Raw genomic sequence first — 137294 nt, 5'->3', positions numbered from 1 at the left:
CCCCTCTCCTAACTTCTGTCCCAGAGGAGCAGGAAGAATGCTCAAGATTGGATATCATGTTTTAATCCACCGCAAATCGCAGTCCTGCAAAGGTGGACATGGCTTGTAAATCGCAAGCATTGTGCCATTGACTGCTCCAGAAAATTTGATCATGCAGCGCGTTCATGTATGTAACAGTAACAGTCCCAGCCCACACTTGACACCCACTATTCATTCACTCATTCACCTTAGGAAAACAACTCGCAGCCTTCAAGTGAGTGCTTTTAGCAATATTGTTGCATGGAAACATCTTTATTATGACACATATATCATGTTAAAAAAATACACCAGGGGAATGTGAATTTGGTCATCGTTGTCCGAAAAGGAGAACTTGAATATGCATGCATATTTCAAGGTTGCTGTTTGACTGCTGAATTATTTCACAAACTAAAAATAAACAGTTTATCAGTTTGTCTGCAATCTCAAATGCTTTGGGAACAGCAGAAAATCTCATCTGGCATAGATTCCAGTTCACCCGCGTGAAAACGGATGGATGTTATAAGTTTGTGTTGTATTAGTATAACAATGAAGGTTCCTCTCATCATGTGGTGTTCTTTCACACTCTTAGCCAGAGAAGCTGCCCTGAAAGCAAATGCAGTCATCCGGTAAAATATATGTTTGCCTTTGGCTTGAGAGTTCTTTCCTGAAAGCGGGTCAATCAGTGAGTCCAACAGCTGCTGACAACCGTGCCCACTGAGACCCACTGTGGAAGCAACATATTCACACCATGCTTTTGAACTGGTGCGAAGATCAGCCAGAGATGGGCTAAGCTTCCTGAGGAGCATTGCATGAACAGTTTTGAGTGAAGCAGGCTAAATTAATGGATAGTATTTCAAATACGTGACATTACTTGAGCAGCACAAAACCATCTGGTGCTAGAAGTAAAAAAAATTTAAAAAAAGTGATATTGGGGAAATGTTAGGTTAGAACTTGATCCTTTGTTGCTCTGTCTAGACTCTAGACAGACTGTGATTACGTATTGTATTCATAAAGTGTCAATGCTTTTGTGGTCCATTTTGACGCAGGCTGAGAGTGACTATCATTGCTTCAATCTGCTTTTGGCAGCTGTGTCTGTTCAGCTGCGTGGTACTGGACCGCTCTCAAGTCCAAAACCCCTGTCCAAACCAACCACGCCGACCCCGAGTGACCCGCAATAACAAGCCACCAACGGCAGAACTGTCATAGCTGGCTGCAGCATTCAGTCTGAGAACAAGTCACATCCAACGATTAGGCCATATGTTGCTTATAAAGAGCCTCACCTTTACCTTTTGACTACTGGGCCTTGTTGCTTTTGGCACGATGGGATTTTGGAATTGATGTGCTGCGTTTGGCTGCACTGTGTGGATCATTTCCCCTCATCCAGTTAGTTACACAGACGGCTTTTATCCACCACTAAGCCAAAATACCACAAAGAAAATGATCCACGCAAGGTTCAAACACTGTTTGAGTCTTATTACTAATATGCTTCCCTTGCACCATAGGGGAATGAATGAAAGTAGGTTTTGGTGTGAAAGATGACCTTTGTCTATGACCGATAAAAAGGGAAAGTAACACAAGCTCTATTGATATTTCCTCTCCTTGTGGTTACAATAGCAAATCTGTCTGTCTGATAGTGAAATATTGCATGTGGGGTGCAACCAAAAAGTAGCTCCGGGCAGCTAATTGACAGATGGGGAGGTTTGCATTGCTTCATGGGATTTGAGATGAGATGTTTATGAGAACAGCACATTCCCTCTGCCATCTATTAGGCTGACAACACAGCGTTTTTGTTGTTTACACGCACACGCACACACACGCACTTTAGTCCCCATTCAGTTACAGTGCAAATGCAAGTGCACATGGTTGCATACTTTGTCCATATGTTGATCTGTTCAGGGTTTTGGATAAGATACATTGCATCTTCCTGAAACTTTGAACAGGGCAAGTCGTCGAATGAATATCGAATATAGAATGGATGGATGCAAAGTTTGTAATGCATATACGAGAAGGATAGTGTGAAAATGAATGATCATGGCAACCTGTGTGACACATTTCTTCAGTGTTTTACTAAGAGTTACTTCGGTGGAGGTATTTGCGATACCCATCTGTAAGAACTGTGCTCAGTTCTATTCTTGTTGTGGTTGTACTTGGCACTGGAATGGGTAGCCAAAAATGTACTGTAAATTCTGTCCCTCTCGTTTTGCTAGATATGGTAACTAAACACCTCTAGGCATTATGCAGCGCGACTTTCTCACCAACATATACACCGGTCGAGGAGTGCCACTCAAAATAGCATTGCATTACAATGAGCGATGCTGCTCATTTTTGGCATTTGTAACCCACCTAAATTCAAAACCGATGTGATGCAATACAGTTGTACACATTGCAGTTGACTGAGCGTCTCCAGCCGTCTTCATACATTCTGTGTGCAGGAGGCGTGGCACTCCAGGCCACACCACCAAGGAAGCGCTTTGTGTTTTGCATTTTCTCATTGATCACAGTGTGGGAAAGAATAAACCAAGGTTTTCCTTTTGATTCAACCTATATCGTATATTCTTAGACCAGATTTCAAAGGCCATATTTCTCAGAAATGAATTTTGAATCAAGTGCTATCTGAGCCAGCTCTGTGCAGTGGATATTTTTCATTTTTTACATGTAGTAGCTCAAGGGGGGCGTGAGAGTTTTCCCTGCGCCACACAGACCTTTGAATTTGTGTATTCTCATCGTGTTTGCATATTCCCTCCGCCTTAGTATATATAGTTTGAGGAGAGTGGCGACTGCATGGTGGCATACCCCCACGTCACCTCATCACACGAATCACGTAACAGAGTGCATTGTGGAGTCTCTGTTTCACAGTCAGGTGCCATTTTCATAGTGAGACATTAACTTGCAATTACCCCCCACAAACCACAGCGGGGGATGTGTAATTTAGCACTGCAATGATTGATTGGTCTGTTTATGTTTTACTTTGGCCTGACAGGAATCTCCCAAGTTCAAGTCTCAAACTTCTAGCAGATGGCCCAGGCAGTTCTTTGAAGGAAAACTGTAATTAACCTTTGCAGGAGAATAACAAACTGGAACAGAGAGACGCTGCGGCCTGACTGGGCCGCTTTGATGTGGTTTCTGTTTGCTCCATCATCGTCTGGATGGGGGCAAACTCTGGTGACCTGGATTGCCTAGGGTAGTGGTTCTTAACCTGGGTTCGATCGAACCCTAGGGGTTCGGTGAGTCGGTCTCAGGGGTTCGGCAGAGCCTTCCCCACGGAGGTCCGGACACACATGACTTATCTTGTAAATTTGTGATGACGCATGTCAGAAGTCATCTCTCAAAAGCAACAGCAGAAGTCACACTGATTTGCAAGTATGTATGTAATTTGTTGTGAGTCCATGCATTGTGTTGGTTTTGTTCTTTGAACAAGGTGACGTTCATGCTCGCCTCATTTTGTGCACCAGTAAAAACAACATATCTATGGCTTGAAAAAACTTACCGTATATTACGCACTATAAGGCCCACGGGATTATAAGGCCCATTTTAAAACTTTGTCCATATATAAGGTGCACCGGATTATGAGGCGCACCTGCACTAAATGGCCCATTTTAAAACTTTGTACATATATAAATATATACATTTGGCCCGCAGGCCGGACTTTGGACACGCCTGCTGTAGTGGCTCAATATTGGTCCATATATAAGGCACACCTGATTATAAGGCGTACTGTCGGCTTTTGGGAAAATTTGAGGTTTTTAGGTGCGCCTTGTAGTGCGGTATTTAATTTTTCACTAAAGAGGGGTTCGGTGAATGGGCATATGAAACTGGTGGGGTTTGGTCTGGCTAGCTTCATTTGTACATATGAGATAGCCGTAAGATAACAGTGTGTATAATAAGTGAACACAATTTGTTTTCTCAAAACTGAATGCAACATTCAAAATTCAAATATGTCTCCATATCTTAACAAGCCATCTCCGTTTTTCCTTTATAAATCACTAAACTAATATTTAGTGGTAAAACAACTATCGTTTCTAATCACCTCTATATATGGTTCCAGGAAGGTTTCTGTTGAGGTGACCCAGGACAATATGTCTTTGGTCTTCTGCCTCTCTTGTGAATTCCATGTGTGGGCCAGCAGATGTCTGTTTGTTTTTGGTTTCCTGTGTGTGTCTCCTCTCACTTCCTCTTCAACAAAAGGCAACATGACCTTAGATATCTCAAGTATTCTAATGGATCCAAACTGTTCCATTGTGTCTGGCTACGCTATGAAAAACATTCTCATATCATAATACTTGCAATACAAAGCTTTACTGTCTTCACAGGGTACAGTGACTTGAGTTCACTGTGTTACAAACTCTTGGAAGGTTGAGAAATGCTAGAAAATTCCACAGGTGAACAGGTTAATTGGAAACATGTGAGCATCCCCATTCAGGCTCAGCTCTTCACAAAGGAGCATGGGACAACCTCATGAAAAACTGTGTGAGTGAAAAAGCACCACAGTTAGAGAACAATGTTTCTCAACATATAATTGCAAGGAATTTAGGGATTTCATATTCTATGCTCCTTAAAATGATCAAAGGTTCCCTAAGAATCTGGAGAAATCTTTGCATAACAGCACTAAGGTCGAAAACCAACAACGAATGCCCGTGACCTTCGATCCATGAGGCGGCAGGGCATTGAAAATGAACATTGTGTGAAACCGATATCACTTTATTCTGTCAAGCAACTGAAGTTTTATATCAAGCAAAGATGGAAAAGAATTACTCCTACAAGGCTTCAAAAACTGGTGTCCCTAGTTTGAGTCTTGGTGAGTGTTGTTAAAAGGAAACGTGATGCACACATGGCCCTGTTCTGGGTGTTTGGAATGTGTTGTGGGCCTCGATTCCCAAATTAGTGAATATATATAAAAAAGAAAAAAAGAAATTTTCAGTCTCAGTTTGAACAGTTGAATATAGGGTGAAATGATTTGCAAATCATTATATTGTGTTTTAATTTACGGTTTACACACTTTTATTGAAATTGGGGTTTTAAAATGAACATGCATGTTCTTGGAATGTGGTAAGAAACCAAAGTCCCCTATAAAAAGCCTATGGGGAACATATGCAGCAATCAAACCTTTTCACTGTGAGGCAGACATTCTGACCACCTGTCTGACAGCAGCAACAACAACAACAACCGTGAATGGCCAAACCAACTCGTGCTGTCTTCTTCACAGCCACCTCATCTCTCTATTTGTGTCTTTTTGCATCTCCTTTTCCAGAATCACTCATTGCACTCATGCCTTTTCTCTTCATCACGCACTTCTCATGTGCCACTGTGGGTGTGTATTGGGAATCCGTAGCATAACTTTACTGAAACAGAATCCTCCGAAGAAGACTGGGGAGAGGTTTATGGTAGGTCACGGTGGGCCCACCTTAAGAGTCTGGCTCCAGCACAAACAGACACATGTGTGTTTTGATCATGTGCTGCCACTGCTGCGCCGTTCGTTGCCCTCCAAGAACTCGCTACATTATGTAAGGACTACACGTTGGGCCTGACCCAGTGCAGTAGTTCTGCCTGCAGGTGTGACAATCTTGTGATGGCAGGCCATTGAGATGGTGGTGGGCATTTGGAGCCATGCTTGGAAGGGTGACTCCTGGTGACAGTGTTGGATTTCAAACTCAACCTACAAAGAGAGAAGCCATGCGCTGAAGCTGTCAGACCAGTGAGAGAGATAAGAGGGTGATGGAAAGGGCTTGAAAAGAAAACAGAGAAAGAAAGAAGCTCACACTTTATAACCCCCCCTGCTGTTACTATTCATGCTGAAAACTAATGTCTTTCATCAGATAACCTAGTCGTCGTCACCAGTAACAGCCCATAAAAAAAACAGACATTCCCTCTTTTTTGACTAGCAGGTCGTAGTTTGCAACATACTTACAGTAAATACTCGCATGTACCCGCCAGTGTACTGTAGTGCTGCAAGATCTTAATTGATTTTATTACACACTTGACTTTATCCAATTTTGTTTTGCATGCAACAAAGGATTCTACAAAAAAATATACATGGAAAGGGGCATTTATGTAAATTGCACAGTAGTTGTGTTTTCGTAATGTCTATAATGTGACTCTGTTAGCTTTTGTTAGCATGTAGCAGAATAAAGTCATAGAGTATTTGGCTGCAATGGTTCAAGTGGGTCTCAAATGCATGAACTGAATGCCTCAGTGGGAAGAGATCAAGAATCAGGCACACAGATTAAACGCTAGAAACATCACAATTGTAATTTTTCTCTCTTTTAAACCCTTTATTGGGAATTAATTGCTGAACTTTCCCTTTCAGTTCCCACTCAGTGATGGCGTAATGCCGTATGTGCAATATTATACTTTCCCTGCAGCCTATGATTTAAATAATGCAACATTAGAAGCAGTTGTCCCAAGTTACAACCATAAAAAAGTTGTTCCCATGATACTCAATTATCCATCCCAAACAGGAGGTAAACCTTCCCCTTAGATATACTGCATGTTTCAGGATACAAGAATAGATGGCCTCAATGTGTTTTGGCATTAAATGAATAATACGTGAATGCATTCTTAGTTCTAATCTATGTATTTCACGTTTGTCTTTCAAATACCGGTTGTTTCGTGGATGGGATGATCTGTGGCATCTGTAGTCACACAGCAGAAAGAGTTCACTCTTTTCCAGTGTGTCTAGACAGGCTAGTGGAGTGCATATTTGTCACATTGTCCATTTATAAACAGCAAAGAAAAATGAGACAGCGATATGGTAGTGTGATATATCGTTGCTGGTGACAGATTGGTTGACAACACTCTGCCACCTTTGTTGCATGGCCTCCACTTTTCCCCAGGAGTTGCCAGCTCAGCTGGGCTAAACTTAACTCTGGGCCCAGCCTGAATTTTGGACGTTCATTACCACACCCTTCCTTGTCATTGCCGCCGCCTTCTTTCCAAACACATGCGCTTCTGTGCTCGCAGCCAAAGTAAAGAAGCAGCTGCCAACTTGCTGTTGCTGGCTAATGGGGAGTCTTGACACGTACAGAGCCAAAGAGAAGAACATGCCATGTCAAATGTAAGAGTGAATTCTAAATAGAGGCCGTCTATAAATATATTGGATCTGCACCAACTAGGAGACCAGTGGCACCATCCAAAAATATACTGTATTGTTATTGAATGGGATTGCAAACTCTGACTGGGTGATGGTGTGGGTGTGAATATGGAGAGAGGGCATGTGGTTTCTTGTGAGCCATGCAAACAAGGTGAGCAGTTTTCTCAGAAGTATGAGTGAATAAAAAACATTGCAACCTACCACTTACGGAAAAAAAAAGAGCCATGATTCTTTCACTTTTCAACAGGTATACTGGCAACATTTATACTTCAATAATTTTTTTGCCGGAAAAAAAAAGCTCTAGAAGACAGTGTGTTTACACATCCCAGAGTTGTTATCAGGAGATAGAGAGAAATTCATCCAACATATATCTTGGCTCCTACACTAACATTCAACTGTTCAGTAGTTGAGTAACTGTAGAATGATGGATGTTTGGAGGTTTTTAAAATGGATGATGCAAAATAAAATTTGTTAGCCCAATCGTCCCCTATCGCCTTCTGGGAGTTTCTAGTATGCTCGGTATTTCATCTGTATTTTCAATTCCAAACCTTACACTTCCATCACTCCTACATTGTACTTTGACAGTCTCAAATATACTGCTCGTGTAGCCTTCATACTTAACCTTTACGGTAACCGTGACAACTGGAAAAGTTCAACATATGTACAGATGACGAGCTTTCATCTTTCACACTGACCTGAAAACACTTTAGCGTGCATATGACAGTACGGTACTTGTAAAGAAATACTACACACATGCGTGCCAGCTGCATGTCCTCCCGCTGTGATATGTGTGACATTTCAATGAAGACTTTGGTAAGTAATGTGCCTTCACTGGCTGCAGAAGCGCTGCAGTAAATCTTTTCTAGAGATGCACAAATGCTATTACAGCACTGTCTTCCGCCATTATTGCTTTGTTGGTGACACTTATTATGCACAAACTGCATCAGTGAGATGAATGATGATGCCGTTCACTTGGTAAAAGACCAAATGATTGAAAAAAATCTCCTCTGACTATTTTCTTTAAATCCCTTGTTAAAATACTTTGCTCAATAGCTAAATGTCAAAACCCCTCAACTATTTCAAATGATTCTCAAATGTCTTAATAACAAGATGACTGTAGCACACTTGGATGGGTGGATTTATTAAGAGCCTAAACATTTGGCACAACCGCGTGTTCACTCACTCTAACAGATTGCGGCAACAGCAGGTGTAAAAATGGTGGAGACAAGAGGGTATTGTGCTTCACGTTTTTGTGTTGTTTTTTTTCCACAATTGAACATTTACCAGCAAGCTCACAATGTAGCTCAGCAATGGAATTTGGAAGGTTTAGTGCAAGTACCTCTGTAACATATCACTGAATTATTGAAAAAAAAAAAGATGGCATTTATTTAGTATAATGACTAATGAGTAATGTAAAAAGTCCCACGGTATAGTACATTATTATGCACTCTGGGGGTGGCGAGTAACATTACACTGAAATTTTGACTCAGCCCTTGTTTTAGATTTTATTAGATTATGCAGGCAAAAGGAATATTTCCACTCACGTCACGTAATCCCATTTCCACGCGTTTTAGTGTTAACATCGGCGCCCAATATTCCCTCCTGCAGATTTAAGTAGTCATGTCATTTCTTTTCTATATGAATATGAGACGCTTATATATTTAAAAAAAACATTGTCTGAGCTCCCAGTGAGAACACCCTCGGCTTCCTCTGTCAACAAGGTTCAACCATGAGAACGGACGTCCGCTGGACGAGTCAGGCGGTGGTCATGGAGGGGCTCGATTACTCGACTTGCACTAAGAAGAAGAAGCTGGGCTACCTGGAAGCTTCTGCGATGTTATTCCCCTCTAGTGGGTGTCTGAGAACTGGAGAGCGATTGAGAAAACAGGCAGCTGTGCAAACATCGATTCCAGCAGGTTTGAAACAGATGTTGAAGGCTCGATTGTGCATGAGCGATGAGAGCCACAGAAGGAGACTTTATCTTTGCTACTTGATGCTCACTAGCCTGATTCAATAGTCTCTCAGAGTACCAAAGCTAATTTAATACAGGAATTGGGAGAATCTCAGATTGTTCCTTGTTGGGTATTTGAATGCCTCAAGAAGATGATCGACTTTACAAGCAAAGGTTACATCCTACAGCATATTTTTAAAGTGAACAGGATGAGCCCAGGTGCAATCAAATATCCATGCAGTCAGAAAAAAATGGGGCATTTTCCTTGTACTGATTGCCAGATTAACTGTGACCACCACGGTGAACGTTTTTCCTTTAATCATTCCCACGCATGTTCCGAGGATTGAGAAAATTACTGTCATAAATGGTACACTGAAATATTCTGTCCTCATGTTTTAACTTTAGTAAACACAGGGGAAACTCACCCTCGTTTGCTTTTCCAGTCAAAAAACAAATACAGCAACCTGTCCGTGATGAAATCATGGTGAAATTGCAAATGATATTTTTATACGGAACAAAGGATTTTTGTTATTGTTGTAAATCGACATGAAAACCAGAATAATAGTCAGAGCAGCGTCACATCCTCTCTTTCTGCATTTTCCTTTTTTGGTTTCAAGCCTCTCATTTCCTCATGGCCATTAATTAGCGCACGCTTATAGGAACCATATGACCTAACAGATTTGAGGCATGCTTTAGTGTCTCCATCGGGGTTCTCGGGCAGAAACAAGAAAGCATTCCTCTACCCCTGGGCCAAAACTGACAGGGCTTGAAGAGTGGCAGGACAGCTGGGCTCTGCCTTGTGGACACAAACAGCAGCTCGCCATCCTTGGTCTTCTTTTTTTTCCCAGGCACAGAATGCGGTGTCCCACTCACACGGGCTAATCGTTTAACAATATTCAGTGTCTTTATCTAAAATAGTTTCTCCAAACTTTTTCAGATGTGATACTGTACTTTGTCTCACCTTACTCGTTCCCCTGCTGTCAACTCCTTCCAGACATTCTGGGGTTCCATCTCAAGTTCTGCACTTCAAGGAGATTTGCCTGATTAGTGTCACAGAACCTGCTGGATGACATGCCTGACATTTTCTTCCCCTTCATCCCCTGTGCAGCTAAACCCTTGTGGTCTTCCATCATATACTGTACATATACAGGATTTGTCACGCATGGCTTGCCCTATTTTGGCACCGGCAATGAGCAATACAAATGCAGCTCCTCAAAGACTAGCGATATTATGTTCACGACTCGACTCGTAAACAACCCCACTGCCTTTTATTCTGCGACTGCACTTGCGCTTTGATTTTACCAATGTTATGCTTACCTGTCTAGCACATCGCAGACGTAATATTGCAAATGATAGTCTTGATTATGTCAAATTTTTACTGTATTAGGTCATTCGCCATTAACAAATCTAGATGATTATTAAACACAAGAAAAAGAAAACCATCGAGGAACCTATTATTAAGAATGGTAGACTCTCATCATCATGAACAAGGAAGCAGCATTCTAACAAACTGGAGCTAAAAAAAAAAAAATGGGACTCCCAAAAATTTCTCTTTATATTAGGGGAATTCATTTGTCTTTATAGTGAATATATGAGTCAATAATGTAAACCGTTAATGGCAAGCCCTGCGGAAAGCTGTTGAAATGTCTGCTGCTTTTGTTTGACAGTTCAAACTTGGCGGTGGTCTGCACGCTCCACTCTTTACTGCACTTGGTTACCCATACCACGAATGAAGCGCTTTTCTTTTCCTAATAAGATAATTTCTTGGCACAGGCTGAATGTGGTTACACTTTCGTATAGGCCACCTTTGGGGCCCAGCTTTTGGTATTTGAAAATACCACAAACCATGGGAATTAACTTTAAATGATTGAGCCAGTACCATTTGATTTGGTTTATAAACTATTACAGACAGTTCTCCTTTTTTGTACTTTTTGGTGCAGTGTGAATCGATTTACAACCTTCCATATGTTCTTGATTGAGGTTAATTGAAGTTCAAACTGTGTGTTTGACACAAATTTAAGATTTATATTAATTCTCTCACCTTCTCTGCTTGTAGCTTTGCTGGTGTTTTGTTGGTAGTGGTTGTTATCATAATGATGACTTCATTCACCTTGTGAAGCAATGAATATCGTCCACTATCGTGCGATTGAAATAAAGGTGAGGATTAACAACCAGGGCAGCTAGGTCCCTAAAGTAAACTTCAGTATTTGAGTTCACCGCCACCAGGCATGCTAAAAAAGTCTTTGTGGTGGATTTAGAATTTTGCTTCCAAAAAGATTATACATGATTGAAGATCACTGCATAGAACTGGTATAAAGAACAAAAATAGAGAACTATGTAGAGCTCAGTTGCACTGTTTTGGGGAATGGCTAAAACGGTGCCTCCGCTTCGGTTTGGCCTGAGTCCCCCCGCATCATCGTCTGTATCAGTGGAGAAGTTGCAGGTTACTTAGTTTTAATTACTTGGCCCAATTCCAACACAGCATGCAGTTTTCTAGCTAGGATGCCACAAATTACAAATTCCTTCTCCGGTTTCTCGTGCCTGCGGTTTATCTCCACTGTCGAGGAGGGCGCCAATTTTCTCCACTGCAGTTTGGATACAAATGATAGCTTTCTGAAAGTCTCTTACAATATTGTTAGGTAGTTTGTTTGGCACGGGGGCAATCCAAATTACAACTGAATGTGCTTATAGGATCACAATCAGTGTTTATCTGAACATTTCTGAAATAGAGAGCAATGGGCAAGCGGAGATAACATGGAATTTCACACTATATCAAGACAGATTTATTAAACGCTGTTATGTCAGCATAATTTAGGCAGCTACCACGGTACATCCAATCTGCACTAGCCGCACAGAGCACAATCAGAGGAATAAATCAAAGGGAAGCCCAATCCCCCAACTCTTCCTTTCTGTGCAATGCTCACATTGAATGTCGGCAGCCTCACACTGAAAAAATATCTAGACTGGTCTGTTCCTGCTTTGTTTCCTATCCCTCCCCGTGTGAACCTTCACTGACTCTGATGTCCTTGTCATTGTCTTTGGTGCTTAAACCCTGTAGCGAGCACAATAAACACCTCATGGATGGGCCCAAACATTGAGGAGGTTGTGCTTCCTGTCGGAATGAGGCATTGTAAAGAAAGACCAGACAGGAAAGGTGACTGAAAACTTAAGTGGGTGAGACAGAAGGAATGTAAATTATGAAAACTGAGATAAAATGCATCAAAAGCCAAAGGCCTGATTATCAGATGTCTCTTGGTGATTATCCTGGGGTCGGGGTGTGATGAGAGGGTTTTTTTTTTCTTCCCTGATCTGCTTAAAAAAGTCTTGGGGTCACAAAATATAGTTACCACATTAGCTAACAATTAGCCCGTCTTCTACTATGCATATTTCCTCTCCTACCCTTCTTTGTAGCCGCCTGGAAGGCCTGAGGCACCATGCTGTGTCCTCACATGGCTGTTTTGGTATTATGGCAGACATTTGTCATAGTAGACTCAAAATTGTCATTGGAGACATCTTGAATGATGATACTACTGTACACTCCAGACAATACAAGATTCACACTAGTTACAATGCAGTGCTATTTGGCATATTTTGTGTTGATGCCTGGTCATGTTTTACAACAGTGTGGTATATGATGTGATGCAATGTAAAAGATAAGCTGTTGCGCTATTATATAAACACTTATTCAGTGTTTAGAGTGTACTTTTATATGGCCTAACATATTTAACCATGGGGAGGTGTCTATAGCAGTCTGTAGTCTACTTGCAAAAAACTTAAATACTGTTTTCTGTCATTCAAGCATGACGAATGTTGAAGATGTCCTCACAAATTCACCTACCTGACATCTCTGCATTCTTTTTACGATACGTTTATTTATAGACGGATAAGGATCACTGTGATCACAGCACATGCTTTTCAGGATTTACGATGCTATGTCTATGCAGGACTGTATGTTGCCTCCCTTTCGTCGCAGAAACCTGGCTGTACGCATCCATAAGATTCCTTGGCTAAGCCAGCAAAGCAGGGAAACCCCAGCACCGAAATAAAGCAGTCGGCAGTCTGAGGTCAGGCAAGCTCATATCAGCTCTTCGGTTCCTGCCAAGAGATGAGGTCCAGGGGAATGACAGGCCTGGTGTGGAGGGAGCTCATTTCAGTATCGTAGAAACCATTGCGTATGTGTGTGCATGTGTGCACGTGAGCGTGTGTGCGTTTGAATGGCAGCAAGTCAGTTCCAGCTGTTGGGCTCTTCATAGGCTATTAGCTCTAATCAGCTCTCAGAGCAATCTGGGTGTTCCAAGATACTTCCACACACTAGCACTCCACAGGATATCACACGACAAAAGGTTTTACCTTGAACAGCAAGCCATATTGATATGTATTAACTTCTTGTGGTAGAGGAAATGGAGTTTTGTGTGTGTGTGTGTGTGTGTGTGTGTGTGTTTGCAGTTGTTTGCAGCCTGGTCTGAACAGGCTATCCAGTCTTAGGCTCTTGCTGTGTTCAAGCTTCAGCATGTGTTGCACACATGTTTCCAGGCCTGTGAATCAGTCTTTGTGTGGAGTTGCATCTTTTACAGCAGTTAGTGTATTTCTTCCTATTACAAACTTGCCTGAATGAAAGCATTTTGAGCCCTTTACGAGCCCATATGTACGCTAACAAAGCTTTTATAAGAAAACAGGTTGGGACTCCTCATATATGCACACGTGTGCGCGCACACATACACACACAACACACAAAGGGCACGCATGCATGGATGCACACACGTGCAAAGGCACACACAGGGCTCTGATCCCCTACCAACTTGGACAGTGAATGATCCCTGTGGGCTGTTGGGTGATTGTATTGTAAGCTGGCCATGACACTTCTCATTCCCTCTGTGTGTGGGCCCATCCAGCCTGTTGAGGCTTCCCCAACAGACATGAACCACTGCTGCTCCGTAACAGCTGCCCAGAAAAGCTGGAGATGAGGAATTCCAATTCCACTCCAGAAAATCATGAGTGAGATGTGTACATTGTAAAATGAGAAAAAATATTTTATGATCATGTTGATTCTGTGTTTAATACCGCCACCGTTTTTTGTTGTCTTTTTCTTAAAGCATCCAAAATCAAAAATCTTTCTTCGGCACCATGATAACATAACGGGTCGCTGATCCCCAAGAATTATGATAGCCTTGCGAGTGGATTTGTCCTGAAAGGGTCAAAGCAAATAACAAATAAACATCCTTAACCGACATGCTGGCAATCTTTGGGGAGGTCGACGCTCCCATCACAGACAATGTATAAACATTGAAATGACTGGTAAGGATCAAGTCCTCTTCTCAAGTTTGAGAGAAGTTGCGAATAGAAAGTAGGTGTAGTTTTAGATAATAAGTTATAGTAATGATTAAGAATGGGCAAGTACTGATGCTCGGTATATCAGGAAATGTTGGCCTTTTTTTTTAAAGGTATCTAATACTCATGGATGCGGCCAATACCAGTCGCCGATACGTAACGTGATTTAAAAATAAAATTACATTAAGTACTCCTCGGCAGTAGTTGGTGCTATACTGCGGCAGATTGACACGTCGGTGGGTGAGTCATCAATTGATTTCATTTTTAAAAAAATCTGTCATCCATTTAGGCTTGGCATTAACTTTTTTTTTTGCTCACCAGCCACTGTGGCTAATTTCACCCCAGACACCCTGTATTTTCACGAGCCAGAATTTTCGGGATAATTAATAGTGGTAGTACTTCTTAATTTCACCAACCAATCAATGAACCACATTTATAGAGAGTAATCCATACAGATGGTGGATAAAGGTTGATCTGTTGCACCCGCCAAAGTGGCTGAAGTTGAGGTGTGACCTTTCGCAGCTAAAATGTATCTGCACTGCGTGGGTGTTGGTGGCTGTTAATGTCATGCCTTGCTGTCGCCCTGAAGTCATATGCACAATTGATCGAGAAATTGGACGAGCACACAATAAAGAAGAGGAAGTGCACTGCAGTGCGGTCAGTCTTGACCAAGGCATGTTAAGGGGTTGAGGTCTTGCACAAAAACAAACTTGAATTTCTCCAACCACCGCTCCCAATTTCCATGCTTGGTCAACTACCTCTAGGTAGTCCTTTTTCAAGTAAGTGCACTAGTTAGACTGTTCATCGGCAGCTGACTGCCTTCAGTAACAAACAACGTCCACAACATGAGAGCCTCGTCTCACATCGCCTACTTTTCTTCACATAAACATGCTGTTCCCGCTGACTCACCCTAAGCTCCCCTCACACACATCTACACACTCTCACAAATAAACATAGGCACAAGTCATGCGCACACAGACACTTGGCCAGGGTGCAGTTCAGCACATTCTTGCGGGGCATGTTGACACCCCGACAGGCAGGATCTATGGGGACTTTCTGGCGAGGGGAGCATTTGGTTATTTCCAACAAATAGTCCATTGCTCACAGCCACAGAGCAAACAAAGAATCAGACAAGTTTGTCTGTGGCACCACAGGCAACATTGGTGGCTCTCAACACGTGTGATTATTTCTCTGAACCAAAACTCTTCATTTAATATTAAGTCATAAAATTCCCCTCAGACAGACAAAATCAGCCCAAAGCTGTCATACAAATGAGAACATCAATTCTACCTAATCAGATGCAACTGTTAAATGCAAGACATTTTAGGATTATCATTGGGGTGTGCCGCATTGGAATGCACTCATTATGCAGATATGTTGATAACGGGGTGTAAATAAAAATGCTTCCAGAAAAGAGACTCAAAGTACATGACTACCCAAATACAGAACCAACTTAGTGTCACTGATATCGATACTGGCACGGATACTTTAGAATTATAAAGGTAGCTGCATAGATTTGCCAATTACCCTTTTTGTGACATTTTCCTTTTAATTATTGAACTGCTATGACATAACCAGATTGTTGGATCATATAAAATTCTACCATTTCCTCACGCCATGTCAATGTCTGGATCTATTTTCTTAACTAAAGTGCACAAAATGATAAGCAGAAAACAAAGAGTTTTTTCCAGGTATCGCTGAATAACTACAAGACAAAAATGTATTCCTTCAACTTTTCTGCCTTTTATTTTTGCTTAAAAAGATCAAGTCGTTCAATATGATCAGTCCACAACAAATCCAAAAGGATAGAGTTTTTTTTTTCCAAATTGCCGATCTGTAACAGAGGGATTTGTGTCCTTTGTGACAGTCGCTGGTTTAGGCAGGAAAAAAGTTCCAAACTGCTTTCACTGCAAACACCTTTTGTCCTAACATGCAATGTGCCAATTATCTTGTGCTCTTTTCTGCTATCATAAATAGACTTTCGTATGCCCGAGGCTCCCTTTCAGGATTTTTTTTAATGACCTTAGGATAGGATGTCTATTCGAATGTGGGGCACAGGACTGCTAATGCTAAACACATGCGCCGTGAGCTTTACAGTGAAGACAGCTAGTCTTTTAAGTGATAATCATTTGAATGTGCCTCTGCTTCTCGCAACATGTGCCTTACATGTGAGTGAGCCTGCACGACAAGTGTAAAACGTTGGAACACTGTCAAAGCCACAAGTACGTGTGTGTTTTATTTCTTGGGAATTAAGAGAATCGCACCGAACTTCATTTATCTCATCCTTATTATTGACAGTTTTCCTCCACATCGTGTGTGTCTGTGTGTGTGCATGTGTGTGTGTGCGCAGCCCACTTGTTCTTGGCACACTGAGCACTGGCTGGAACATGACTCAGACGCCACTGGAGCAGGGTGCGTCATCCCTTGCCAACTGCACATATTTTCAAAGTCAAGATTTGCAAAGGCTCATCAGTTATCCTTGTTTGTAAGATGATGGTGAAGAAAAAAAAGTGCTGCTGGAGCACTACTGGCAATGTTTAAATCATTGTATTATTTTGCTTCAAGTAAGTGAAAAGGAGAGAGCTCAAAAGGCCATTGGGCTGATTCTCGGCCCAAGTTGTGCCTAATTCTCCACTTCCTACGCAGTTTTCCTGCCTTTGAAGCCGGCGGCCTTTCTTTGCAGAAGCTAGACAGGATGTCCCACATCCTGTAAGAGACAAGAAGGCGTGCATTCTGCGCAGTTCCATTGGTGACTTACAGTACAGGTAACAAATGCAAGTCCTGGAGGGCAGATCTGGCATGTCACATTCATTTTAAAGGGGGAGTTTACTCTTAATCATTTTTTGCAAGAAAACATTGTACGTACTACATGTAAGCCACAATAATAAAAGTGGTTTGGGTAAAGTACTGAACCCAAATGTCCTAGAAGCATTGTACATTAACTTCTTGATGTAGGAAAGATCTCCAGCAGGGCTGTCAAACTCATTTTTATCGCCGGCCGCATTGTAGTCATTGTTTTTTTCCGGAGGGCCATTATGACTGTCAGCGTCTTCCTTATACAGTATGGGCTACACAACAAACTGATGAGTAACTAGTTTTGGAATCAGAGAAGAGTAAACACTGTTCAAATATTTTAAAAAGATGAATGGTAATAGAAAATGGAGAAAAGACCATTTGTAATTTTAGTATTGACACATGAGGTTTATGCACAATTTGTCTTTGCGTGCCACATAAAATGATGTGGCGGGCTGTAGCTGACCCCCGGGCCTTGTGTTTGACACCTATGATCTATAGAAAGAGCCACAGATGCGATTAGTTTGACACTTTGATGTACAATAAGGAAATTTACTAAGTAAAAATAGACATTCTTGAAGCTTGTTAATGATCAATACCAAGAAGACTTAAGGATCTTAACTGCTGTCACTATTGAATACAGGTCACCCCTTCTTCGTCATTTGGAAAGTTGCTTTTGATGGCCATGATCATAAGCAGTTAGGAATTTGGAGATCATTTTTCCCCAAGGCACAACATATGAGAATAGCATTATAGATTCACTTGTTATTTCTAGACACGAGGCGACACTAATATACAGTAATATTTGTTTGACTCAGCTTTCATGATTGCAATGATGAGCTGGATAGTTTCAAAGGTGTTACAAGAGACTATTTTTAATGGGGTTTTGCATTTAGATTTTACTAGCAAATTTGATATGCACCCGCCATGCTCATTCTTCACTACCATCAACCCAAGCTACTATATCCTCTAACTACGCCCTACACTGGGCTCTGTGTTCCCATCCGTCTGCAGCATGACATTAAAAGGAGCAAACTTGAGAGCTCAACTCATGCCAAACCCTGTTTTTTGCCCAACTGTCGCTTGGTTTTGGACTTTGCCAGACTATTGCTTTTCAGTGTAATGAAAACAGGCACACATCCAAAATGCTTGGCTCCCATTCAGAGAGTAAGAGTGACAGTGACTGTTGTGCTCTCTATTAGTTCCACAGCTGTGGCCAAAACTTGCTCTGTATTCCGCAGCAGGAGTCCCACCTCTGGCAGCACACATCAGATTTGCTGCCCAGTAAGCACTCAACTTTGGGACCTTGTCTCTGCCAAATATACAGCTATAATTTAGACTATCAAGGTAGCAAGCAGTAATATCATAAGCAGTTTTGGTTCTGCAGCATCGTAACCAGATGCCCAAGGTTCATAAAGGAAGAAATTAAAACTGGAGCAATTACGGAGCTAAAGTCCTGAGCAGTAATATCTGCTGCCTTATGTTGACGGTGAAGAACCACAGCTCAGGGCTCACTCAGTGCGTATACAGTAGAGAAGTGACAAGAGCCCCCTTGTGGCGGTGGTCTGCTTGTCATTAAGTAGAGCTACCTGGTACTCATGAAATGGAGTCAAATATGACTGTGGGATTAAAAAATTCTGCCACTCGAGAACCAACAGTTTCAACAGGCCTAGAGCTAAGCGCTGCAAGGCTCCCGAGATTTAATGAGTACATGTTGGAAAAGCCTTCAATCAGTAAATCTCTTCTACCTGTGCAGTTGGAGCAACACAAAGAATGCGTCCTTATTACCTGCTCTCTTATGAGAAAGAACAATTGGAAGTTATTCAATACTCTAACTGTCTGATCAAACTGAAATGATGCCAAGAAAGAGTTTTTCCAGAAAGTTGATGGGAATTGGCAAAGAACGTTAAACACCTGAGGGGATTACAGGAAAGAGAGCAAAGTGTTGCAAATAGTTTGCTTGCCAAGCTGAGGTTGCGGTGCCGACATGCTGAGCAAGCAGGGATGGATGCGTGGATCCAGTGATCCTCTTCTTGGCACTTGTCACTGCATGCCCCAGGGAAAAATATGACTGGAACAGCTGGGTGACTAATAAAGTAGGATTTGGACATGTGTGTTGTTTTTGGAGGCCAGTGGTATATGTAAAGTCTTTTAGGTATGCAGATCATATGGTTTGTTTTATGAAGGGCTGAAATTATGTTCATCATAACTGAACTTCAGAAGACAAATTCCCTCTTCACTTGCCATAAATGTTATGTCCTGCCAATAAAAACAGAACATCTTTTAAAAAAAAAAACTTATTTCACAACAAAGGTGGTTAACTTCATCTGTGGTGCAGAGTCGTCTATCGCTGTGATTCTCAATAATTTCACACAGTAAAGTATTTCCTTTCAAAACAATTCAGTAAACTGCCCCTCCCATCAGGCTACCTCTCCCCAATATTTGAATTTGCATCCTTTTATTGGTTTTTTTTATTTAGCCAGACAATCTAAAGTACAACTCATAGAAAGCTTAAAGATATGAGGTTTAAAGATATGTTAAAGATAATTTTCAAGCCATTGGTTCTGTTTAAGGTCCGTGGCGATTGCAGGGACATGAGGGAATCTTGTCACCAAATACAACTTCAAAAATATTTTCCACCAAAAATCATCGACTTCAACTTTCAAATGATCGAGGCATATTTTCCCAACATGTTAAACTTGGCATATATTGTTATTATTATTATTATTATATCAACATTTCTATGTACTATGCCCTCACTATAAGGTTGTGGGTGAACTGGAGCCTATTCCAGCTAACTTTCGGTAATAGGCAGCCTTGACTGTTTCCCGGCCAATTGCAGGGAACATTAACCTGGATTTCTTTTTTTTAAGAAAACAAACCCCCCTTTTTTTCTTTTTACTTTGTAAGACAGTAACATAATGCATCATTGACTCCTGGCAGGACCCCATTTGGAATACATGTGTATCCATCATAAAGGTAGACAAAAAAAAAAGGGTACGTTTCAACTGCAAACCGTAGCATATTAATATCTGGAATGTGCAATGAATCAAAGAGCACAGACAAGGGGCCATTTGCTGTTCTGGCTTATAGTCTCAAGAAAGTGGCCGCAGTGCCCGAATGCCAAACGGTGCTCAAAGTGGATCGGTGCTCAATCACACAGTACGACATCGTAAGTGGCCCTGTGCAAACATTCAGAAGGAGGGGCATCAGAGGCATCGCCCCCTTTGAGTAAGCTGTGTTTTGCCCAAAATAATTCTCTGTATCTTATTTTCCCATCTGATTGGTCCATTAGTTGTGGTGATGAGTCAGAATAAAATCTATAGTGGCTGCTCTATGTGTGCAAAAAAAAGAGCACATTGTCAAATCTGTCGATTGATAGTCCAGTCTCAGGAAACTACTGTCTGACTCAGATGAACTTCTTCCTATTACAACTGCCAAGACCACAGCAATTTATTTTATAGCCTTATTTGCATGCTCAGGTTTTCATTTTATTTTATGCTTGACAGCCTATATGGTTCCTGTGACTCACCGCACCAAAAAAAAACCTGTGTGACTGACCCCAAAGCGCTATGGTACGAGTGTTTGTATGTTTAGGCGTGTCGAGAAGGACCAGAGTGTTATTTTATGTCAAAGGTCTCCTCATTGACGGCTGCAGAACACTTTTCAGAGCCAAACATTTATTTTACAGCTTACTGTATTGGAGAGGGAAGGCATATAGTACAATACATTACTATTTTATTCTAGATAAAAAATAAGAGAAACCTGGAGCATCATTTGCACCTTTTAAGCCGGGACGAGACCAAATAAGCAAAATTGCTTCAACCCGTTTCCCTATTCGACAAATCATGTAAATTATAAGGTGAAATGAAGCTGTAAAATTGTACTTGCTAAAATAAACAAATCAAATGAAAAAAAACTGAATGAGTGAACTAATAATGATCATGGAAAAGTAAAAAGAACACTTAAGTCATGCATCCCAGATGTCAACTCTAACCTTAACCCTAATTCATTGCGAAAAAATAAATAAATAAATGCAAGACTAAGCATAAAACCATGCAAGTGCCACCTTTGAGTCTGGAGATTCTGGTTAGGGTCAAATTGGGGGACGGTCACATTCATGTCGCTGGAGTCTTTCAACAATGTCGTTCTAAATTGAACCCGATATAGCTGGGAGGGAACTGCTTGTGTTTCACACCGATTGCTTAACCTTGTTTAACCTTTATTTTCCTAGGCTGACTTTATTCTCTACCTTTCTATTTATATTGATCAATCGATCTAAGAAAATGGACATGCAAAAATGTGCAAGGCATCATGAGTCCAAAGGGTAAAAGGGGAGGAAATATTAAGTTACTCTTTCTAGTTTATAGAGAAGGCAATAAGTTTTTCTCTGTATGTCAACATCTATACAAGATTATTCAAATTGTCAATTTCAAGGTGAAAGTAGAAACCCCACAATATTTGTTGCTCTCTTTTAATGTAGAGAAATTACTTAGAATTGTAAAATTTAACAGTTTTTATTTCGCATTTGCACTTTCCTCTTTGGCTCACAAATGGAAAATGTGCCATAATTGTAGCTTGTTATGAACGTACGTGCGCTCATAAACATCTTTTTTTTTTCTGTTGAATTTTTCCAAAGGCTAGACCCTTGGGCCAAACTTGCCAACCCGTCATTGCGGGTAGAAAACGTCTTATAAAGTGGTTAATTAAAAGTGTTTATAACCCGAAGTACATTAGGCAGCCTTTTATTTAAAAACACATCTCGTTATTTTGTATGAACTGCATGAGATGGAGAATGAGACCAGAGTAAAACAACATGGTGATGGTGATTTTATTTCAGATTTGACAGTTTCTCCTTATGCCGGTAATTTTTTAGCACTGACATTCAAAATCCTGAATAAGCAGTGAAAAAAAAAAACACCTATGAAGAAGGCTTGTTCACCTGACCAAACAGCTGCTGAACAAACACCCATTTGTGTTGTAATTTTAGTTTTGGCATCCCCACTTTTGAGGAAGAAAGGTAAATATACCTCTTCAGGCTATAGGCTGCACCTGAAACAGCCCAGCCCAAAACACGCGTCAGTTTTGCACTTCATTGCAGCAGGAACTCAAACAGGTCAGATCACAATAAGGTGAAAGGACACATATTGCATATTCCTACAGATCTTCAAGATGCATGTTGATCAGAAGTATAACATAGACATGTTGATACATTGTCATCTGTGTTGGTATACACAGCCCTTCATTCCCATTGCAGTAATAACCGAGTTCACGTGCGGTAATTATCAGCTATGTGTCGGCATGGCGGCTGCAGATGTATACTCTCCGCCCCTGGTTGCTTTTTACTGTGGGAACATGGAAAACTTTCCTGGTGATGTGCTTTCAACAACATCCCTACATAGCCAAAAGGCCATTGGAAAGCATCCAAAGGGAAATACGTTTCATTGTTTTCATTTCTCAAACCTACAGTATAATGGTTCACTGTATCAAAAGTTAAAAAAAGGAAAATATGCATTTGGTTTGTACACAGACTTCACATCATATGTGAGATAATTTAGGACCTACATTAGTGAATATTTCTGCATTCAGTAGTGTGCTGTGTGAAAAGGACTAACAATGAAAGAAATTCACCTGATTTTGACTCTGAATTATTTTGAAAATGTTTTAGTCTTGCAGATTTTGCATAATCCCAGTTTATCCCATTTCTTGTGTACAGTATGTGCAGGGTTTTATTTTCTCTTCTCTTTTGCTTTAGGCATTTGGCATCATCACAATGGGGTGAAAGCAAAAACATCAAGATGTTGACGGATGGATGGCCATAAAATATTAATGACCTTTTTACTTCATTGTAAGGTTTATATGATATATTTTGAGATACTAAATATTATCTGATTTTGTGAACAACTTTACAAATTTTCTGTTGTTCATAATAACCCTAATCAACTTGTGACCTAACATTTTAATGGCACAACATTTGAATGGTCTTACTTTGCACGCACAAACTATGTTATCTTGAATTGTCTTCATAACACCAAATGTACTGTCTTTGTCATTTTAGTGCAGTGCTTCTCAATTATTTTCTGTTACGCCCCCCCCTAGCAAGAAGAAAACTATTCGCGCCCCCCCTCCCCACCGTGACTATCCTAACTTGTCTTGTAAGTCGTAAAATGTTGCACTGTCGCAAACGTGACAGAAGTAACAATGAGAGCGCCACTGCCTCCTGCTGTAGTAAACGCGCAATTACGCTTTATTCTAGTACTGCCAAAAAAAAAGCCTGTTCCCCAGGGTCACACGCGCCCCCCCAGGAATAGCACCGCGCCCCCCAAGGGGGGCGCGCCCCACTATTTGAGAAGCACTGTTTTAGTGTAATGTTCTAGTGTAGTAAGAAACAAGAACCAGAGCAACGTACCACATAGTGTACTGTACTGCCGATAATGTGGGGCACGGGTGAGGCCAGACTAAATGACTTACTATGTTTATTTATGTATGAAAAATACTGGAATATATCCTGGCTGGACTACAGACAGCAGACAGAGGCCCTGCAGACCTACTCTGTCCAATGGCAAGAAAACCAAGTGGGCCAAAGAAACTCTCCCTGACACCTCAGCTTTATTTTTAGCCAAATGTACTCATTCAAGCTCATACAGTAGCATATAATTCTGTCAGTGAGCGAAATAAATCATGACATTTATAACTTTAATGCTTGCTATACAATCCTGCACGTATTGTGTTTAACCCGCGCATGTATGTACCGGTATGTATGTGTGTGAGGGGGGCGTGTGTGTGTTGAGTGAATGGTGAATCCTCAGAGGGAAATACTGCATACCGGTTTAAGAGAAGAACGTTGAGGCCAGTCCTGAAGCCTCTTCATAAAGTATCCTGTGAAAGGAAAAACAAGAGCTCTGCTACTCCAACAACATTAGAACATTCTTCAGTGGCATTAGAAAATATTTAGAGAAACCCAAGACATGAGCCCGTGGTGCCGGGAGAACTATCGGGCACGAGCTGCCAGGAGAAGATGTGGCTTGGAGGAATGTGCACAAACACACAGTTGCTCTTGCTGCATTGCAACTGCGCCTCTTGATGTGTATGGATTTGCACTTTTCAAATAAAATTCGCCAGCAGAATCAACCTTCCACTGCAAACGATATACAAGTTGGGTATTTGGTTTAGCTAAACAGATCCCTAATCTAATGCCAAAACATATTTCCATATGGCAACAGAAACGATTATTCCAAGACAAGTCGTCTTTTACCACTCTGGCAGTTTAGAAATTCTATTTTTAATCCAAATCTATTGTATTAGGCCAACAACAATCCCTCAATGAGAAAGTCCATTTACACTCTATTTTGCTTTGCACACCACGTATAGAACTAAACCGCAGAAGTGGGTTGCTGCTAAGCTCAAGAGCACGTCTACAGTGGTTGGAAAACAGCTCTACCTTTTGCACACACACACACACACACACATACACACAAATCCCACCGTTTGTTTGCTTGTTTGTTTGGTAAAACAAATGTGCTTAAGATACAGTTCATCTTCATTTAATCAATAAATTCATCTTGTGCAGATAATGTTTGGGCAGATCCTTTTCTCATCCTGTTCCAGTGTACAAAGTAAGATCTGATGCTTGGATCATTTTTGGTTGTGGAGGAACCTGAAAGCCAGTTTTGTTGTAGAGGAACTTGAAAGCCATGACCTCAATCCCATCAAAAACTTAAAAATTGTGATCCAAAACATCCCATCCAACATTGGTGACTGACCATCCCTGTTTGGACACATTCTCTTATGAACAGGTGTCCCAGTACTTTTGTCCATGCAATCTTGCAGGACCACACAATTATTGCTGGTCAACTCCCAGTTATTTGGTGGGCAGGTGATGGTTTGTGGCTGTTGTTTTTGGCCCTTTTCACTTCACCCTGTCAGGTCACCAGCAGCCCTCTCAGCAATTGAGGCGGGCTCAACAAGCAGACAGCAACTGTGTTTACACAACCTTCAATTCCTCTGTCAAGTTTGTGTAAATGAGTCACACTGCACACCACAGGCTGGATGGTGCACACAGAATCATACCTTTGTGGAGTCCAACTTTATGGACTGCAGTTTGCCACGTGCTATGGGGTAGGTCTTGTTTTTGTGACAGCTGCAGCGTTTTTATGCACCATTATTACCCAGGTTCAAATCTCACGTTGCATTAGTCAGAGCACTGCATGAGGCACACATGCACAGCATAGATTATTTAAAGCATACAGGAAATGTGTGAAAATGCTGCTTGTTTTTGATTAATTGAAGCTTTAAGTAGTTCTGGCAAGGTGTCAGTCATGGTAATTTGTTGGAGTGAGTGGCAGATAAAGGATCTTTTCATTGCACACCCAGGGGGACTTGTAATAGAATTTCAAGGCAAAGCAGTGCCCTTGCCTCAATGAAAATACAGCATGGAAGGAATTTCCTGAAAAGAAACTCAATCCCATTGGCCACAAACAGCACAATATGCACTGCATGAATCATCAGCATACAGCATTGGGCTTGAAAGTATTATTATTAAAATGGTTTGCATTTGAAGTGTATTTGTGTCTTACAAGTGTGGTGTCAAGGATGTCAGCGGCTTCACTGAAGATGGCTGAGGAAGAAGAGGTAGTAATCCATGGCTTTCCTGTGAGGTGTGAGGATCTCATGGAGCACAGCTGGTGTTGCGTTTCCATTCAAGCAGCTGGGCCAGGGTGTTGTTTTGTGGTCATCGTCAGAAGTTCTTTTGAAAGCGGATAGTCAAGCATGGATCCCTACAGACTCAACCACCTCAGTGTCCACATCCCTGTTGTGGACACAGCACCTGTGATCTTGAGCAAATGTGGAAACAAAAAAAAAGAAACACAAGATGTCAAGGCCAATGAAGTGTTGAAGAAAGACAAGGTGGTGAAAATAAAATGTTCTCAGCTCAGACAGGGTGTGCTGTACGAAGCTGCGAGGGAGCTGTCCTGCTGGGAGAAGAGCTTCACACTGACCCCTACAAAATTATGATGAATCTTGACAATGTGTTGATGGGAATTTCCACAACCAAGGAAAACTTCAGGGTTAAAATTTTGTCCTTGTATTTAGTCTGGACACATGCGGTAGAAAATAATTCTGCTTTTGGTTTTGTTTGGCAGGCATCTTCTGTTTTATTTGGAGCCATGAACTAAAGGATGAGTAGCGCAGTCAGACCAGACGGAGCCCCGAGACCAATGGAGATCTCAGAGGCACTACAAATCTGATGTGCGGACGTAAAAAACAACAGACTTTGTTTATTTGCAGCATTTAATCTTCAAGTGGCCCCTGGGATGGATTCCTACCACTGCCGGTTCTAGTGGTGGACAAGGGGGGGGGGGCACCAATCCATCTTTGAAGCCCCCTCAACAGTCATTTTTTTTATTGTGAAACCACAACAATCCCACATCCTGTTGACAAATAGCTTGTGACCTCTTGAAAAGCAAATTAATTATTTTAAATTAATAAGCTCTTAATTAAAGCAACCATTTCCTTCCTTGTTACATTGGTGCAAGATATAAAAATGTGAGATTTACTTCAGACAAGGACAAATGTAAGTGAACAAATTGGCTGCTAATTGTACACTTGACCTATACAAAAATGGTCTAAATATAGACACACACATAAAGTATGACACAATGTAATAAATAAAGTATGTATATAAATGTATTAATCAAAGACTAGGACCAATACTGTGCCTTTGGAAGTAAAATTATTATTATTATTATTGTGTCGGATCTGAAGAATTTAATAAAGTAACTGAGAAAAACTGAAATAAAGATGGGAATAAATTGGGTTGGTTGTACATTTTTGCCAATTGAACCGCTGTTTTGTGGAATACGGCCTCCAATTACTTTGAGTTTGACCCTAACCCTGATTCAGTCGTAATGAATGGGGATCTCGAGTTACCTCCTTGCAAACGCCACAGGACGGATGAAGTTCAAATTGCTACTGTGTAATATGATTTCAAAAAGTATTTTGAAATATGTTGATTTATATATAATGTGCTATGTATGGACGATCGCATATTTGGCAAATAAAGAAACGTAATCTTGACATTAAAACACGCCTTACGTAATGAAGTAAACGTCAGAAGAACCCGTCCCACTTGCTTTAGCTCCAAAATCCGATTCTGCCACTAGATGGAACCATATCATCACTTGTGAACACGTGCCAGTCTGTTGTTATGGCAATGACGCTGGCAAGCGCAAACCGTAAACGCCTAACAACATCAGGTTAAATGCAATTGTCATTTCCCCAAGAAACATTTCTATGGGTTATTTGCTGAAAGTGCTGGTGTTACTGTCGTTGTTGGCAGTGGTGGCGATAGATAAGATAACAAACTTTGTCGGAATACCTGCAACTGAGATGTTGACTCGTGGTTTCCCATGATGCATCGCTTTATTTGGTGCGGTCGCATAGGGAGATGATAGGAACCTGATCCAGACGGACACAGCCGCCCCCCCCTCCCTCCCCACTCTCGCCCTTCGGCAGCATCAGCGACATGCTCGTCCTTAAGCCGCTGTGGCTTGTCTAGTTTGTATCTTTGGTCCAATTGTCCACGACCGGGGTTCGTTTTCGCCGCAAGGTAAGAAAGCACACGACGTCATATGAAACGGAGGCGAGGGGTGTGTTTTATTATATCATTAGCTAGTCGGCTAAGCTTGCCTTCTTTCATTCAAAGACTCTCGTGATCGCCTTCGTCTTGTGTTTAAATGAAGCATACGCATGCGAACGTACATTAGTCAGTTCCGCATGCTTTCAAGCAGGTTGCCAGCTCTGATTATGTTCACTGTGAAAGGCTTTTATGTCTTAGAAATGCCCTTCATCAGTGAATAAACGATAGCGATATATTGTGTCCAAAATGCTCGTGGGTGCCTTCCTGTTTGCCTCATCGCCACATACCATTCACAATGCACAAAGCATCTAGCACCTGTTTATTTTGCAGTAAAAGCCAAGTCGTCGTAGACATGACAAGGACGTATCTTCTGAAAGGAGACAATGTTGAAAAGCTGCGGCGCTGGTGCATGTCCTGATAAATACAGCAGGAAGCGATCTGATGCAAATGTAGGTTAAGCCGTGCCACTCGGCACGGCCTTTTGTTTACCACTATTGCGACAAGAGCATTTTTAGCTTGGTACCGATCAAGATGCTTGTGTGCTCGCTTATTATGGCAAGACTTTACGGCGTGGCCCGGTTGATGTGATGCCGCCAGGCTGCAACGTCACTTTGTTCGTGCCTATGGGTGCTGTCCGCAATGCAGGTGCTGAAAGTGGAAGTGCGCTGCGAAGTATGCACCATCCCCACACACGCACACGCACACGTACAGACACATTCATCAGGTAAGCTTGCACGGTCACGAAATGATCCAAATGAATGAATGTCCCACCTGTCATTGGAGGAAAGTAACAAGTTGATTTTTCAGATACATACTTTTACGTTATCTGATTTTTTGACGACCTTTTGACATTTAAAAATGTGTATTTCAAAAGTTTAAAAATGCACCAAATAGATTTAATATAATTGTGTGATTGCGAGTTGTGAACTAGGTTTTAGCTTATGCTTCCGCCCAGCCCCCCCGACCCTCTCTTGTCATTTCGAGAACAAACAAGTAAATATATATATATTTTTACCTCACCCAAGTAGTTAAATGGCTGTTTTATACAAGTCAAAGTATCTACTAGGGCTGCTCAATTAATTGAATTTTAATCATGATTACAAATATGGCTCCAGACGATCTAAAAGTTCATATACTAATTCAGGAAAAATGATTATTGTTTTTTTCCGTTCTGAGACGCGCATGCGCAAGTCAACCACTACGCCCACGTTACTTGTTTATCGAAGTATTTATTTTGCACTAAAGTATCTATTTCTTATTGTTTTTTATTTATTTATTGTTTTCAAAAGATTGAGTCCAGTACAGCTGTTTACTTTTTACTACTACGTACATTAAAAGATACTTTTATATATTTAACAGGAGAGTGTGTTTAAAAACATGTTCAATAAATACCGTTCCAAACATGTTCAATTAATGCTGTTCCAATTTCAAAAACATAATTGCGTAAATAATTGGGATTTCAATATTGAACAAAATAATCGTGATTATGAGTTTGTCCATCATCAAGCAATCAATCTACTGTTATTTGTAGATTTATTCCAGAGTCTGTACTTGTTTACTTTTACTGAAATACCTCTGCTGCCTGTACAAATATACTGGTGGTTGTCGTTTGCAATGGCATGGAGTGCACTGCATCACATGGAGCTTTTCCAAATGCCTCAGATGGTGCAAACCAAATCAAATCAAATCAAAGCACGTGTCTCATGAGTTTGGGGTACCAAACGTTGTGTCCTGCCTGAGCATCAGCTACGACTGTGAGGGAGTGCCGTGCTGAGGATGTTAGCTTGTGGCTAATGTTTCCTGCTGCTGCAGTTCATTGATTATTAATGCTGTATCTGGAACATTCAACAGAAGTGGGTGTTGCAACAGAGCAACTCTCATAGCTTTTACTTGGATGCGTGCTATTTCTGTTTTATTATACTGATTAGAATCACCGAAGGTCCTGGCAAACCCGTACTCCGCTGTATATGTTGCAATTAGTAGCACTGAACGAGCCACATTATGCACATGCAGCCGTGCATGGAGCTTCACTGTCCTGCCCTACACGATTCTCTCTTTCGAGTCACCTTGATGTGAAGGCATGTCTCGTGTTAGTGCCAAGTGAGGTCATGCCTTACAAAAAACACGGAAAGCAATCCGAGCTATTCTAGGAAAGGGCTGGGATGAGAGCAATGCTTTACTGGAAGGACTCAACATTACTCATCAATAATGGATCATCTCTTTAGCCTTTCTGCCTCACCAATGCAAATGCATTTATTTTTTAATATATTTTTTCAATGTTTTCCTCTTAAAGCAATGCAGTCCGAGGCATGTGTCCAGGCATTGATGATCTGTTTATTGTATAGTGACGTCAGAGGGTGCAAGGCTGTGGGAAGCACGTATCACATATACGCTTATGTCACTCTCAGGACGCCCATTACAATTTAAACCATTGTGCTCCAGGTTCAGCGCTCATTTAAAGTTGGCTTAATTTTGTTTTCTTGAAAAGAGGCTCAATGTACATTTGTTTGGCTGCAGTACCTGGACAGGCAAAGAATTAGAAAAGTAGTCACAACAGCCGATTATGAAATATACACAATGGCCATGTTCCGAAAATCCTGTATGACCTTGTAATGTATACCAACCTTTGGGGTTATAAAATTGTCAGAACTTTATGTCACAGTCGTGATCCAGCGGCGTCTGACTTTCGGGAATGTTAATGGGATTTGACGGGACCTGAGATGTGGTCAAGCAATCGTGCATTTGGTGACCATGCATTGATGTCATAATGTCATCATTCAGCACAAGAGTGCACTGAACTAAACAACCTAAGAAGAGTAGCATTTTGTCAAGTTGAATTTCATTCACATTTTGGCAACTCTTCCAGGCAGCAAGATTTACTCAGAACATTCAAACCCCTTTTAAATTAATTGTTTATCCCTGGTGATGGGCATTGAAGATGAGTCCATACTTCCCTGGATAATTTCAGTTGCTAGGTTGTCTCATTTCTATTTTTGCCTCTATTCTCGATGGATTTTAAGATATCAGTGAAGGCAGATGGCTGTGAAATATCATGTTCGTGCACTTCAAATGACCCTTGTTTACATTATAACTTAGTTTTCTTCTTCTTTTGTGATGTTATCAGCCATGGCATCGGCCAATGTAACGCTGGAGAATCAGCTGCATAGCGCCCAGAAGAACCTGTTGTTCCTCCAGCAGGACCACGCCAACACTCTGAAGGGACTGCACGCAGAGATCCGACGATTACAGCAGCAATGCACAGGTGGCTGGCTCTCTTGCTCTCTCACAGAGGGGACACTCAAGAGGGTGTGTGGTGCACCTGGTAGTAAAATTGCATAAAAAGCAAGCAAGTCACCTTTTGCTACTTGTTTAAACTCTTTGTGAAGAATTACGTTTTCTAAATTTATGGGACCTGGGAGGCAGTATTCATTGAGGAACGTGGAAACAGTGCCTGTGCTGCTGATTGAATTGTGACTGTGGGCTTGCTGATGATCGATCACCTTCTTGTATTTTCAGACCTGACATATGAGCTCACTGTGCGAAGCTCCGATCCTTCAGGTAAGCTCCTGTTACCAACAGTGTTCTTCCATTGCTACATCCATTGCTCGTATTGGACCCCCATTATTTCAAAGGTTCTTTGATTCGGATCTTTTTTTTTTTATATATATATAAAAATTGTAAAATTGTGAAAGTGTAGCTTAAAAGAATTTAGGTGGCGAGCTCTGAATCATTGCTTTGTGGGTCATTGCTTTCCTCATTGTTGATTAGATCTGTCTGCTCATTGCCAAGTGCCCAACCCCCACGTTGCCATGGCCGTGACACCATGTGACTTGAGCATTGATACTGGCTAACAGGACAGTTGTTTAATAGCCAGGGAAGCTCCAGGCAGGGCTAATGCAGCTCGGGGGTTGTTTTTTTTTTTAAACTACCTGTACAGCCTATACACGCGGTGTCGTTGGCTTTACAAGATGGGCCAGTCCAATTTTTTAGAGTATCATAAGAGGCTCGCTCATGAGAGGCACTATCATGTCAATGTGGGCCAGATTGAAGTGCAGGAAATGGGATTAAGAGTCACAGCCCTAACGCACGGTTGCTCAGCATTACGGCGCCTGATAACATACTGCAACTAACAACACATGCGGCACATGTCATCATTTCACCTCAATATACAGTTCTCATCTTAAAAATCCAGAACAAACACAATACTCATGATCTTTTCTCACTTTATTATTTTAATACGACACATAAAAGCAGTACTTGATACATTCTACTGCGTCTTCAGTGTAACCATGTCTAAAAGCAACAAAGGTCATCAGAGAACAAGGTCCTTGGTGTAATGTGAGACAGGAGTGCACACAGCACTAGTCTCCATGCAACTGTCCACTTGCATAATGATGTGCTTGTCGCCTTAGAAATGCCCCTGGTTTGTTTTCTTTATGTGGTTAAACATTTCTAACAAACCAAATGAGGAGGCCTTCTTTTATTGGTCTCAAACAAAAGTTGGTGAAGTTTGTTTGTTTGTTTATTTATTTATTTATTTGATTGATATAAATAATGAAGTGAGATTAATCCATGGGAAAATAGTTTATAAATACATTTACATTTTAACTAACAATTAAAATCATATTTGGCTGTTGTCAGTGTAAATGCTCATTGGGCTAAATGAGATCACAGTGGTGTTATACAGCCCACAAACACCTAATTCAGCGTACATCAGCTCAAACCTGTCACAATTTGGCACCTTTACTAGTTTTCACAACTCTTCATCTATCTATCTCTACACATTGGTGTTATTATTGAGCAATCTTAAGCGTTGAAAATGGCTTGCGCTCTTTGACAATACAATGTTGATGTTTGAACACATGCCGTTTTAGAGAGTCTCCTGATACATGAGGAACGTGGATTCCACTCAGCGCTAGCCATATGTAATTTAGGGTTTGATTAAAACAGACCAGAGTGTCACAGTTGCTTACCAACTTGTCCTAACCAATTGCTACGGCTCGTGCAGACAGCAGCGGTGAGGTGCGATGCCGAGAGCTGCAAAAGAGGTGCGAGGAGCTGGAGGCAGAGCTGAAGAAGAAGGAGGAGGAGAACACAGAGCTGCTGAGGGACTTGGAGCAGAAGAACGCCATGATCTTCGTGCTGGAAAACACCATCAAGGAGCGGGAGAAGAAGTACCTGGAGGAGCTGAAGATGAAGAGCCACAAGCTGGCCGTTCTGTCCGGAGAGTTGGAGCAGCGAGCCAGCACCATCGCTTACCTCACGTCACAGCTTCATGCCACCAAGAAGAAACTTCTGGCGGGCAGCTCTTCGGAGGCTAGCCCCAACGTCAGCCCCGTCACCTTCAAGCCCACTCCTCCGCCGCCCAAAGACAGACAACCTGAAACCCCGCGCCGCCGTATGAGGAAGAGCCTCTCCCAGCCGCTTCACCCCGAGCTGACCGAGGTGTACCGGCTCGGCGCGGACGGCAAGCGGTTGCTCCTGCGTGATACGGTGGACGCAATGCCCGACCCGACGCCCTTCCTGCAGGCGGGGAGAGAGTCTACGGATCTGCAGGTGGTTCGAGAACGACCCGCCGTCATACCGCCTATTGCCTCGGAACGCCCGCCCGTCACTGCCTCGGGGGCCACGGCCAGTCCCCGTCACAGCCCAGCTCGAGACCGCCAGTACAGGGCTCACGTGGGGGTGGCTCACCGCATCCCCCATGAGACCCCTCCCTTGGCCCCGCCCCAGGCAGAGTTGGAAACTCTGGCAGTGGATCAGGTGAAAGAAGAAAGGGTTGTCCGGAAGCGTACTGGGGCTGACAGGACAGTTTAAAGCCGTCGTCACACACGCACACCAATGCACATGCTCACACACTTACACGACTCACAAAATGTTGCAGGCAATCGGCTTTATCGTTCCTGAAATGGACTACAGTGAACCAGCTCAAATTTAAGGGACGGCGTTCATCAACAACACCTCCTCTAATTCACTGTTTTGATGATCAGTCCAAAGTCACATCTTTTATGAAAATACTGCTTTGATGCCATCCCGTGGCACCCCAATCAACTATTTTGAATTGAGTGGAAGAAGTTTAATTTAGTAAGGGCACGATAATTTGCAGCCTTCTTTTTGGCAATTTTAGGAAATTGCAAACCCTTAGGATGGTGTCACTGTATACTGAATTTGACCTTTAAAATTTTGGATGTCCCACTTATGGAATGTTTCTTTGTTCATAACTTGCTGCTCTCTGACACAAGCAAAAATCACAAGAGCTATTTTTTTTTTCTTCGACAACGTCCACTTTTATGCCTCTCAGTGACTCTTCCAGTCTCTCTTTATCTCAGCTGCAACCTGTTGATGGCACTGACACTCTAAGCTCAGTGGCCACTTCCCTCTGAGGACATCAGTTTGAAGTCTGACAATAGCAAGCAATGGTCGATGTCATCTGGATCTTGAGCCTGTTTAAATGCAGATTCTCTCAAAAAAGGAAGCTGCTCGATGGTATCAATTTTGCTATTTACGTCCTTGTCAGAGAACAGCAAGTTGTGCTGAAAAGTACTGACACATTGTTGATTGTGTATTCAAAACTTCACTAAATGTGACAGTCCATTTTAGGTTCATCCTGAAGTTTCACCCAAAAGCCAGATATGCCAAAATTTTGTGAGCAGTGTATCGCCGTGTAAAGATACACAAGAGGCAGCGAGGAGCCCAAGCACTGTGTAGCCTGCTTTGTACGCAAAACACTGTAACGTAAAATGAAAATGACGCCATGGATCAACGGGCGTTTCTTCATGCACAATTGAAAAGGACAACTGTACCGCAAAGCATGCCAAATGTTTCTTCTTTACAACCCTACCGAGTGTTGAATGACTACGCATCATTCTGTTCTATGGTGCAATCAACACATCCTCAGCCAAATATCTGCATCAGTGCCTGCTTGGTGCAAACAACTCGCACACACTGCATAGTGAGGTTATGGCGACCAATTGTGTCCGGATGTCACGACAAACTGTATAACCAGATGTCTACAGCCGCTAAGGACAACAGCAATGATTTAGCTGATGCTCTCCGAATGTCTTTCACACGCTTGCAATGTCAGTATAATTCCATTACTGTAGGTTGCATACTCAAGGTGAAGCGGTAATGGCACATGCATATATGCTTCAATTCCATGCGAGCTAAAAGTCGTGTCTTTTGGAAAAAGATGGAAACATCTGCATTATCTGTGTTATTTGTGATACAAGGGCATTTGGAAAAGTACTGCTGTAATAGGATTTTCTGATATAATTATACTTTATAAAGGTTGTACATTTGGAAGCAATTCCTGTTTTTTTTTTTTTATTCTGTTTATTAGAGAATACAACAACACCTCAAATGGTAATGTCACTTTATATCCTGCTTTTCACATAACACTTATCCTTGAATAATAATATAAATCCACACAATAAAGCTTTTTTTGCCGATTGCCTACTTGCTTCTTGCATGCATGTTTCATGTCCTTAGGTTTCATCGGGCAATATCAGATGCTACTTATCATTCACGGGAGATACAGCAAGCCCATGCACATATTATACATAAAAAGGATGATTCCCTGCCCTTTTGTCTATCAGAAGAAAAACGCGAGTGAACGATTCGTGCAAAAGAACGAATCTTTTCAGTAAACGAGAGTGAAAGAATACTTTCCTAAAGTGATTCTTTTTTCAGTTCATATGACTTCAACCAGTAGGTGTCAGTAATGCACATTGAAGCTGGTGCCAGCTCACAGTGAAACAAAACGAAGAAGAAAATGACGTAACTTCCCGTTCACGAACGAGTCGTGAATTGCATTTCCCGTTCACCAGCTGAATGGATCTGTGAGTGAACGAGTCACTGAGGGAGTGATTTGCAATTCCAGCCCCTCAAGGACTGGAGGTCGACACCCCTGGTTTAAGCCCTCACCGCCACTTACTGATTGGCTGTTTGATCTATGACGTCACTTGGACACTCCATTAGGTACACCAACATTTTCAGGTTCATTCGTGAAGACCATGCCAGCCGACACACGTTATGCCGACATTGATGTTTTAATTGTGTATTTGTTGATGGTGTTATTACATTGAATGTGTTTGTGTTTGAATAAAAGGTTGAAAAAAAAACGACAGACGACAATGAAGACTGCATTTTTAATTCTAATTTTTAATCTATCAGTATTTAATTCCACGAATGAGTGAAAAATCTAATTTCAAAGTAGTCAAAGTTAAAAAAACAACAAGTGATTGACTTGGTGCAGCGCACACCGGTGACCTCTGGTGGTTAATACTATAAAGCTATGTAGAGCCTGAAAATGAGTATTTTAAAGCTGGCAAAGAGTGAAGCATCCACCACTTACGTCAGTGCTTCTCAAATAGTGGGGCGCGCCCCCCTTGGGGGGCGCGGTGCTATTCCTGGGGGGGCGCGTGTGACCCTGGGGAACAGGCTTTTTTTTTGGCAGTACTAGAATAAAGTGTAATTGCGCGTTTACTACAGCAGGGGGCAGTGGCGCTCTCATTTTTACTTCTGTCACGTTTGCGACAGTGCAACATTTTACGACTTACAAGACAAGTTAGGATAGTCACGGTGGGGAGGGGGGGCGCGAATAGTTTTCTTCTTGCTAGGGAGGGGCGTAACAGAAAATAATTGAGAAGCACTGGGTTAAATAAAGGTTAACCTAAAAAAAAAAAAAAAAAAAAAAAAAAAGTGAACCCTGAACTTTGAACCCGCGGTGACCCCGCGGTGACCCCGCGGTGACCCCGCGGTGACCCCGTGGTGACCCCTGGGTGACCTTTGAACCCTGAACTTTCAACTCTAGTTGAAAATCGAAAATGTGCACATGACCCCGTGAACTTTGAACCGACCTTTGACCCCTGGGTGAACTTTGAACCGTAAACTTTGACCTTTGACCCCTAGCTAATTACGTTTTTTTTTTTTTTTAAACCGGCATAGCAGAACGATCCATGGTCTTCAGATGCCGCGCTGTCGCCATCTCCTGGTCAGTTAGTGAAATGCTTTTGCTGATGTTTTTTTTTCTCTCAATTAAAACAAATCAATTAGCCAGTTGGTTTTCTTTATTTAATATCTGATATCAGACAAAACCAAATTGTGAATCAGTCACCTAGGCTATAGCAGAACAAACAATCCATGGTCTTCAGATGCCACGCTGTCGCCATCTCTTGGTCAGCTAGTGAAATGCTTTTGCTGTTTTTTTTCCCTCTCAATTAAAACAAATCAATCAGCCAGTTGGTTTTCTATATTTAATATCTGATATCAGACAAAACCAAATTGTGAATCAGTCACCTAGGCTATAGCAGAACAAACAATCCATGGTCTTCAGATGCCACGCTGTCGCCATCTCCTGGTCAGCTAGTGAAATGCTTTTGCTGTTTTTTTTCCCTCTCAATTAAAACAAATCAATCAGCCAGTTGGTTTTCTTTATTTAATCTCTGATATCAGACAAAACCAAATTGTGAATCAGTCACCTAGGCCAGTGCTTCTCAAATAGTTAGGATAGTCACGGTGGGGAGGGGGGGCGCGAATAGTTTTCTTCTTGCTAGGGGGGGGCGTAACAGAAAATAATTGAGAAGCACTGACTTACGTTGACATAAAGCTGACCAAAACCATCAGTGTGATTAAAATACATTTTATTGGCAAAAAAACTATTTTGCGTAAAACTATCTTCTCGGTCGAGTACACGAGCAATGCGTGTGGTTTGATATGAAACATTTGGCAAACAAAATTAAGACAGGAAGAACATGACAATCTTCACAAAAACTATACATACACTCAAGGACAAACTGCTTCTCTTTGTCAAAAACACTCTAAATGAATTAAAAGCATATCAAAGAGCATACAGTATTTCAGAGACAAATTGAAATTTTGAATTAACACAGGCTTCACATCCAGATAAGAGCATCGTTTTTTTTCTTCTTTGGCATGCACCCACTGCAAAGGAATTTAGACTGAAAGAAGGAAAATGCTTTTCTACCGGTCTTGATTTTGTAACAACTTTGGCATTACTCTCGCTTCTAGGTAACTGCTTTACATAGTAACAATTCCAGGTCACTTTGTTTGCCTTAACTATGCAAAAATCTTCATTTCTTGTGCTGCAGAAATCCTACATGGGTAGGAAAAAAAAATCATTTTAACATTTATGCTTATAATTCCTTTGCAAAGTGATGGAAAATGACAGCCCATCTCTATCTTTAGAGAGTCAGTTGCTTGAGTTCTTCTTCCAGGTGCTTGGTGCCGACATTCATGTCCGTGTCAGGGACGGCAGGTAGCAAATCCAACAGGTCGTCACCCGGGATGCTCGGCAGGGGCTCGCTTGGAACCTCAGAAATCGTGTTGGATTCATCCAATAGCAATTTTAGTTCTTCTTCCAACTCGTCATCATCTACAAAAACAAATAGTGATCAAATACAACACTTCCTCAAATAGTGGCACCCTTCCATTGTGATGGTTATGAACTGGTCATTCTGCACTTCACTGATTAACAGACATGACTGGTCACACGTGATTAAAAAATCCATGGATATTAAATCTCATTTTCTTTCTAAAAATGTTTGACTTGACAGTATAATATAGCCAACACTGCAATGACAACCAAATGCGGGTTGTGATGCTTATTTATAAATGTTGACATTTTTAGGACATTTAAACAACAGAGTTTAGGAATCTGATTAGTAAGCAAAATAAAAGCCTTTTGGAAAGATACGAATTAAAGATTCTAAGACATCCTGCAAATAAGACCGCTCCTTATTGAAAGCACAACTGACCATTATTTGAAAATCTCAGTACAGTAGATCCGATTATGAGGAAAGGACAATTTGACGTACCTCCACTGGTGAATACTCCAGATATGGCTTGGTTCACATCATCTTGTTTGTCACATAACTGTGTCAATGATAAAGGCTTTGTTTAGATGTGTCCAACTGAATCCAAAGTAAGCAATCAAAGTTTTCAAATGAACTTGCCTCTTGGATTTGATCAAGAAGGCTCTCTGCACCTTCCACCGTCACGTCCTTGAGAGACAGTCTGAGGCTGGCCATTCCCGCTTGATAAGCTTGTAGAACCTGCAAGAACAAGACAGACTTCTAGCCCTTGGTGTGACTGTTGATTTTCAGCCTGTTTGTTTTCTAACGGTCTACCATTTTATCGGTGTGCGACTGGGCTATGCGATCCAGTATGCCTCGAATAGACTCTAGCTGCCCAAACAAGTTGTCGGCTCTCTTTTCTGCCCTTTTACAGCCTCTCAAACACCTCAGTGCCTGTTGGAGACAATAAAAAGGAGCACGAAATGGACTGAATTTCATTTGTTCGCTCTTGGCTTGAATCATGTTTTGGAGCATCTTAAGCATTCACCTGTGTTTTCTTCCCTTCTCGAAGTAAAGCTCTTGCTTCTTTTCTGCACCTGAACACAAGAAATAGAAAAGAGCTTGATAAGAAATTTGCCTTAAAGAGTGTGTGTTAATGCTCAGTGAGTGGTGACCAAGCAGTAAGTCCAACAAAGACATGAGGACTACATCACGAGAGGGCCGACTGTTTAATCAATGGCGTATCCACAGAATTAAACTAAATAGAATTTCACACTGATAAAATACATCGGTGAGTGGATTGTGATGAAATCATCATTCCTTCAATATCTTTACTTTTTCAAATATCTCCCTTCGTTCAATAGTGGTAGGGAAACTGCACTGAAATACCGTCACATTACAGATTTTAAAGGGGTCAATGGGACACAGCATAGACATTTGATTTTGTTTATTATTTGTAAACAAACTGCTAGCCAAGTGAAATTTAAATTTAACAACCATAAAAACTAGATTGTTGAATCGCGTTACTTGAACCCTGAGCAACTGTTATTAGTAGTGGATGTACTTATCAGCCTCCAGGCCCAGTTTGTCCAGATGCTCCATCAGCGGTTTCTCACTACGCTGCAACTGATAAACTCCGATATCAACATCACTGACACTGGAGACGCGACTCTGCCCGGCTTGGCAAAATTTAACAATCTGTAAATAAATACAAAATAAACAAAACATAAGATGTCAGCTAGGAGGAAAGGGAAGAATGAGCGGTTGTTTGTTGAGTGATGAGTTCTGAAGTTTACCTTCTCCCCCTCATGCAAGGAGACCGCGACGTGTTTCTCCCTCTGCAGCTGCAGAAGAGCCATGCATAGGGTGCTTTCATCGGCACACACGCTGGAGGAGAGTGTCCACAGGTCTTGAAATGACATGACGGAGCGATTTGAAAATTCACTGCTTTGGTAAATCCGGAGAACTTCGGCTGCTTTCTCCTGGAAAGAACAATAAAGACTGGAGTGAGCAGGGGGAAAAAAAAGCATTGACGTAGAAAATAGCAGCCTTATCTGTTTGTGATTGATCAACTGGCACAGACATTTGTGCAGGCCAGGAGCTCTCCTACAGTAAAAAAAAGTTGAACACCGTGCTTTCACTGACACTGGATGATTAATTACGTAAGCACGTGCAGGGTTTTGATTTTATGGTGGGGGAATTTATATTTCAGATGTGCATTTATTTGTAATGTCTTAAGCATGTAAATGGAGCGTGTTATGCCAATAGCCACTTAGGGGACCTTATTGAGAACGCTACAAAAAGAAATAAAATAATAGGAAATAATGATATCAAAACACACTCATGGACTTAATCTTACAAAAATGTGCAACCTTCTGTCAATCTGCAATCTGTATTATTTTATGGCCAGTGTCTTCCTAATCTGATTCTCCTGCATATAAACAGAAGATGAGCAACACACCTTAACCAGGTCGATGACAACAAAAGACTCCTCCGAAAGTAGTCTGCTTCCTCCCAGCAAAGAGGAGAAGGTCCATTTCAGAGGCTTCACCAACAGGAGACCAACACCCCAGGAAAGCCAGCCGCAATCAACATTGGCAGCAAACTCAGACTCCCTCTGAAGCTTCCCACATCTGGATGAGGTGTAATGGAAATATAGTGAACCACAATTTAATTGTCATTCCACCCCTTGATGCAGTAGTTGTCAAAGTCTGTTAGCTCAGGAATTGGTTGCTGTTTACTGGCACTGTGACGCAATAAACAGACACATACTAGTACACATATTTCAGGGTTACGCTGCTGTTGTCACGGATGTACAGTAAGACAAGAGCAGGCTAAGTCATGTGCCGACGTGGCGGCCATGTTAGATGGGGCAACTATCCAAAGTGACAGTCTCAGACAAGGGAATGGAAAAGCACTGACGTTAGCTAAGCATCATCATAGGCATGCACCATAAAAGGAACATAATAGATATATGAGTGTATTACTACTTTCTTGTGGTATTAACATAACAAAATGTAGAAAAGGTGAAGTGCTGTGAATACTTTGCAGATGTATTGTTTGGATACACAGATCTGTATGCAACAGATATTGACTTAACTGTAAAAGACTGACATGGGCCAAGGAACATATAGTTACATATAGCCCAACAACAATTCACATGTAGGGGTACTTTATGTAGTTTAAAGAATATAACATGCAAGTTTATTGTTTGGCACGAACCTGAAAAAAGTATGCGTAGAAAAACAACATGAGCATAGGGAGAAGATATTATAGACTAGCCGCCGCCCCCCACCCCCAAAAAAATTCGGAAATTGGAGCATACAGTACAGTATTTACCTAGACATGGAGTGGATGACAGTCGTCAAGCCCAGAGGTGATTTTTCTTTCCTACTGAAAGTCTTGTTGAGGTCCTGCAGATTGACACACACGCCACGGCGGTCCCTGCAGCTTTGCACGATCAGAGCCGTCCAGAAGTCTATTTTACTGTCCCAGTCCATCGTGTTGACGTCGCGGTTTTCCTTGAAGTCGGAGAATAGAAAATCCATCCGTTCGTCGTCGTCCCATTCGGGAGGCAGTGTCGTTTTGACGGCGCCCGTCATGTTTGTTGGCATTCTAATAGTAAATGCTAGTGCATTTTATAACAGCGGATGTTTGTTGCAGCACTTCCGGTGTCAGTTTGAGATTCCGGGAATGGGTGATCTCTTCGTACATTTTAATTATTTATTTGCAAACTCCTCGTTCCCTCATTTTGTAGCATCTTCATGCTTCCCATCGGAAAGCTCATGCAGGAGACGGGGGAAAACAACAGGGGAGCGAGGGCGGACTACGCGGTTTCATGGAGACGGCAACTACAAATGACGTCACATCTTTGGAACGCGTCACTAAAAGAAAGCAAATAAATCTCTGTTACTGAATTATCGCAACACTTCTACTTTATGATTCATGTTTCAGGTGGAATTAACTGAAACTCTACCTCAATACTGAAATTCTGCAAATTAATCAAGTCTCTATGTTAATAGGAATGTACAGACTAACTGCTTGCAATGTTTTATTCAATGTGTGTAATGTAAGATGTTCATTGTGTAACTGTGCTCCCTCTTGAATAGGACTCTCCTGCAAAATATATATATATTTTTATCTCAATGGGATTTTTGCTGGTTAAATAAAGGTTGAAAAATATAATGAAAACAAAATCTATTATTTGTTTGCCCCCTCCAAACATCTTGTATTTAAAGACACTTAAATCAAATGTGTATTACTGTAAAATAAGTTTTTTTGGGGGGGTTTTAGGCAAGCATAAGGATATAGCATCCAAACTCAGACCTGCTGGACTGATAACAATGGTTGACATGTTTTTCATTTTTTAATCAGATTTGTAAGAAAACCTTTTCCTTGGTTTTCATATCTGCCCGAGTTTTCTCTGGCACACCAAATGCTTGTCATAGCTGTAAATGGCAATGCACAAGCTATTTAAAAGTCAAATTTAAAAGCAAAAATAAATAAATACGATTTTTCAAAACTGATGTGCTGGAAAAAAAAATCAAAATGCCAAAATGTGCTTAGGGACACACAAAGCCACCTTTTATCAAATCTGTTGTTGACCAGTCTAATTGTAGCTTTTTAAAAGTTTACATGCATAACATTCAGTATATCACTTTTACCAGTTATCAGACGAAACATAATTTTCTAGTGGCTGATTCAATAAATGCACATACATTTCAACAATAATATACATGTAGAAACAGTGATTTGGCATTTCAGTCAGCATAGCACTGAGGCGGTATTATGAGTAATATATTTTAAACTTTTTTTAAGTTAGTCATTTACAACATCCTGTGAAATAGCAAAACCTCACTGCAAGTGCATCTCAATAAATTACAATTGTAGAAAAATTTAATTTACTTTTTAAATCAAAAAGCAAAACTCATCCAGACTAGTTATACAGTATATGATTTATCTGTAAATTATAATCATTAAAATTATTCAAATTAATAATTGAATGTGTGTGTGTGTGTGTGTGTGTGTGTGCGTGTGTGTGCGTGTGTGTGTGCGTGCGTGCGTGTGGGTGGATCTATTATCTATAAGCAGCAGCAGTAATACATTATTCGATTTTTTCCTCTCTTCCTAAATAAATTATTATTTAACCTGAATAAATAAAGTTCTCCACACCTAATTTATTGAGATGCGCCTGAATACTCCTGCATGTTTTTGTTTTTTGTTGGCACAACACATTGTCTCTCACATTTCTATTTTGCACTGAGATCAACCAGAAGGTGCTGGTAGGCAAAAGAATTGCCCTTGAAGCTGGCAGCCAACATTATGTCCTTATTGTCGACGGACATGAAGCTGAAGGCCCTTGGGGCTCTCATATTGAGTTCTTGGAACGGCTGAAAGCGCTGAGTGAGATCATCCCACAAGTACACTCTGGAAAATGAGAAATCACTCCCAAGGATAAGGTACTGCCGAAGGCCCACGGTGAAGGGATGCACCACCATGGAGCCGCGAGAGGGAAGAGTCTGGATCTCGATGAAACGCTGGCCTTCCCAGCGGAGAATTTTTGAGTCACCAATGAAGCGTGTGAGGCAAAGATAAAGCGCCTTCCGAACCCAGAAGTGTTTGACCATCTGCACGTCAGCTTGCTCTGTGATTTGGGAGAAGAAATCAAACTGCTTTTGACTTCGGTTCCACTGGTAAACCACTGGTGGTTGAGTCGCGCTGGAGAGGATGAGGTGAGGCTTTCCTCCGACGTTGAGGAACTCCACATGGGTGTCGCGGTGCCAAGGATGGAGGGATTGGTGGGAGTAAAAGCCATTGCTGTTCCATCGATAAATGCTGGTTGAACCGCCCTTCGAACTGTCTGCTACTACAAAATAGCATTCACCATCGAGCTGGAATGTCTCCACAAAGTTGGGCTTCTTCACTCGTGTTGTGTCAATGTCTTGTATCTGCACAAAGCGAAGAGGGTCCTCTTCCCACCTGTAATTTGAACAAAAAGCCTCACAAACACATCTGTGCAAAGCTACAGCATCTAAAGTATTTTCGTGTCCATACAGCGACGAAAATGGACAGACGGACGGACGGACGGACGGACGGATGGACGGATGGAGGGATGGATGGATGGATGGACGGACGGACGGATAGACGGATGGATGGATGGATGGATGGATGGATGGATGGATGGATGGATGGATGGAGTATTTGTTTGTAGAGTTATGTCATGCCACACTAATTATTTGAAGGTTGGAATCATAAAACCAGTAGAGAATTTCTACATAGCAACAGAGGTTTGCAAAGCTTACTTGTAGATGTGAGATCCACCAAAAAGTTGAGCCACAACCATGTAAAGCGTGTCGTTTATTACTACTGGTTTGCAGTACAAAGCTGAACGAGCTGCAAAAACACATATAAGAAAGGCACAACAGATAAAAGAGAAAATAGACAAACTAAAATACTGTAATTTTTGGCGTGTTTGTCTCCATAACTTACAGGTAATGTTCTGAAATGTCCTGAATTTCATTTCCACATGATCCCACACATAAAGAGTGCAGAAACCTGATTCAGGCTGAGAGAAGACAGCAAACATATCTCCCCCAAACTCATAAGACTCCACGGACATAGAATGGAAAGGAAACGTTTCATAAATGGCAAAATCTAGAAAAAGAAAATACAGAGAATGAGAGCAAATTATAAACTGCAAACTTTCTCTTCAAACAGAAAATGACAACGTTCAAACCTGCACTGATGCAATTAAAGTCCCTTGGGGTAAGGTCGTGGATCCTGCGACCCTGAAATTCAAAAGGGCTTGCACAGTATATGGGAGGAACAGAAGTGTTGGTCTTTTCTATCCAGTCAACCAGCCACTTGATCTTGCAATCACAGCGGAAAGAGTTTCCTCGCAGGTCCCTGAAACCAATGATGCAACACGGATACAAAGTGTCATCTCAACAATTGACCGAGTCAGTTTAGTAGTTGAGTGCAGAGTAGCATGACAGGATCACTCCAACAGGTCAACACTTACAAATCTGTGAGGATGTCCAGATGTTTAAACAGATCTCTGGGCAGCTGTTGGAGGTTGTTGTTTGAGAGGGATCTGAAAAAGTTCACTTGATGATTTACACAATTATTTTGTTGTTAAATTTACTGTACGCCAAAGTTCTGGTCATACAGGCAGCGTCGTGAGCCACACACACTGTTTTCCATCACTCCACGCCGATGAACTCTTCACCATAAATGTAAAACAAATGGACAAAGGAGCAACTGAGTGTGCCTTCTCGTGTCTCACGCCAACATATTCTTATGTCACGCCTCCATTCACAATGCTCAGAACAAGGACCCCCCCTATACTAAAAATGAGCTAGTTTATATTGCAAAACGGCATGCCGGGAGTGATGACATACTCACAGATGAGTCAAAGATTTTAGTCCCCGGAAGGTATATTTTGAGAGAGTTTGGACTTCGTTATTCTCAATGAACCTGAAATAGAAAAACTAGTTACTTGTTTGGCACAATTGATTATGTGTTATCAATGCAAGGCAAACGAACAAAAAGCTCATTTTAGAAGCTAGTACAAAAAAAATAAAGATTTACAGATGTATGCATTAATATTTAGCAATGACTTTTAATTAGCCACAAATACGAATGTGAAAAATGCAGAGGAAGCATCAGTAAGCCATGAAAAGTCAGTCTCTGATAAACCTAACTTTTTACTTACCATCTAAACACATCCAATTGTCAAAAGAAACTTCAAGTAAAGAAATTGAAATTTTACTAACAGGTACTGAAGGTGAGACAGCCCAGCAAAAGCATCATCCGAAATGGTGGCGAATGTGTTGGAGTTCAAGAGTCTATGAACACAACAAAAATAGGTGGAAAAATAGTAGTCAACTACTGTGATTATGCACCAAAGTTTTTGGACATGAGGATATTTTCACCAACATTTTATTAAATATGAACAAACATTATAAATAATGTGAAGACGTGCCTATCCACGAAAATAGAGCCGGTCAAGTAAAATGCACAGTCGACTGTCATCACAATACATTTAATGTCATCACTGAAACTGAAAAATGGAGCAAACAACTGCAAGCTTGCACACATAAATAATACACACACAAATGATTGAATGTGACAGACAAATAGGCCTTTGTCAGGGCACAACTGAGGCACTCAGTTATCTGGGATGACAGAAGCACTACTCGTATTCTTGCTATGCCACCACTGTTTTCAAACGCCATTCATTTCAAGTGGCTGGAGTTCTTTCATTGCTAAAGTGCTTTCAACGATTTTATCACAAACCGCAGCATGAACTGTGTGCAAATCTGACATTATTGCTTGGGGCATTGAGAGAAAGTGATTCTGTTGCACACACTTTCAGATGGAAAACACTGCTGTTGTTGTCATACACTTACAAAAACTGGAGTAGGTGAAGCTGCGAGAAAGCTCCCTCAGGAATCGTCGTGAATCCTGCGTTCACCATTGTCCTGTGCAGACATTTAATATAACAGCTGATTTTACTGGCAGGGCCAGAATTCACAAGTGTAATGTCATGTGGCTTTATGAGGTTTCATTCCCAACTCTTGACCTGACTTTTTTCAGGTCACATCTGTCATTATTTGAATCTTTTCCAAACCGGAACACACAACATCATTTCTTACTCCTGTTTTGCAAAATGAGGTCACTTTTCCTTCTTGTCTTGAACTCCGTATGCACTACTGGAGTCCACATCACGTGAACAGAAGCTCTCAACAAACAGCCCCTTACCCTTGCAGCAAGGGTTCAGTAGGATTTCATTTAATAGAGTGATCTTTGGAGGACAGACAGCTAATCTATTGCAACAAGATGTTGCTGAGTTCCATGCTTACCATATGTCAGCAATTTGCAAATGTATACAAACACAGACAGCATGGCATAATAAAACAACATGCTCTCTGTTTTCCTCATCTGATCAAACACACACATTTTACTCCATCATTGATGACTTCAAGCAAGTAAGAGCAGGGAGACAATAGTTTCAACTCACAGAGAAATGATGCCAGGTGGGAAGCTCTTTGGAATAGCCTTCGTATCCACACAAAAAGCACTATCTTTGGTGCAAGAACAGGTCACAGGACAGCGGGCTATCTTGATGGCCTTTTTTGTGTTTGTGTCTCCTGGCAGGCAGAAAGACAAACACAAAACCAGCAAGTGAATCAAATGGAGACATCTTGGTCCAATCTCCATCATGTTTGAGCAGAAGGAGAAGGTGAAGCAACGTGAGCAGAAAAGCAGGTGCTGTGATGGCAGGCAATGAGCACAGTGCCTAACAGCCCAGCACTAACGCTGAGTGCCCAGTTGAGAGAGAGGGATGGGTTGGGGAGGGGAACCGAGAGGGTTCTTGAGTCTCCTGGCTGCTCTGCACTTTCCCTTGATTTATGTTCTATGCTGCGACACAAACTGTGCAGCAAGAAATGATGCTTTATTGCAATGGGACCAGAAGAACCACTGAATTATTCATTAGCACTCAAAGAGTGCACAAAAGGCTGAAGGTAGACAAAAACTCAATCTTTTATATTTTACAATAGGCAGTGTATGTGCCCTGGACCGCAGTGGCCACATACGATAGACAAACAAGCATCCACACGCACATTAACAACTAAGGCCGATTTAGAGTCTTAACCCTGCCTTAACTCTCTTAACCAAAGGAACATTTTGGTCACGAACTAAAGGGAGAAAAAAAGCTGAACCCTAGAAGATCTCAACTTACAACCTCCAATTGTAAGGCAATTATGTCTTTACTGTAGTGCTGCCTGGCTAAACTGAATTTCATCCAAATTTGCCATTTTTATTAAAAAATTATTACGTATCAGGTTTTTGGGACCCATAAGCTGTACATCAAAATGGAAAAACATACTTTTGATAAAAAGTGTAAAATACCTTAGAAAGGAAAGTAACTCTATTATTTGTGGGGTTTGCCCCTGCGGTGCCGTCACTGAATGTAACTTTAGTCCAGACAAAAAGCTAGGGTGAATTTTAAAATAATTGCCCTCACGTTTCCAGTCCAGAAATGTGGTGGATTCACTCCCTCTAAATATTAATATTATTATATTATTGGGTAAAAAATGTTTTGTATCATTTCTGTGATTGACATGAGCTACACTGCCTCTCACTCTCAATCTAGACTCCATCTTCATGTGATGCTAGAAAACACAAGAGGGCGCTGACGGCCATAAAATCGTCCATTGAAGCAGCAGGAGACTTGCACGGTGCTAATGGCCCGTGCCAGGCATTACCAACCTCCCCTCACAAGGACTCTGTTGACACAATCACAAGCAAGGAGTCCTCACGAGCTCAGTCAGGCAGTCAACAGTTAAAAACTAAACACAATGTCCTTTGTCTCCAGAGCACAAAGAATGAGATAGTCCAGCGTATTACCCTACATTGTTATAGCAAATTTGGATGATCCATGCAGTTACTATATGCACCATTTTTTGGTACTTTTTCTTGTCATGGCAATTTCTTGTCTACATGATGTGACACTTCTTTTTTTGTGATCAATATATTATCCTTCTAGGGTGCAAAAAATTGAGCGCAGAAAGTGTTTGATGGCTTAATTAGTAAACTGCTTAAGGAGTGTTTTGCTTTGTTATGGCCGAATGATAATTGGAAGGCTTATTGCAAAGTAGTTCAGAAATGATCCCCACGCCTGACATTATACCTCAGTAATGCAGTTCTTTGACACTGAGAAAGAATTCAAATGTCAGGCAGTTACAAAATTATGGGTGGTGCGACATGCAGTTAGGGAAAACTATTTCCTGGAAAACAACCATTGCTATGGTTTATTTTCCTTTGTCGGTTGGTTCAAGGACCTTGATTTTGTCTTTTAACAAATATAGTGTAAAGTGGGTGTAAGTCTTGTGTAGCGAGGAATGTCAATGTCTGAATTTCCTCTTTGCCGAGCACCACCCAATTCCACCGCTGCCGGGAGCCAGCATAAATGCACGGAAGAGAAAAACCGCACATGAAAAAGCAGATAGCAGGCCCAAAATTACTTCTATGAGAAGGCAGAGGTATCTAAACTGTTGCAAAATATCCATCCCCAAACTTCACTCTAATCAATAACACTTGGGTCCAGAAAGTAAAATCCCTTCCACGGAGACTTCCGGCACCTGTGGCTAAACCTAAACTGTGGTAGGGTTTAACTTTCTGGACCTGGATTTGGCACTTGCTATGGCTGCAGAACTTGATAGTGTGCGTCTGTTCTTCCAAAAGATTTTACAAGTCAATGCCGGTCGGATCCTGGACTCAAAATATGAATCGCATATTACAGCATATCAAAATGCACAAACACTTTCACACAAATCCATTTCTGAAGATCGAGACAGGCCTTGAATGTTATTCAGTACCACTCCCAATTACCACACATTCCAAGAGCTCAACTTTTCTAGTTGCACTTCAACTAGTAGGATTAAATGACGTTGTGGTCAACATCCTCCACTACAGCTAGTTTTAGTCTTGTTCTACTTTTAAGAATCTAAAGTCAGCTCAGGAAGAATTGTTCTTAATTATAAGGGATCATGTTAAAATGGAATTTCCCACTTCAATGCCAGTCCTGTTGTCCTCAAAGTTGAGCCCACATCCCATTCTGACTATGGGCCAAGGAGCCTGAAGAGAACTCTTTGTTTGTTTCCAATCATGGTTATGCCTACTGGCTGCACAGGAAACAGGATAATCAAAACAAGAAAAAACACTAAATATGTTTCACCAATTTTTTTTCCTAGCTGCTCCAGGCAATGCATTTCAGACACGAGTCACAGAGGTGTTAAGACCTCAGACATGTATACGCACGCACACATAGTGTACAGTAGATTCTTTTGGATACTTGACTGCAGCATGGTAACAAGAGTGCAGAAGAGAAAAGCACAAGGACACAAATGAATGTGATTCCGAAGCATTACATCATTATCTTCATGAGGCCACCAGCTGAAGATGAGCCCATAGAAAACGTCCTTTTTAGCGCAAATGATGCATTCACTCCACCATGAAATTCAATTAGCTAATTGTTTGTCTGGACTCTTGAAAAGCATAGCTTGGTAAAAGCTGTGTGTTTAATTTATCTACATCTAATGCCCCATTAGAGCATTGCAAATATGCAAATACAATTCATAATGGAAGGTTTAAGCATTGGTCAACCTGTTTGTAATGGGGATCAGGTGGCGTGCAAACTTGATCTGTAGGCCTTTTCTTTTTTGCTAAGTGGCTATTTCAAATTGGGCTCCTTGCTAGTTTATGATAGCTCAGTCACTGAATGGTATGTCTGCCAATCTCAGCTCATACGCAGTTCAATTCATGAGAGTACAGACATTACTTTCGAAGGAGTGGTATGATTAGAGTCATGTGCACAGTGAAACTGCAGCTTTGATTCAGTCCCTCTCACTAGGTCATCAGCTGCAAAAAGCCTTCAAGGTTTGAGCTAAAAGAAGTGTGCAAAGCAGGGATATTGAAGTTGAATAGCACTATCATTGGTGACTAATCTCAGTAGATGAAATACAAAGCTGTTTTACGATTCCAGGTAAGGATAACTTTCATAAATAAAAGGGCATGTAAAGGAGGAACCCTCCCCCTAACCTTCACCCTCAAGCAAAGCTGCCATAAAAGACAGACGATATGCCTCTTGCACAGGGATGTGTCGGAGGAATGTTTTGCAGGTATCGTGCTGCCTGTAGGGACTGTAGAGAAAGGCCCAACACACCCATTGATGCTGTTTGATAAAGGCCCTGACAGGCTCAGATTATATGTCAGAGCCTGGAGGAGGTGTCTGGGTCTCAGGTAGGCTTGTGCTGAAGAAAGTCGATCTAGTGAGAATGAGACGGAGTGTGTGAGGGCGTCAACACATTTTGCAAGGGGAGAATTCACTACCACTGACTAACCCATCCTCACTGACAAAGAAACAAACCCATCACATTTCACTGCCCACACCTGTGTCACCAAACACCATAAAATAATTATTTAAAAATAACACCAGATTTGCATGGTATGAGACAAAGTCTGAATAGTGAAAAGCTTCTCCAAAAGAGCCACCCTTATTTACAGAGGCATGTGCTAGCAAGAAGACTGCTTACTTTGTAATTACACTAAAAATACTATGATCCACCTACAACCTCATGTTAGAACTTGCACACTTCACACACTTGTTAATTAATGTCTTTCAGAGGACGAATGTGGATGCTGATTTTTTTTTTTATTCGGTCGGTAGAGCATGAGACTTTTAATCTCAGGGTCGTGGGTTCGAGCCCCACATTGGGCGTCTGCCACTTGTTAGACAAGTTTTAATGTTGAATCTGCCATACCCTGTAAAAAAAAAAAAAAAAAAAATAGGAAACAAAGCCTCAGCACCAGGAGCCCGGTTAGCTCAGTCGGTAGAGCATGAGACTCTTAATCTCAGGGTCGTGGGTTCGAGCCCCACATTGGGCGTCTGCCACTTTTTGGACAAGTTTTAATGTTGAATCTGCCATACCCTATTAAAAAAAAAAAAAAAAAAAAAAAGAAACAAAGCCTCAGCACCAGGAGCCCGGTTAGCTCAGTCGGTAGAGCATGAGACTCTTAATCTCAGGGTCGTGGGTTCGAGCCCCACATTGGGCGTCTGCCTCTTGTTGGACAAGTTTCAATGTTGAATCTGCCATACCCTATTAAAAAAAAAAAAGGAACCAAAGCCTCAGCACCAGGAGCCCGGTTAGCTCAGTCGGTAGAGCATGAGACTCTTAATCTCAGGGTCGTGGGTTCGAGCCCCACATTGGGCGTCTGCCTCTTGTTGGACAAGTTTACATGTTGAATCTGCCATACCCTATTAAAAAAAAAAAAATAGGAAACAAAGCCTCAGCACCAGGAGCCCGGTTAGCTCAGTCGGTAGAGCATGAGACTCTTAATCTCAGGGTCGTGGGTTCGAGCCCCACATTGGGCGTCTGCCGCTTTTTGGACAAGTTTTAATGTTGAATCTGCCATAACCTATTTAAAAAAAAAAAAAAAAAATAGGAAACAAAGCCTCGGCACCAGAGCCCGGTTAGCTCAGTCGGTAGAGCATGAGACTCTTAATCTCAGGGTCGTGGGTTCGAGCCCCACATTGGGCGTCTGCCACTTCTTGGACAAGTTTTAATGTTGAATCTGCCATACCCTATTAAAAAAAAAAAAGGAAACAAAGCCTCAGCACCAGGAGCCCGGTTAGCTCAGTCGGTAGAGCATGAGACTTTTAATCTCAGGGTCGTGGGTTCGAGTCCCACATTGGGCGTCTGCCGCTTGTTAAACAAGTCTTAATGTTGAATCTGCCATACCCTATTAAAAAAAAAAAAAAAAGGAAACAAAGCCTCAGCACCAGGAGCCCGGTTAGCTCAGTCGGTAGAGCATGAGACTCTTAATCTCAGGGTCGTGGGTTCGAGCCCCACATTGGGCGTCTGACTCTTGTTGGACAAGTTTCAATGATGAATCTGCCATACCCTATTAAAAAAAAAAAAGGAACCAAAGCCTCAGCACTAGGAGCCCGGTTAGCTCAGTCGGTAGAGCATGAGACTCTTAATCTCAGGGTCGTGGGTTCGAGCCCCACATTGGGCGTCTGACTCTTGTTGGACAAGTTTCAATGTTGAATCTGCCATACCCTATTAAAAAAAAAAAAGGAACCAAAGCCTCAGCACCAGGAGCCCGGTTAGCTCAGTCGGTAGAGCATGAGACTCTTAATCTCAGGGTCGTGGGTTCGAGCCCCACATTGGGCGTCTGCCACTTGTTAGACAGGTTTTAATGTTGAATCTACCATACCCTATGAAAAAAAAAAAAAAAAGGAAACAAAGCCTCACCACCAGGAGCCCGGTTAGCTCAGTCTGCAGATTATGAGACTCTTAATCTCAGGGTTGTGGGTTCGAGCCCCACATTAAGCGTCTGCCGATTTTTGGACAAGTTTTAATGTTGAATCTGCCATACCCTATTTAAAAAAAAAAAAAAAAAAATAGGAAACAAAACCTCAGCACCAGGAGCCCGGTTAGCTCAGTCGGTAGAGCATGAGACTCTTAATCTCAGGGTCGTGGGTTCGAGCCCCACATTGGGCGTCTGACTCTTGTTGGACAAGTTTTAATGTTGAATCTGCCATACCCTATTAAAAAAAAAAAAAATAGGAAACAAAGCCTCAGCACCAGGAGCCCGGTTAGCTCAGTCGGTAGAGCATGAGACTCTTAATCTCAGGGTCGTTGGTTCGAGCCCCACATTGGGCGTCTGCCACTTTTTGGACAAGTTTTAATGTTGAATCTGCCATACCCTATTAAAAAAAAAAAAAAAAAAAAGAAACAAAGCCTCAGCACCAGGAGCCCGGTTAGCTCAGTCGGTAGAGCATGAGACTCTTAATCTCAGGGTCGTGGGTTCGAGCCCCACATTGGGCGTCTGCCACTTTTTGGACAAGTTGTAATGTTGAATCTGCCATACCCTATTAAAAAAAAAAAAGGAACCAAAGCCTCAGCACCAGGAGCCCGGTTAGCTCAGTCGGTAGAGCATGAGACTCTTAATCTCAGGGTCGTGGGTTCGAGCCCCACATTGGGCGTCTGACTCTTGTTGGACAAGTTTCAATGTTGAATCTGCCATACCCTATTAAAAAAAAAAAAGGAACCAAAGCCTCAGCACCAGGAGCCCGGTTAGCTCAGTCGGTAGAGCATGAGACTCTTAATCTCAGGGTCGTGGGTTCGAGCCCCACATTGGGCGTCTGACTCTTGTTGGACAAGTTTCAATGTTGAATCTGCCATACCCTATTAAAAAAAAAAAAGGAACCAAAGCCTCAGCACCAGGAGCCCGGTTAGCTCAGTCGGTAGAGCATGAGACTCTTAATCTCAGGGTCGTGGGTTCGAGCCCCACATTGGGCGTCTGACTCTTGTTGGACAAGTTTTAATGTTGAATCTGCCATACCCTATTAAAAAAAAAAAAATAGGAAACAAAGCCTCAGCACCAGGAGCCCGGTTAGCTCAGTCGGTAGAGCATGAGACTCTTAATCTCAGGGTCGTGGGTTCGAGCCCCACATTGGGCGTCTGCCGCTTTTTGGACAAGTTTTAATGTTGAATCTGCCATACCCTATTTAAAAAAAAAAAAAAAAAAATAGGAAACAAAGCCTCGGCACCAGAGCCCGGTTAGCTCAGTCGGTAGAGCATGAGACTCTTAATCTCAGGGTCGTGGGTTCGAGCCCCACATTGGGCGTCTGCCACTTTTTGGACAAGTTTTAATGTTGAATCTGCCATACCCTATTAAAAAAAAAACAAAAAAAAAAAAAAACAAAGCCTCAGCACCAGGAGCCCGGTTAGCTCAGTCGGTAGAGCATGAGACTCTTAATCTCAGGGTCGTGGGTTCGAGCCCCACATTGGGCGTCTGCCACTTTTTGGACAAGTTTTAATGTTGAATCTGCCATACCCTATTAAAAAAAAAAAAAAGGAAACAAAGCCTCAGCACCAGGAGCCCGGTTAGCTCAGTCGATAGAGCATGAGACTTTTAATCTCAGGGTCGTGGGTTCGAGTCCCACATTGGGCGTCTGCCGCTTGTTAAACAAGTCTTAATGTTGAATCTGCCATACCCTATTAAAAAAAAAAAAAAAAAGGAAACAAAGCCTCAGCACCAGGAGCCCGGTTAGCTCAGTCGGTAGAGCATGAGACTCTTAATCTCAGGGTCGTGGGTTCGAGCCCCACATTGGGCGTCTGACTCTTGTTGGACAAGTTTCAATGATGAATCTGCCATACCCTATTAAAAAAAAAAAAGGAACCAAAGCCTCAGCACCAGGAGCCCGGTTAGCTCAGTCGGTAGAGCATGAGACTCTTAATCTCAGGGTCGTGGGTTCGAGCCCCACATTGGGCGTCTGACTCTTGTTGGACAAGTTTCAATGTTGAATCTGCCATACCCTATTAAAAAAAAAAAAATAGGAAACAAAGCCTCAGTACCAGGAGCCCGGTTAGCTCAGTCGGTAGAGCATGAGACTCTGAATCTCAGGGTCGTGGGTTCGAGCCCCACATTGGGCGTCTGCCGCTTTTTGGACAAGTTTTAATGTTGAATCTGCCATACCCTATTTAAAAAAAAAAAAAAAAAATAGGAAACAAAGCCTCGGCACCAGGAGCCCGGTTAGCTCAGTCGGTAGAGCATGAGACTCTTAATCTCAGGGTCGTGGGTTCGAGCCCCACATTGGGCGTCTGACTCTTGTTGGACAAGTTTTAATGTTGAATCTGCCAGACCCTATAAAAAAAAAAAAAAAAAAGGAAACAAGGCCTCAGCACCAGGAGCCCGGTAAACTCAGTCGGTAGAGCATGAGACTCTTAATCTCAGGGTTGTAGGCTCAAGCCCCACATTGGGCGTCTGCCACTTGTTGGACAAGTTTTAATGTTGAATCTGCCATACCCTATTAAAAAAAAAAAAGGAAACAAAGCCTCAGCACCAGGAGCCCGGTTAGCTCAGTCGGTAGAGCATGAGACTTTTAATCTCAGGGTCGTGGGTTCGAGTCCCACATAGGGCGTCTGCCGCTTGTTAAACAAGTCTTAATGTTGAATCTGCCATACCCTATTAAAAAAAAAAAAAGAAAGGAAACAAAGCCTCAGCACCAGGAGCCCGGTTAGCTCAGTCGGTAGAGCATGAGACTCTTAATCTCAGGGTCGTGGGTTCGAGCCCCACATTGGGCGTCTGACTCTTGTTGGACAAGTTTTAATGTTGAATCTGCCATACCCTATTAAAAAAAAAAAAAAAAATGGGAATCAAAGCCTCAGCACCAGGAGCCCGGTTAGCTCAGTCGGTAGAGCATGAGACTCTGAATCTCAGGGTCGTGGGTTCGAGCCCCACATTGGGCGTCTGCCGCTTTTTGGACAAGTTTTAATGTTGAATCTGCCATACCCTATTTAAAAAAAAAAATAAAAAATAGGAAACAAAGCCTCGGCACCAGGAGCCCGGTTAGCTCAGTCGGTAGAGCATGAGACTCTTAATCTCAGGGTCGTGGGTTCGAGCCCCACATTGGGCGTCTGACTCTTGTTGGACAAGTTTTAATGTTGAATCTGCCATACCCTATTAAAAAAAAAAAAAAAGGAACCAAAGCCTCAGCACCAGGAGCCCGGTTAGCTCAGTCGGTAGAGCATGAGACTCTTAATCTCAGGGTCGTGGGTTCGAGCCCCACATTGGGCGTCTGCCACTTGTTAGACAGGTTTTAATGTTGAATCTGCCATACCCTATAAAAAAAAAAAAAAAAAATAGCAAACAAAGCCTCAGCACCAGGAGCCCGGTTAGCTCAGTCGATAGAGCATGAGACTCTTAATCTCAGGGTCGTGGGTTCGAGCCCCACATTGGGCATCTGCCACTTCTTGGACAAGTTTTAATGTTGAATCTGCCATATCCTATTAAAAAAAAAAAAAAAAAAAGGAAACAAAGCCTCTGCGCCAGGAGCCCGGTTAGCTCAGTCGGTAGAGCATGAGACTTTTAATCTCAGGGTCGTGGGTTTGAGCCCCACATTGGGCGTCTGCCGCTTGGTAGACAAGTTTTAATGTTGAATCTGCCATACCCTATTAAAAAAAAAAAAGGACACAAAGCCTCAGCACCAGGAGCCCGGTTAGCTCAGTCGGTAGAGCATGAGACTCTTAATCTCAGGGTCGTGGGTTCGAGCCCCACATTGGGCGTCTGGCACTTGTTAGACAAACTTTAATGTTGAAACTGCCAGACCCTATAAAAACAAAAAAAAAGGAAACAAAGCCCCAGCACCAGGAGCCCGGTTAGCTCAGTCGGTAGAGCATGAGACTCTTAATCTCAGTGTTGTGGGTTTGAGCCCCTCATTGGTCTTCTACCACTTGTTGGGCTGTAAACCCTCCGAACAAATAGTAGAAGCCTTTCTCCTCGATCCCCAATCGATATAAAAACACATTGGGCGTCCGCCACTTGTTGGGCAGGTTAAAATATTTACTCATCAACGAATGCGTTGCAGAGGCAACACTCAAAACGTGGTTACTAATTTGACTGCCAATTAGAAGAGGAAAAAAAATACAACTATATATGTCAGGGTAAACAAATAGAAGAATTAGAAAAAAAATATTTTTATGAATTAAACAATTAATGCAGATCATGTGACACTGCAGGATTTACGTACACCCAAAGTTTAACATAGCCAAGGAAGGAGACAGGTATATACACTTCACTTTGCACATGGATGTTTGCCAAGTATTACCTGATATTCATGGGTTCAATTTGTATGCTGCTGCCACTCTACTAGCTATCCCTTTTGCTTAACGATTTGTCCTCTGTCGCAAGAATAATTGTTTCATTTGGAGAAGAAGGTGCGCAATGGGTTGACGTCACCATTGCACCGTACTCAGGGCTCCCTCTCTCTCTAAAAGAGATTAATTAGAATTGCCTTTTACCATATCATGACTTCAAGCGTTCATCTAATGCATGTTTGTTTACTCCAGCGGTGGCAAACTCATTCTGTCACGGGCCGTATCGTAGTCATAGTTTCCTTTGAATGGCCATTATAATTGTCAACCCAAATAAATGAGTGCCTCATATTATATATACACATACATATATATATATATATATATATACTAATAAAAACTGTTCAAATGTTTTAAAAATATAAATGGTAATAAAAAGTGCTATATCTCTATTTTTTTAAAGGTGAAACCAATTGGTAATTTTAGCGTTGACATAATTTTGATGCATAATTTGTCTTTGCGGAACACATAAAAAGATGTGGCTAAGTGTATCTGGGCCCCCAGGCCTTGAGTTTGACATCCTTGGTTTAATCACCCCCTCTATAAATGGATATATTCACACAGTGGAGAAGTCTTAAGTACTGAAGTGTGTCAACAAAGCATCAAAATTCCTGCTCCATTCAGCATGCCAGCAACTGAGCATAGGCTTGAGCTCTCGAACAAGAGTTGTCTTTGGTTGGCATTTAAAAAATTAAAACTGCATTTGAGACATTAATTTAGCTTGATTTGAAGTATGACAAAGTGGGGACTTGTATTTTTACCTGTTTGTGTATAAGTTTTGTTCCACTGCTTCACCCGCACGCACGCACACACACATTCTGATTAATCAAGTGTTTCTTATGTAGAGGTGACAGAGTTGAATGGTTATTCATCACCAGTGACGGGTAATTTCTTCTAAAATGAACACGTAAGGCAAACCTGGCATGAATCAAAGCCTTCAGGCCTCAATGGATAGGAGCTGATTCACAAACCTGAGGGGGTAAAAAAAGGATGGTAAGTGATGACCATTCTAGGAGATTCATGCTTCGTTTAAAATCACATTATGAACTTGAACTGGCATAAGATGTAGTACACACTAAAAATAAGATTTCAATTTGGTTGCTAAGCAAATTATGAGTCACGATCTTGTGCCTCTATCATAGCCTTTTTAGTCTTTCACGGAGACCTCAAACAGTCACACTTTCCACAATGTTTCCCCCCCGAAAATCAATATACAAAGTACATGGATGACGATCGTCAACTGACTTGACAGTTTAACTGTTGCTGTGCTGGATGATATTTGACAATAAAAATTCTTCCTGTGCCATCTGTCCAAAGTGATAACACCCTTTGCGAAATAACCCCTGTGCACCATTAGCAGCTCATAAAGCAAGATTTCTCTTGTTGTTCCTATTCTTATATGGAGCCCTTCAAAATCACCTCAACCACAAAACGCACAGGGGACTTTTATTGCTCCCTGTTTCCAGGCATGGAAAATATCTCACCCCCAAAACAATGAGGTCATGTGTTTGTCTGACTCCTATAGCGTCCACTGGTAGCCACCATGTACTGTAACCTGAGTGATTGATTTTAAAGCATAATTGTCTTTAAGATCCAAGTGTTAGCCTCATCTGCTAAAACATATCACGCATCAAGGGCCATCTGCACTGACCCCAGCTCTCAAGAGCTGGCTTTTAAAAAAGGTTAACTGCTGCCCGCATGGTGTGGCTTGCTACAACTGGCTGCATGGAGATTGCAAGCCAGGTAATGCATCAGTCTATGGCAGGATGCCAGACCAGTAATACAAGCATCAAGGTTGGTGTGGTTGATGGAAGGAGGTGTAGCTCTAACACTTGACAAGCCATTCACATGACCATAAATCATGTTTACTGCGTACCATGGCCATGGATCCCACACATCTGCTGATGTCAGCAGCACATTATCAAATCTAATCAGCAACTCGAGGGGAATTGACACTATTCTGTGACACACACACACACACACACACACACACTTTAGCTCATTCTTGAACAGCTTTTGTATTTCTTTAAAAAAAAAAAAACATTTTATTTCATGTTATCCATTTATGAGGATGAGTGTTCCACATCTCATCATCAGAAGTTATTTGGCAGAAGTTGAACATCATGGTTAAAGCTTATACAGTAAAATGAATTACACGAGATACATGCACAGAGGAAGTGCATGACATTTACTGAAGCTAATTAGGGTGGCTTTTATAAGCAGGAACTACATGTTGACAGTTGGGCAAGATGTATAAAATTCAGTTTACTCACGTACACAATCAGTTACACTGATATTCATCTTGGTGTAGAATGGAGCACCTGCAAATATCACTGGTACACTGATATGCATGATGTAATATTGAAAAGCATGTTAAAGAAATAAAAAAAAATACTCTATTTTGTATTAATCGTTACAATATAAAATGAGGGCAATCAATTCTGGGGGGGAAAAAATAGTCATGTGATATCTCCCCTGTGGACTATACTCAAGAATGGGTCAATCAATCACTTTACAAAAGTAAAATCTATTACAGTGATAAAAATAAGATTATAGTCTAAGTATGTATGTATGTATGTATGCATATATATATATATATATACATATACACACACACTGTATATACATACATATATATTCATATTTATATTTTTCTGGCAGTATTTACAAGAAGACATAGTGAATGGCGCAATGTACCATGGTCCTAGTTCCTTGGTATTTAGTCTTTAAAGCAAAAATGTTATCCCGATGAACTGAATGAATAAAAAAGGCCCTGTCCTGCATAGGAATGGGAAACCCATTTACAACACCGTAACAAACTTCCACTCTTGATAATAGAAAGTGCCCCGGTAAACATCGTTCCACCAGGATCGGGAAATAGCTGCGCTTTGCGGTCCTTGAGATCCAACAAGTTCTCTGAGGTGTCTCTCAGCTTCTGTCTCACCAAGCAGCGGCGGTCCTTAGCTTTATCTTTGGGAATTTTAGGGAAGAAGAGTCCACAACCGCATGAGGCAGGGAGTGGAAGAAATGTCAATGTTTGACTGGTGATGAGGTATCAGCGTTTTTTGATGGCCGCTCCGTTGGAATGGGGAGGGAGCTTTGGGAGGCAGGGTTCCTCAGCACCAGCATCGTGGGAGAAGACAGAGTCCTCGCCAGAAGAGCAAGTGGAGCTACGGGTGTCAAGGTAGTTGGGGGAGTATTGATCCAATGGCACGGACAGCTCTAAATACTCCTGTATGCGGGAAAGACTCACTATGAAAACCTTTGTTTCCACGACACATATGGCTGCTGCTCTCACCCTTGATGAGGAAAGGACTGACCTGGTTGGACGTTATGGCAAGACAACGATCCAGGTCCTCTACAAGCTGCTTGAAAGTTGGCCTCTGGGACGGCACAGCATGCCAGCAATCTCTCATCATCATGTACCTGTCAGAGTTGAGAGACTTACCTTAAATAGTCCATTTTTAGATCTTGGCCTGTTAATCTCATGTATGTAAATAGTTGCCGTAATAACATCTGCTCAAAGGAAATTTAAGTATCTTTTGAATGGCAGTGAATTCACAGCGTTTTTATGAAATACCATCCTTTGGGGCCATGTTCATGTATATCTAAAACATCTGAATGTGATAGAGACTAAATGTGACCCATGTTTTGTAAAGAAAATCAATACTTATGTTTTCACAAATAAGGCTTTTCACATGTGTAGAGCAGTTAAGCAACACCTCAACCTCACTAGAGAACAACAAAGAATAGCAGTTGTTTGTTCATTTGTTTGCTGGGTGGCAGACCAATTCTTAATGAAGTATGACTTAAGATTTAGATTCTGGGGTGCACTATTATGAAGTGTCTCAAAGGGCAAATAGTAATAAATTCCTCAATCTGCACCTTCCACCTAAAATGCAATAGTTAATAGGTGGTTACGCTAAAACGGTTGTACACGCTGATTAAGTGACTTTGGTTATAACAAACTAGAACTACCAAACTAACAGAGACCAACACATAACCTCAGGCAACCAGTGAAGGTCCCAAATTTTCTCCAGTTTTTGGATCTGTTGCAAACATTCCAGGGTAAAATGCCAGATGAAGTCAGAATTTCCTTACAGCTCTTGGGTGCAAGTGGAGGGTTTGTCCATGCGGTGACCTTCCTTCAGCAGCTTAAACAGCTCTTCCACAGGGATGCCGGGGTATGGAGAGCCTCCCAGAGTAAAGATTTCCCAAAGTAGAACGCCAAATGACCAGCTGCACACAAGCACAGGAACTCAAGAGTTTTCACCATATTGCAGTGGGACAGAATAAAGAAAATACAGCGATATGATACCCACACATCACTTTGGTGTGTATATATTCGATCAAACAGTGCTTCAGGAGCCATCCATTTGACCGGTAAACGACCCTGTGGGGAAAAAACATGTGCCTTATAGTTATTTTTGCTCATCAAATTCAAATGTGTTTCTCCAAACTAATGAAACTACTTACATTGGTGGTCTTCTTGTAGTAATCAATGTGGTGTATGTCTCTTGCCAAGCCAAAATCAGCTATTTTCATCACATTGTCTTCCGTTACCAAAACATTACGAGCAGCAAGATCTCTGTGGATGCACTATAGTGATGCCAACGGTGGGTTATTATACATAATGAAGAGGTTTGAGTAAATCCTGTTTCTTTAGACTGATCAAGTTGGGCTTGTATTACCTTTTTGGAAGCTAGGTACGCCATGCCTCGGGCCACTTGATAGGCACAAGATACCAGGTCTTTGATGGACATGTTCTCGACAGGAACTTGGTCTGGGTTGTAACAGTACTCCATGCCTGGAGGGCGTCTAGCATGCAAAAACTCCCTCAAATTGCCCTTGGACGCAAACTCCACAATCACGTACAAAGGACCTGCAGAAAAATGGGCAAAATGATGACTGGAAATATTTGTTGTCTTTATATTCATCATATCTGTTGATTTAAACCACTTTCTGATTCATTATATCAATTAGAACTATTTTGTCAATAAGCACGTCTATAATGTGTGCATTCTCACCAGTGACATTCAGGCAAATAAATATAGATACGAGCCAACTATTAATCAAAGCACATTTCATTGCCAGCACAGCAATGACTCCTTGTGAGAGGCGGTGGGGAGCGCTTACCATCCTGTGTGCAGGCTCCCAGCAGATTGATGATGTTCTTGTGTTTGCCAATAATCTTCATCATTTCCATCTCTGAAATCAGGTCTGACAAATCTTTCTCTGTGGCATCAGCTGGAGGGCATCACAAACAGATGATATTAAGGGGAATTAGACCATATTCTTGAAAAGAATAGGACATTCTTTGAAACAAGCAGCATAGCTCTCACACATCTCGTGCTTTGATTCAAGACAATGAAAGCTTCTTTTGTTCAATCCCCATCACGGTCAATTGAACTGTTGTTTACTGTTAGTGATCTAACAGGCACAGAGGTCTGCGGCTGCTGCACTAATCCGAGATGTATATTCCAACCGATGACAGTTACAGATAATATGAAGTGGTAAAAGAGGGCTTACTTACACTTCAACATTTTCACTGCAACCTTTGTCACACGACTTGGCTTCTCTTTGTCAAGACCCAGTGCCTCTCCCATCACCACCTGACCGAAGCAGCCTTCGCCCAGGGGCTTTCCGAGAACAAGTCTGCAAGAAAGACATTTTAAAAGAAGGCTACATGCAGTTACATCCATACACTGAAAGGTTTAAACGACGTACGATTTTCTTTCACACCACTGATTGATGTGGTCGGTGCCTTGTGTTTTTAGTCTAATAGTACTTTCAGTAAATGTAATGCAGTGTATTCTTTCTTTTTTTCTTTCTTGTAGGGTAACACCTAATTCACACGAACTGCGGAATGGATGTGTTGCTGAAGAGTTGAGTTCACACGATAACAATCATGTGTATAGAGAGCTACTTGTAAACAATGGCCGCCATGCTTTTGTTCAGACTGATACGCTTGGACATTATTTCTGGGACTTTGGCTCTTCTACCATGGGTAAGCGCATTTTCCGTTTAAATAGTGTTATTTTATCATGTTTAATAGATTTGAGCTCGTTTTTGTCTTTTAAATGTCCGACTCGTGTCAAGTTATGTAGTTGGCTCAAATGTATGTTTGTTGTAGAAGCTCTTTTTTGATACAGTGCTGGTATTGCTAGCAGGATTTATCAAAAAGGAACTTGTATTTCTCATCTTTTTTTTTTTTTTTTTTTAACTTCAGGACGTCGTGTATATCATTGCCACCAATTGGCAGTCGTGACGGAGCGAAGTGGAATTGAGTGGGAGGGTACTTGAATGACGAGTGTATCAAGGCCATAGTGATGGCTAATATATTTTTCATGCGTTTTATCTGCTATTGCTTACAACTGACAAAATGCCCTTTAACCATGTCACAGACTCACGTTGACCCATATTGCTAAATAAGAGTGGTAAAATGAGAATTTTGATGGCATGGCATCTTTAAGTCTGACAAAGACATCTTCTGTACATACCGATCTCGAGGAAGCTCCCAACGGGGATCTTGTGGCAGTTCATACTCAGACACCCCTGACAACATTGGAGAGCCGCTGGAGGAAAGTCGAGATGGTCGAACCAACATCACACCAGAGTGGATGGAGGAACTTGAGTCCACTGACACCTGAGATGAAGAAGCCTGACATTAATCCCTTCATAGGGAAACACACACAGATGACTGCCTAAATTAATTTAGACAAGAGCAGTGGGAAACCAAACAAATATTTTGCTGTTTAGACCGTGTTGACTAACTTGTACCACTAGTTCAAGAAAAACACGATACCTACCTGATACACAACTTGGACTCTTGACAATATCTATGGAAGCATGCTTTTAGTAGATTTAAAGCATAGACACACACTCATACAGGTATGAGCAAAAGGGATATTGTGAGAGAAAGGAGTGGAAAGGGTAAAAATGTTCCAAACCCCCTATCTACTTTCTGTTACCTGTCTACGCAGAGGGATGCTTTTAGCCAGCTTGTGCACAGCCAGCTGACTGTTGAAGTCACTCTTCTTGGAGGAGGTGCGAATCTTCACAATAATTACGATGGCAATCATGACAGCGATGAAGAAGAAGCCCACACAGTAGATGACAACCTCCAGATACGTGTGGTTGGACGGAGGATAGTGTGGCATGGCTGTACATGGGGAGTAGTAACATCAACTGTTAAATATGACCTGTACCTAATTGTTGAAACATGCTCATTAGCACTTTCACACATCACCACAAACACAAACATCCAATCAAGCTATTGTGTCTAAAAACAGACGCTTTGACACCACTCCTCTAAAACACTGAAAATGTGACTTTATCATCACTGGCACAGGCATATTAAACTACAGATACTTTATGTAAACCCCAGAAAGCCCATCTTTAGGTTTTAGTATTAAAACTTTGAATTTTAGCACAATTATAACCCGATTAACATTTAAAGAGGGAGAGGCCAAAACCAGGCCAAGAAAATGGTTGTCACACACAATGGATGCACGCTTCACACAAATACACGCACGCACACACACACAGGGACATGCCTACTTTAAATGTTCTAGTGCCATAAGCTCACATGTAATTAATTACGTGTGTAATTTTCACTAAACATGTTGTGTATTGGTATTCTTTATGAAAGAGCCAATATAAGCATGGAATTAAAAGGAAATAAATATAGAACTGAAACTTAATGAGATCTTGTTTTTATCCTCCCATTCAATAAAAAGGAGCATCAAAGATGTATTCACACCCAGTAACCCACAATGAGGCACACATTAGCTTGGGATGGCACTGCACTGCGTATCGGTATATTGCATAGTTTAAATTTTTAAATACGTGTATGTGCGTATAAGAATCATGTGTGCGTGTATAAGAATCTTGTCTAACATAGCACTACTGATGTGCTTTGCATCTCAAACCAAGTGTGCTGCTACACCCATCACCAACACCAGCATTGCACAAGTGAGCTGCACTTGTGTTAGTTAAGAGGCTGACTGACAAGCAGCTTGATAATTGGACAAATGCCCATTCCGACACGGAGGAATGAGACACACAAAGTACAGAGAGCCAATTATCCGAGCCGGCCGGAGGACTCGCAGCAGGAAATGACACGAGGCATACATGTCGTTTAAAGCGCTTGTCAAAGAAAAGAAAACATCTATTAAAGATTCAGACAGGTCAAAGTGAAATCTGAACAGAGATGCCAAACTACCCGTTTAGAAATAAATCTGGCTAAAGGCAAAAATAATTCTTCATTTATTTACTGCCTGATTTCTAAATGGTTATTAATTTTTGGATCTTTAGTCCATGTTGTTTCCCCAGACAAGGTTTGAGGTAGTTTGAGTTGTTTGGCATTCTCATGTAAGCACAGCGAGGTGCACGTTAAGGAAGGAGCCATGCTGAGGGAAAGGAAGTGAAGCACTACATTTGTCCCTCCTCACATTTTGACAGAATTTCCTTTGATTCAAATTCTGACAAATGTGAAGACAGACAGGCTGACGTAAAGGAAAAGGAGGGGAACTTGGGGATGGCGAGGCAGAACCACTGATACCTTCAAACACCGTCAACCATGCAGAGTGATGAGAGAACCCGATAGAATTTCCCGCCAAGCAGGTATACTCCCCAGCGTCATCAAAAGACACATTTCTCAGTTGCAGGACTTCCATTTCCTTGTCCGTGGTGTTAAGGCCAGCGGTCTAGAAAATAAAGGAAGTAGACCCAACAAGAGGCCCAATAGAAAGAAGGGAACCATGAGTAAAGAATTCTGAAAGAGAAAAGTAACAGAGGAGAGTTTCCTCCTCCTACATCAAACACCATTTGCCCAAAAAGGGATGACTTAAAGCCACAGTCAAGGACCTGTCGGGGAGAACCCCCCCTCCAAGACAAGAATCTGTTAGTGGAATAGCTAGTTAGGTTGAATCTGGTTGCCTAAACCCAACCCATCACCATGTTGAATACCTCACTTTCATCTCCCCATGCACAAGATGGGCAACATGGAAAACTCCACAGCAGAACAGATCACACTCACACTGGGGCACACATTCCTGTCTATGGACAGTTAGCAGTAGACAAGCAACTAGACGTTTGTGAAAGAGGAAAAAAAACAAAGGGAGTCCACACACAGAGAGTGAAGAGAGTGTGAGCATGTCAAAGGGCAAGGGAGCACAATTCGTGAAAGATGGCAAAGGGGCTGTAGGGAGAGGCAGAGGAAGGAGTGAGTATTGAAAATAGGTCCAATGTAAACCTGAGACTAAACACTTTCAACTGTTCTGCTGGGAATTTTCCATAGCGTCATTTACAGTCAGGAGCACTGAGGCAGGAGAGCGGGTGGGAGGAAATGGAGGGAGGGAGGGTGGGAGGAGAGAAACAGCTGAGGGTGTCTCCTGTTGTACGGCCCTAATTTATCCAGGTGGTCTTGGAAGTGTCTCCTCTGTGTAGTCCTGTACAGCTGCGTGATGTTTACCTGTGGGCTCAAATCTGGTGACAGTCAGCCAGGCCGACTGATTGGCCTCTCCTATATAATTGGACACTTTACATATATATTGTCCACTGTCCTCCTCAGTCACATTGGAGAGGGTCAGCAACTGAGCATCCGAACTATTGACTCCAGAATGCTGGAAGTAAAACAATGTCATGTGTAGCTCAAACACAGAAGTCGCGTGTTTTGGAGGTATTTCATCAAGATCACTTTTGGACAATTCAATAGGCTTGATCCTTTTACACATTTACCTGCTGCAGCAAAATGAAAACAGTAGTGTGAGAGATCGAAGGAAAGTCAATCAGAGTGAGCTCCTACCTTGAGGATACGGACATACGGTAAGCCGTCTGCACCGACGCGACTCCCGTTGACCTCGATGTGCTTTAACCACTGGATGTGAGGCTGAGGGTCGCTAAAGACCTTGCACTCAAACTCTACATCACTGCCCACCACTGCGGTGCGATTAGCGGGCAGACCGGCCTGCAGGATGGGCCTGTGTGGAGAGCGCTCTGCAACGCAGCCAAAACATAAAACCATGTAAAGATGTGGAGATGTACGTACTCTCATTTTGCATTTATATTTTTGTTCAGTGTATTTGCTTAATGATTTTTTTGTTAATAAATCACGTTTATTGTACTGTTTAATTTTCAAACAAGCGAAGTTAAAAATGTATTTTTCAACATTTCAATGTGAATGTTCAATATTCTTAAGACTATAAACCTACAAAATGAAAAAGTAAGATGGGAGAATCTATCAAATCGCGTGAATCTATACATTCAATGTGATGTGGTAGAAAATAGTGCAACTAACTTTTGTGCCAGTCCACCAAAGAATAAACGTTGAGCGCAACAGTGCAACATTTAACCCTGTCAATGTATCGTTAGGTTCTAGTTGAAAAAAATCTACAAGCTTGAAAAAGGAAAGAAACTCTGTTGTAAATCATTTTTAGTAACATCTCCTACCGACAACATCCAGCTGGTAGGTGTGATTGATGCTTCCATATTGGTTTTCCACCATACAGGTATAGTTTCCCTTGTCTGAGGGCACCACAGATTCCATGATGATGGTCCAAACATGGTCACGAACCTAGGCATTGGAGAAAAGAATTTCATCCACAGCAATGTAATCAACTAATGTTTTAGGCTTTCCAGTTCTATCAAGAATCCATAAAAAATTATAGGAAAGCCAGTCAAGAGAATAATGAAAATCTTCAGGAAGTTCATGAAATACTATAAAAACAGTACTTCCGAAGATGTACGATTGTAAGATTACCGTATTTTCCGGACTATAAGGCGCACCTAAAAACCTCAAATCTTCTCAAAAGCAGACAGTGCGCCTTATAGTCCAGTGCGCCTTATATATGGACTAAATTCCTAAATTCAAACTGGCCCGAAGCATTGTGTCATGAAATCAAGCATTAGTGGCCTGCTGAAGACTATGAATCATGAATCAAAAAGACTATGGATCATTATTTTGTGATTATAAAGTAATTTGTTGCATCTGAAGTTGAAATAAAAAAGATAAAATGGAGAATGATTTGATTTGGATTAAAAATCTGACATGATGCGCCTTATAGTCCGGTGCGCCTTATATAAGGATTAAGTTTTAAAATGGGCCATTCATTGAAGGTGCGCCTTATAGTCCGGTGCGCCTTATAGTCTGGAGAATACGGTACATGAATTGTTTTGAGTCTCGGTGCATCACAAGGAAAACACGTAAATACCGCTACTTATATCATACATTTTGCCTGTGGCTGTGTGCTAGTTTACAACTAAGCCAATTAGACGAAACAAGAATGTTTTTTTGGATCCTGCTTCATTTTGAGCAATCATTTTTCTTTCATAAATCTGCCAAGACCAGGACTGCATGATTAGCTAACAGACCTCCAAGGCAATGGCAACATCAAACATGCATCGTATAGAAACTGAGCCATGCGTTTTCCCTCATTTAGCCAACACAAGAGGGAATCCAGCTGCCTGCTGCCAGATGTGTCGTGCTTGACTTCATACATGTGGTCCATATTATTTTCTTCTTCCAGCACGTCTCAAAGCACACGATATACAGAATATGAACAATAGAAGTCTGGCAATAAAAGCAAGCGTGAGTGAGATGAGAGACATCCTGAACCACCAATGTGGAACTTTGCAGCAATATTAAAAAAAAACAAAAAAGAAAGAAAGAAAAAGCAGCAGCCAGATGGCAAGGTGTGCTGCCTGGTTGTTGTAGGCTGGGCAAAGAGGCAAGGAACAGGCAGCTGAGAGGAAACTCCTAAATGTGTCCCAGCTGGGAAGGAAGAAGACTTCGACTTAGATATAGGCTAAACCAGCCGATATTATTCTTTATTAGAAATAGCAGACATTAAGGGGAAGGAAGAGGAGGCGGGTGTAATTCCTTTTCTCTAAATATGTAAATGGAAAAATATGCAGATGCTACTGGATCATGAATACTGCCCAGGTAATTACGGGACAATAACTAAAGCGCCATTTAAAAACAAACTTCATGTGTGAAAAAGTAAATGAGTTAATTTCAAAAACCTTTTCAATGTTGAGTTCAACATTTACTTGACCCTGTGTCATCTAAATACTGATAAATACTGGCGCTATCACAAAAGAAATTCGGGAAATATCTGGCAGTTGCTTCAATCGGAAATTGGAGACAGTTGTCTTATCTTGAATAGTGCAAACTCCCACTTGACCAACAGTGAAACAATTATGAATTCAGCTTGCTTGGATAAAGGACGTGCTCTGTGTTTGCTCTGTGTGGAGTGGGATCCGGGTCACTGAGTTACTATGTACATTAGAACGATCAAAATACATACGACTGAGTTACTGCTGTCCTGTGAGGAGGACCCCTGTTTGAACTTCCAGAACATGTAACGACATGTCAAAGGAGGTTAGACTTATAAATTGTAGAAGATCAAATGATGATGATGATAATCAATAGCCTTGGAAAAACAATTCTGACCTTAAAACCTCCAATTCGATGGTCCTTCTTGAACTCCTTTCCATTCTTGTACCATTTTAGTGTAGGTGTTGGGTTGCCACTGGCCTGACAGCGGAATCTGACAGTCTTGCTGGCAGGGACAGCATGGAGCTTTTTCTCCATTTTTTCTGGGTGAGCCCACTGTGGAGCCATTGCTGCAACAAGGAAATTGAGAAACACGGGTAATCAATACTTTGAATAAAATAAAACAAAGGTCACAATACTCAAACATTTTGAAAGCTGATCAATTTTTGAATTGTATTCTTAAAATGACAGATAAAGCTTTGAATGAGTCTCAAACGTACGTGTCAGAGTGATTTTCTCACACTAACACACACACGAACGAGCGCACACAATCTTTGAACCTTGAACCCTCAAGAAAGTTCTTCAAGGTGTGAATTTCTATGTGTAAAAATGATTAGCCAATACAGCAGCACTAGTAAGGTAAACAGAATTCAGGCAACTCACGAAGTAGTTTTTGACTGCCTAATAATTTAGCTTCCTCCGAAGAAGATTCTTCATCTTCATCATCATCCTCAGACGAGGCCAGGGTGTCAACTGTTTGAATAGAAGAGTTTTGTTTTGGGCATTTTAGTGCACTGACAATGACTGCATGACTATTTCTGGTTGCTGTTTCATGGCTATACCTGTGACATTGAAAAATACACTGTGGTTGCTCAAGGTCATGCATGCGTAGATGCCAGAGTCCGCCAGCTCCACTGTCTCAATCTCCAGCTGGCCATTGCGTATGTGTGTGTGTTCTCCATCCACTACGACCACATGGTCTTTGGTCCAGTTGACAGCATGGAGGGAGTCCTTGGTGAAGCAACTTAAGTCCAGACGATCCCCAAGATAGAGAGTGAAAAGCTCCGCTTGCGTTTCCAAGGCAACTAAATGTAATGACAAGAAATGGTATTTGATTTAGCAGTTCATCTTATGTTATCATTTCCAAAAATAAACGATAAAAGAAAGAAATAACCAGCATCAGGCAAAAAACGACTCCAAATCCACAGAATAAATACAACCGATGGTGACTTCCTGAATCAGTCAGACACCACGCAAAAATGAGGTCGTCCATTTGAAAAATGTACTTTAATCATACAGCAATAACCAAGAGACACTTGAAAAGACCTTCCCCGATTTCCTTCTGGCACCAGGCCCGCGGTGCCTCTTCCCCAAATTAAATTGCCTCCTAAATGGGGCTCGATCGGCATACAGGCGAGGAGCCACTGGGGAAAGGAAGGTGAAATTCAATTACAGGAATGAAGAGCAGGGAGGGCGTCACAGAGCAGGACACCTGAGCCCCCCTTGTTCTAAATTACTACATAGCCCAGGAGGGAGGGAGTAACCGAATTATGTTGACACACAGTCACGATGGTGTTGTTTGTTTAGAAAGGTAGGAAGCGTCACTGGGCAACTTTTCTGTTATTGCCACATGGCGAACACTTTTTTAAAGGCACCTTGTAGTTCTTTGCATGATACCAAACGTGTACTTTGTCAGAAAAGAACAAAAGACTAGTAGCTAGGTAAGAAAGTAATTAAAAACATACCTCATCACAACAACAAGCACATATTAAAGGAGAACAACAACAACAACACCTCCCACCATCCAACAAAACCCTCCTCACAACAGTAGCCAGGAAGCCCAAAAGAGTTAGCATGTACACATGAGTGCGCACAAGTGAGGGCCTGCAGTGGCAGGTTCTACTAGCAGTTGCTATGGTGACTGCGCTTGGGCCTAGTAAAGGTATTTCCTGGATCCCATATGTCTGACAGGCCCTTAATCCCAGCAGGAAAAGGGGCCAGGGGGTAGGATCAACTTTCTCCTCAGAAACACAACCAAAGAGTCCAAAGCAGACATTTAATGTGATCCAACGTGCATGCCTTCCAAAGCATAAGCAAACTCTTCTGCTTTGTGTGAGGGCCATTCGATGTGTTTCTGTTACTGCCCTCTAAACGGAGATGCCACCGATAAAACAGTGTCAACATACCATCTGTTAATCTGGCAGCAGACATCATAAAACGCCCAGAAAAGTTGTAAAAAAAAAAAAAAAAAGGTGTTGTTTTATTGTAGCCCACAATCCAGAACACTTGTGCTTGAGGGACAATAGCATTGAGTGTAACACACAAACGCACCTAACTAGAAAAAAAAGGCTCGTGGAAATTTCATGAACTCAAAACGCAACAGGAATTTGCTTTCAACTCTTCGCCCTAAATCAAGTATAAAGTTTAGTGAACATTTATTTTGGATAAGAGCATGTTTGATCTCTGTGAAGCCTCCTGCCGCCGCTATGATTGGATTACACTAGATTAAAGATCTGGACTGTTCTTCTAACTATTTGGTGAGACAATGATTGACACCATTTAAAATCAGCCTAATAACTTAAATCCTTGAAGGAATTTATGTGAAGAGGTAAGCATGCTGACAAGCTTACAATGAGAGGTCCAAAAAAAGTTCACTGGTGTGAAAGGAAGAGTTGGCGCCAGTCGTTGGAACACACTCTGGCTATGCGATAGGAAGCAATATGCTGCATGAATGACTTCTGGGATTTCCTGCTCGCACTGAAGTGATGGCTAAATGCAGCAAAATCTGCTGGCTGGTCAGGGCTCTGTAGTGGTACTCTGTTAAGCAACCACAAGAGATTGAAAAGGCGGGCAATGAGTAGAAGGGACTGATTCGAGACAAAAGGCAGGACATGCAGGAAGCACAAGAATAGCACAATGGCCATTAGCAAATCCCCCAAAATTCAAATAAAAACCTTTTCATGAAAGCTCTCCAGTGGAGCGACCCTTTCACTGCTAAATTAGCTGATGACAATTAGCATGGATTAACAATTGGGAGCGACGAGGATTTCTGTGCGTGGCAAAGTTAAACTTTTCTATTATCATTTAAAACAAACTGAACAACATTTAGCTTCACACCACAAAGTCAAATGGGCAGCTCAAAAACGAAATGGATCACTTCAGCAAAACATTTTATTGCTCTGACTATAAGTAGTATCTTACGAAAGGATTGTCCTTACGATCAAAATTTCAAAGCTATCAACAGTTTACTACAAGTCACGGGAGTCAAAATAGTCGTAAATAAACTGGTTCAACATATTATTTTGTTAAGGATTCTCCTTCAATCAAGGTAGCTGGCAGCTCTTGTTGAGACTCTGCTATGACTTTGCTTTTACTCATGACAGAGGTGAGTAGTGGACCAACGAAACGTTAAAATAGGACAAATTGTTTTTCACTGGTCAATAAGTCTTAAAGGTACAGTGGAACCTTGGATAAAGCACTAACTTGTTCGGTCTCTCACATTAAAATAAATGCCGATAGAATTACGTAAAATGTTTTAGCCTCAGAACCTTGATGGAACCACAACAGATTGTAACGCTTCTTAATGGACATCTTTAGAGTTTGTAAACAACGTGGCATCATTTTGGGGTCGTGTCTAAGCTGGAGGTAAAAAGATTTAGACCGCTCGCTTGAAAACGCAGAGTAGCATTATTTCATTGTTTATGTAGGAAAGGACACCAAAACAAAACAGCCATTGGAGTAAATATGTAAGTAAACTCACTCTCCACTATAGAAAATGTTCAAATATAACTCGAGTGACGACTTTTGTGTCGTGCGGTCACCATTTCTGCCAAGTCAACGACAGAATACAAGTATGTAACAGGCACCTCAATTATGGATAACTGCGAGACAACACTCAGAGGTCGGCTTGTCGAAATATAAACCTTGGACTTAAAGCACCTCTTTTCGGATAAACGGCAGAGGGAAGTACCCCATATGTGGACTTCAGGAGAAATCTAAGTCACATGAACCCTTACAGATTTCTATGTAATACAAGTCCAATTTCTCTCCAAATGTTTTTTCCAGCTCTGGTGTTGTAGTGAACCAGGGACTCGGATTGCGATACTGATATGATAGGATGTGGGAGTTGGGGATTTCCTTCTTCAGGCGCCATACAACTCCATACATGGAATTCTGGGGAGTCAACGCAAGTGCTGGTAGGTGTACGGACTATCTTGGCTCCACTACTCTCAGGACTTCCACCATCTCCACGCTTATTTTCTCTGGCATGAGGATGATGCAGTGGTAACCTTTCACAGCTGCAGTTTAGGTGGGTTCAATAATGGTGTCTCCTGGTGTGAGGACCCTTGCTCTCTGTGTCCTTCAGCATTGACAGACTGATCCTGTCTTTGACACAGCGTTGAAAAAAATCCTACTTGAATAATATTTCATAATATATTGGATAATATTTGTTCATAAACTGGCCGTTCTTGAACCAAGGTTCCATTGTACATGCAGAATATGAGCACACTTCCATTAAGAATAAAACCTTAAAAAAACATTGGTTTAAATGCTGCAGCAAAAAAAGTGAAAAAGAACAACTGCAACCAACAATAATGTTCAACCTAAGCACATTTCTTATCATCTGTAATCATTGAACATACAAGTGGCCTCTGGAGGTATTCGGTGTATTTAATTTGAAAACGGAAAAGCCTTTTCTAATGTGAGCATCGCAACATAAAGCTCCAAGACTTTCCATGCAACTATTTTGTTTCCCTTCTCAAGACAAAGGAATGAAACCAAATGCTTCTGCTGTGATTGTTTGTCGACAGCTGAAGCCATCCGTCACCCAGTAGGGAAGTGGAGAAAAGTGAAGCATTCCCAAGCTTAAGTCAGTGGGGGGGGGGGGGGGGGGCAGCAGGAAAAGCACAGCGGCGCATAGATAATAACTAGCCATTTGGTGAATAAGAACTGAGAAGTGTCTCACACTTCCCCCACGTAAATAAGAAGTTATGCTATAGCTCACCTGGAAGAAAATCATTCCCCCAAAACCTAATCTCTAATTATAGCACAGCATTGTTCTTCCATTTTCCTCTTAGAAAGTAAGGCATTGATGAATAATTTCAGTGAATTCATGCGTTCAGTGATTTTTCTTTCTTTACTATGAACAACAGGAGCAGAAATTGTGGGAGGGCTGCCCTTGAGCCACAGATGGGACTCATTTACTTCACTATGTCCCACTGTTGGCTTAAATGCAACCTTCCAAAATTTATTTTATGGCCCTGGAGAGCCCCTCTTGCTTCATTATTCTGATTCCAATGCTGAACCGATCATATCACTCTGCGGATTCCCACTTCCGACTTTGAGTTGTCAACACCCAAAGTATTCTACCCATGTCTATTATGGTCATGCCGCCTATCCAAAAGGTACATTTAGAGGGTTTCGTTTCACCATGTCTCTCCCCTTCTCAGGGAAGTGACGGAGTTGATAATGAATCCGTCGTAGAAAGTCATAACATTACAATTGGCAGGACGAAACATTGTCAGAAACAAATGTGTAAAAATAGTCCATATCAGACCGATTTATCGGTCAGCCAATATATCGGGCCGATATTTGCTATTTTTTAATTCATCGGCATCGGCGATGTTTGTGTTAAGTAGCGCCAACTTAAAGTCAGGCAGCGGCATGTAAATGATGCAGTGCTGCTGTTGCCGACTTCCTTAGTGAAAGACCCCAAACCAAAACGTTTGGAATACGTTATTATACGAATACGCATGAATGAAAATTCATCTCAAGAATCTATTCTGTATTGTGAGTAAAAGTGGACTTAATTAGAGTAATAAAGTGGTATGTTTGACCGATGACGTCACAGGTATTTTCCTTATTAAACCTGTCTAACGTTAACAGTCAATATGAGAAATCACTTTTGCATACAAGGCTGAGAAACATGACAAAGTTATTTATCGATCTTTTGATTGATTGATTCTCGCTAACGAGTAAGCAATCCGTTAACAAACAACAACACATTAGTGAATGATATTGGATCTTTTACATAAATAATAAAAATATATTAAATATATAAAGCACACAACTCCGAGATATCGGCCCTAACAATTAGTCAAACATATCGGCAGCTCATATCAATTATTGGTTGACCTTGACCTCTAAATATCGGCATCAGTTATAGAAAACCCCATATCGGTCAACCCCTAGTCCGCATTAAGGTATAGTGCTTAACTTGATACTTTTGGTGTGGTATGATTCAAGAACGGTTCGATTTTAAAGTGAAATGATTCAATTCGGTTTGATTCAGTGGAATCACAATTCAAATCAATATGGTACGGCTCAGTTAGAGAGGGTATAGTGTAATAAGTTTCTTGGTCATTTTACATACATGAATGAACATATGTTCGACGAGGAGGGTCCGTCGGGAGGTCGAACCTCGGATTCAGGAGGAACAGTGTGGCTTTCGTCCTGGCCGTGGAACAGTGGACCAGCTCTTCACCCTCAGCAGGATCCTCGAGGGTGCATGGGAGTTCGCCCAACCAGTCCACATGTGTTTTGTGGACTTGGAGAAGGCGTTCGACCGTGTCCCTCGGGAGGTTCTCTGGGGGGTGCTTTGGGAGTACGGGGTACCGAGCCAACTGATAAGGGCGGTTCGGTCCCTGTATCATCGATGCCAGAGTTTGGTCCGCATTTCCGGCAGTAAGTCGGATTCGTTCTCAGTGAGGGTTGGACTCCGCCAAGGCTGCCCTTTGTCACCGATTCTGTTCATAGTTTTTATGGACAGAATTTCTAGGCGCAGCCGAGGCGTTGAGGGTGTCCGGTTTGGGGACCTCAGCATCGCGTCTCTGCTTTTTGCAGACGACGTGGTGCTGTTGGCTTCTTCAGGCCGTGATCTCCAGCTCTCACTGGAGCGGTTCGCAGCCGAGTGTGAAGCGGTCGGGATGAGGGTCAGCACCTCCAAATCCGAGTCCATGGTCCTCGATCGGAAAAGGGTGGAATGCCCTCTCCGGATCGGGGATGAGATCCTGCCCCAAGTGGAGGAGTTTAAGTATCTTGGGGTCTTGTTCACGAGTGAGGGGAGGATGGAGCGCGAGATCGACAGGCGGATCGGTGCAGCGTCGGCAGTAATGCGGACTTTGTACCGGTCCGTCGTGGTAAAGAGAGAGCTGAGCCAAAAGGCAAAGCTCTCAATTTACCGGTCGATTTACGCTCCTACCCTCACCTATGGTCACGAGCTATGGGTCGTGACCGAAAGAACGAGATCCCGGATACAAGCGGCCGAAATGAGTTTTCTCCGCAGGATGTCCGGGCTCTCCCTTAGAGATAGGGTGAGAAGTTCGGTCATCCGGGAGAGACTCGGAGTAGAGCCGCTGCTCCTCCACGTAGAGAGGAGCCAGATGAGGTGGCTCGGGCATATCATCAGGATGCCTCCTGGACGCCTCCCTGGGGAGGTGTTCCGGGCATGTCCCACCGGTAGGAGACCCCGGGGACGACCCAGGACGCGCTGGAGAGACTATGTCTCTCAGCTGGCCTGGGAACGCCTTGGGATCCCCCGGGATGAGCTAGATGAAGTGGCTGGGGAGAGGGAAGTCTGGGAGTCCCTCCTGAAGCTGCTGCCCCCGCGACCCGACCCCGGATAAGCGGAAGAAGATGGATGGATGGATGGATGGATGAATGAACATATGATATGATATAATCTTAATTGAAACATAAAGTATAAAATGGTCATTTGTGGTGATAGTAATTCAGCAATGCCAATGACACCAATGAGGTGACATTTTCTTTAATAGATGTCTCCATGCAATGATTACATTTCAGGAGCAATTCGATTATTTTCCCAAAACATTTCAACCTCCTGGCGCCTCGCTCCTATGCCAATCTTCTTGTGTCCTCGATGGAGTTTCTGGCAGAGGAGCGAGGTGCAAGGAAATAGAGAAATGAGATGAGTTTTTAACCGTGGGCCTCCATCTACTTTCGTAAACACTGCACCACGTGACGTCGTGCTTTGTGCGGAAGCCAGTCACTTCATGAATGCTTTTGAATCCCATTAGAAATCTTAGGCGTTTACTTCAATCACGTCGAAAAATACAAAAATCAAAGTGTGTGTATGTATGCGTGTGTGGGGGGTTATCCCACAAACCTACCTTCATCAGGAATGGCGGGGCGGCACTGTGTCCTTAAAACCTGGGCAAAGAAAGCCAGAAAGACAAGTACACTTGGCCTCATCAGCATCCTGTTGAGGGAGCTACAATTGGTGGCTTTTCTGCGACAGGAACTCCATTCAGAACTTTGGGGCATCAGCAGCAGGTCATTTGTAGATTTAAACTGCGGAAAACACGAGCACAAATGTGTGAACATTCAGAGTGTCTTAAAACTACAACTCAGCAGGGAGCAAAAGAGTAATAGAGGACAAGTAGTGACAAAAAATGAGACCGTGAAAGAAGAGAAAAAAGCTCGGAATGTGTACAAAGTTCAGGGAGGTACTAAAATGGCCTTATTCTTTATAAACACTGATGAGAAATGCAGTCAGTCGGTCAGTCTTGCACAGGCTAAACATCTTGGCAGTTTGATGGACTTAAATGTTTTGTTTTCAAAACCTTTGAGTAACCACAGAATATAAATTCATAAAGTTTGTCATCGTGTTTCCTCAAGACATTTTTACCAACTATATCCTGCAAAATGGAGCACTGTGACTGACCCCTACACATGCACATCTGCTTGCATCATCACCCCCTAGCATCTGGCCTCAGAGATTAACACTTGCCCCTACCCCCTTGAGGAATCTGTTAAAGAACAAAAAACTACAGCGTGTCATGTGACACCGTTTTAGAGAGACATCATTTCCACACTTCAAGATCTATTACCTAACATTTGGTTTTGGTCCAACACCAAGAGCCTCAATGACAATTTGCTCCCCTACACTGACTTGGCAAAAAAACAACAACAAAACACACAGATACAATTTGCGGGGATGTCCAACAACAGAACTGAGCAGAAAGCTGGAAACAAAAGTTCTTTGTTTAAAAAAAATAATTCAAATAATTTCGCTGTGAGTAGGGAGGTTCCGAGCAGGGTTTTATACCGCTGATACCAATCGTCCATGAATGTAATTTTCCCAATTAAATAATCAGAATAAGAAAAAGGTTACATTTCTATTAAGGCTGCACGATTAATCCAAATCTAATAGACATTTAGGTTTGACATCCCGCAAAAATCTAATCGCAAGACAGTGTGGTTTTATACAGATTTTTTTCCCCGCTTTGGCGTTTCCTGATAGATGTATTAGCGAACCAGAATTGTCAATGCCTGGGTCCGCTGGCCTATCAGTGTTGTGGGTAATACACGTTAGTTAGCCTGTGTTCTGGTGCACACAGTCAGCACAGCACGACTAAAATACTAACGTGTACATTGTCTCACAGTTGAAGGATCAACATTATGTGTGATTTGCAACTTTCTCATGCACTTTTGTAGTGATCCAAAATCACGATCAGCGGCCGACGATGATTAGTCACCGATCGATCGGAGCATCCCCAGCGGTAAGTATATCAGTATGCTAACAGGAAAACAACAAATAATGTCACATGTGAGTCAAAACCCTAATCGTTTTTATTTGTTCACCCAGAGCAATGTTCTGATGCAGTTGTGGTTTCTTTTGAGTGTTAATCACCATTGAATGTTTATCTCCCAAAAAGGCACTCTGTTTCCCCCTACAGCAATTCATTTAACTTTCCGAGAACACTTCACTCTTCCAGCAGCTGAGCTGGCCCATAGGGAACCAAGGGTGATGAAGAAGCTTGGTCATTGCGGCTACGTAAGATGTGACTCACTCTTTGGGATGGTTCCAAAAAAGTGCTTCTGCGGCAAGACCGTATGGTCCCTGTTCCCTTGGCACCACAGCGACCAAGCAGTGAGACGGAGGAAGTCCCTTCTCCAAAGTATGACACAAAGCTCTGTCATTCTCAGTCTCCATGAGAGCAGGAGTCAAGCTAAAGTGTGTTTTACTATGCATACACACTCAGCGTAGACTCTCCAACTTGGTTTTGCCAACACCCGTCTGAATTATTAACCAATTTAAGTCCAAAATTAGCAAACCCTTGCCAAAGCAATGTGTATCCAGTGAGAGAGTTTTGGTTCATTGAATTTGCTTTTTAACTTTCTTACACTTAAAGAAATTATGTATATTTTATTAATTGAGTATCAGATGGCTGGAAAAGACACAAAAAAAGTGAAATGAAAAATGTAGCCAGTGTAGAAATAATTTTCATCCTAATGATACAGGTTTGTATTAGATGAACCTCAGAAAAATTCAAAGAAATTTTACTTGGAATTATAAACACTACTTGTCTGGAAAGAACATCAACCTCAAACCACTTCAATAAAGTACAGCACAGTAGAGTGGACCTCCACATTTCATAAGAGATAAGGCCAGGGCCTGGCCACACACAGAAAGTCTGAGAATAATTGACACCAATTCAATTGCATTGACAAAAACAAAACATCTATTTTTCTTTAAAGCCAAAAACCTGCTAATAATTGACATCTGTTAAATTGCAATAGCAAAAACAAAATAAAAAAATAATTGGCCTCTAAAGCCAGCATTTTTTCGAGTGACCACAGATATACTGCTAATAAACGTTTTCAACACACAAAAAGATTGGATTTTTCTTTTTTACAAAGTCCGAAAGAAATGTTTCTTTTTAACAGATCATGAAATCAAAACAACAGAAAGGATTTATTTGACAAAGCTAAAAGTCACATAAAGAGCAAGCCCTACACCATAATTGGTGTTCATTGTCATCCATAAATCATAAAAAAATTCAACTCCCTAATTCCTTTTCTCAGTTATCTCAGTTGAGCGACAGGGTATCATACCATTTTACTAAAGCAAAGATATACACTTGACTTGTGCAAAAACAAAAGTTTCCCCGACAGACTAGCAATGCAGATATGGTTTATCGTCAGCATTCCATGAGATGACACTTCAATGTAAAAACAATCAGTGTCAAGCTGCTTGACACATTGCCATTTGGTTCACATTTACATCCCAAATTCCTTTCACTGTGAGCCTAAAGCATAAGATGTTTGGATTTCTATATGTAAAGTTAAAAATAAAAACATTATCAATAGGTAGTCAGTGAAAAAGTGGACAAGTGGTAGGGCTGATTTTTCAGACAGATATAGCAATATCTATTCAATTCACACAAGTGCAATATTGACTATGTACACTAACATTTAAAAACATTACAGAAAACTACATCATACCATCAAAATCTTAAAAATAGGAGTGATTCGATTATAAGTGTCACAAAGTTTTATGGGAAAATGTGGTGTGAAATATAAGGAGTCAACCAACGTCACTACACATCTGTCACATCTGTCACCACGTCAGGGAACTGATTGTGTAACAATTTTGGTGACTAACAAAACCTTACAATGTTTTTAGTATGGACGGAATTCATTACGGATACGTGACCTAAGACAACCAAATCAAAGCAAAAATAAATACAAAAACAACAAGGAAGACAAACAACTGAAGCACATTATAATGATACAATGTAGCTGGAAAAACAGCAGAGCGGCAACTGAATTTATTGACTTATAGGTACTGGATAGATGAATTTAGAAAGGCTAATAACATTGTGTCTCGTGGCTATTTAGACATGTTAATATTGTCTTGGGACAGGTTTTATAAAACATAACAAGTTTTGTTTTATTTCTGGGGATTAACACAAACTAAGAGATGCACCCTGATTTCATTGCACAGTCACTATATTATGACAAAGACCCTTTTACTCTATTTCAAATGCTCAGAAAACTAATGTATTGATTATGGTCACTTTGTAGCATTTCTATGCAATGTGTTAACAATGACACAAAGGTATGTCACGAAACTTGTACAAATCTGTAGTGCTAAAGTGTTTACGTATATAAATGCATAAAATTGTTGAAAGAGCTCAAAAGAAGAAGTGTCCAGGCTATAAGGAAATAATTCATTAGTGCATTCCTTGTGAAGAAAATTCCCTTATCTGTAGGATCTCAAATTGCAGCGGGAGAACAATGCTAACCCCACAGCACGTCAACATACAATAAAAACGTGTTTGGAGAATAAGAAAAGGAGAAGCTCACCTTACTGGCGGGCCAGCCAGCGTCTGATAAATCTGATAAGAACACTCCTTAGCCCAGATTGGAGGGAGAAAAAGTACCTCCAAAAATGGAGAATATCCACACGTAATGTGTGGAAGCTGCAACTCTCACTTTGGTCGCAACTGTGGAAGTTTAGCTAACAAGCTCGCGCATATTTTCCCAAACTTGGCCAGGGAAAATCGCGTGCGTGCCAGACTAAAGACCAGAGGAAAAAAGCGGAACAAAACTTCCGGAGGATGAAACGAATTTGAGCTGATAGATGTATCGTGGGATACAGCCAGGATTTTATTTCCACTGGTATTCTTTAAAACGCTGCTAATACAAACAATGCTGGCAAACTTTAGTAATTCGGTCGTCCATTGATCTCAGCGTCTTCACTCGCGATAAATCGCAGTCTTCTCACCTCCAGGGGGGAAAAGACCAAAGTTTATCAAATTTGTTTGTGTTATTTCCTCGCGTGAAAACAGCAGACAGTAGATTCTAAAAAGTTTCTGGGACTAGTCCTGCTGGGGGAAAAAATGTTCAAGAACGGGAATCCGTGCAAATCCAAACCTCCCCCTTAATTTTCAGACGAGTGGATGCGCATATATCCTAGATAGCAAACCAAAAAAAGGAACAGTGCTCATTTCCGGTTTGTAGTTCGCAAATAAAAGCGAATCGTAAAACCAAGGGGGGAAAAAAATTGAAAATTATCTCGTGAAGCGTCTCCTACACCACGTTGCAATCAACTGACGTATTCACAACAAATGTTTAGACTATTTTTAATGAAGCAATCCACAGTTTCTAAAATAACCCTACAAAACAGTGCTGTAAAAATAAAACAAATATTAAATAAACACGACGATAGGATAAAGTCTGCATTTGGGGAGGAATGTGTAAATGTTTTGTACGCTGTCAAGAGTTGGGGAATTCATGTTCGGGAAGTAAAAACCTTCCACAGTCTGGCTTTTTTGTAAAAAAAAAAAAAAAAAAAGAAAAAAAGGTCGTTTACATTGCTTTATTTTGAAGTTCAGGTTACCGGCTCTTCGGGCTGTTATTCAGATTTTGACACCGCTGGAGGGTTGGAAGAAACCTGGCTCTCCCTGCCATCCTTTGCACCTACCTCTGCGGCTCTTCACACTTTGCATTGTAGGCATTGACCCCAACGCTCATGCTTGTAATAGGATATTGTTTTGCATTGCATTTCTATTTGCTAGTATACATTACCCCCAAAAGACGATTGAAATAAATGATAACTCTCAAATCAACTTTATAAGTAACATAAGTAATGACATTATAAAAATGGTAATTTTCCAGTGGGGTGGTCAGGGTGACACGACCTTAGTGAGAAGTGGCCGTGCGCGCGTACTTCACGTTACTATACCATCCACTGTCAGGATTTCAATGAATAAAATTGAAGCATTTGGGTGGTATGGCTCAGTGAAAGAGTGGGTGTCTCCCTACCCAGAGGTTGATGATTACCTCATCTCAGCGGTAGAACTGAATGATTTAATATCTATGAGAACGGAATGTAGCCAATTTTAGCAGAGGTGATCAAAACGAGTTCTTCCCCTTTAAATTAATCAGGTTACCATAAATTTGTTTTATAAATCCAATCCACTCCTCTTTTGCTGCAGTGCGATGTTTAGATAAACTTCAGCAAATTTCGCAAACTTTCCAAAACAGTATTGTGCTTTTTCCTTTCATAAATGTGGGAATTAGATTGCATTAAGTTCTGTGCAATGATATTTAACTTGCTTGGCACCCCTAAACCTCTGATACTTGAATCGCCTCTAGGGGGTAATAAGTGTAGGCAGATGCTAAAATAAATCTTCACTGAATGTGATGAGCATTGGTGGAAATATTTCTGAGCAATATGTTTCACCCGCACAAATAAACAGCACTTTCCTCAACGCCCTGCTCAAAGCAGCAATGCAAAAAGCTTTTTTAGGCTCGTGGATAGATCTCATGTTTTGGCATCATTTCAAAGACTCGTAATTTTGGAATACCTACCAAGTCAGCACAGTCTGATCAAAACAGTCTTTTGACTGGTGCCTTTGAAAGCCTTTGACTTCATGTCACAGATTATAACTGATTGATTGCTGTAAAGCACATGAACACCATCTTGGTAGCGTAATTAAATTACAATGGAGCAGATGTCGACTTTAACACGTGGCAGCTTTTCGTCATGTGCACAACATTCACTCTGGGCATCCATAAATTGAGGTGACTTTGTTTGGGTTATGGTAGAGATGTTGGATACTGCATTTCTTATTGATAATAGGGCATGACAAAGAATAGAATTCACTTTAGCACTCAAAAAAGGCATCATACTACCAGATACCTTTTTCTAGACCTATTGAGGGTTTACTGTTGAGAGATTACCAGGACATTTAGTCTCCCATGGTTAAAGAGGAAGTCAACCCCTGAATTTCCTTTGCAATAAATGTTCTGAGCGGCCCAACTAGTCGAAAACCAGTGTTCTGATTGTTTCGTTTGTGGAATATGTTGAAAACGGGCAAAATTCACCTGTTTCTATACGTTTCAAGGGGCGGACATTTTGCCATCTGCCGTAATTGGGTGTGACATGTTTTTGGGATGTGGGTGGAAACCGGAGTGCCCGGAGAAAATCCACACAGACCCGGGGAGAACGTGCAAACTCCTCACAGGGAGGGTCGGAGGTGGAATCCAAGCCCTAGGCTTCGTCTCCCTCCTTGCACAGTTATTGATATAATAATATGTGCTAAACAATAAACTAAACTAAACTAAACTAAATCCAACATGCACCCTCTGAACTGTGAGGCGGACGTGCTAACCAGTACATCACCGTGCCGCCAAATTCGAATCCCTCAAATGCAATAATAATCGGAATGTTGTGCTTAGACTAGTGGGGGCACATACACCATATCATTGTAGGGACAATTTTGGGCTTGACTCCCTCTCTAAACAATAAACCAATAGGGTATTTTCACATGGGATCATCAATAGGCCTATATTTGATTTGAAATTTGAAAAATTCTCTAAAATCTCCAACACTAAACTCATGTCACACAAGCAGACAAGGCTAAGACAAGTATACAAGTGCTGATGTGTTTTGTTGCAGCACACTGCTTTTCTTCTCCAGAATACTTTTGGAGATGGAAAGACAGCCCAAATTGACTTGCTCCAAGACACAAGCGATATCATTTGACTTTTCGTTTGTATTTTTTCTTATCAACTGCTACAGTGGTATGGTTGATTCAAAGTCATTTGAACTTCTACTTTAGCAATTCTCTTTTAACACAGTCTATTTAGTTTAGGGGGAGGTGGGGCATTTCTTGGTCACTGCCCACTCCTTTTTTGGTTTGTGAAATATGCCAGACACTGTGAAAAGCCAAGAATATTTTATGCAAAAGTAAACGGAAGGCAAATTTGACCACAGCTCACCACCAAAGTACACAGAGAATCGGGCAACAGGTAGTGTAAACAATATCTGTCCTTAGGATACTTTGCATCATCATTTTCCTAGCAGCTTCTGCATCACCCCAAAAGGATGCTTCATTGTCCGTTCTTGTGTTTGCATTCCATTGTTAATGGGCAAGTACAAATGTTCTCCTTTTATGCACAAAGCCTTCACCCTCGTCTTCCAATCTATTGCTTGAGCTCAACCCTCATCCATCCATCAGCAGTGGCCCTGTCCTACACAGCCCCCCACCCCCCAGGCTCGCCACCCCCAGCTTGGTCTTTGACACAACGCTGTTGTGGTTTTCCGGGTCTTTATGCTGCCTGTTGTCTGAGGCAGATTGAAGACCCTTTGTGTGCGTCCGCCCCTGTCCTGAGTGGCCGGGAGGAACCAGCTGAACTGCGAGTGGAGAGATAGGAATGCGCATATGAATGGACCAGTGTGTGTCGGGCACCTGCTGATAGAGGGACGACGTGCCTGTATAGTTCTTCTTCTTCATCAGCGTAACCAACTTGTTCAATTATAACGTGTAACGTTCCCTGATTATTCACACTAAACAACAAAGTACTGACTTTGTAGTATTGGAATTACAAGAGTTTGCATATATTTTGCCTCCCACCGTTGAGAGCCCAAAAGTAATGGGACATATTAACAATCATCAAGTCAAACTTGACATTTTAATGCGTGGTTTCAATCACTTTGAAGCCAGTTACAGCCTGAAGTCTGGAACGCAGAGACATCACCAGACGCTAAATTTCATCCCTGGTGCTGCTTATATTGCGCTTCAATTTCTGCTTGTTCTTTGGACATTTTTCCTTTAGTTTTGTTTTCAGCGCACATCATCTGTATGTTATCATTTTTACACTGTTCTCCTGATTTGGATATAAATAGCCTCAAATTAAAGCTGAAAGTCTGCAGTTTGAAGACATCTGGTTTGTTTCATTTTTGATCCACCGTGGTGGTCTTTAGAGCTCAAAAGATCCAATCCATAGAAAGACATTCCAAATAATCACTATATTACTTATCCTAGCATTTTCAATAGCGTAAAAAGTCATTTGTCATAATATGGTGACTATAAATAATCAATACATTAGTTAGCATCTCAAATAGAGTAAAAGGGCCTATGTCGTAATATAGTGACTATCCGACAAAATCAGGGTGCATCTCTTAGTTTGTGTTGTTCCCCAAAAATTAAAATAACATAAAACCTATCCTAAGACAATAATAACATGTCTAAATAGCCACTAGACAATTTTATTAGCGTATCTAAATTCATTTATCCAGTACCTATAAGTAAATGTATTCAGTTGCTGCTATGCTGTTTTCCCAGCTCCATTGTATCATTTTAATCCATACTAGAAATGTTGGAAGGTTTTGTTAGTCAGTCCCCAAAACACAATCAGTTCCCTGACGTGACAGATGTGTTGTGACGTTGGTTGACTCCTTAATTTATTTTTGCTTTGATTAGGTTGTCTTCGGTCATGTACCTGTAATGGATTCCGTCCATACTAGAAATGTGGTAAGGTTTTGTTAGTCAGTCACCAAAAGTCTAACACAATCAGTTCCCCAAAATGAAAGATGTCGTGACGTTGGTTGACTCCCGTAATTTCACAACACGTGTTACAAAATTTTCTGGGAAAAATTTGTAACACAAGTTTTGAAACACTCCCATTTTTAAGATTTTGATGGTATGATGTAATTTTCTGTAATGTTTGTAAATACTGTACATAGTCAATATTGCATTAAAGCTTGATTTGATAGATTGTTTTAACATTGGTGTCATCTCGTGGAATGCTGACGATAAACCATGTCTGCTTTGTGACTCTATAGGAGGAAAGTTTTGTTTTTGTACGAGTCAAGTGTATACCTTTCAATGCATACCTTTTTGTTAGTCTATTGCGTTTACGCTTGCTGCCAAATACTAGAACATTTATGCCTTCACTATCAATAGCACACTACAATGTACATGTAAATGTACATTTGCAGTGACACTGCAGTATTGGGAAGTAAAATACCAAATAAGATGGAATGTGACAAACCATTGAATGTGCTGAACTTCTGTTTTGACAACAGTATTGTATTGCACCGTATCCTGCTCAACAAATCACTTCTGATATTTTATACAGTAGGAGTCTGATTGGTTCACTGATGTTTTTGATAACACGGGCTTATGATGCACATGATAATGAATGTGTGAGAAAAATTGTTGCTGATTTTGGCAGCACTGTGTGCTGTAATTATAGATTATTCACCTGAATGAATCATTCCTCAATTTCCACCAACACCCTAAGCTTGAGGCGTTAAAGATCAAATCCAAGTAAGAGGAGGAGCCGGACAGTGAATGTCTTGTACCAAAAAAGAAAAAGAGGAAAAACAAGCTAGCAGAGGACGAAGTCAATGGTCACATAGATGAAGCTACCGTAGGGCCTACGCCATATGATGCCATAATAAAAAAAAAGAAGAGGAAATTGGGCTCAAAAGTGAAGTTTTCCTTTTATGTGATATGCTGTATATGGTATGTTCTAATTGGTGTTTTCTGCACAAAGAAAGGCCCCTTGAAGCTGTATGCTGCAAGTCATTAATGAAAGCTGTTTGATAGATCAGGCTGGGGAAGAAAACGGTTCTGCTTTATGTTATTCCGGAGAGCCCTCAAATGGGCTTAACATCTCCCCATCTGTGTACAGTACATGGAGCACCCCAAAACATAAAAGCTGTATGATGGCTTTGGAAAAGAAAAATGTGCAAACCCATGTTTGAATGAAAATACAAAGTATCACATTGCAAGGAGCGTACTTCTGCCAAATTTGAAAAGCATTTTCTAATGGCCATGTGCTGTGATAGGCTGTAGATATATGATCTCAAAAGCCTCATTATTGTCCTCTGACTCATATGGTATAGTTTATGACTTGCTTGTCTGGCCTTGCTTTCGAGGAGATTACATCTCCATAATCAATAAAAACAAACCATCCACCCAAGCAATCAGCCCAATGTAAAAGAAAAATAAACTCCCTTCTCAAATATACCTACTACAAAACCACTGGCAAGTTGATTGCAATTTTATTCACGAGGAAACCTGAGTGTAATGAAAGTTTCTGTAGTGTAGTTTTTTTTCTTGTCGCCATTTTGGACCACATGAGGATGCAACAAGCCTATGATCCATGAAGCAGTCACTGGACCTTTGGTTCTTATCACCTGCTTACTTGGCAAGTCAAAGACATGGAGCAACACTTCAAACAGAGGATGACAAGATACCTGCAAGGGGGTCCAAATTGGATTATGCTTAATCTCCGAAAAGCAGCTCCCACCCACAGATTTGATTATATCCTCACCCGGGACCCTGACTCCCACTTCAATTCTCTTATGCAGATGAGACACATGCGTAGGACAGACCTCCATGCCAGTCTCTGATACTGAATCCTTAATGTGTAGCCATCTGCCATCTTTTTACCGGATTACTTCAGGTGAGGACAGGAGGGTCCAGCTCTGCCAGGGTAGCTCTGCCAGGGCAGCTGGAAGGCTTGAGCTACTGAAAAGATCATTTAAAAAAGGTGCAGACCATCCTTATATCATGGAAAACAAGTTTACAGCCATGCACAGTAGTACTGGGGCATTGCAGGTACATGAACTAGCAGCATTCATTTTAATCTCCAAACTGTAGAAATGTAGAACGACTGTTATTTCCCACCTCATTCTGTTTTGTTTCTTTTATACACAAGTTCCAAATCCACCCAAGAATTGCAAACAGACCGCCATCTATTTTGGATGAAAATAACATCCATTCCTGCTTAAACTTGGGCTCATTATGGTGGAAGTGGGTTCCGGGCCAGGAAGTTTCATTGCTTTCCAAATAAATCTCACTAAACAGAGCTGTAATCCAAATTCCTCATCTTGTGGAGTCCTCCCTCTGTCTCCACATGACATGAAAGTTCTGAGAGCTAAAGGCATAAAGAATCATACCTTTTCATTGTCCACATCCCAAAAAGTGACATGTCAACATATGAGGATGAGTTAAAAACAGCTGTTAGAAACAGAGTACATTTCTCTTTCTGTTTTCACGTGCCACATTTGTATGTACCACATATGATACTATCACCTGGCTTAACATCAACCAGCAGGTGAGCCAGTAAAGACCAGAACTAATTTAAAAAGCAAAATGAGCTTTTTCTTCAAAACGTAATGAATGCTGAATGATTCATTGATTTGGGTGGAAAAAGGCTCACTCATTCGAGTTGGGCGATCGTGCTTCTTGGCTGTGTGCGAGGAAGAATTCGTCACTGAATGTAAACAGCACTCTTGGCAAAGTCCTCTGAGCTCAAACACCCCCAACACCACCCCATCTGCCCCCCGACACCCCATCTCCTTGTGCTGTGTGGCGTCAGCTGCAATGAGCTCCAGATGTGGCCTGGCACCCGTCCAGTCGCCGCACTGGATGTGGTTTAGAAGGTAGTTTGGAAACACCACCCACCGGCCGGCCCCAATGAAACTTGCTCAGATTTAAGGGAGCAGTTAGTTTCTGTCTAGTGCACTGCACTGGAGAGGAGAGAAGTATTTGTCTCCAAAAAATACATGTGGTTCCTACCAAAGTAGAATTCTATTATGAGATTTTCCCCATCTGGTTTCATATTAATAGAAAGGCCGATGTGTTCCCAGTTTTTCATTCTTTGTTTTCCCCTCTCTGCATATCGGTTCTATTGTGACTACAATAAACATGATATTGTTTGGTACTGTAGGCGTGCAGAACTTAAAACAAAGTGATACAGCATATCTTCTCCATATTTTGCAACCAAGATATTTGTTTTCCGTCTGACAAGAAAGATGAAAAAAAGGGTGGAATGAGCAACAAAGTCTCAACTGTGGTTTTTCCTCCCAATGACATCTGTAACGCAGTCCTTTTATGCGAGACCATTTAAAAACAGGTTAAAATTTTTAAATTATGGCTGGCAAGTGACAAAATAAATATTGCATGTAAGTTTTCCTACCATGAGAGACCCAATTATTTTTTAAAACTCAAATGGAAAATAGGAGTCAACCCACTGCTGTTTAGTTACCTATGTAAGGCAATGTGTTCAAATTAACTGTGGCAGCCACTCTGGCTTTTTATGGTCTTTCAGACTGACAGGCTAGTTTTCTAACACGAGCAGGAAGACTGGATGAGGTCACACATGGTTGGACAAAGCAGTAGGTCCATTTAGTTGATGGCTCCCCCTGCTGCCTGGCCTCATACTACCAGCCAGCAGAGGCTAAACTCGCATGTAAAACATTCACAGTAAACATTCACATGAAAACACAAGAACGTTCAACTCTTTTTGAATTAAAACGGTCTCTTCTGCTTAAAACCTCTCTTCATTTGGAAAACCAATCGCTCGCAGGAAACAGATGGTGCACCTGGCATGCATAAAAAAACGGAATAGATGAGAGTAAATGACTAGCCCAACAAATGCAGATGTAAATAAGAGTATGTAGGGTTTTAGTAATAGGAACAAGAATAAAGAGAACAGTCATTATTAGAATTGAACATAAAATCCCAGTTACAATACCAACATTCTGACAATTTAGACAGAGGCATGAACACTTGGATTGTGGTAACAAGGCATTATGAAGATCTGAGAAAGTAAGGACCCCCCTGGACACGTTTCCAGGGTAGTACGTGTTCTTGCTTCTTAGAGCAAGCCTTCGAATGCTCAATTAGTCTTGGGTGGGATTAATCTACTGGAATTGCTTCAGAATCTTCTGCAAATGTTCTTGAGGGGCCATGTGGAAGGGTAGCTGGAGCCTTTTGTTCTTCTGGCTGCAAAGTGTGGGACAGGCCTCAAGAAGGAGCTGACACACCTTTTCATGACCTTGTTCTGCAGCCTGACAGACAACATCAAGAACAGTTAAAACATAGGGATCTTAATATCATTGGGCCCATTACTATGTCCTGATAGGTATATCTTACTTTGTGTAGAGGAGACGCACCATCATCATCAGAGATCATTGGGTCGGCTTTATGGAGTAGCAGCAATCTAACGACATCCACGTGACCGCAGAATGCTGCCCGATGGAGAGGCGTGGCACCGCCTGGTGTCTGAGGAGATGCACAAGCACCATTTTCGAGAAGAAACTTACATACAGTGAGATGACCACTGCGACTTGCATAGTGCTGAAACAGAATGTGCACAAATGAAACACTTTTAATACATGGATCAAGAACAATAAATACAATGATGACATCTTGGGGAACTAACTAGAGCTGTATATCTAGCTGAGTCCCTGAGGTTTGGATGAGTGCCCTTTTGGATCAGTGACTGAACCCGCCTCAAATCTCCATCCATGGCGGCAGACCAGATACCTGCAAACGATAAGATGTGTACCTCTATACACAATCTAAACTCGAATGTCTCATAGTTAAACGATACAAACCTCGTTCAAAGTCCATCTCATTCACTGTCTGGAAAACACTGGAAGAGACAGGGAGGGTGCAGCACGAGCAACAATGTTCTCCATCAGAAGCCATTGTGTCTGTGTGCACTGACTAAAATTCTATCATCATCATTTAAGCGTTTAAATACACAATTGCCTTCCATGGCAATTTGCGTTCCATTGGATTAACTGGTCTGCCTTCACCGAATAACGTTGATAGTAAATTTACATACATTTGAACTAATTTGAAGAAAATATGTTATTTTATGTAGTCAATAAATGATGAAACTCTTATTTGTAAACAAAATACTAGACCGATACGATTCAATGTCGCTACTTGGAACGTCATCATTGACGTCGCAAACCTATGACGCCGGTTCCTGCTCAACCAATTGCAGTGCGGCAGTCAGAGGATACCTTCAATGACGGTTGTTCATTGTAATTAATCGTAGATACAGATAATCTCAATACTTTGTGGTCACGTTTAATATTAATCGTGACTCAATATATGAAAAACTACAGAAAATGTATTAATATTAGTGTTTCCAAAAACAGTCATTAATGATCTTGTTTCAATTATTTGAATGTTTACATTAATTCCAGATATCATGAACGCACCGGCAGTCTCGTGTTATTAAGTGTTTTCTTGCTAGCTAGTAAGCTTCAGGTACATGCTAGCTGACAGGCAAGTGGTGTTTAAATTTCCAACAAAGTACCAATAACCAAAGAGCAAAAATGAGAAGAGTCACGTTATTCGTTAACGGGACGTCTAAAAATGGCAAGGTAGGTAAAAACTCAACTCGCTGTTATGCGAGTACGTTTGGCCTGCTATCTGACTAACCTGTTTTGTTGGTTTTCGTACCAGTATTTGTCGCATAAATTGTCATTCACCCCCCAATTCAAGGCTGTTTCCTCCACTCTTCTGCCCAGTCACACCCAATCGCGGCTCAGAAAGCCCTGCATCAAAGCTGATGAGCCATTTCGTTCCAATCTTGTAGACTATAACATAAATAAATATAGTAAATGTATTTTCTCTGCTCAGGTTGTAGCGGTCTATGGGGCTTTGTCTGACTTACTATCTGTAGCCAGCAATAAATTAGGAATTAAAGCATCCTGTTTATATAATGGAAAAGGAGGTCTCATCGATGACATTGCCCTAATCAGGTAAGAGGACACAACAAACATACGTCAATGAAACCTTATTGCCCTGTTTCTAAATGGTATTACCTGGGATTTAACAGAGATGACGACGTGCTGTATGTCTCAGAGGGCGATCCATTTATTGGTGAGTTGCATAATGTCTGTACTTTGTTATCTTCCACTGAGTTAATCTGAAGACAACACTTGTAATTCCTCAAAGAATTTCCAAATGAAGTCAAAGCTGGATCTGATCAACAAGGTGCTCACACTGACTGGTTAACCCTGAATATTGGTGGTCGTCTCTTCACCACTACCAGGTATTTCTCACACACTCTCTTGTGTCTTCAAATTGTAGTCACTCAAATTTGTATTGTTTGTATCCCTTTGTATATTAGGAGTACCCTGGTCAGCAAAGAGCCAGAGAGTATGCTAGCTCACATGTTTCGAGAGAAAGGTACACTAGAGCATTAAAGCTACCCAACTCTTGTTTCCAATTCAATCTGAGCCTTTGTCGAAGTTATTTCTCTGGCGATAATTATTTTGTCTCTTTGCTGCAGATGTGTGGGGAAACAAGCAAGATGAGCATGGGGCCTACCTCATCGACCGCAGCCCTGAATACTTTGAGCCCATTCTTAATTACTTGAGGCATGGTCAGCTTATTATCAATGAGGGCATAAATATCAGAGGTAAGACTAAGTTTAGAACGATTAAATATACGTAATATAAATGAATGGCATGGACGAACAAGTAATCAAATTAAAATTTACATTGCAATGTAGTAACATACAGTTGGGAATGAAATGTTGAAGTGTTGAAGCCACAGATTTGTTGACATAACTGTTGTAATCAAATAGTTTCAAGTGAACTCTTATTGAGGTAGATAACTGAGCAGTCTTTTATCGTTATTCAAGATTAATTTACCTAACCTAAGCCAAAACATGTATGTAAATATGTCAAATAAATCTGGTATTGTGTATTGTAATGCCCATTAATTTTCTTGCTAGCGTTTCTTAAGAAAACCCATGGGTAGAGGACATATTAAATCTTGCAATTATTGCAAATATTGCATTTACCCGTATTTCAACTACAGAACAGTGATGTCATGTCTTCCAGGTGTTCTTGAGGAGGCTCGTTTTTTTGGAATTGAGCAACTTGCCGATCAGTTGGAATTGGTCATCAAGGTAATGCAGTTTGACGTTCTCAAGATGTGTCGTTCTGGCTGAGCTGTGTGCACTGACCAGTCATACATGCACACCAGAACTCCCAGCCGCCCGAAGACCATTCTCCCATTTCCCGCAAGGAGTTTGTGCGTTTTCTTTTGGCTACACCCACCAAGTCTGAGCTCCGTTGCCAGGTAATACAACTTTAAAAATATCAATACGGTATATAATGAGCTGACTGCATCACATGGCTCCGGGCTAAAGGGAGCATCAAATGCATCCCATAGATTTGTTCATGAAATGTGATTATTTGTCAGTCCAAGACCTGTGATTTATGTGTTAAGGAAACTCTCACGTTACAAAGTCTGGAGACTGAAGAAAGGAGATGAAATATGTATAGTCAGACCATAGTAAGACTTCATAATGCGCAGACAAGCCAGTACTTTGATCGCTTGCACATTACAAAATTGATATCAAATATTCTGTCTTTACAAAGATATTAATCTTCAGTTATGGTTGACACTAAAAGAATGGAATTAATGTCATAGTGACGTGTATTTTACAAAATAAGTTTGTCAGAATTGTTTATTTAGCTCCTGTTATATTAAGCACATGGCTGGGTATAATGCTGTAGCTGGTTAGTGTGCTGTAGATTGTAACAGCTAATTGTCAAATGCTGACGAATCATTTAAACCCTATATATTCATTTGAATACAATTTATGTAAATAATTACGTACATGTGTTGTTTAGTTGTGTGCATAAGACAGACGATTAGACTGAATTATATTTTGGTTTTGGTCAAAAGATATGATTAAGATATGATCTCAAAAAACGATGCGTGTGTATGATCCTCTTGTTTACTATTTTAGGGTCTTAATTTCAGTGGCGCGGATCTGTCCCGGCTTGATTTGCGCTACATCAATTTTAAGATGGCGAATCTCAGCCGTTGCAATCTGACACACGCCAACCTGTGCTGTTCCAATCTGGAGCGGGCCGATCTGTCCGGAGCCAACCTGGATGTGAGTTGGTCTGTTTTACAGTTTTTACACTAACTTCTCAAAGATTTGCTGAGTGTCATTTGGAATTTGAGTACAGTCGATTGCGTTCCCAGCGATTGGCTGGCAACCAGTACAAAGCTCTGTACGTCACTCTCCAGAGCTTTATAAGATCTATAGAGTATATATCGCTTCTTCCCCAAAGGCAGCTGTAATAGTTTACCCGTGACCCTACTGAGGACAAGCTGTTCAGAAAATAGATAGATGGATGAATAGTTGAGATTACGTCATTGAACAATAGAGCCCCTTCACACCTCCCTCTCTCTCAGTCATGTGAAGTTCTGTCCACACATGCACCCACACTAACCCAATTAAGCACATAAGAAGCACACACATGGATCTCCAAAGTGAGAAATAATCTTGACATTTTCAATAAAACACGCTGTGTCTTAAAGGGTGCTAACTTACAAGGTGTGAAGATGCTCTGCTCCAATGCCGAAGGTGCCTCTCTTAAAGGATGCAATTTTGAAGATCCCTCTGGGCTGAAGGCCAACCTGGAAGGTAACCCATCAAATCTTTAAGCAAGGCAGATGTGGTGGTCTTTTGTTGTGATGTGGTTTGTTACCAGTCAATATTTTTGCCAATAGGTGCTAATCTGAAAGGAGTCGACATGGAAGGAAGTCAAATGACCGGCATTAACCTGCGGGTGGCCACTCTGAAAAATGCAAAGCTGAAAAATTGCAACCTGCGGGGTGCCACTTTAGCAGGGACGGATCTTGAGGTGAGATGAGTCCATCAGAGCGATTAATACTTATTAAATTGCTAATGTAACATTTCTTTTTTATTCTTAAATCATGTGCATTATCCCACTAGAGCAGTGGTTCTTAACCATGTTGGAGATACCGAACACCACCATGCGCATTCTCTGAACCCCTCTTTAGTGAAAACTAAAATATTTTTTTTCAAATGCAAGACATCAATGTTTTTTACTGGTGCACAAAATGAGCCGGGCATGAACATCACCTTGTTCAAAATACTAAACCAACAAATGCATGAACCCAATTGAACCTAGGTTAAGAACCAATGCACTAGATTACCCAGCACCAGTATCACTCACAAATATCACATCAGATTTGTTTGTTGATTTTGCAGACAATACTAATTTCAGCCTTGAGTTAGATGGACGACACACGTGGCTAGGAACAAGTGATTTAATTAAACCTTGGCTTGCGGACTCGTCATATCACAGCGAGGTTTCCAATAGTTTTTGATCCCAATACTATTATGTGCTTCTTTGCTGCAGAACTGCGACCTGTCTGGCTGTGATCTACAAGAGGCTAACCTGAGGGGGTCCAATGTGAAAGGAGCCATCTTTGAGGAGATGCTAACGCCGCTGCACATGTCGCAGAGCGTTCGATAACTGAGCATGCACGTCAACTCAGCCACTCCTTTAATCTCTACAGCCTCTGATGGTATATGCTCTCAGTCTCAACTTTTTTTTTTTTTTTGCCTGCATTTCGCGCAGGTAATCGTATGCACTTCACTGACATTCTACCAACCTCATGTTCGCTTTAGATATCACACTATTTATCCAGGGTGTTTTCCTTAGTGTGTGTTCATCTATCCATCAATCTTCTTTCGCTTAGCTGGGGTTGGGTTGCAGGGGAAGCAGGTTAAGCAGGGAAGCCAAGATTTGTGCACCAAACTCTGACACCAGTCTACATGGACTAAATACTAGGGCGTTCAGTACCCTGCAGTGCTGGAGCACCGTTCCCAAGATCCCCCAAGGGACACGATCAAACGGCCTCTCCAAGTCCAAAAGCGCATGTAGACTGGTTGGGCGAACTCCCATGCATCGTCAAGGATCCTTCTGACGGTGTAGAGCTGCTCACCTATTCTACAGCCAGGCCAAAAACCACACTGATCCTCCTGAATCCGAAATCGGAGTTCCCGTTGAACGCGCCCGTTACGACTTCTCCTCATGATGTTAATTGAGAAAGGGTCGAACATGGCAGCGGAGGTTAGAAGGGGGAACGGGGTAGACGAAGGCGAACGTTGACCCACACAAACGCAAATCTGACCTCAGACACCATGCTTCACTCAAAATAGAGTCTTCTTGATATCTACTTTGTCTGGTGCCTGTCTGTCATGAGCAACCCTGACAGGGGCCTAGAAACCCAGGCAGCTTAGCTCTGAGGATCAGTGTGACATAAACCTCTCCACCACAATAATGTGATGACTCATGGAGGGGCTATTTATCCACATACATACGTACATTATAAAAGAAAATCATTTCTCCAGTGTGTGTAGAAGTGTCTGAATGCAATACAATGACATCATTTAGTCTCTAGCACAATATAGTAACTGATTTGATAGGCATTCAAACCAGACAATGGTTGCTGCTTCTAAATGAATCAGCAGCTGTGTCACGTAAAAATGACTGTGTTGCTGTACTTTTCACCAAAAGTAACTTTGGCCTGATACAACACTTTATAATCGAAAGCCAAAGGTTCAAAGTGTCAAGGCTCAAAATGCTGCTGTGGAACTACGTCACTAGCAAGATGTCAACACGGCTCAGGTATGCAGGTTGCACCAATCATGTTCTGTTACAGCACTCAATATTTTGTGCTCAAAAAGCTGATTGTTGTTTTTATCCTTGTCCTCTGTGGATCTACCTCTTTTTTTTTTTTGCATCAGTGATCCATTAGCATGTACAGTGTCCAACTGTGGCACCGCGTACTAAAATGTTCATGTAGGTCAAAGTCACATCTTACTTTTCAAATCAAGAGAGACGAAAATAGTCATCTTGTTTTGCCCAAAGGTTGTAGACACATAATCAGGGCCATTGTTGTCAGTAATTCTCCATGTATAAATACTTAAGCATGCTTTGAACCTATTTGCACAAGTATATCTTTTCATCCCCAAAAATGTAAATTGTGTATTCCTATGTACATTGAATCCAGTGCTTCCTAAACTTTCCAAAAAAAGATTGTAAATAGATATAGAGAGATGTTCTTTTGTCAAGGAACAATCTCCTCTTTGTTGGATTGTCTCTGTCTACATGTATTTGTTTGTCTTTGACCAGTCAAAATATTTAGCTGTATTTCAGCGCTGCTCTGATGCAATACATATTTTTTTACTCTATTTAACAGAAGGTACCAAGCTTGTGAGAGTGATTGATGAAGGTAATGTTGGCGAATTACACCGTTGGTATGAAGTGATCTGATTATTTATTTGAAAACATTGCGGATGGTTGATTTGTTTTGAAGCGGGGGTGTAGAGCTGCTTGTTCATGATTATTGCACTTGACTGTGGAAATACTTTTCCATTATTTGACTCTTAGAAATAAACTCATTGAAAGTAAAGGATTCTTCTTTGTCTTTTTTTTTTTGGCCATCATTTGTCACACTTTATTTCATACAAGTCTTGGAATATCGACGCAAGTATAGCTTCTCCAATGTGCAAGTGTCCTAATTAAATAAAATATTGTGGAACAGCTGAAAATCACCTCCGCAATTCATACCAAAGTAGCTCCAAGCAAGTATTGGCTGCATATGAATGAACACGCTTTTTAGAAGGCTAATTCTGATCATAAAAATAATTTTGATTGTTTCTTGTGCATTATACAATGCAAGTCGATTAGAATTTTTATTTGTTTACAATCATAAAGATGACATTAAAAAAAATATAATGAAATACTGTCTTTCACGCTAAGGTGACGAATTTTACCTCATTTTTACTTCCAACCATATTCCGAACCCCTTATGATATTCTAATTTTGGAGATGTATCTTTTAAGAGGATATTAATTTTTTGCTTGCCCTGAAGGTCAGGACTGCTTAATCCCACTTTGCGACCCCCTGCAGTGAAATGAATGAGCTTTGGCAGGAAAGAAAACCAAATATATACCTTGCAGGGTTTGCTAAGGACAGCAGACAACTGAAAGAAGCTTTCCTCTTACAACAAAAGGTAAAATTTGACTTTTCAAAATCTATGATGTTTATAAGTTATGGAAGGATTTCCATTTAATCATATTGTATCGACACCTTTGTCTTGTGCAGAGTAAAACCATGAAGTCCTTGGTGCTGTGGCTGTTGATTTTGACAACGTCAATGCAAGTAATCTATAGTCAGCACTGGTCATATGGATTGAACCCTGGAGGAAAAAGAGAGCTGCTCCTTTTAGACAAGCAAACCAATGTACCGGTAAGCACTCCCACGACACTCCATTCATTCATTTGTCCATTCATTCATATTCATTTAATCTATCTTTTATCAAATCAACGTGTGTTTTCCCCTCTAAAGGTGATTGATGGCTTTCGGCACGTGGAAAAGCCTTGCAAAGTTGTGGCATGTGGACATTTGTCACTTTTTGCCAAAATATGCAGGATGAACGAATTTCATGTAAGTTCTGCATTTGGTGCATTTTCAAATGATGAAGAGACTAATGATAATGACATCTTGGATTTATGTTGCGCATTTCAGGAACCCAATGATGCTTTATGTTAACCCGCGGGATAATTAAAATGGGTGTATGTGTGTATGTATAGTGAGAGAAAGAGAGGGAGAAAATGTGTCTGTGTGTCTGTATTCGTCTTACAAAATGTATGTTTTGGACTAAAATCATTTCTATTCCCTATTATTATTATTTTTGAAACTCAGAGCAAGCCCTCTTTTTCTTTTAGGGAAATGCTGCTGGTAAGCAATCTGGACGAAGAACCTTTTAAAACAAATGAATGTGGTTGAACAATAAATGTTCATATTTGCATGTGCACAGTACTTAGTGATTTGTGTGTCTGTGTGTGTTTTACGGAGTCCAGTGTGAAAAAAATTCACTTAATCATTAAATTGTATAAGATGGGTTGGTCGGGGTGGGCGACCAGGACTTGACTGTTATGATGCATAAATAAACCCATCATGCCTACCTTTCAGATATCGATCTTTCTTTCTCATTTATCTTCCTTTATTTTTCCTCTGTGCCTCACATCCATTCATCTTGTCTGATTTCCTTTCTTAATCTCCCCATCGCTTCACTCTCCTTGTTGTTTATCTCCATTCTAATCCTATCTAGATTCCTTACCATTCTACTTCGTTTTGCCAGTCTTGCACTTGTTTGTGTCGGTCCCTCTTCAATCTTGCTTATTTTTCCCGTTATGCCATTTTTTTACCATTCTATTTGAAGTTAATTTGTTTTGTTTTTAAAAATCTTTTTTACCATTCATTGATGGCAGATCTAGGGTTTTCTCTCATCAATCTCTTCCCATCTCAACCCTCCCACTCCCGCTATCTTCTCAAGATGAATGAGCAAGTTAAAGCAGGAGCTGAGGCCTTGATTCCACACTTTGTCATTTCAGTTCCTCATCTTTCACTCTTTTATCATGCATTAATCCAAACATCCTTTGTTATATTCCCCTTGCTGTCCTGGACATCCTTTATGAATGTGAAATGTTGAGCCTAACCTCATTCTTTTGGATCACTTCCCCTCCCTTTTTTATATACTTGTAGACAAGACTGTTCTTGGTTACAAAAATGTTTCAAGTTTTATTTTAACACAAATAAATCGTATCTTTGTCTTAAAACAATATATTTAAAAATAGTTCACTAAATGATATCCAACAAATTAGCCGTGATTTCGTATTGCACCACTAAATAGCGCTAGAAAACTTCTTGGAAGTTCCGTCCATTTATTCTGGGTCCTGCACTTAAAATACATTCAAGTCTCATAAACGCATTCACTTCTCTATCAGTGACAGTGACGACTTAAAGCAGCACCAGGGAACTTTTTGACTTTCATAAAACATTATTTTGTTTTGAATGGTACCTTGGTCACTGCGTGACAGGGTCTGTATCGCTTTTACTGGGACTAAATGACACAAAAAGCGACAAATGTGCTGACTGCTGTATGAGAAATGAATTGATAAATCTGATATTCAACATAAAAAAAAAGTTGGTAAATGACTGCGGTGTTTTCCTGCAACAATATATGCGAAGGACAAAAAAAGTCAAATCTCACCATTTACTAGCATCAATTTGGAATGAGGATGAGAAGAAAGCATTTGTCAGGAAACAGATAAAGATATTGTGGCAAATCACAAAAAGTGTTTTTACTCCATACATCCATGTTTGTTACGAACACTTCAATGAAAGTAAATTTTAATGCTTAGCACTGTTCCAAACCACGCTGTACTACGTGTGTATGTACTATGGAAATCAGTCAATTGTGCCCATGCTGTTGAATTAAATGTACATTACATAGCCTGCATGTCAGAAATGTTTCTTTGATTTCCAGCAGCGGGTTGCTACCATGTTCACTGTCACCTGGCCTTGAGGCTGTAAATCATTGCTGCTTTAGCTAAAGCTAGGCTCTGTCAGCTATTCCAGGTCAGTAAGTGGAATAGGCTAGATTGAGAATAGTGAATGAGGTTGTTTAAATCCTCTTTCATCCCACAACCCTTGCATCTTGACTGATCTGCATCTTTTTCTCGCCAGCCAGAGCAGCCAGTCGGCTCCATCTGTGAACAGCACATTTAAAAAAGCTCTGAGTTTGCCCAACGGTCCGGAGTGTAGCAGAGCGCGCTCAGAGTACATTTTTAATTGTACCCCGAGGCGCTGTGCCTGAGACTACATGTTTTGGAGGGATCAAATGACAGCTATTTTGTCATTGTGCCGTTTATTTTCAGATGAAGTATGCAGTTTCTCTGCACTGTCAAAAATATTAAGCCCTTCATCTTAGCACATCTAAAGACATCTGAAATTTCACAACAGTTCATAATAATAATAGATTCCATTCGATCAGATTAAACGAACAAAAACAAACATGAGTTGAGGTCTACTTTTTCCATCACAAGCCTAGTTTATGCTCCTGATCTGAACATCTCAAATGGGAGACAAACAAATAGTGAACATGTGATAGACAACTATTCATATCCTGCTGTCCATCTGCGCTCTTATCTGCAATGGAAAGTGTTTTCCCCCCCCAAGTAGTTTAAGTAATGTGCTGTTAAGAAGCAAACAAAGAATACTAGACAGAAAATCGCTGGGGGTTTTTGCATGGAGGGTTAGTTTAGTTTAGTTAGTTAGTTTATTGTTTAGCACATATCAATAACTGTGCAAGGAGGGAGACGAAGCCTAAGGCTTGTAAAGAGCTCCACTCCTTCTAAATCCTCCCCTAAAGCACCGAGCAACAAATTTAGGGGTTTTTACCTGTTCTTGCGAGTCAATATTCCTTCTACCATTCTGATGATGTTAGATATAGTTGATCAGTTTGATAATAAACAATTCCAGTTAGTGAGAGAATAGGAGGGTTGTAATATTTTTATTATTGTCAGTATGAACGTTTCCTGTTATTAAATTTTATAAAATCCTAGTCGTCTATGTGTATTTAAGTTCTCTCTTTTTTTTTTTAGGTGTATTTGGCATTATTAGTGTCAATTAAATATAAACGGATAGGTACAGGATGTGTTTCTCTTTCTGTTTCAGCTCCTTGAAGTAACACAAAAAAACCTCACAACATATTGCTGCTTAACTTTAACTTTGTCATAGGGGCTGCCTGACCTTTGTAATCCAAATCAATTTTATTTCCTGGAGCTAGTGTTTTCATGCACTGCAGTGTCCGGGAAAGCAGGTCCTGGGATGTGGGGAGGGCGGGGTTAAGATTAGGGGCTGGGGGTGTCTCAGTTGTTTACTTGGGAAAATGTACAGGTGTACACAGCTGTCACTGCGCAAAATTGCAAAAGAGTAAACTGAATTATCTGCAACTGATATGATGTCACAGCGATATGTGCAAAAAGCCCCTCCAAGCTTGTTCATACGATTGCGGCTAATTTCACTGAACATACACCTGATAAAATCCACTCTGCTTTTTAATGAAAGCTGTTTTTGCGCATACATTAAATGTTAAATATGCACAGTATAACATTAAACATTCACACAAGATGTAATTTGTGAAAAACCTCAATCGTAGATTTGATATTTATGAAACTAGAGCAAACCGAGCTGGCAAACTTGGGTGATTAAAGAATATCTAGGACGAGGACTCTTGTATGATTTGTAACAACACTCTAATCAAGAAAATACCTGTTGGAGAGAGGCACCGCACTGGATTTCTAATTTGTGTCACCAAGATCAGTCAAGACAAGGCAAGGGACTGAAAAAGAAGATATGCACCACACACAAACAAAACTGCTTCTCAATATTCAAAACACTGAATACCTGACTGTCAAAATCACATTTCCCATCATTAAAGAATTGCATAACATACATAAATGTACTCAAAACATCTTAGATGGTTGAAGCCTGCCAAATGTATTGCGGTGAAAAGAATCCAAGCACTTACTTCTTTTGATCATTCTGGCTGAGTCTGCTAGAAATTGTTTCAGCTGTTTTTATTCCTCTTTTTTTTCCTCCTAAGAAATGAAATTATAACCTTGTCATTGGAAGATCATTTTTAAACAGACCAGGCAAGTGACTTAGCCATTCGAGATCCTTCTGTTGCTTTGCCTCCACAAACACAAATAAAGCCAACTTCCCTGTTACTGAAAAAACAAGAATGAAGGGAGCAAGACCCACAGACAAGCAGAAAGTAACAGCGGCTGCAGTAAAAGCCTGGCAGAAAGGAAATTCAGAAAATACTTTAATTCAATCATTTTAAAGCTGAAAGGCATTTATTTATTAAATTAGGTTAATTTTCCATGTGTAAATACAAAATCCTGGTCCATACCGGATTTTGACTAACTTTAGCGTGGATAGCAATTAGTTTCATATAAAAACTCCCCAGGTATCTTGTTAATTTCAATAAAAGTACACTTTTACTAATTGTTATTTTCACATTAAGGCTGTCAATAAAAACAGCCCTTGGCTCCAACTTTCCCTTATCAACAACCCAGGGGCTCACTAACACATGTGAATACTGAGGCACGACTTTGTCTGGAACCAGTAACTTGCTTAAGTCTTAGCTGGTTGCTTAGCAACTGGTAGTCATGGCGTAGTCTGGAAAATGACAAGTTGTCGGTTGAAAACAAATATAATATCACGTAACAAATTTACAAGTGATCTGAAGAGGCGCCCTCAGTGAGATAATGTTTGTCCCCTTTTTCGTCTTCATGTTAAGATAAGAAAAAAGGCTTTTGGCTCCAGTCAGGCTTGCACCAACAGGCATGTGGCAACCGGTCGATAATAGAGTGCTAGCGTGCCGCTCCAGTGCTCACCAAAAAGGTGTTGGGGGGAAAAAAAAAATCAGATCTTTAAGAATATATGTACTGTACATCTATTTTTAGAAGAGCAGGATTTGTAGTTAATGATGAGAAAATATTTCTGATTTGTTTCCAGTCTGGGGTGCAAATATCTTTACCCATAGAGTTCAGTTGGAAATCTTGTAACCTTTAGACCACCTTGCCTAATGGAAAAAGTCATTGGGTCAACATGAGAAAATAATGTTGACAGCAACAGTTGATATCAATTTGACTCCGCTATTTCTCACCTGCCAACACGCCATAGCAAATATTGTTGACGTAAACTCCAAGTGTGGAACTGTTGAGTCAGTTGGTCTGCTGCTTTATTTCCTTTGTAAAGTTTGGTCAGGATCAACCAATGCTTAAAAATGGGAAAGTTAACACCAATAAATTCTGGTAAACGGATATTTGTATTATGATTTATTTAATATCAATAATTAATATTTTATTAACATTCTAAATTGTCCGTAGATGTGAGTGAAATTGGGTAGTTGTCTATAAGTGCCCTGCAATTGACTGGCAACCATTCTGGCTCAAACAACGAAACGGGCATGTTTGGTATTTGTTCATAATACAACAGAACAATGTGGATTAAGTTAGACATATTTCCCAGGGTAACTTTGACATAGATAATTTTATTCCATGTGTTGCACAACTGTTATATGTGTGAAACCTATTCCAGAAGCCTGACCCAGCTTGACCCTTGATGACCTTGGGGAAGGGACAACTAATATGAGCCAACCCAAAGAGCTATGTTACAGGTTCAAATTATTATTATAAGGTTTTGATTTAACATTTATGATTGTGTAGTTGAAACAGGGGGAAGAAAAGAATGAACATTGACTTCCTTTATTTGGGTACGTCTAAAAGAAATCTCATTGTTTTAACAGCAAGTTGAGATTGCAGTCTTGCCAGCTTTTATTCCTTCCTAGAGAACATTCCAAAATTAAAACACAGGGAGCCAACATACAAACCTTTTCTGGAATAACCCCCAAAAAAGTGAACTCAATAGTTCTCCAGTGTTTCATTGCACCTTAATGACCCAGAAATCCCTCATCCCCTCTCAACAACATAAGACGGCATTGTAAAAACTGTTTCTGGATTGCCTCTGCCTTCGAGCCCCTCATCTTGCCTGTGGGGGCAGAAGAGGTCAGTGCGGCATCGACTAGACTGGAGAAAGTAAGCAGTCAATTATGTTGACAAGGCCTTCAGAGAGCTAATGTAAGAGGTTGCCCTGGGAAAACGTTTGACAAGTTCAGAGAAGCACTTTTAACAGAGGTCAGAAACAACCTACATGATACTACGTGATATAGTCACTGAAGATGCATGAAGCTGGATGGCATCACATTGATACTCCTCTTGTCGCTGTTTGGGGTGGTAGCTGCGCTGAATACAACATGAAGGCCCTGCAGCGCATAGTGAACACGGCTGGTAAGATTATTGGTGCTTCACTCCCCTCCCTGAAGGACATTTACACCTCCCATCTCAACCGCAAGGCGACCACGATTGTGAGTGATGTGAGCCACCCCGCTCACTCTTTGTTTGAACTTCTGCCCTCTGGGAAGAGGTACAGGTGCCTGCGCTCCCGCACCACCAGACTCACCAACAGCTTCATACTCCAGGCTGTTAGGATCCTGAACTCTCTCCCCCCTTCTGCGTAGCGTCCTGTACTTTTGCGCTATATTCTGACTGTCTGCTGTATGCACACTTGCTCGATTTTTGCTCCTCTTATTTATCATGTTATTTATTGTTTATTCATCACTCTTATTTATTCATTGTTTGTGCCTTCTTGTTTTTATTTTTTTGTGTTGTTTACTTGTACGTATGTATATTGTGTACTATGTCTTGTCACCGTGGGATAGTGGGAAGTGGGAAGTGGGAACGTAATTTCGATTTCTTTGTGTGTCTTGGCATGTGAAGAAATTGACAATAAAGCAGACTTTGACTTTATTAGTCTGGAACTAGACATTCGAAATTTGAAGAATAGTCAATGGCCATGATTTCATACAATTGAAAGGAAAATTGCTATATTATGGCATATATGTCTTTCTTTAAAATGATATATTTGATCAATTTGAAACGTACTAGTGTTTTTTTTACTTGGTATTGGTATCGCTGACTACTCAAGAATTGAGTGCTAATTGATGTTTCTCCGAAACTACAATCATAACCATATTGATTGTACCTCTGATAGTGAAAAGTATCCAGTTATCTTTGTAGAAATATTTTTAGGACAGTCCTTGTAATAGCTTAGACTGTGCAGGTGTATCGAATGAATATGTGCTGGAATGAGTTCCACCAGCATGAATATTTAGCAATCCCCACTGTGCTCTGAGTTGAGTGTTGTTGTTTTTTCCTCCCCACTCTGTTTAACATTGCAGGCACCAAATGTAAGGGTTTGATTTATTCTGCATCTAAAATGTGCTGTGATCTGAGAATGTGCAAAGAGACAGTCAAATGGTTCTAAAGATATATATATATATATATCAGGGAAATAAATACATATAAATACATATATATATATAAATACATATATATGGTACAATGAATGAATATAATACATCACTCACGATAACAGTAAATGTTTTAATTCAATCCACATACCAAAGCGAGTAACATCTTTCCCGCTATGCTACACAATGTTTTTTATTGCCGACCACACAATAAACTAGTGTAATAAACAGTGTCACATATTTTACAGGGCATACATTCATATAGTAGGGTTATATACAGTTCAGGAATCAAACTTTGGCCTGACTTGCCCATTTGATTTGATTTTTTCACAACACTTGATATATTGTTGCAGGGCATGACGCATCAGATAACCTACCCCCGCTTGTACTTAATTCAGTATTTAATTAATAAATGAAACATTTCATTAATTAATGCCATTTTAATTAAGCAATGACATTTTGATTAAACATGTCATGGTGTATTTATTTATTTAATTTTGGCACTTTCGGTCCTCCGTACACATGCACGCAATATATTGACGCAAACGTCCTCATCTTATTACACTGTTTGTGGGTTTAGGTCAAAAGTAACATGTGAAAATAACGCACATAGATCTCCAGAGCCACAGCAAAATGTTCCTCCCTCCGACCGCGCAATGGCCTACTCAGCCAATAATCATTAACACATCGCAGGCCACACTATTTTATAGTCATCACTGCTGTCAGCATTTGCCATACACCCACCCGGTTCTGGTCACTTCATTTTGAGGCTTCCAATGCACAGAATCACAATTTGCAAAGCAAGCTGCAAATATTGAAATACATTGACTTCAGCATGAAAGAATGCCATCTTGCCGAGCCTTTTTTTGGTAGATGGCTATAATAAATATTTTATGGTCCCACAGCACTGTACAGGGTGCAAATGCACAAAGTTCTTATGTGAAGTGTGTTTTGTAGTCAACCTTTATTACTTCAAGCCTTTCCAACCGTTGTCCTGTCATTTTGTCACTTCCATTTAGTCAGGAACCGGAACAATTAGAGGGCAGCAGTCATGCCGGGGACATGACATTACTTCCCTCTGGTCAGTTACTGTCAGGTTCTCTGTAAATGTCAACCGTGCGTTTGTGTTGAACAAACCAAAAAGCCTTGAAAGGATACAATAAAGGGAGCGGAGGAGGGAAACGGGCCGCTTGCTTTCTTTTCTCACCCAAAATCTTGGCTTTAAGTATTGATGCTGTTGGAGCCATTGCTCAGGACTGACCCCTTGGTGACCTCTGTGCTTACAGTGGAGAGCGGCACACTCTCATAGCGCTCTGCCACGCCCCAGCAGCGACAGTGCAGCAAGGTGGACTTTAGCTGCTTCTGGAAGTTATTGTTGAGGAACCCGTAGATGACCGGGTTGATACAGGTGGAGGCCATAGCGACGAGGTGGCAGAAGGAGAAGATGATGTCATGGCCACAGGACGGAATGGCTTCGTGCTTCCAGTCAAAGACTGTGTTGAAGATGTTGAGAGGGAGCCAGGAGAGGGCGAAGGCCACCACTATGGCGGTTAGCAAGATGTTGATCCTCGTGGCACCTTTGTTGTTCTTCTGCGTGGTGTTTCTGCCACGATCCACCATGTCCTTCCTCCTCCGCAGCCGCAGATAGATGTGCAGGTAGCACAGCATGATGAGGGAAAGCGGCAGGAAGTACTGGAAGATGAGCAGAGAGGTGGTGTAGGCCTGGCGGGCTTCAACCGAAGGCCAGAGCTCCATGCAAACAAGTTGGTCATCCACTGGGAATGGGACGCTGAGGTTCTGGAGGGGGAACGTAAGGACGTTGTAATTGACGAAAGGCACGGAGATTAAACAGGCCGTGATCCAGGTGAGAGCCACCGCTAAGTAGGACTGCCTTGCCATCGGCTTCCATCCAGTGGGGTGGACGATGAGCTGGTAGCGCTCCATGGCGATGAGGACGAGGGAAAAGACGGACACCGTGACCGATATACACTGGACAAAAGGTGTGAGCTTGCACAGAGTCTCTCCGAGGATCCAGTGGTCCATCAGCGTGTAGATGATGGTGACCGGCAGGCACACGATGCACATCAGGATGTCGGAGAAGGACAGATTTGCAATGAGGATGTTGGTGACATTGCGCATCTCCTTGTGCCTGGCGATGACAAGCACCAGGCACGAGTTCCCGACGAGTCCCACTGCCAGAACGGCGCTGTACGCTATGATGAGGAAGGTGGTGCCGCTCAACGAGAGCGAGCAGTCCTCTGTGAAATTCCGTGGACTTTCTTTCCCCAAGGTATGGTTGTGGTTGCTGTTGAGCTCCATTGTTTGGGCTTCACTGGAAATGCTGTTGAATCAAGTGTTTTGCAATTATTTTAGGAGTAATGGTGGCAGTCTCTAGAGCCTTTCATTATTTTCCTCCGTGCAGTGGTCTTCATTTTCTGCTAGGAAATAAGAAAAGTCCTCATCATTAAATGGGAATCGTCTCTTGAAATACAAAAATGCCAGTTATAGAATAGAATGTTTTCATTTGCATCCAAGCGGAATGTCACTCATTCAGCAGATTTGTCTTCATCGCTGTCCTGCCCGGCAGGAGCACATCATCCAGTGAGCTGTGCGGATCAAGACTTTATAGCGTCTCTAAAATAGCATGTGATTTCCACTATAATGATGGAGGTAATGACTGCTCCGAGACAATCATCCTGTCTCACTGCCTCAATCTTCTTGAGTGGGAGAATGTGCTCAATTTCTATCTTTGGAAGAACAGGCCTTCGAAATGGCCATTGATACCATGAACGTCTGTCATTTTCCTCATCGCTCACCAGCCGATTGTTTTAATGCCTTTTGCGAAAGGGAGATAGGCCAGGACTGCAAAGTCACGGCTACGTCTTTGTTCATCACAGCTCTTTCGCCGTGAATGGGGGAGGTAAATAAAGCTATCCCTATTCATGTTAATTAGGGTTAGGGTTAGGGCAAATAAGAACAGAGGCTTCTTTAATGCCATTAACGTGCATGTTTGCCAAAATGGCTGCTTGGAAAACCGTCCATTACACAAACAAAAGGAGCGCACACAAGAAGGGGTGTGCGTGCAGTGTCTGTGTTTGTGTGTCCACATACATATTTATTTCAATGCTGATTAAGTCGCTTTTGTACACAGCTCACAAAGTGTGGCTTGCAACTGCTATGCTAACTTAATGAAAACTAACAGATAGCAGATTTATTACTTTCTGTTTAATGAGCCCTCAACACTGATAGCTGTTGACAGGTGGGACATAAATTGCTGGAGGGTATCGCTGTTATTACAGTGCTAGTTTCATCTGTGGTGATTACAAGAAAAGCCAGGGCAACGGCGCAGACGCCGAGCCGGACACAAAGCTGCTTCAACTTATTCAACATTCAAACAGGTCGAAGAGCTCAGCTTGATCAGCGTTAAGGGCTCTAAGATATTACATTTGCTATCCCAGGTACTTTTCATTATCAAGTCGTTAGAGTCAAGTTCATTATAGTTGTTTCAAGCCACACTTTTTTGCTCCAAAAATGAGCTGTGGACAACACAGACTTAATCAACATTGAAATAAATATGTATACGGATACACACGAGAATATGAGACGAGAGTGAAAATACTGATTATTGGTCATGTTTATTTTATTTTTCCTGAACAAAATGACTCATCCACTTGCGTCAATTAATCACTAAACAACACATTCCTCCCTGCTTGTATTTCACACAATCAAGGTCTATTATTGATAGCAGATTTAAGATCCGCGACCTTTGGGCGGCTGCAAATTAATATCATTTTAAAAAGTGCCCTCCTAAAACTAAAAGATCGCATACATCATACTTTGACTATTAAAGGGGCTAAACGGGGCTTGACTGATAGGGCTGAGAAAATAGTTTAGAAATATATTTGAGAAATGCTGGAGGGGCTTAAGTGGGGCTACACAAATGTTATTTACTTAGTTTTTAATTAAAAAAACATCATTCTAACTTTCGTACTTATTTGTATATATTAGAATGCAGATTATGCAGATATTTGGAGGCGATTGGCTTTTAGATATTGAGTAAAGGCTCAAGATATTGAAAATGAAGGTTTTTTTCCCTAGAGATATATAATAAAATTAAGAACTAAAATTATACAGATTAAATACTTATTGAGGCACTGTATGATCACCAGAGTCTGTCTGCCTGTATGATCTCGGTGGTCTGTAAAGAACATGCCAAAAGTATACTGTGTTTTGTTTTTTATTTGTTTTTTAGCGGCGGGGGAATGACTTCTCTAAATTTTGAGAAAGGACATCCGTCATTTGAAGCAGTCATAGCACCCCCACACACAGCAACAACAACAGGCACCAGTCTGGACTTGCTCATGCACAAATGGGAGACAGCAGCGGCGGAAGAGAAGCATGACAGGATGAAAAGTGTGAAAGCGGCAATCTGCGTGCGCGCGAGCGATATGGTGCAAGTCCTGCCCACCATCCATGCTGTGGCGTGTCTGCAGCTGAGCCTCGAGTTTTTGGGGCGCGCATGCGTCCGTGCGGTACGGAGTTATCTAACTCCATATATCTCGGGCAGGTGGAGGAGACATCTCTGGCTGCACCCCACAAGTGCGTCCACGCCTCTCCCATACGTGGGACACCCGGCACAATATAGCATGAAGCGCTGCACTTTGCACGAAGCATCACACAAAGTGCGAGACTAAAAGCGGACTCTGCAATCCACTTGAAATAATCTTTTAAGTCAATATTTCAGTTGGAATATTAACGGCGGCGGCAGGGGTCAAATTTCGCTCAAAGACTCATTGGAAACCAACAAGGGTGGTCGTTATTGCTTGCGCGTTAAAAATCAAAAACGTTCTATTTTTCAATAAAGATATTTCAATATTGATTGCATAAATAGTCAGTTTCTTAGAATTAAGCTCTAGTTTCTTACCGAAATGCAGCCTCTTGTGTTGACTTGGAGTCGCTTTGCTCGGCACCAGGTGAGCCACAATGACAGAGAGTTTGTGGTGGTGTCGGAGAAAAGGTAGGAGGAGGCGTCCTGCTGTTCACGATTGATGGCAGCACAAATATTCCTTAAAGCGACCTCACTCACATCCTCGCGCTCAGACGACGATGTGATTGGGAACATGTTACATAATCAATTCCTCCGTGGCACGCACGCTCTCGCGCACTCACGCGCCCCCTCACACACATACGCGCACATGCACAAGGGGCCAGTGGGGACATTGAAATGATTAGAAATGTGGTCTGCTTCACCAATCTGGAGAAATGTCAGACCTTCACTTATCCTGCAGTGACATAGCATTGTTGGAAAAAAAGCAACAACTATGAATTGCATATGTATGGTCACGTTTACCCTAACTTTTTAAGTTGGTTTGTTTCATTTCAAACTGGGGTATGAAAACTAGCACCAATTGTCCGAATTAGTTTTCGTCGGACGTGACACTCCAGTTTGTGAAATTCAATTTAGTTTTTTGCATTTTAATGAGCTTTAATCTCTAGATCACAAAGGCAATGTTAAGGTTGACATTTTAATCAGTTGGTTAAGAAATTTGCCACAACGTGAAGACTATATTTATGATTTTCCTTGTTTTCAAATCACAATAATAGCAATAAACACTAATACCGTCATTTCCGACACTAATGGGAATCTGCTTCACACTCCTTGGCCAATAAGAATGTAAAAATTCCTTCTTTTTTTTTTTTTTTCCTTTCTTGTTGTATTTTTGTAGAGCGTGTTCTGGCACTGGCATGACAGAGACAGAGTTAAGGGCCCCTTTTCGTTCATCATCTACACCCTCCATCTTGCACATATACTCCCACGTTTACATTATTTCTGCTTGATTTTGTTACTTGGCAGGAACAGAAATTCAGAAATATGCAAACTGGAGAAATTACTGTAATCACAACATTGTGATGATAATGAATCAAGAATATGTAGATAAATGTTGATTGACTGTTTGATTGATCGCTTGATTGATCGATTGCTTTCATGATTGATTGATTGATTGATTGGTTGATTGGAAAACTGTCCATTCAGTCTTTTTTCTATAGCGTTTGTCCTCATTTAAGTCGCAGGGGAGCTGGAGCCTATCCCTGAGGTACACCAATGAGTCGTCACAGGTGACATGTAGGCAAACCACCATTCTCATTCACATTCGCACGTATGGGTGATTCCGAGACATCACTTACTTTAAAACTGGGGGTTTTAATTGGTTTCTTCCAAGGAACCACCATTATAACCAAGAAGCAACTCGGGGACCACTACTTTGGCGGAATATTATTTTGTTTTGCACCGAAGGAGGATAGGTCTATACAGGATATTTATTTGCATCTGTATGTCTATTTTGGAATCTCTGCTGCATTTGACATATTTTGGATGGGTAAATGATTCACAAAATTAGCTGGAAAATAAATCAAATCTGAGTGATAAATCATTTTTATTTCTAAAAATGTTACAATCCATTTCCATTGTCGCAGACCACCTCCAATGCCACCACGGACCACTGGAGAGTCGCGGACCACCGTTTGACAACCTCTGCTTTAAAATACAAATTTGAACCTCAGAACTGTGATGCAGAAGTTCTATCTACAAGGCCACTGTGTTTCTTTACCTAATAACCGTTCTATAATGGAGAAATCATAATATCTAGTCAGCCACTATCTCACCATCCCTAATGCACTAGTCATCACTACTAGAATATTTTTTTTTTTCTTGGATGTTTTGCTTTGCACATTAGATTAAGAACTGCTGTGCGTTCATTCTGAGAGGGCCTTCACATTTTTGCTTGTCATTTATCAGTGAAAAATGTCTTGTAATTGGCCTCTGGCAGGTTACACAGAAAAACGGGATGTTCTATTCTTCGTCCAAACATCATTTCAATTACAATGGGTGTCTAGCTTCCACTGATGGTAACACCTCATTTTATTTCCGACTTCTTTTTCCAACAATTCTTTTTGAGCAACAGATTGTTAACTGCCTCTTCACACTGTCCCCGCACATGGCTATCTCAAATGGAGGCTGTTGACGAGCACAGTCTTAGCTGTTTGCTGGCAAGAGAGAACAGTGAAACAACCGCCAGCATCTCCGTAGGTGTCCACTTAACACTGAGACATGGGTGACAGGCCACTCAAGAACCATTGTTAGACTTGAGGGAGAAAAGCTTGGAAATGACATCCCCCTAATGAGCATCTTTCTACAACCTTCAGTTCTCTTCCCCTCTCTTTTTTTTTTTTCTCCTCCCATCTTGATTGAAGAAGCAATCCTTTCCCCATTGGAGTCTCATGTCTCGGGTGACATGAAATGGTTCGCCAACAAAGTTGTGTGACAGGTTGATGAGCGGAAAGTTGTCCCAGCTTAAAAAGGGAAGACAGATAAGCTTTTGTATTCTGGGGAGGAGGAATGTGTCTTATGGTTAGTAAAACAAACATTCCGGGAGCTCATGGAGAACAAGGATAGATAACATGGACAAATATTTACAATATAATAGGTCAAAGATTATTAACATTTATTTGATAGCACACTCCCTTATTCGCTTGACTCAACTGTTTAGACATCCCTCCCTGTCTCCGCTTACATAAAACATCATATTGGTTTAAATGAGACAAATGGCCTTATTTGGATTCCAAGGGAGACATACATAAAAAAGCCAAGATTTACACAAAGGTGCCATTTTTTTTAAAGGTTGAATGTGTCACAGACCATATAATCCAAGGTAACATTACTTGAGTGTGACTTGCTAGATCTAGCGCATCACATCATTTTGGGTAAGGCATAACACGTTTTGTTCCAATGTTAATTTGTCTTTTTGTTAAACCAATAAATGAGTCACTGCAGTCTTTGTATGGCTTGTGTCTTAAATCAACTGCGTTTCAACAGAGAAGTATGCATTTAAAGCTCCATCTATGAGTGAGGTTGCAGATGGCAAAGGTGTTATCACATTATTGCATGAGTCATAACTGTAAAATGTCAGCATGGCTATACAGCAGTGCTTTCCAACCAGGGTGCTGAGGCACATTTGTATGCTGTGATCATCAAGCATGATATGGGAAATTATCCCGTCTCACTTCATTTGTCCGAAAATTATTATTCATTACTTGGAAATATCTTTGTTCAACTATCTGTGCCAACAACGTATCAGGACAGGTAGAACAACAACATGCTTGTCCGTTAGATGGCAGAAGGTAGAATAAAGCTATACGTGTATTCGCCTACTGCCATTACATCCAACAGAAAAGGTCAGGATTCCCTGTGAGTGATACCATCTTTTTTATTCCAATTAGACGAGCTCAGACTTCAGACTTAAAATAGGTGCCTCGGCTCATTGATAGTCAGGAAACACCGCTGCACGGAGCGATTCTATTTCTACAACACTAGGCGAGCATCATGCGCATGACCCAGTTATTTGTTTTGAACTTGCATCACACGACGTTGCGATGATATGAAGAAAAAAAGTTTGTTTACATCCTCAAAAGTCTTAAAAATCAGTTTTTACACATAAAGGAAAAGCGTTAGAATAAAGCTCAGTATTAAAAACTGATGAGGATTTGAGAAAGAGTTTGACATTTTGATACATTTGCATTTTGATTTATTTTAGCACTTGACTAAAATCACACTAAATAACAGACAAGATTTTGGTCAGTGTGTACATTCACTTATTAGACATTCAATTATCTCATTAGTTTTCTTCAGTATCAAGTTATTCAAACATTTAGTAACACTCCTTGCTCAGTCAGCTCATTTTAAACACAAAAATGATAGATCAACAGTGTCCAGAAAAGCGCTCCATAAATCTAATGCATGACTCAAATTCAAGGAGCAGCGCTCCGTCTGCTGCACCACCTACAGTTTTACACTCCTGCAAAGTACATCTTCGCCACCATCATTAACAGAATTGTTAAATCCAACACCTCTCTGATATGAAATTGAACATTATTACCCGTGTAAAGGCAGACAACTTGATACAGCTCTTATATTGGATATGCTCAAACATAACAGAAAACAGCATAGGTACAGTATTAAAATGTGTCACTATGAGCGTTTAAGTGGGGCACAATCCATTCTTCCTATTGAGTCAAATAAGAAAGAGGAGAGGAAAATAACATTGATTATGGAGCTCAATATTTCTCTGAGTACCACTCAAGCGACGGAGTTTTGTGTGCACACGCCACTCGATTGAGTGGAGCACAATCTTATCCTGCGCCTTATTACAGCCCTTTTCATGAGGAAGGTTGAAGTGATCCTTGACACCATCACTGAAGTCGTTTAAGTCCCCGGAGGCTTTATATAACCTCGGCCAAGAACAAATGCCAAAATGCTACAGGTAATCGACGATGACAAACAACCCAGATCAGTCGCCGAGGTCACGTCTGAGACACAGCTCACCCGATTGGTACTCTACTTCGACGTGAACCCAGTGGTAAATAAAGGAAAATAAAAGCCACAACATATCGATTTTGCCCTTGAAAGTTTACTTTTAAAAGTTTCTTTTTACACTTGGATACTAAGTTAAAGTAGGTTTAAAACTAGAAGGCGCTGTATAAAATGATATACACTGTGTGTGTGCGTGTGTGTGTGTGCAAATATGCGAGAGAGAAAAAGCTTCACCCTGGGATGAATACATTTGGGCTCCACTGTAGCTGATTTTGCAAGATGATGTTAAACAGACTTTTCATTTGATTAAAGTCCATAAAATTGATCAGAATAGTTCTAGACGAAAAATCTTCTAAAACAATGGACAGATTTGTCTAGTTGTGATCGATTCAATGCCTTCAGAACGAAATGACTTGGAAGAATGATAATCAGACGATTATTCGTAATTGGAAATAACAACAAATAAAGCATTAATATTCGGGACTTCTATAACTGCGATATTTAAAAACGAGCACAATTAAAGGCAGCATTTTCATAGCACTCTTGTTTTGAATTTGATTTCCTGTCCACTGATTGTCGGAACCCTGTCTCAAATAAATAGTAACACATTTTGCCAAGAAGCCATCCGACCAATCCATTTCCTTGGCATACTGCCAATTTTTCACATGAATCAGATAATTTGATAGTCATTCAGACAATATTATCAGAGAACAGAGGACAATATTGTGAACAATCAACGTGCTAATGAGCGCTTGGTTTTTTTTCTTTCCTTTTTTCTAAACAAATCCAATTTCTGTGTGTAGCACCTCATTAATGGACCACATGCAATAGCGTTGAATCTCTGAGTCAAGCACAATACTAACACTTAATTTCTCCATTTTGTTCTTCCTTAATGTTTCCAAACCACTATCCACTTGGAAATACACTCTTTCTTATGGACCATTAGGTCGAGTAAGAAATAAAAACAAACAAAAAAAAAATGAGAATACAACTTTGGTGCATGGTGCTGAGCATATGTATTGTTATGCCATTAACAGAAGATGGAGACGAGATGTGGCTTGTTAAAACAGCTGAATGAACAGATTGAAGGGGAGATTCATTACGGTGTCCATTGAACCTGATCACCCAATTTAATTTATATAAATAGTCTGCATATGAATCCTGCCGCAAACATATTCTAAACGCTCCTTACATCTGCATAATGGACCCACAGATGTTTTTTTGTGGTTGTTTATTTTGTGACTGTCACTCCTTTAATAGTGTATCTGCCTATCTGTTATCCTCTCTCTCTCTCTCTCTCTCTCTCTCTCTCTCTCTCTCTCTCTCTCTCTCTCTCTCTCTCTCTCTCTCTCTCTCTCTCTCTCTCTCTCTCTCTCTCTGTCTCTCTCTCTCTCTTTCTCCATCTCTCTCTCTCTCTGTCCATCTGTCCATCAGTCCATCAGTCCATCTGTCCATCTGTCCATCTGTCCATCTGTCCATCTGTCCATCCATCGTCCATCTGTCTATCCTTCCATCCGTCCATCCATCCATCATCCATCCATCCATCCATCCATCCATCCATCCATCCATCCATCCATCCATCTTTCATCCACCATCCATCCATCCATCCATCCATCCATCCATCCATCCATCCATCCAAGCCACTCGGGAAATGCAGCACGTTCTGCACAACCAGCTGCATGTTAATTAGTAATTTCATGTTAAACCAGACGGGGATATAAAGTTGCTTCTGTTGCCTGGGATATTCTGTGACGATGCGGGGACAAGTTGGCCATGACATAGGCCCACCTTCCCCCTTTTGAGAACAGCTGTACACGGTCCGCGCAAGCTATCTGCCGCTGCAGTGTCTGCGTGACGTCTTGTGTAATAGTTCTTACTGGTCCACACGTGTGGGCCCCATGTGACGTCAATCTGACAATCCGCCACTTTGTTTCCCGTGTCTCGTAAGAAGCATCGTGTCACCCAAGATAAAATATACATCATGGATTCCATGCACAGATGCCGCAGACTTTCATTTTAAATGCCCAATGTACTGGCCCACCAACCATAATAGCCATCATGTCAAAATACTGGATTTTGCAGGAAAGCAAATTTCTTATTGTGTCTGAGCGGTCGTTTTTGAACCTTCATTACACGTTCACACATTGTCTCTTTAATTGATTTTCCATCTAAATGTGTCAGTCCTAAAATGACTGATGGTCCACCCAAACTGACCTTGCCTCTCATCTCAATTCAGAAGAGGAAAGGCTCTTTCATTTTTTAGCCATATATATTTCTCAGGTGAAATTTGCAACAAAATTATTAGCTGGCAACCAAGTCAGGGTGTCCCTCACCTTCTGCCCAGAGACTGCTCCAGTAGATATCAATCTGAAATCCAAATCCCGTAGAAGTACTACACATGAGCCCCATTATTTGTCAGTGAAGTGCGGGATTAAATGTCACCCCGCAGCAAGCAGACAACAGACAGCATAAACAGCAGAGCAAGTTGCCACAGGTCATTGGCATGGAGGAAAATGGATAGCTGGGGTCTTAAATACAGAACGGCAACAGCAAAATTGCACCTGCCAGGAATGCACCGTAGAAACTTTACAACCTCCCATTCACCCTACAAATCATGGTGAGAGGAGTAGGAAAGGCCAACATGATATATTCCCTCTATTCCCGTTTAGAAAAAGGTAAAAGTTTAGAAATGCAATCTGCTAACGGTGTCAAAAATAGGTAAGCATCTGAAGACTACAAATGGATAGGCTTTTAGTAAAAGTCGTCAATTTAGAGTCAATGTTTATATGTTGGGATCAAAATCTTTTGGGCCATATAAAAAAAATGACAGGAAGTAGATGTGGAAAGCACTTGGGATAAAAATGAATGGCAGCATTGGAGTTTTGTTGTCCCCAAAGAATTAGTGGTGAAGTTGTTTTCCTTTGCTCTTCAACGTGAACTTGTAGTTATACAACTGATGTGTTGGTATACAGCACAACAAACACACCCAACGCAGACAACATAACGGACACTCGTTTAAACCTTTGAGAAGCATTTTTTAATTACTAATGGTTGGAATGAAAGTATTGGAGATAACATCAAATAATTGTTAAGTTTTATTAAATCATGTAGACACAAGTAACTACTTCCAAAGCTTTTTAATTTGCATTGTTTTTATGAGTTTATAGTTTTAGTTTTTAAAGAGAATGATTTAAAACACCTATTTTAACAATAAGCAGCATTAGGCAGAGACAAATCTATTTTATCTGTGTCAAGATCCATTCCAAATCTCATCAAACTCCTTTTGACACAAGACTCAGCAACTTCTCATATAGAATTTACTAATTCCATAAAAAGAAACTCATGGTTGACATACAACCTCGTTGGCTGAGGGAATAAGATGCGTACTTCGTACACACGCTCCAGACAAGTAACATTTTACTCAGTTCACAGTAAGCATCATTACATATATATCAGATTGTAATCATATCAGATTTTTAGGTCAAATGTCTTCACTATCTCCGTTTTTGACAAGCCATCGCCATCCTAAATCTGTAGAGCAGATGGACTGATAATTAACCGTGTGTGTCTGCAGTCTTCTGTTTCTCATTTGTTCAACTCCCATATTATGCCCTGGCACAGATTTCTCCTGATGAGAGAAGATGGAATTTTCTCCTCTTAATGATGGCCAAGCCCAATCTTTATTGGCTTCCAAAAAGGTCAATTGAAATGGCATGATCTGCCACACGGGAATCATCAGCATATTCTTTATCGTGCACTTGTGTAAGAAGCAGTATGTCCTTCCATCTGATTTCTGTATTGATGGGATTAAGGTAAATTTCAAAGTACAAACCGGACTGGTCACCATGTAATTGCATTGGACTGTAAATGGACAGAGCAACAATTGAATCTACCACAGTATATAAACCTGTACACTACATGTACTGTTTTGGAATGATTTTATGTACGTCACTTAGGCTAGACATAGGCTATAGGGATTAACCCTGTTCAAGTCGGATTGAGTTGACCCACATATAACATATTTCTGATCAATTTTCTATTTTATTGTACAGGGAATAATGAGAAAAGGTCCAAAGGATAGTCGTCTGGATTGTCGTGTTGTGGTGGACCCCAGGACCAGGCCTCTCACCCAGCAGGCCTGCAGTTAGGGGGGTGCGGGGGGTGATATGTTTGTCCTTTGTTACATCATCTTGTCTTTGTTGCTCTCTCAGTTTTTGGTAGTCAGGCATGGAATAAAGACATGTTCAAAATAAAGACTTGTGCTACAGTAACACAAATTTGGTAATTTTGTACAGATGAAATAGAAGGATATAGATCCAACCTCAGTTTCCCTTCACTGCACTGCACACAGTAAATTACATGGCAAGTGTTTTAAATTAATGATGATGAAGAGAGAATACAAATAGGACAAACCCAAATGATTGTGTAATAAATGCGATGTCACCTTCATAGCCATTTTCTTCCTTTTTGTACTCAAAGCGCTTCACACTGCTTCCTCATACATCTTCAGTGTTTTGCTCAACAACACTTCGAGATGGAAACAATGGTTGGGGGATCGAACCCACCATCTCTGGGTTGGGAGACAACCACGACCCACTGAACCCGTCCGGCACCCATTGAATAGTCAAGAGCCCCCTCTAGTGTTTGGAAATAGTAATTGCCGGAAATGCACGTAGATTTATTCGATAAGTGTAGTTGTGTGAAACAGTCAAGAATACAAAACGAATAAATATGTGATGTGACTGCTAATTATTTCTACAAAATCTTCAAATATTTTGACATTGCTTGAGCTACGTTTTTTGCACGTTTCTGATAGGCTCATATGAGCAAATGGACGGGCGAATAAAATATGCGTAACCAATGGGACATCAGATCAACACAGTAGCGCCTCAAAGTAAACAGATCAGCAAACGTCAAAACCCACAAAAATAACTATATAATCCTAAATTGTACAAAAAAAACTGCGTGCTTTAATATTGCGACTTTGTGTTTATTGCTGTCGTTCTTTTATTGGCAAACGTTTATGTCGACCTTCAAGTAGTGAGGTTTTAAGCGTTCTCTCGTTAGCTTGCTAGCAATGTTTACCTAATCAATGATGACCTTAGGTTACATCTGACCGTCGATTCGAGGTAAATGCATGCACTTGAATTTGAACATTTTATTTGAATATTCTGTGACTGCCGCGACTGGTTAACTGTAACCACCCTGACAGCAGCCTCTACTCCTCCTCCTCCTCTTCCTGTTGTTGTTGTTTTTCCGGAGAAGTAGTTTGTTCAACGACTTCATACTGGAAGTCTTCTAGATAATGCTAGCGCCAGACATCTAAGGCGATGAAGCCTGAACAACACAATCCTGCGATGGCTGACAACGCACAGCTGAGTCTGGTGGGCGGTTTGGTCACCGGCGGCTCCTCAGCCGGTGGCCGCGGTCGTCAGACGTTCAGAAGTTCGGCCCATTCCCAAAGCCTGCTGGACAGCCTGCTGGGGCTTAGGCAAGCTGGCATCCTGTCGGACGTGGTGCTTCTGGTGGAGGGTCGAGCACTCCACGGCCACCGCGTGCTTCTCGCTGCTGCTTGCGATTATTTTAGGTAAATAAAATGTCTGTTTTGTCAAAGTGCAAACGCGATGTGCAATTATGATGCTGCTTCCAATAACACCAAGCAGTGCGTAGTCATTCAGCTGTAAAGGCAACTACTAAAAGGCGATATTAATATGACACTTCCAGGAACCTAATCGCAATTAACATTCCGTCAGGCGCATCGCATTTGCTGTCCTGCAACTCCCCATTCCTCTGTCACATTATGAGTTGATTTTAGTGTGAGATCAATAGTTGTCCTTCCTGTCATGTGTTTTTGTACACTAAGTGTGTGTCTGTGTGATAACTACCCAGTTGTCATATAATCAACCTGTTCTAGACTTTAGGTTTAGGGAATGTAAAGAAGCCTTTACTGTCAAAACCAACCAAGACAGCAAATAAGCAAGGTTATCTGTAATTATGTAACTGAATACTGAGATTAATTACACATAGCTAGGGGTGGCGGCGGCTCGGTGACGCACTGGGTAGCACGTCCGCCTCACAGTTAGAAGGGTCCGGCCCTCCCTGTGTGGAGTTTGCATGTTCTCCCCGGGCCCGCGTGGGTTTTCTCCGGGCACTCCGGTTTCCTCCCACATCCCAAAAACATGCTTGGTAGGGCTGATTGAAGACTCCAAATTGTCCCTAAGTATGAGTGCGAGTGCAAATGGTTGTTTGTCTCTGTGTGCCCTGCGATTGGCTGGCAACCGGTTCAGGGTGTCCCCCGCCTACTGCCCGATGATGGCTGGGATAGGCTCCAGCACGCCCGCGACCCCCGTGGGGACTAAGCGGTTCAGAAAATGGATGGATGGATAGCTAGGGGTGCACCCAAAACTTGAAGTTTGTGGATGACAGCGGAAGTGGATCAGGGACAACGATAAGTCAAAGTACAGAGAGGAGGTACATCCAGTGGACAGGTGCAAAAAAAAATAAAAAATCTTTGCATCAATGTGAAGAAACCCAAGGAAGTAATGATGGATGGTACAGTGGTGTGATAGCTGATTGGCATGTTTGACAGATCAAATGTTCCAAGTGATCATTGACATCTCCCTGTTCAGCCCAACACTTTTCTTATTAATGTTTTCCTCAGAGGGATGTTCACTGGAGGCCTTCGCGAGATGCAGCAGAATGAGATCCCAATCCACGGAGTGTCTTATTTGGGCATGAACAAAATACTGGACTACATCTACACTTCAAAGATAGAGCTAGACCTGGACTGTGTGCAGGAAGTCCTAATAGCGGCCACATTGGTGCAGGTGTGGTTTCTTTCCTTTTCATGATACACAGCACTGATAAATCAAAGACACCCCCAAAGATGAACATCCACAATTTATGTCATTTGGTATTTTTCCCACCCATGTCTTTCAGCTTGAGGATGTCATAAGCTTTTGCTGTGAGTTCCTCTTCTCCTGGCTGGACGAGAGCAACTTATTGGAGATGCATCACCTCGCCGATCTCTACGGATTGCGGCAACTCAATGCCAGAGTCCACGCCCACATCCTGAGCAACCTGCAGGCTTTGTCCCGCACAGACGTCTACCGGCGACTCCCCCAAGAAGAAGTCTTCCAAGTTCTAAGCAGTGATGAGCTGGATGTGCAAAGTGAGAATGAGGTGTACGAGGCAGCGCTTCACTATCACTACAGTCCTGAGCAGGTGGAGAGTGACCAGGTGTACTTGCAGGTCAGTCTGGTGTGTCCATGTTCTTTTCCTGGCAAGCGTCTAAAGCAAACAGCATGTATGTTAACACAGGTCAAGAGCTAAAGTTTAATCAGAGATGGGATAGGCTCCAGCAGTTCAGAACAAGCATCATCAGATCATCATAAGGTTGAGTTATAAAAGCAATACCAATGTTATCATGCACTGTAATTTATAGCTATGTATTAGGGTTAGTTGCTGTCATTATCATATTATTAGTATGCAAACTTGATGTGCTGTAGAAAAAGGGCCGATTTGTAAAAATGTGTTGACCAGTGTTCACTGCGTGTCTAAATGTTGCTCATTTTGCCGTACTGCAGGACAATCTCAAGATGCTTGATGCTGTGCGCTTCTGCCTAATGGAGAAGCAAGTGCTGCAGAGGTTGCACGATAAACTGGATCAGTGCCCGCTAAAGGAATCCGTGTCTGCTGCCCTGCATTACCATGAGCAGGAGATGTGGCAGCCTGTCCTTCAGAGTCCTCTCACACAGCCTCGTTCCACCTTCTACTGTATTTTGGCCTTCGGGGGGATGTTCGCTTCCCCCTCTCATACGGACAACGAGCACCTGTTCCACGTGTTCCACCCTAGCTGGAAGGAGTGGAGGGCTCTTAATTCAGTGAACACTCCCCGGATGTCCAACCAGGGAATTGCTGTGCTCAACAACTTTGTGTATCTTATCGGTGGAGACAGGAACAGCAGTGGATTTCGTGCAGAGACTCGATGCTGGAGGTGAGGGCAACATTTTGGCTTCAGAAAGGGGTCTCTATTATTTGTACATGCAATTTCATGTTCATATGAAATGCAAGGAAAAATAATGACTTAAATACAACTCAAATCAAGCATTAAAAAAACAAAATAACCGAGCAATTTACCGCTTTTTCGTTTCCAACCTCGGTGTACGTAAATTGTCAGAATATTTTTGACGTAGTCAAAATGGTCATTAAATTACTTGTGGAATCTGGAATCTATGATGAATGCTTTTGTTGAGGTCAATCCACTCGCATTATTTCTGAAGTCCTAATAATCTGCTCCCGTCCCCATTCTCTAGATACGACCCTCGTCACAACAGTTGGTGCTCCATCCAACCTTTGCAGCATCAGCACGCGGACCACTGCGTTTGTGTGGTGGACGGGCATATTTACGCTATCGGAGGTCGCGACTACAGCAAGGAGTTGTCCTCAGTGGAGCGCTATGACCCGCACGCTAACACCTGGGAGTTTGTGTCCCCTCTCATTAGAGAGGTAAGAGCTGTAACTCCACCTGCGTGCACACGAGGGCGCCACTTACTCACCACTCCTATTTTAAGAACTTTACCCAAACCTTGTCTTAATAGCTCAATCTTAATTGTAGGTTTACGCCCATGCCGGAGCGGTGCTAGATGGCAAGATTTACATCACTTGTGGACGCAGAGAGCGGGCGTACCTAAGCGAGACCTCCTGTTACGACCCGGTAGCCGACCACTGGACGGCATGTGCAGACGGGCCAGCAGGGCGAGCGTGGCACGGCATGGCTGCTGTAAACAGACGCCTCTATGTCATTGGTGGAAGTAATGACGAGCATGGCTACCGGCGGGATGTCTTACAGGTACAATAACTTGTGTGGCTTTTCTCTGTGTACTCGCCCAAAAACATGCAAGCTAGGTTTGGTTAAGCAAACATACTAAGCTGTGAATGTCAAGTGTGAATGGGTGTTTGTCTACATGTGCTCTGCAACTGGCTTGCAATCCGCTACCTAATTGTCACTGTTCAATTGCTTCCCAGTATTATATTTTTGTATTGTACTTATATTAAACCTATTGGAAAAATCATTGAGACATACGTATCTAAAAAACTGAATATTTTATCAAATTTCTGGAAGAAAAAATGAATCCTACAGGACTCTTGATAATGAATTGGACATTAAAAATAAAACGAACAATTTTACAAATCTAAAAAGACGGCCATCTCACCCTCTTAACCATCGAAAATTGAGAGTAAAGTATTGAAATGATGGCTTTGTAGGTTAATTTTTTTTTTACATTTAATAAATTCCTCTGATTTTTATACATTTTACCATAAATACTGCATCTTGTATTTTTTCAGACGGCGTGCTTTGATCCCTCAGACAACTCATGGACTTTACTGACCCCACTCCCTGCTGGCCATGGGGAACCCGGCATGGCAGTATTGGACGGTCGCATCCACGTAGTGGGAGGACGCTCCCACAACAAAGGCAACCGAATGAAATACGTTCACGTGTTCAACACCGACACAGGCGAGTGGGAGAGCGACGCTCCCATGAAGGAGCGCGTCTCGGGCCTGGCCGCCTGCGTGGCGCTCATGCCACCAGCTGTGATGGCACTCGCCAAGAGCTTGGAGCAGCACATCAAGTTATTGTGGGGAGATGACTTTTCCAGCTCACACACAAGCACGGATGAAGACTAATGGTTAATGAGCGCGAGACTTGAAGGTACCTTTTGTCATGTATATCTAAGTATTTGTGGCAGCATTACATCCTGCTAGCTGCCCTTTCTTATTAGTGCCTCTGAATTGAATGTGTGCATTAAACTTTATTTCCCCGATTAGCGATGGGCATAAGGGTGGATTCTTTGAATTCCATTTTCTATACCACGGTGCACTGAAGCCTATCCCAGCTTACTTTGGGTTAGATATACCTACAAGTGGCTCTTTGATACACTAGACAATATCGGACTGTGCATTTGGTACTTGGGTCTTCAGTGGGGACTTACTTACCCAACTTAATGCTACTGGAGAGGCTGGTTTCGAAACGTATTGGGCAGACTGCTACAGTATATTGGGACTTGAGTGTAACAAGTCCCATTTTTAATATAGACTGCCTTGTTGTTTTTTTATTTAGCTCACTGGGTTTTCATAAGATTCATAAGTAACAATAATAATAATAATAATGAAGAATGCTGAATGCTGATAGGACAAATCTGCTGTGACATTTCATAAGCATTCTAAATTGATGGCAGAGTAAGCTAACGTATGACCTGTCTCTCTGTCTTTATGCAGTTAGTTTTTACTCCTAATGACTATGCAATATGAGCAGAAAGCAGCTGACTACCATTTAAATAGCATAATTTTCCGTCTATTGTCCCCACTTGAAAAGAAGCTGCACCTGCTATATTTTAAAAAGGAACAAAACAGATTGGTCAAGGAACAACAAAACTGCCATACATCAAAACAAACATTTCTTACCCGATTTTGCATAAAAGTGGGCTCCCTAGACAGCAAAATGCACGTTAAACGGTCGTCTGGATCGCAATGAGATTTCAGTGGCTGTCTCGTGCGTTGATTTATAATGGAATCATGAGTTCAGCAAGATAAAAATCTGAACATCAGAAAAGTGATCTTCTTCTTGTTTTTGTGATGAAAACCAAATCACGAATGTTACTACTGTGACTTGTGTGTTCCTTCTCTTTAGTATGACTTATTATGCACATTATGTCGTGATGGAACCCACAAAGAACTATCTAGATAACCACACAAACCGAGCCTATTTTGTTCTTTTAATTAGTTTGCTTGTTTGATACCTCACGTTTATTTAAATGATCCAGATGAGCTAAAAAAAACAAGTTGCACAATGTTCATTCTTTTTTCTGCATGGCTTTGCATTCTTTGTGATGCTCAAAATGTTATTAAACATTTTTTCTCTTCCATGTAACAGGTTAAGCCTGTCACCCAAGATATGCAAATGTATTTCTGTGGATAAGAAAGAATAAACAATAATATATGCCTTTTACTATGCTTCTGTCCAGTTATGCAACAAAAAATTCCCATTAACAACTATTCGTAGCAAAATATTTTTTGCTCACCATTAAAGATCTTCTAGGACAGGGTTCAGCAACCCAAAATGTTCAAAGAGCCATATTGGCCCCCCAAATAACATACCTGTCTGGAGCCGCAAAAATCTAAAAGCCTTTTATAATGCAACATAGACTGTCAATACGTAAGTTGTATGCCTACTATTAAAATAATTATATAAAAATAATGGTATCAATTTGATCCTTCACGTCTAACAGTCCCAAAATCCAAACTCAGATCATTCGGTGACAGAGCCTTCTCCTGCACATCACCCGCGCTATACAAATTGAATAAATTATTATTATTATTATCATTTCTTCTGGCGGCCCTTTAGAGTTCACGTACGTGCATAGCAGAGACGTCACACGACTCATCCATCACAGGCAATTGAGAAAAAGCTGGAGCTGAAGCAGCTGGATTTCTACAGGTGGACTGAGACTTTTGGGACTGCAATCGTCTTACTGCTTTTATTCCAGCCAGCCAGTCAGTCTCTTCTAGTTCCTCTCCATTTGGCCCTACACTCCACCAGCTTTATGAAGGTTGACTGCTGCTTTTCCTCTCAAGGGTGTTTCCTCTACATCTGTTACCCCCCTCCGCCTTCAACAGCCCCCCACTTGCTATCTTTCACACTATTGTGCTGCATGTCTGGGGGGACCTGCTGACACCAGCCGTGGACGTCCACGATCAACATAGGTCAATCCTTCTTTTCTAAAGCTCTAGTACCACCAAGGGATACTTCAAACATATGTCTTGCACTTAACCACACCAGCGGACTTTACAGACAAGTCGATGTGCTGCTCTTTGACCATTATCAGAGCAATTAAAAGGCCCACATTACACCTTATTGCGAGACCACGCATATTACACCCAATGGAATTGTAAAAAGAAAAGAACACTACTTTTCTTTTTTATGTAGGAGGGGAATGTTCCGATGTTGTGACTCCTTTGCAACTACTAAAGACAGAATCTCTATAATATTATTTAGCTGACCTTCCAAAACCTTTTTTTTTTAAAGTCAAAATGATGGAATTGGCGATTTGCACGTCCCCCCCTCCTCCAACATAATGAATTGTACACTAGATGAGATATGTTCCTGGAGGATGACCTCCCACCCCTATACCCCCCCCCCCCCCCCCCATTTACAACAGTCATTAGTGGCTCATATCCCTCTCGGGTGGAGGCGCAGTATTCAGCCTGTGTTTTCCAGTTGTGAAAGGGTGGCCAACAACCCGCCATTGTCATGCTTTTTCCAGCCATTCACATGAGGAACAAGAGTCGTGCTTTGCTTTATGACTACTATTACTAGCAAGTGGGTAAACCTCAGCAGGTGAGCTGCAGTCTCACTTGCACACAGTCTTTAATGCATGCTGGGCCTGTCGAAACTACAGAGTGGCGCTCATTAGAGCCACAATGGAGAAATACAAATAAACACCACTGAAAGATGTCCTGCTTATTAAACATTGCTGAAAACAGACAGACATACAGAGCGGCCGGCATGTTTACCTTACACTCCATCCACATCTAATAAAGGCCAATAGAGCAACGTGATCACAAATATCATGGTTTCTCTCACAGGGGCGTTATGATGTGAAAAAAAATCATAATCTTTTACATAATCAATGGTCACATTCAGTTATTATACATTGTTAACAACCAATCAGAAGTCTTAATGATGGTGTGAAATGAACAAACTGCTTCTAATATTTGTTATTAGATATTTGGCCAGAATGGAAAAATATTTTTAGCAAAAAACATTTATTAGACACTTTTTTGCTAATAGGCCACATCAAATATTTGTGCCTTACATGCTGTTTATAATATAAAGGCTAATTAATGAGTGCTTATTCAATGTGAAGTCTGCTGTTGTTGCCTTGTACTTGTGGGAAGTGTGATAAGAGGAAAAATCGAATCTAAAAGACATTTGAAGCAAATGGCCAAGATTTAAAGAGACGCCAAACAGACCATATTAGTCTTTATTTTTAGATCACATCAACACTAGGAGACAAAAATTAATTGCACACTTTCTCTCTTTTTTTTTTTACAAAAATAATATACTCACTAGATTAGAAGATGGAACGAAACACAAAATAAATAGACACCTCAACGATAAAGCAATTCCTCATCCTCAGTATGGCATTGCACACTTTTGTAGGCAAGTCTCAGTCCAGCCAGACGGCTCATTACTTGATATCACCGATGATTGTATTGTCGTCACAGGCCTTGGCCTGCGACTGCGTGAAAACGTGCACGCATGACACTGTGAGCAACACTGTGTTGGCATGGAGGAAGTCACTCAGTCTCCAATGGAGAGGCGCTCACCAGCAAGAATAAGAAAAGAGTGGGTACTGGCTCCACTCGGTCACGTTGCCATGGGGATAGCCGTGATGCACTGCTTGCGTGGTGTAGTCAGCGGTCAGGTGATGAGGAGGCGGGTACTGGGCCGGACCAGAGCCGCTCCACTGTCCCAGGGGCTGCTCGGCGCCGTAAGGGCCGTAGATGTGGTGGCCGAGGACGCCCGGCTTGCTTGCTTGGGCCACAGTCATGTTGAGCACTCCGGGGTAGTCTTGGGAGCTCGGGAAATGCTGGGGGGCGCAAGGGGTGGGGGCTACCTCCTGCGTGCGGGGCTTTGATGAGTCGTGATCGGAGACGGCCACCTCCGGGACGCGCGACTCGAAGCTGCTGCGGCCCGAAACGCTGGCGCTGCTTCCGACGCTGGAGGATGGGGAGGGAGACTTTCCGTACTCGTGGAACCTTGTCAAGCAAAGACAGAAGATCAGTATTGTTGAGATGCTGCCATAGGTCAGGCCCTAATCATACCATTATTAAAAGTCATTTGAACAAATGTGTTGAAACAATCGAGTAGCGCTTCGCATGACATGAATCAGTCGCCAAGAAGTATCTCTCAGCTTCAAAGAGGTTGGTGAGCCCTTTTCTACATAATTGACCATGAAATTCCATTTCTACTTTTGTACTTGTACGTAACACAACTTGTATGTTGTGGGGGGGCCATCAATCAGTCATTTAAGTTCTTTGCCAGTAGTCACCTGTAGGGCTGGTAGGATGCCGAAGCAGGAACCAGCTGCTCCGTGTTGTAAACGTCCCGTGATTCAGCCGCAGGAGGAGAGCCATTCCTGCCGCCGTGCTCCCTTTCTGTCGACCAAGGAGAGTTGCGCTCCTCCTTGATCTCGTCGACCTCCTTCTTCTTTTGCAGCTCTGCTTTGTCTCCCTCGTAAGCTTCAAAAGACGACGTGCAGAAATCTGGAAAGCAACCAAAGAAGCAAAGCTCTTTTCTCACTCATCTTGTTGGTTCCAAATAAAAAAAACATTTGGTCTCACATGACGACGTTACTTTTTATGGTTGCGCTTGTTTCCAGAAGTATTCACAAGGTCACAATTAGTTCACTGAGGAAATCTGTTTATGAGCCAGATTCACCAATATGTCCAGAACCTTTTCATATTTATTGTTCAGAAAAAAAGTTACTGAACAACAATTATAATAAAATATGAAAGATAGAGAACATTAAATCCTTTTAAAATGACTTTGCTCACGTTTTATTTCCCTGCCAATATGTCTTCATGTTCAAGGTATTCAGATTAATATTTAGGCGGAAAAATACTACAGCTGTTTTGCCCTAAGGTGGCGACTGAAAATGACATCACAGTGCTTAAAGGTCTCAGCTTGCTTAAGTCACAAGACCCAACTCAGAAAGACAGGTGAGGCACGACGATTGTGACCTGAGCCTTTAGTGACCGTGATGTCATTTTCAGTCGACAACAAAACCAAAATGGCTGCACCCTGAGGTGATTTGGCGTTGACTTCCCGTTTAAACCTACGTAAGTATGCTCCGGGATGTTCTTAGGAGAATATAGATTTAATATTTAGACTTGAATAGATTGTATTAAGATTGTAGCTCATTTCCCTCACATTATGAGATCTTTCATTTCTGGAAGACATGGACACTTTCTGAAGAGGAAAAGATTCAATACCTGATGGACTGTCCTCCTCAGCTTGCCTGTTCATTTCAGAGAGTTTGACTTTCTTGTCAAGGTCACCCAGGTTCTTGTTTGCGCGCCTGCAGAGCAGAGCAACACCAGCGTCAATAAAAGCCGTTTCAGCATATCAAATCCAAAACCTCACATCAGTACCTTTTCTTGGTCGTGCCTTCGTCACGAAAACCTTTGGCAAAGGGGTTATGGTCGATCTTCAGTTTAGTGATCTGTGGGTGGAATTAGATTATCAGTGCGCTGTTGGTGTCTTCGCAGCGTTAAAGGCTACAGAAACGCAAACAGACCTTTGTGTTCTGGTAGGCGGTGACCGCTGTGAAGGACGTCTCCGGGAAGGTGAACGTCTGGAAGACGCTCCAGCGGACGCTGAACAAGTCATCGGCTTGGACGATGTGGAAGCGTGGGTGGTAGCGATGCATTGAGTGCAAGATAATCTGCAGACGGGCGGAAACCAAGTCAAATTCTGCACTTTTATCAGCTCAAACGAATGTTTTCCATTTACGTGTCCGTGTTGGTCAAGAGTATTGTTGGTGAGCTTGAGCTTGAGGAAGGAAATGGACTGCTTCATCCAGTGGCTCCCCGGGGCGGGAGAGTCGGGGTGCAAGTACGTCCTGCAGGGGGGCTGAGGCTCCGCTTTACCCGCAACCTCCCATTTCTCTTTATTCCACTGTAGGACGGAGACAGAATGTCATTAAAGGCTAATCTGTCACACAGAGCGAGGTGAGTGACAGAGAGGGAAGTTCATCTCCCCTTCCCACAGTGAGAAGACGACGATAGAGGGGAGAGTGATGGCTGGCCGTGCCACCCACTGAGATAGGGGGTAGTACAGTGGACTCCTGGCAGGGGATAGAAAAACAGGAAGAGATAGCACCCTTTGATGTTCAATGTTAGCAAAGGGGGGGTGCCAAACTTGTCTGGGAGGCTGAGAGAAATCAACAGGCAAAGCTATATAAATAACTGACCAAAATGTGTCTTAATTCAGTGGTTCACCTTTCTGTTATAATGACGGGGAGATTGACCTACATGTAAATGAAGCTTTTTGATATGTAACTTCTGCTTATGATAGCGAATATACAAATGAAAATGGAGCATTTCACAAATTTACAAACATAGGCCAACTGATGTATCTATATATTTGTTTTGTGCTCATTCCGAATCTGTCCGCTTGGACATACAGGACTGTCTCAGAAAATTAGAATGTTGTGATAAGGTTTTTTATTTTCTGTAATGCAATTAAAAAAAACAAAAATGTCATACATTCTGGATTCATTACAAATCAACTGAAGTATTGCAAGCCTTTTATTAATTTAAGTTTTGGTTTTTAATTGCATTACAGAAAATAAAGAACTTTATCACAATATTCTAATTTTCTGTGACAGTCCTGTAAATGTTCATAATAATAATAATACTATCATTATATGTAACATAGTAATATTATTAATAATATTTATGACGGAAGGGTTCGGTTCCGCAACAGTTTGATTTTTTTTCATACCTATAATTAACATGGTACAATACGCAAGCTTTTGTTGGTCATACTACAAAGACTAAAGAAAACATGAAAATGTTTCCAACAAACAGATTTGCTTAAATAAATAAAAAAATATATTTTTTAAATCTACGCGAGAACTATTTTTAGGGCACATCTCCGATTATAATTTGCTGTTCACTAGTGTCATGAGAAATGTATATATTTTTTTCTTAAACAAGAAACTAATGTTGCCAAAATGTGCCACAATGATGAGCCAGTGTCCCACTGTGATTGGAGGTGGCAGAAATCAAAGAAACTTCACAGAGCAACACAGATTTTTGGGGGGTTGTATTCACCTTATATCTGTAGCCGTCCTCTGGCACCATATCAACCAGCAAAATGTACTTGGCACATGGAATAAGACCGGATAGATTGACTTTGCAATGTGGAAACATTCTCCTGGAAAACAAAAGTGAGGACGTGAGAATGCATAAAGGAGACATGAAGTACTTTTGAACATTATCGTGGATGTTTTGGCGTATCTCACCTGCCCGGCTTAGTGATGATCATCTCTGTTCCGATTTCACAGAAGGTCCTCCAGAGTTCGGGGTCGTCCAGAGTCATGCGGATGTTTCCCTGCAGATAAGCGTCGCCAGAAGCCATGGCAGAGGGAGGAGGCCCGCTGAAGTTGGCTTTCAAGTCTAGAAGACAAATAAAATGCATCTAGCTGTAATAAACTCTTTTTGAAAATATCATCCTGATTATCATGCAAAAAAGTCTACCTACCCCTGATGGACTGCATTTTGAAGATTCAGTCGGGTAATGTGTATATGGATAAGTATATATACAAGTCCTGTGGAGAGGGCCAATAAAAAATCCAAGCAATGATATCCACTGTTCTTTTTCTCTTGCGTTGAAAGGAAATCCAGTCATTCAGTCAAGTTCCATCGCTGATGTGAGCATCTTTCAGTTGCTGGCTCTGGGATGACCGTGGCTTTTAAGGGGGTTTCTGCAGTGGGTGGGGTCAGGACAGTCATTCTCAGGCTTTGAAGTGGCACAATGATGAGCCAGTGTCCCACTGTGATTGGAGGTGGCAGAAATCAAAGAAACTTAACAGAGCCTTGATACCGTCCCCACAGGAAGAGGGTCGGAGGAAATGCATCTTTATTAACTGCTAAGAGACCTTTAAACAAATACGGACGTACTTTCCTGCTTGAAGATCTGGAATGGAAGAGCAGCGGCACCAAAAGCTGTGTAAAGATCATTCACACAGACACAACCACACACAAAAATGTGTGCGTGCAATGTGCTAAATGACCTATTCACTTCATCCTGCAAAAGAGAAAGAAATTATGTCAGAATAGAGTTAATGAGGAGGAGGTGGTTGACATTGTGCCATTGCAGGACGGGAAAATGGCCTCCAAACAATTTTTATTTGACAGTGATGGGTGTAAGTACCTTCACGTTTTAAGGCAAAACTCAACCAGGGCAAACCAGTCTTCACATTGTCTATGACTTTTTTGTTTGCTCAAATAAACATATTTGTGCATGTTTGACAGGCTATTGGTGAGCCAAACTGTGGAGCTACCCTCCTTTCATACTTGCCTCATAAAGTCACATCTACTGGTATCTTGTCAGTTTTTTGCGCACTACACAAAAACGTCTTTGAAAAACAAAACAAATGGCTATTTTTTGTAAAGATCTTCAAATGTAAACAAGAAAGACTTGTTGAGTCAAACAATACAGTTCAAGTCTACGTCAAGTCTCATGAATATCAATTCAGTTGAGTCTCATTAAATCCTAAAATTGGAGACTTATTACTTTAACCAAGTCATGTGACTCCAAGTTCCCTACCGGTCATTTGCTAACATTCAACACACACTCGTTTTCTTCTCCATCAAAGAAATAACGCTGGGAGGGAAAGTCAGTGTAAACCCATAATGGCGTGATAACACTAGCACTCCTTCCACAGGTACATTTTACCTGAGGGCGTCCTCTCGTGCCTGCAGAACTGCCACCAATGCGTGTGTGTATTGGGGCTGTCTAGACAGGCCCACGCTCTGACAGATAATCTCATTAGGCTAGTTTCCCTGCGAGGAGCTACTTTCTGCATGTGCCGAAAGCCTGTGTATAGGCTGCCAATTAACAACCAGTTAGCACCACAAGCCCAAAGTCAGCCCTGAATGGGACAGGGGGGACAAACAATAAAAAGCTGCCGCAACAACCCGGACGTCCTTCCGCCGTTTGCATGCAACCGAATTTCCGAGTGTCATACGAATGCCCCGTCTCGGCGTGTGTCATGTCATAGCATGTTAATGCAGGCCACACAATTTGAATTGAAGTGATTTTGACGTCTCTGTCAAGCTTTTTTGTTGCACAGTCATCCCACTTCCTCTTAACTTTCTCATTGTTTTCCCGTGCTGCATACATACAGAGCCTTCTCTTAACACCTCTGCACAAAAGCCACTTCGGTAACTGTATGGAAAGGGACACATTTAATACACTTGCAACAGGCGCACTTTAGAGGACATTCTGACACTGAGCAATCCGATATATCAGGGTGCATTAAGATTCCCTGTGAAAATATTGACTGTCTTGTTTGACACTTTGGCACCGGGTCGATGAGGAATGAAAAGGAAAAGAACACGCAGCTCGTAATGATGCACTTAAAGATACAGAGAGCTCCGTGCAATCATTTTACAACCAAGTGACGTTAAATGCAGGCTTCTCCCAGAACAACCCCCTTCACTCCTAACACCCTCTTCCTCGCCGCAGTGGCACAGCATTGGACTTGAAGAAGTGCTATGTGCTTTTATATTCCTTATGTGCAACCAGTTGTTAGATTAATCACAGGTCGCGTGTGGCTCTCCTCACTTACCATTTAGCACTTAGGACAAGGCCGCGCAGACATCCTCGTCAACCCAGTCAGAGGTCATTGGTCGAGCTCAGGGTGTGGTTTTTTTTTTTTTTTACATCTTGTCGAAGGTAAATAGACTTTCACCTTAATTCATCTACACACCTCTTTACACCGCTTAACGTCTAATAATTGTTGTTTACTGCTCCTCACACCACCCCTAAGGCCCGAGGGGAGCACCCAGGAAGGTCAGTCCGCGTATCTTCCAGGATTACACTGAAAAACAGTCTTGGTTACATTTAAATGTATCGTACACTGTGTGCAGAATTATTAGGCAAGTGCGTAGTTTGACCATATGATCATTTTTATGCATGTTTTCCAACTCCATGCTGTATAAGTGGATATTTGTTATGAGGGATGGTCAAGTTACTGACATCTGACCACCACTGAGCAAGACATACATGTTGAACCATCAAGACTGGGTGAGGAAATATTAGTAGACAGATTTAATGGACTGATGAGATGAGAGTGACTCTTGACGGACTTGCTGGAACCGTGGCTGGATCAGTAACGGCCACAGAGCTCCATTTCCAATCAAACGCTAGTAAGGTGGAGGCGAAGTACTGGTATGGGCTGGTATTACTAAAGATGAGCTGCTTGGAAGTTTCCGTGTTAAAGGTGGACTTAAAATGAACTAAAATTAAAACAAAAAATAACTCAAATTAACCAACTTCCAGTTTTTAGAAGACACTTTCTTCGAGTAGTAGTACAGTACAGATTTTTTAAAATCACTGATTTTTAAAAAAAATCTTAATTCATACATTCTAAATTGTTAGTTTATTATTCTCACTTTAACAAATCCATTTGTACTTTAGTTGCATAATAATTCTGTTCACTAATAGTTGCCTAATAATTGTAAGCACAATGAAATTTTCCCAAGAAAGCCAGAATCTCACTTTAAGTATGCGTGTTTTAATCTCCGTCTGTCTTATCATGATTGCTCGCTGCATTTTAAGTCGTTGGTGGTGGCTTGCGTCTTACTAGTTTACTTTACGATATTTGGAACTATTGTTTATGCAAAGTGCTCCGATAAAATCCCTTGCAGAAGAAATGGTCTAACACAGAAAAAAAGATTGCATTTTTTTCCCCTGCAAGAGATCTTTTTCCATGTGCGAGAGCTGCTTTCTGGTGTGTGGGAGCTTTTTGGGTGTGAGTGAGAGGCCTTTTGGTGTGTGTGACTTTTTTGTGGGCGAGCGGTAAATGTTATTTTAGGGTCTTCTTGGTACCTTCTAATTACAAGACAACTGAATTTTACAATTATTTTTCTTCCTCTTTTTATTTATATAATGAACCTAACTTCTTGCCTATTTAGTCATATTGAAAGCAACTTTTCTTTGGGCTAAAACAGTATTTAAAATCTAAATGATTGAAATTCATGGCAACAGTGTTAGTTAGCATATCAAAGCAAGCAAGTTGTTTTTAAACATATCTTTAAGTTGTAGTTATAGATGGGAGAACAGTTCTGAAAACTCTGTTGTGAAATGCAGGAAAGCTAATTTCATAACAGCCAAACTTCAATCATCCAACATAAATTTCATTGATATTTGTTGCCTTCACCCAAACTTTTCGTTTTATAATGTCGCCTGCTGCATTACTCATGCACAATTAATAATAATAAAAAAACGATTACAAAAACATAGCGGGAATAAAATGGTCAGTACACAATTGTAAAGTTGTTTTCACTGCTCGAGCTTTTTATCTTATTTGCGAGTCAAAGGTGGATCAGCCCTCAAAGCATTTTAGCAATGGCAATTCCATAACATACTGGAGATTACAGGGGGGGGGCTAGTGAGTCCTCAGCGTGGCCCCTGGGACAAAACTGGGCCATCAGACCCGAGTAAAAGAAGGCCACTTAGACGCAAGCTGGACTGACGGGTATCTTTTCTCTTTACTCCCCGTC

General features: G+C 41.4%; 10 protein-coding genes, 1 long non-coding RNA gene and 32 other non-coding genes across 56 annotated transcripts; 37 read left to right on the top strand and 6 right to left on the bottom strand.

Annotated features, from left to right (window-relative positions):
• Positions 1-25178: 25178 nt before the first annotated feature.
• LOC133154233 (uncharacterized) lies at positions 25179-27128 on the top strand. The gene is made up of 3 exons (XR_009714446.1): positions 25179-25295; positions 25757-25808; positions 26321-27128. It is a non-coding gene; the product is annotated as an uncharacterized LOC133154233 (long non-coding RNA).
• A 538-nt stretch (positions 27129-27666) lies between these two features.
• Positions 27667-35917, top strand: ccdc92 (coiled-coil domain containing 92). 3 transcript variants are annotated; one of them, XM_061279817.1, is made up of 5 exons: positions 27672-27786; positions 28147-28265; positions 30941-31078; positions 31333-31374; positions 32825-35917. In XM_061279817.1, the coding sequence occupies exons 3-5, from the start codon at positions 30943-30945 to the stop codon at positions 33631-33633; spliced, it is 987 nt and encodes a 328-aa protein (XP_061135801.1). In that variant the 5' UTR covers positions 27672-27786; positions 28147-28265; positions 30941-30942; the 3' UTR covers positions 33634-35917. The 3 variants fall into 3 exon arrangements, with proteins under 3 accessions (XP_061135800.1, XP_061135801.1, XP_061135799.1); XM_061279816.1 differs by lacking the exon at positions 28147-28265 and having other exon boundaries at positions 27667-27786; XM_061279815.1 differs by lacking the exons at positions 27672-27786; positions 28147-28265 and adding an exon at positions 28353-28540.
• Positions 35918-37440: 1523 nt separating this feature from the next.
• Positions 37441-41954, bottom strand: chmp7 (charged multivesicular body protein 7). The gene is made up of 9 exons (XM_061278991.1): positions 41469-41954; positions 40591-40762; positions 39926-40111; positions 39694-39827; positions 39178-39226; positions 38964-39083; positions 38790-38888; positions 38652-38709; positions 37441-38209 (listed from the first exon to the last, which is right to left on the bottom strand). The coding sequence occupies exons 1-9, from the start codon at positions 41741-41743 to the stop codon at positions 38019-38021; spliced, it is 1284 nt and encodes a 427-aa protein (XP_061134975.1). The 5' UTR covers positions 41744-41954; the 3' UTR covers positions 37441-38018.
• A 505-nt stretch (positions 41955-42459) lies between these two features.
• lgi3 (leucine-rich repeat LGI family, member 3) lies at positions 42460-47472 on the bottom strand. Of its 2 annotated transcripts, XM_061278642.1 has the most exons (9): positions 47152-47472; positions 46541-46612; positions 45905-45976; positions 45534-45605; positions 45151-45222; positions 44866-45035; positions 44619-44783; positions 44432-44522; positions 42460-44108 (listed from the first exon to the last, which is right to left on the bottom strand). In XM_061278642.1, the coding sequence occupies exons 1-9, from the start codon at positions 47352-47354 to the stop codon at positions 43379-43381; spliced, it is 1647 nt and encodes a 548-aa protein (XP_061134626.1). In that variant the 5' UTR covers positions 47355-47472; the 3' UTR covers positions 42460-43378. The 2 variants fall into 2 exon arrangements, with proteins under 2 accessions (XP_061134626.1, XP_061134625.1); XM_061278641.1 differs by having other exon boundaries at positions 44432-44783.
• Positions 47473-51508: 4036 nt separating this feature from the next.
• trnak-cuu (transfer RNA lysine (anticodon CUU)) lies at positions 51509-51581 on the top strand. The gene has a single exon. It is a non-coding gene; the product is annotated as a tRNA-Lys (tRNA).
• A 95-nt stretch (positions 51582-51676) lies between these two features.
• trnak-cuu (transfer RNA lysine (anticodon CUU)) lies at positions 51677-51749 on the top strand. The gene has a single exon. It is a non-coding gene; the product is annotated as a tRNA-Lys (tRNA).
• Positions 51750-51834: 85 nt separating this feature from the next.
• Positions 51835-51907, top strand: trnak-cuu (transfer RNA lysine (anticodon CUU)). Its single transcript has one exon. It is a non-coding gene; the product is annotated as a tRNA-Lys (tRNA).
• An 88-nt stretch (positions 51908-51995) lies between these two features.
• On the top strand, positions 51996-52068 carry trnak-cuu (transfer RNA lysine (anticodon CUU)). The gene has a single exon. It is a non-coding gene; the product is annotated as a tRNA-Lys (tRNA).
• A 93-nt stretch (positions 52069-52161) lies between these two features.
• On the top strand, positions 52162-52234 carry trnak-cuu (transfer RNA lysine (anticodon CUU)). The gene has a single exon. It is a non-coding gene; the product is annotated as a tRNA-Lys (tRNA).
• An 85-nt stretch (positions 52235-52319) lies between these two features.
• Positions 52320-52392, top strand: trnak-uuu (transfer RNA lysine (anticodon UUU)). The gene has a single exon. It is a non-coding gene; the product is annotated as a tRNA-Lys (tRNA).
• An 89-nt stretch (positions 52393-52481) lies between these two features.
• trnak-cuu (transfer RNA lysine (anticodon CUU)) lies at positions 52482-52554 on the top strand. Its single transcript has one exon. It is a non-coding gene; the product is annotated as a tRNA-Lys (tRNA).
• Positions 52555-52639: 85 nt separating this feature from the next.
• Positions 52640-52712, top strand: trnak-cuu (transfer RNA lysine (anticodon CUU)). The gene has a single exon. It is a non-coding gene; the product is annotated as a tRNA-Lys (tRNA).
• Positions 52713-52797: 85 nt separating this feature from the next.
• Positions 52798-52870, top strand: trnak-cuu (transfer RNA lysine (anticodon CUU)). The gene has a single exon. It is a non-coding gene; the product is annotated as a tRNA-Lys (tRNA).
• A 257-nt stretch (positions 52871-53127) lies between these two features.
• trnak-cuu (transfer RNA lysine (anticodon CUU)) lies at positions 53128-53200 on the top strand. The gene has a single exon. It is a non-coding gene; the product is annotated as a tRNA-Lys (tRNA).
• An 89-nt stretch (positions 53201-53289) lies between these two features.
• Positions 53290-53362, top strand: trnak-cuu (transfer RNA lysine (anticodon CUU)). Its single transcript has one exon. It is a non-coding gene; the product is annotated as a tRNA-Lys (tRNA).
• A 92-nt stretch (positions 53363-53454) lies between these two features.
• On the top strand, positions 53455-53527 carry trnak-cuu (transfer RNA lysine (anticodon CUU)). Its single transcript has one exon. It is a non-coding gene; the product is annotated as a tRNA-Lys (tRNA).
• Positions 53528-53612: 85 nt separating this feature from the next.
• Positions 53613-53685, top strand: trnak-cuu (transfer RNA lysine (anticodon CUU)). The gene has a single exon. It is a non-coding gene; the product is annotated as a tRNA-Lys (tRNA).
• Positions 53686-53770: 85 nt separating this feature from the next.
• trnak-cuu (transfer RNA lysine (anticodon CUU)) lies at positions 53771-53843 on the top strand. Its single transcript has one exon. It is a non-coding gene; the product is annotated as a tRNA-Lys (tRNA).
• An 85-nt stretch (positions 53844-53928) lies between these two features.
• trnak-cuu (transfer RNA lysine (anticodon CUU)) lies at positions 53929-54001 on the top strand. The gene has a single exon. It is a non-coding gene; the product is annotated as a tRNA-Lys (tRNA).
• An 88-nt stretch (positions 54002-54089) lies between these two features.
• trnak-cuu (transfer RNA lysine (anticodon CUU)) lies at positions 54090-54162 on the top strand. The gene has a single exon. It is a non-coding gene; the product is annotated as a tRNA-Lys (tRNA).
• A 94-nt stretch (positions 54163-54256) lies between these two features.
• Positions 54257-54329, top strand: trnak-cuu (transfer RNA lysine (anticodon CUU)). The gene has a single exon. It is a non-coding gene; the product is annotated as a tRNA-Lys (tRNA).
• A 94-nt stretch (positions 54330-54423) lies between these two features.
• trnak-cuu (transfer RNA lysine (anticodon CUU)) lies at positions 54424-54496 on the top strand. The gene has a single exon. It is a non-coding gene; the product is annotated as a tRNA-Lys (tRNA).
• Positions 54497-54583: 87 nt separating this feature from the next.
• trnak-uuu (transfer RNA lysine (anticodon UUU)) lies at positions 54584-54656 on the top strand. The gene has a single exon. It is a non-coding gene; the product is annotated as a tRNA-Lys (tRNA).
• Positions 54657-54746: 90 nt separating this feature from the next.
• Positions 54747-54819, top strand: trnak-cuu (transfer RNA lysine (anticodon CUU)). Its single transcript has one exon. It is a non-coding gene; the product is annotated as a tRNA-Lys (tRNA).
• An 85-nt stretch (positions 54820-54904) lies between these two features.
• Positions 54905-54977, top strand: trnak-cuu (transfer RNA lysine (anticodon CUU)). The gene has a single exon. It is a non-coding gene; the product is annotated as a tRNA-Lys (tRNA).
• Positions 54978-55065: 88 nt separating this feature from the next.
• On the top strand, positions 55066-55138 carry trnaq-cug (transfer RNA glutamine (anticodon CUG)). Its single transcript has one exon. It is a non-coding gene; the product is annotated as a tRNA-Gln (tRNA).
• A 94-nt stretch (positions 55139-55232) lies between these two features.
• Positions 55233-55305, top strand: trnak-cuu (transfer RNA lysine (anticodon CUU)). The gene has a single exon. It is a non-coding gene; the product is annotated as a tRNA-Lys (tRNA).
• Positions 55306-55553: 248 nt separating this feature from the next.
• Positions 55554-55626, top strand: trnak-uuu (transfer RNA lysine (anticodon UUU)). The gene has a single exon. It is a non-coding gene; the product is annotated as a tRNA-Lys (tRNA).
• Positions 55627-55716: 90 nt separating this feature from the next.
• trnak-cuu (transfer RNA lysine (anticodon CUU)) lies at positions 55717-55789 on the top strand. The gene has a single exon. It is a non-coding gene; the product is annotated as a tRNA-Lys (tRNA).
• A 92-nt stretch (positions 55790-55881) lies between these two features.
• trnaq-cug (transfer RNA glutamine (anticodon CUG)) lies at positions 55882-55954 on the top strand. Its single transcript has one exon. It is a non-coding gene; the product is annotated as a tRNA-Gln (tRNA).
• Positions 55955-56048: 94 nt separating this feature from the next.
• Positions 56049-56121, top strand: trnak-cuu (transfer RNA lysine (anticodon CUU)). Its single transcript has one exon. It is a non-coding gene; the product is annotated as a tRNA-Lys (tRNA).
• Positions 56122-56209: 88 nt separating this feature from the next.
• trnak-cuu (transfer RNA lysine (anticodon CUU)) lies at positions 56210-56282 on the top strand. The gene has a single exon. It is a non-coding gene; the product is annotated as a tRNA-Lys (tRNA).
• Positions 56283-56374: 92 nt separating this feature from the next.
• Positions 56375-56447, top strand: trnak-cuu (transfer RNA lysine (anticodon CUU)). Its single transcript has one exon. It is a non-coding gene; the product is annotated as a tRNA-Lys (tRNA).
• A 92-nt stretch (positions 56448-56539) lies between these two features.
• trnak-uuu (transfer RNA lysine (anticodon UUU)) lies at positions 56540-56612 on the top strand. Its single transcript has one exon. It is a non-coding gene; the product is annotated as a tRNA-Lys (tRNA).
• An 85-nt stretch (positions 56613-56697) lies between these two features.
• On the top strand, positions 56698-56770 carry trnak-cuu (transfer RNA lysine (anticodon CUU)). Its single transcript has one exon. It is a non-coding gene; the product is annotated as a tRNA-Lys (tRNA).
• Positions 56771-56857: 87 nt separating this feature from the next.
• On the top strand, positions 56858-56930 carry trnak-cuu (transfer RNA lysine (anticodon CUU)). Its single transcript has one exon. It is a non-coding gene; the product is annotated as a tRNA-Lys (tRNA).
• Positions 56931-59357: 2427 nt separating this feature from the next.
• fgfr1a (fibroblast growth factor receptor 1a) lies at positions 59358-82357 on the bottom strand. Of its 8 annotated transcripts, none has more exons than XM_061278219.1 (19): positions 81747-82357; positions 77765-77945; positions 70478-70720; positions 70299-70388; positions 69813-69985; positions 69667-69708; positions 67811-67934; positions 67167-67357; positions 66834-66984; positions 64324-64520; positions 63859-64004; positions 62892-63013; positions 62495-62605; positions 62050-62240; positions 61835-61957; positions 61681-61751; positions 61460-61597; positions 60679-60784; positions 59358-60590 (listed from the first exon to the last, which is right to left on the bottom strand). In XM_061278219.1, the coding sequence occupies exons 2-19, from the start codon at positions 77916-77918 to the stop codon at positions 60414-60416; spliced, it is 2550 nt and encodes an 849-aa protein (XP_061134203.1). In that variant the 5' UTR covers positions 77919-77945; positions 81747-82357; the 3' UTR covers positions 59358-60413. The 8 variants fall into 8 exon arrangements, with proteins under 8 accessions (XP_061134203.1, XP_061134204.1, XP_061134205.1 ...); XM_061278220.1 differs by having other exon boundaries at positions 64330-64520; XM_061278221.1 differs by lacking the exon at positions 66834-66984 and adding an exon at positions 65922-66066 and having other exon boundaries at positions 81747-82356.
• Positions 82358-90631: 8274 nt separating this feature from the next.
• Positions 90632-91977, bottom strand: ankrd39 (ankyrin repeat domain 39). Of its 2 annotated transcripts, none has more exons than XM_061278692.1 (4): positions 91588-91977; positions 91413-91516; positions 91124-91252; positions 90632-91038 (listed from the first exon to the last, which is right to left on the bottom strand). In XM_061278692.1, the coding sequence occupies exons 1-4, from the start codon at positions 91679-91681 to the stop codon at positions 90892-90894; spliced, it is 474 nt and encodes a 157-aa protein (XP_061134676.1). In that variant the 5' UTR covers positions 91682-91977; the 3' UTR covers positions 90632-90891. The 2 variants fall into 2 exon arrangements, with proteins under 2 accessions (XP_061134676.1, XP_061134675.1); XM_061278691.1 differs by having other exon boundaries at positions 91124-91327; positions 91588-91973.
• A 185-nt stretch (positions 91978-92162) lies between these two features.
• Positions 92163-98248, top strand: kctd9a (potassium channel tetramerization domain containing 9a). Its single transcript, XM_061278690.1, has 12 exons — positions 92163-92370; positions 92630-92751; positions 92829-92872; positions 92948-93044; positions 93123-93181; positions 93285-93413; positions 93841-93908; positions 93986-94081; positions 94758-94907; positions 95339-95444; positions 95531-95664; positions 96187-98248. The coding sequence occupies exons 1-12, from the start codon at positions 92323-92325 to the stop codon at positions 96301-96303; spliced, it is 1170 nt and encodes a 389-aa protein (XP_061134674.1). The 5' UTR covers positions 92163-92322; the 3' UTR covers positions 96304-98248.
• Positions 98249-98951: 703 nt separating this feature from the next.
• On the top strand, positions 98952-99486 carry LOC133154370 (progonadoliberin-1-like). The gene has a single exon (XM_061279008.1). It carries the CDS (start codon positions 98953-98955, stop codon positions 99388-99390), a length of 438 nt encoding a protein of 145 aa, XP_061134992.1. The 5' UTR covers position 98952; the 3' UTR covers positions 99391-99486.
• A 7197-nt stretch (positions 99487-106683) lies between these two features.
• npy8br (neuropeptide Y receptor Y8b) lies at positions 106684-111688 on the bottom strand. 2 transcript variants are annotated; one of them, XM_061279820.1, is made up of 2 exons: positions 111489-111688; positions 106684-109002 (listed from the first exon to the last, which is right to left on the bottom strand). In XM_061279820.1, the coding sequence occupies exon 2, from the start codon at positions 108881-108883 to the stop codon at positions 107786-107788; it is 1098 nt and encodes a 365-aa protein (XP_061135804.1). In that variant the 5' UTR covers positions 108884-109002; positions 111489-111688; the 3' UTR covers positions 106684-107785. The 2 variants fall into 2 exon arrangements, with proteins under 2 accessions (XP_061135804.1, XP_061135805.1); XM_061279821.1 differs by having other exon boundaries at positions 106684-108999.
• Positions 111689-120791: 9103 nt separating this feature from the next.
• Positions 120792-126942, top strand: klhl22 (kelch-like family member 22). Of its 2 annotated transcripts, XM_061278988.1 has the most exons (8): positions 120792-121060; positions 121197-121518; positions 122593-122758; positions 122871-123182; positions 123518-123927; positions 124247-124439; positions 124549-124782; positions 125280-126942. In XM_061278988.1, exons 2-8 carry the CDS (start codon positions 121262-121264, stop codon positions 125619-125621), a joined length of 1914 nt encoding a protein of 637 aa, XP_061134972.1. In that variant the 5' UTR covers positions 120792-121060; positions 121197-121261; the 3' UTR covers positions 125622-126942. The 2 variants fall into 2 exon arrangements, with proteins under 2 accessions (XP_061134972.1, XP_061134973.1); XM_061278989.1 differs by lacking the exon at positions 120792-121060 and having other exon boundaries at positions 121114-121518.
• A 2167-nt stretch (positions 126943-129109) lies between these two features.
• On the bottom strand, positions 129110-133436 carry tbx16 (T-box transcription factor 16). Its single transcript, XM_061279386.1, has 9 exons — positions 133267-133436; positions 133028-133181; positions 132837-132939; positions 131512-131676; positions 131297-131443; positions 131151-131221; positions 130992-131077; positions 130049-130262; positions 129110-129755 (listed from the first exon to the last, which is right to left on the bottom strand). Exons 1-9 carry the CDS (start codon positions 133280-133282, stop codon positions 129320-129322), a joined length of 1392 nt encoding a protein of 463 aa, XP_061135370.1. The 5' UTR covers positions 133283-133436; the 3' UTR covers positions 129110-129319.
• Between the last annotated feature and the right edge of the window lie 3858 nt (positions 133437-137294).

The sequence above is a fragment of the Syngnathus typhle genome, linkage group LG5 (genome assembly GCF_033458585.1).
Source record: "Syngnathus typhle isolate RoL2023-S1 ecotype Sweden linkage group LG5, RoL_Styp_1.0, whole genome shotgun sequence".
In the NCBI taxonomy this organism is placed as follows: Eukaryota; Metazoa; Chordata; class Actinopteri; order Syngnathiformes; family Syngnathidae; genus Syngnathus; species Syngnathus typhle.
Note: the sequence above shows the minus strand (reverse complement) of the source record. Positions and strands in the feature narration are given on the sequence as shown.

Bases quoted from the DNA above. Each gene is read 5' to 3' on its own strand.
- tbx16 (XM_061279386.1), bottom strand. The intron at 131,677-132,836 runs GTGAATACAACC...TCCGTCCTACAG, and splicing joins AGGACGGCTACAGATATAAG to TGGAATAAAGAGAAATGGGA. The intron at 131,078-131,150 runs GTACTGATGTGA...TCTGCTCTGCAG, and splicing joins GAAGGCACGACCAAGAAAAG to GCGCGCAAACAAGAACCTGG.
- fgfr1a (XM_061278219.1), bottom strand. From the start codon at position 77,918: ATGCCCCAAAGTTCTGAATGGAGTTCCTGTCGCAGAAAAGCCACCAAT. The intron at 69,709-69,812 runs GTCAGAATTGTT...ATGTTCTGGAAG, and splicing joins ATCGAATTGGAGGTTTTAAG to TTCAAACAGGGGTCCTCCTC. The intron at 62,241-62,494 runs GTAAGCGCTCCC...ATTTTTCTGCAG, and splicing joins GGGAGCCTGCACACAGGATG to GTCCTTTGTACGTGATTGTG.
- klhl22 (XM_061278988.1), top strand. From the start codon at position 121,262: ATGAAGCCTGAACAACACAATCCTGCGATGGCTGACAACGCACAGCTG. The intron at 121,519-122,592 runs GTAAATAAAATG...TGTTTTCCTCAG, and splicing joins GCTGCTTGCGATTATTTTAG to AGGGATGTTCACTGGAGGCC. The intron at 123,183-123,517 runs GTCAGTCTGGTG...GCCGTACTGCAG, and splicing joins GTGACCAGGTGTACTTGCAG to GACAATCTCAAGATGCTTGA.
- ccdc92 (XM_061279815.1), top strand. From the start codon at position 28,456: ATGCAGGTGCTGAAAGTGGAAGTGCGCTGCGAAGTATGCACCATCCCC. The intron at 28,541-30,940 runs GTAAGCTTGCAC...TGATGTTATCAG, and splicing joins CGTACAGACACATTCATCAG to CCATGGCATCGGCCAATGTA. The intron at 31,375-32,824 runs GTAAGCTCCTGT...CGGCTCGTGCAG, and splicing joins GCGAAGCTCCGATCCTTCAG to ACAGCAGCGGTGAGGTGCGA.
- LOC133154370 (XM_061279008.1), top strand. From the start codon at position 98,953: ATGAAGTCCTTGGTGCTGTGGCTGTTGATTTTGACAACGTCAATGCAA.
- kctd9a (XM_061278690.1), top strand. From the start codon at position 92,323: ATGAGAAGAGTCACGTTATTCGTTAACGGGACGTCTAAAAATGGCAAG. The intron at 92,752-92,828 runs GTAAGAGGACAC...GGGATTTAACAG, and splicing joins GATGACATTGCCCTAATCAG to AGATGACGACGTGCTGTATG. The intron at 92,873-92,947 runs GTGAGTTGCATA...AATTCCTCAAAG, and splicing joins AGAGGGCGATCCATTTATTG to AATTTCCAAATGAAGTCAAA.
- ankrd39 (XM_061278691.1), bottom strand. From the start codon at position 91,681: ATGGCTTCTGATGGAGAACATTGTTGCTCGTGCTGCACCCTCCCTGTC. The intron at 91,517-91,587 runs GTTTGTATCGTT...TATCGTTTGCAG, and splicing joins TGAGATGGACTTTGAACGAG to GTATCTGGTCTGCCGCCATG. The intron at 91,039-91,123 runs GTAAGATATACC...GTTGTCTGTCAG, and splicing joins GTGCGTCTCCTCTACACAAA to GCTGCAGAACAAGGTCATGA.
- chmp7 (XM_061278991.1), bottom strand. From the start codon at position 41,743: ATGCCAACAAACATGACGGGCGCCGTCAAAACGACACTGCCTCCCGAA. The intron at 40,763-41,468 runs GTAAATACTGTA...CACCTCATCCAG, and splicing joins GTCATCCACTCCATGTCTAG to ATGTGGGAAGCTTCAGAGGG. The intron at 38,210-38,651 runs GTACGTCAAATT...TTGTTTTTGTAG, and splicing joins TGGAGTATTCACCAGTGGAG to ATGATGACGAGTTGGAAGAA.
- npy8br (XM_061279820.1), bottom strand. From the start codon at position 108,883: ATGGAGCTCAACAGCAACCACAACCATACCTTGGGGAAAGAAAGTCCA.
- lgi3 (XM_061278641.1), bottom strand. From the start codon at position 47,354: ATGATGGAGATTGGACCAAGATGTCTCCATTTGATTCACTTGCTGGTT. The intron at 46,613-47,151 runs GTGAGTTGAAAC...ATGTCTGCACAG, and splicing joins CCACCTGGCATCATTTCTCT to GACAATGGTGAACGCAGGAT. The intron at 45,223-45,533 runs GTGAGTATGTCA...GAACTTTTTCAG, and splicing joins CTAAAATCTTTGACTCATCT to ATCCCTCTCAAACAACAACC.